The following is a 144179-nucleotide window of genomic DNA, read 5'->3' on the forward strand; positions in this document are numbered from 1 at the left end:
GTTTCAAACTAATAACGTGGTGACTTTCTGAGTCACCACATCTCCCTCTCTCAAGCATTAGGAAAGGGTGATTTTTTTTCTTACCTCCTGTTTGACTGTGGTTTTGATGCTGCTCTCATCAGGACTCACCCCATGTTTGTTGTGCTGTTTCCTTGTTGGCTCTGGCTGAAGAGCTTTTCCTTCTGTTTGCCCTGTCCTTCACTTGGGAATCCTACCTCCTCCGGCCATGCCCAGGAGTTTCTGGGGAAGGTGGCATCTCCGGGAGGAAGAGGAGAACTCAGCGTGCTGCAGCTAGGAAAGGCAAGGAGACTTCCTTTCTGCTGACATGGCATACACTTTTGAAACAAATTAACAGATGAACTTCACACTCTCCAGATCCCCTAAAAATCCCCCAAATCTTATCATAATGAGCCTTTAAAACTAAAAATAATAAAAAAATTAAAAATAAGACTGTCATCTGAAATATAGACATACACCAAAGCTTAATGTAGCTGAGCAAATGTGCCGTTACAGTACACACTGGTACATGGAAGAGTTTCCTTCTCAGCTGGAGCACAGAACAAATGGAGTGAATAGGTAGACAGTAAAAGCAAAAGATAACTCCTTTCCAAGCATCGTTACATTCCTCCTTTCCCCCACACATATGCACTTTAAAGTGGTGTTTCCTGGGCTGTGCTCATGTCAGGCCCTGCAGGACTTTAAGCTTGATCTATGGATCTCAAGCAAGATACCAAGTCCCTGATGCAGAGAGTATTGAGATATTTGCTACATTCAGCATTTTGGTGGTGCCTGTTCAGCATTTTGGCACATCGGTACCCCACTGAGTGCTCTGTACACGCAGTCTGTGAGCAAGTCCTGAGTCATACCACTAGGACAAGTCACCTACACTGAGTGCTACAGCTCTGAGCCTCAGCCAAGGCAAACAAACAAAGAAAACTTTCAAACCTATCAGAAACCACCTCAGCTTTACCAAGTGTAAGGACATGGTTTTAAGAGCTAATAACAATCTTCCATGAACAGAAGAGAGCTCATATGTTTAACAGCTGTGTTTGGGAAAAACTTCTTGCTAAACTGTGGGATTGGAGACCATTTCTGAGAAGAGATTGAGGTCCTGCTTCACACATCCAGGTGCATTTTCTCCACCCTATTCTGACGAAAGCAAAGCCATCCAGGACTGAAAATCATATACCTGCACCAGTGCAGAAGTGGTCCTGGACTGATCCTTGCTGCTGTAAGCAGGCCCTGAGGGACAGGACTAAATATCGCAAGCTCGGCACTGAGCAGGTATCCACACACAGGGAGATCTGCCTGGGTTTGGGTCCAGCTCTGCCGTGGCTTCAGCAGGCCCCTGGCACCGACTGCGCACAACCACCATTGCCTGCTTCCAGTCGGTCACACCCGAAGAGAATTTGGCTTGTTTAATCTAGAATAACAAAGGCCAAGAGAACATTTGTCTTCTAAATATATCAACTATGTAAACATCTGCTTAAGTTTAAAATTAACTTTTGATCAGAGACAGGCACAGACTGGGTTCAGATAAACTTGGGTATGGAGATGTGAATCGTGAGGGTCTGAACCAGCCTTTTGGTGGGAACTGCAGGCAGCTGTGAAGGGGAAGGCAGGAGAGGACAAGAGGAGGACAAAGCTGTATTCAAGCTGTTTATTTATGGACTGTAGTTAGGGGTGAATGAAAAGCAGTGAAGAAAAAAAACCAAAACCCCAAACCAACCAAAAAACCAAGAAGAAAATAAAAAGATGGTAATAGTTCAGGCAACAGAATACCAACCTGTAAATTGTTTACAGTCTGCCTGCTGTAATTGATAGAGATATTGTGCTGGGATTGCAAGGCTAAAGTCAGAGAGAGACAAAACTGGTGAATGTATAAACAACATCAGTCTGTGTAAGCATGTGAAGTGCCAACGTTCAGGGAACAAGTTATGCAGATACTGCTGCCACTCAGAAAAAAATAAAGCTTATTTGGCTAAGAGGTGAAGATGGCATTTTCTGTGCACACATGCTGGTACCAGCTATTTCACTATTCTAAAATCCTGGTTTCCTTTGGTTACTCAGGGTTTCATTGTCTTGAAAAGTTTCAGTGTTTAGTTTGTAAGTACCGGATTTGCGGGGTGTTTTTTGTTTTGGTTTGGGTTTTTTGGGGGGGGGGGGTGGAAGCTAGAATTTTGTTGTGTAAGGGAAAGCAATCAGAGCAAGGATAACAGCACAGATATCCTTTAGCTCTGATAACCTGGTTCTCCTGTACAGTCTTGTGGAGCAGTTAGGAAGATCACCGTGTCTCCCCCAAGACACATGACGTTCACAGGGGAAGAAATTCAGCGGGGATAAAAGTGGGGAAAGGATTTCTGTTACTGTTGCATTAGGGTTTTATTTGTTTCAGACTTATTTATGCTGGTGGTGATGAGTTCTGGGGTTTACTGCTTGGGGTTTTCTTCTTTTGTGTGGCTTCTTGACGCAGCTCCAGCTGGGGAGAGGCAGCCTTCCCCATCGCTCAGCAGCAGCCAGCTGCTCTTTCCAGTGCTGTGTCTAGAAGTGAAATGAAAAGTGCGGACTGAGAGCAACCGACTGACACTACAATCTATCACTGTGTTGCTGCTTTTCAGGGGAAATACTGTCTTAAATGACAAGATAACTAGACCATCCTCATTGTTTCGGAGAGCCTGTGGAAGCTTGGAGGTGGGTGGGGGCACTTGGTATGTGTACATGGATCTTTTTATGTCAGGTACTGTACTTTTTGAAGTTGCCTTACGACAGGTAACAACATCACTGGACCAGCACAGCTACAAACCTGTCAAGAATTTGGGAAAAGTATGGGAGATGTTTCCCATCTTAGACTGAGAAAAGTGACCCGTGAGAGCGCAGGTGGGATCTGTCCAAAACAACAAAGAGGGAGAGCTGAAAAGATGGTGCAAATATGCCAACAAACTTGAAGACATTTTTTCGTCTTTGGCCGGATGGTTTGACAGTTTCTAGTATGCCTGTGAATGATGAAGTGCTTGGGAAGATCTTGCTGACCTTTTACTAGTCCCTTCAAAAAGGAATGAGGGAGTTAATCTCTGTAGGCGCTACAGGCCTCCGGTGCATCCCAATAATCCACCTTCAGCAGGGATAGAGATCCTCAGTGAAATAAGCTGCATGTGGCCTTTCTGTGCTGGGAAGACAAATGCTCTGTCGGTCCTGCTGATTTCCGCAGTTAGCACAGCGCTTACTAGATGATAGTGGGTTTTTTCCTGAAATATATTGCCGTTATGATGTCAGTGATAAGAAATATTACTGTTGGCCGGTTAAGTGCTCCTCTCTGATTCTCTATATAGATCTATCCTGACATTGAATCACCAGGTACTGAAGGTGCGGTGCTTAGATATTACAGTGGTAGGGAACTTATATCTGGAAAGATCCCTGATAAATGATATGCTCTGCAGATAAACCTCTGCCAAATTCTATTCAAACGGCAAAGAGATAATGTGAATATGACTCTAATGAAGGAAGGCTAGAGTTGCCATCATGCATGCAGGTGCAATTGCTCCAAATCTCTCTTAAAATCCATTTTCCTGCCAGTGCTCATTCTTCCTTTAAACAGAAGTTAATACTCTGCTGACATTACTGAACTCCATCATGCTCATTATCTCAGGCTAGCATTTAGATCAGGTTTTTGGAGGTGAAAGACCAATTCATTAACACTATTGTGTCACTCAATGACTTCCTGTGGAGAGATCCTAAAAGTCAGATGGTGGGTGTCACTGCAGGAAGATAAAAGACAGCTATAAAGTAGGAAGACAACTGGTATAATTCGCAAAAATGAGGAAAAAAATTACTCTATAGCCTTTAATTTCTATTCATAGTTCAGGTTTTAAGTATGTTATTTAGATAACAGTGCATTTGAGGGATTTTTTTTCATATGAGTTTCAGCTATGGAATGGAAGAGGTTATTGGTCGGTTATTTCTTTTTGACTTAAAGAGAAGAAATAATATAGGTAACAAATAACACAGCAATTCCTGTAAAAATGAATTAAAAATGGTTGTTTTAAATCTAGATGTTTTGAAATGTCTGTATATACTAGCTTATTTTGGCTTAAAGGGAAAAAAAATGAGTGTTTGGAAAATTATTACTTTGTCAAAACAATAATGTTATGAAACTGTTTGAATTTTTGTTGAAGGAAAAAACAGCTGCCAGGAATCAAAATCCACTTACTTGATAAAAACAAAATCAAAATCCCCACACTATTTCCTCAAAGAAAATGTTTACTTTCAGAACACTCCTTGGGATGAAAGACTTTTTTATGGAAAGTAGGTTCCTACTGCTACTGGTTACTGACTGAACATGAAGCTTCTCAGTTTGCACACGGGAAATAAACAAGCAAAAATACTTTTCAGGCTTGTAATTGTTTTTTTCTAAGACAATTTTCAAATGCAAGCCTTTTCAAGTGTAATTAACAACTACTTAACGTGAAGAAGCAATGTCAAATAAGGAAAGCCTCTGCCAGAGAGCTTCCCAGCTCCTAGTGAGCTTCCCTCTACCTGTTGCTCAACAAAACCATGGGAGATAGTTTGTGTGATATTTGCTCCCTAAGCTGTAAAAAGCATTGGGGGTGGGGTGGAGTGGGGGGTGTCGATTTTTAATAATATCAAATATTTGCTGGGGTTCTCTATGCTTCAAAGCACAAAGAACAAGAGTCCGTTTTTTAAAAGAGCTTGGGCAGCAGCTTTACACAAGAGCCCTTGGTTCCCTTGGAGGACTGACACTGGCCACAGTGGCTGCTCCAACTGGCTGTTACTGGCCAGTACTGGTTGAGCCTCTTATTTACTGAAGAATATGACAAGAATCCTTGTAGAACAATGCCAATATTAAAAACACTAAATGTGATGTAATATCATTTAGTACTTCAGTACCTGTCAGTAAACTCACATCTTCAGTTGATGGCGCTGGGGTGTCTCACGGGTAACGGTGTCCGGGAGCTGTGAGCAGACATGAAAACAGCAGCTGTTTATCAGTCACAGCATGAAAAGCATCTGCACAACTCTTCTTACTTTCAAGGTCTCAAGCTGTCCAAAAAACACATGACTTGGGAAGCTTAAGATCTTGTTTGGTTTCAGATCTATTCAAGCCCTCATATCACAATAAATTCTGTTTTTTTCCTGTTGATTCCTTCATATTCATTAATGATTAAAAAGGAGTGCAGTTCCCAAGCCACAGATGAAAGAAGAAATCAGTTTTCCCTTCTCCTAGCTGGTTTGGAAACAGCTACCTTCCCTTCCTTACCCTGCCCCCACTTGAACTAACTCTCTTTAATGCTAAGCTAGTCTTATCTTAAGTGAGAATCCCCTTCTCAGCTCCTTTAAAGATGAAAGGCACAATTGAAAGGGAACGCAGAAAAAAGAAACGCTAAGTTGGTATCAATCTCTCTATTATTCATACAGTTATTTATTGACAAATTTGATTCCTCTTACTGTGTTATCTGGCAGCATCCTTTGCTCTATTTTTTCGTCTGGATTGAGGTACTCTTCACAAAACCCTTCATTACTTTTCATCCATTTTATTTCTTCTGTCCCCCCTCCCCACACCCTGCAACTGTAGGCTGTGCTCACTTGCCATATTTTCTGCTATTAACAGACTGGTTGAATTTTTTTGCATCAAGTAGCAGCCCTGTAATTGGAGACCTAAGAGTCACTTAATATAAAGATCACTGAGAATCATAAACCATTTTCTTCTTGACCTTTTCTACCAAAACATTAGCTTCTGAGTCAGCCTGCTTTGAAGCTACAGAAGCACCACATATTGTCTTGTTGATTTCTGACTTCAAGCAATTCTTTTCTTCCATTTCCTCCTATTTTTAGCATCTGAAGGCTGAAATTTTACAATATGCTATTGCTCTTTTTTTTTTTTTTTTTTCCCCAGGAACAAATGTCAGCACATCAAAAGCTCACTGCTTTTAGTGTGTGTCACTTGAGATCACTGAAAAAAAAAATTACTTTGTAAGTCTCCTTATTGAATCATAAACCGTGGGCGCCACTATTAATACTTTTCACAAAAGTTCTGGCATCAGTCATTTGAGCATCACTTCGCTGATAAGCAAAATCCATAAAAACTCTCAACGTTGAAGAGGAGGACAAAAAATGAACATTATCCCAAAGGTGAAGGGGTATGAAATCAAAGCATTGCTCTTGTATGTAGCTTTTGTATGTGTTTTGTTATATAGGTTATGCTTTTTTCCCCTATAAAGTATACACTATTTGTAAGGAAAATCACTGTACACATTCACATACATATATACTGGAGTTGCTCACCTCCTCTCTCTGTTTAGGTGCCAGTCTTAGATCTTCCAGACCCGAAATGCTTTCTGCAGCAATGCAGTCCTCTCAGACAACCATACAATAGTTGTTTGCAAGGAAAACAGCTTTTAATTTCTAGGAAAACGATTCATACCATCTTTCGGATCTTTGGCTGGCAGGGAGAGAGGGATGCGAAGCCACCGCAGACACATTTGGCAGATACGGACAAAGGCCAGGGGAGCTCCCTGCTGCCTTTGGTGTGCTGCCACATACATTCACCTTCAGTGTATGCGGATAGCTATCTCGTGATCATATAGCTCAGTGGCTGTGGACAGGGTCAGTGTCCTCATAGCATATCCAGCTACAACTCTCCCATAGCCTGCAACACCAAGTATACATTAAAGAATAAGAAGGACTCGTATTTTTCTATGATAATCAATAATTCCCTGTCCTGCCACCTGGCCAGATGTGTTCACTGAGGTGTTCAGAGGCACTCACTGAATGTATGAACAGCTGAGAAGGGTGCGGTAAGCAGAAAGACTTCAATATATTTGGCAGGAACTGCCGGTACAGATTTTCCAGAACTTTGTTCAGTTTGCCATTCATCAAGTTTGTGTCTAACGCAATAAAGAGATCGAATATATGAAACATTTAGAACAGGGCTGCTAAATTGCCACCTAGTGGTCTTGCAATGAAGTTAATGTCTCCGGCAAGCTGATCCGGGTGACAAAATACCAGCATGCTTTCTGTATTTTTGTCAGGGCTTACTGACCCCTCGCCCATAACGTGGTCAGAGCAGAGGGGTGGCAGGGCACAATTCCCGAGCCAAGGCCAGACGGGAGCGATGGGGCTGCTGGGGTGCCAGGCGCACCTTGTGCGGGACTCAGACACCAAAAGGGAATTTCTAGGCCCATCAGCCAGCCTGCGCACAGCGTGAAAAATACTGCCAGGTAGGGGCCTTAGTCTATCATCTCTACTACTTATGTTTCCTTTTTAATAAAAAAGGCAAGTATTTTGATATAAAAGGAATTAAGACGTTTTCTCACAGTTGGTAAGTGAGTAAAAAGTTGGTATTGTTGTCTTCCCAGTGCGTAGGATGCACTTTGCCCTGCTGGGGTATTCTCCCACCTCCTAATCTCACCCCGCCTGAGCCATATGTTCATCAGCACGTGCTGTTTACACAGAGCCAAGCAGATGGGAAACAACGAAGGAGCACAAGTTGAACAATAAGTTTTGCAGTTCTGCTTTTGTGATTAGTCATGTAGGTCTGCCCAGAAACTACTACGAGAGACTAAAAGTAATTTTCAATATGATGAGGGGCATAAGCAAAGTCTTTAGGGATTAATGCATCCTCAATCATCTTACCAATAATCAGCTTGGGATGCATTGGACTGCGCATTGCCAAAGCTGATGCTCACAGGAGGGGGAGGCAGCAGAGGCCTCGTGTTGGGAAGCAGTCCTGGAGCGGGGGCTGCAGGCTACATCTGTGGGAGAACACATCACTTGTTTCAGAGATAAATCAGAGATAAGTCAGAGATAAGTCAGTCCACGGCAACAGAATTCAAATGATTCATCTTCCTCCTCCATTCTGTGCAGTTAGTGCCTGAAGAAGAAACATCAGTCCGGGGAGACAGCCTGAGAACCCACATTGCACCTTCTCTCAGGTCCTGGGTAGTTTAAGGTGTCACCCGAGTATGGCATTGCTCTAAGGATGCTGCATAACCTGAAAGCTTAACCCTGGCCAAAACGCATCCCCTTGCAGATCACTGGGTCCTTGATTAAGGTATTGGCACTTCTCATGTCTCCTGTCCTCTTGTGATGAACTGAAAGCCTGTAAGCGAGGGCCATCACTTCCCACAGAGTATGAAGTGAGACAGGTCAGGAAAACTAGCTGAGGAAGAGAAAACAAACAGGGCTGGGGCAAGGGATAGGACTTGCGTTGCAATAAAAATATTGCTGACAGGAATATTGTCTTCCTACACTTCAAGTTTTGTGACTAAAGTACAACACACTATGTATTGTACCATACATGGTTCTGGTTTTTTCTTTCATATCACTTTAGGCCTGGTTGACCTTACTGTGTTTAAGATACAGTCTGATTTTTATATGTGGGTATTTCCCCTCTTTTTTGTTTTGCTCATCACCTATAATTCTCTTAATTTGTTTCACATTATACTTTGTTCTTGTTCAGGATTGATTAAGTTAAATTTGCACCTTGTTTCTTTTTGTTTTATGTACTTGATTTACACACTGTTTTGTTTTAAACAAACATTTATTGTTTCACTATTGTCTGACCTCACTCCATCAAGTTAATCATACTGTATTTCAATGAAGCTCTCTGTAGAGTGAACAGCTATCTCTAAACTGATTTATTTTTTTTTTTGCAAGACCACAGCTCCTCTATTTTTTAGATATTATGGAAGTACACTAATAGAGGAAGCTGTAAACACACTCCGCAAACTGACATGCCACTAATCCAAAGCACCTAACAAATAAAAAGCCATGCAATTGAAAGTCAGTTTAGTCCTTAATGTACTCTAGGTGATTTGATGTTCAAGGAGTATACAATAAAATGTGAAAGGTAATCAATACGATACTGTCTGAGAAACCACAGGTTTAGCCATGTACTTGTTGTCAATAAAATTATCCAGGGACAGAATGCCCTATAAATGCAAGCAGTTTTTTTCAGAAATTAAATGACCTGTTCCAAACCCCAGAAGTTGGTGAGCCACAAAATAGCATCGAGATGGCAATTACTCATTTGAACTGCAATGTGTGGCATGAGTTTCCGTTTCCCCCAGGCTTTCCTGAGCTGGTCTCTTCAGGGTTTATTAGGATTGGTTTTGACTAAGGGATTTACCGCAGGGTCAGTCTGTCAGTGTTCTGGTATCCCAGTATTCTCCCCATTTTTCAGATCCTGTTCAGATTGCCATGCCAAATGACATCCACATAACTCTGGAAGACATGCCTTCAATTTCTGGGGCCTCATGCCTGCACTAGGTAATATTGAATGTCTTCAAACACGTCTCTTGACAACTTCTGCTGCTGTTTCCAGTAGGAAGTCCTAGGCCCTCCTGTCTTCATCCCCACAAGTAGCCAGAGTTAATGGCTTGAGAACGTGTTAGATGGCTCATTCATTACATTTTTTACTTGGTGTTTATGCATGCAGTTACTAAAACACCAAATGCTTCTAGCAGGAAGAAAGCATAGTCCAGTGTTACTGTGCTAGCCTTGAATAAGAGAAATAACTATTCAGTTGCCATGTGTAGAGAATGTGGCAGCTTGAAGGTGGTGAGAACTGACTTGCATTGGCTCTGAAATGGTATAATGGTTTGCCGTCTCAGTCTTGTTTTCGTCTTTTATGGCTATGCAGTTTTTACTCAGTTCAGAGCAGTCAGAATGAACTTGTGCCCCCCAAAATACCAAATTAGTTGTCATACCTGAAGATGTGTCACATGGGGAAAGTTATCTACACTAAGTATTCTGGCAGAGAGCTGCCTTGAAACTTTTAAAAATTGAAGTACAGTCAGACACTTAAAAATGGACCATAGCTTTCTCGGCCAATTAGCACATTTCAGGTTAACTGCCAAAACAGGGCTTTCACAGGAATTTCTTCGAGAGATCTTAAAGACATGAGCAGGGTGCTCACAGAAACAAGACAGCTGTGATCTAAAATAAGATTGTTTTCGGAATGTATAGAATTGTTTTCAGTCAAAGGGATGTAAAAGTTGAAGTAACTGGAATGTTGGGGTTTTTTTAATCATTTTCGATAAAAATTGTGTGTGGGTGAAACAAGTTTGACCCTTTATAAACAAGAATTACTTTTATTCCTTTTTTCTTTTTTTATTTTCACTTTGTGTGTGCGTATGTGTGTGTGTCACCTCCAGGAATAAAAAACAGCTGGGGATACTGAAGTCAATTCCCTTCTGCCTGTCTTTATATAGAGCTGGTATTTATAATGAGCCTCCAGTCAGCTCTGTCATGTTAAAATGAACTTTCAGAATTATTGTTGTTTGCCTGATTTCACAATCAGCCCTTTGCAACCCACAACACTGTCACTAACAATCTAACCAACGGCAAAAATTTCTTTAATGTCTAGATCAGTTTATGTTGGATAATCTCAACACCTTTCAGCAGCAGTAGTACTTAAATACAGCTGGAGTGGAACAAACCACGACAACTGAATTTTCAAAAAGATGTATGTATCAGTTCTTCTTTCTCTCCTGCTGGAATTCTGTAAGTAATAAATGTTGTGGGCTTTTATTTTTCCCTTTCTTTCTATGTCTTCCTAATACTTTGTGTCTTGTCTTGGGTGTAAAGGTTAGCAAGTTTTAAGACTGATGGTCTTTGACACAAGAAAGTGACTTGACACAAGATAGTGGCTAGATTTATAAAGCCATATATAAATTATATGGTTAAAAAATTGGGTCAAGAAGATTTATCAATGTATCTATCAGGTACATCTCTGTTGTCTTTTTCACGTGGATAGAGCTCACAAACTCTTGTCTTTTGGAACATCACAGGAATAAAAAGGCCAGGGACAGTATCTTTACTTGCAGCTTGAAGTCCATTTCCAATTACTTCATATATACTTTTCTTTACTTTTCCATGACCACTTCTACTTACTTTTTTCAAAGAAAGACAGTATCAGGTAAATGGGATTGGAGGGAGGGAGGAGAGTTGCCTATGCCCATTCTCCATTCATCATCTTTTCAGTCATCTTTTCATCCCCTCTCCTACAAAAATGAAAACCGTCATAAAACACGAGCTAGGTAACTCCTCTTCACATATGTCTATCTGTTGTAGTAAAATAAAGTATTTCCACTGTCTGGTTCCAATAACTATGCTAAAAAAAAAGATGAATATAGATTCACAGCAGTTCTTTTTAAGAAAATGTACTAGGTATACAAAGAATTAATAAGGTTGAAAAAATAATAATAAAAATAATTTTGATCTCTGGCAGCAACAGAACTGTTCAGCTGCTAGGGTCCAGGTTGAGAGGAGCTTTGAAAAAATGCTAGAGATAGGCCCCTGATGCATATTACCAGCATAAAACCTTTCTTTATTATCTAGTCCTCTTTGTGCAATAATGAGACACAGGCCTAAATTCTGAATTTCTGATTTCTTTCTAGTCCTACGATAGTGTAATTCAAACTACAATCTGACTTTAGTTCTGGTTCAGCACTGGCAGGAGTTGTACCTGTTGCAAGGGTAGTACAGCTCACCCATGGCAGAGCTGCAAGAGCTTTGTACCTCTTTGAAGCAGCTCGGAATAACACCTCACTACTAACCTCAACCGCTTGCCAAAAGAGTTATCAAAACTGTACATAGCTAGAATAGGTCTGTCACCGAGCTATAAATCAGAGGGGAAGAAAGGATGCACTCCCAACTGTTAATTCCCACTTTTTCCATTCCTTTAACTTGACATAAAACATGTGCACCAGCAGAGGGCATTACATGCCTCAATAAAATACAGATTGGTAAACAATTTGAAAGGAAGGGGAAATTCTTGGACATTTTATATAACTAATCAAAGCTTAATACAAACTGGAATATCCCAAGAAAGGGTCCATCTGATATTTCTCAAGTGCTCATTCATTCCAGTAGCTCCTTTACTGGGAAAACCCAGTAAATTAATCTCACTTGTAAACAAAGGGTGAAACTAAACTATTACAACTGAAAACATGTTTTTCCTTCTAAACAGATGAATCTGAGGAAAACCTGAGAAGAATATGTTTATTTTTAACCTATTCATTGCATAGTTTTTGTTTTCATTTCTCCTACTACTTAGCTAACACGCTGCAGCCTTTTTCTACTTAGTGAGCCGTGTGTTTATGTGGATCTTGCTTTACTAGCAAAAGTAATACTGAATTCCATCAGCTGAGGAGCCAGCCTTTTGGATATCATTAGATATAGAAATATGGCACAGCTGGGAGTACATTTGTTTTTTAAATTACATTAGAAAAAAACCCTTTCTTGCTTTCATTTTACAAGTCTTGCAATCTTGTGTAAGATCCTGAACTTTTTTACCTCAAAGAGCTTAACATGTAGACAGCCTCTAAATTTATATCTATAAATTGTAATTTTCTATAAATCAAGCAAAATGAATGCAGTCACTAGAACTGAAAGACAATGACTGTGGAAAACAGAAAGCAAACAGCATTTGTCATTGTTCTGTGCAGCTTTTCATTGCAATTGGCTTAATGTTTGCATTTATTTTTTTTTCAAAGTCTGACAGATTTAGCAGCACTTGTAATGATCCCTGGATTCCACACATGAAAACAACTTTATGATGAAAAAACAAATTGTCCACCTTGAGATTCAAAAAGAAGTTATCTCACAAACATTTTTCTACCAAGTAATATCTTGCTACTTGGTAATACTGTTGTATTTCTTCAGGTTGAAGTAGGGTCTTCAGGGAAAGCAATACAACAGGAGAGTTCACATGCTAATACATCAATGCACAATTATGTGTTACTAGATAATCTAAAACCACTTCACTATAATATACTAGCAATTTTCTAAAATGTTCTTTTTATTTAAAAAAAAAATGAAGGTAAAGAATCTTTTTTAATTCAACCTAGCAGACAAAATTTGAAAACATCTGTATTTCTGAAACGCATTAAAAACAAAGCTGACTGAATGAACTACATAAAATAATACATTTCTTTTGAGAAAAATACTGAATTATCATTGAAGTTGTTGATGAAATTTTGTTATGTAAGAAAAGAAAAAATCTAGAATGTAGTTAAAAGTCATCAAGTAGTAAGAATGAAAAGCAATTTCTTCAGTGGAACAATTTTTTTACACAAGGATGTAAAGAATATAGCAGCCAATGTTATTTTTATTATACAAAGCATTCCGGCTCTTTAAGTTTGTAGATGAATATGTAACTTTAGATCTTAGAATATAAACATAACATAAAAATTATTTGCTTGTTTACGAGGCACGGATGTGCAGTGACTTAAATCTATTGCTTGGATATCACAAGTCCATTGGGTAATTTTCAAGGTGATTTACAGAATAACATTACTGGGTAGGATGCACTCACTTGCCTGTTCATCCAGTGTGGTTTTGCTTTCTTACTTGAATACTGACATAGCAAATTAATAGCTTATAATAATGCGTATATCATTTGGAAGTGCAATATTTGCATTTAAGACCAGTCCCAAAATTAAAATACCATTCCTTCTGCTTCAGTGGACTAGAGTAAAAATGTCTTTCTAGTAAAAGGATAAATGCCCAGAGTGTACAAATAACACACTGACACTTTGTGTATGTTTTCCTTCTACTTGTTTCAGAATTCAGCAAAACACTCTGTTGGTCATAGCTGAGAAAAGTCCTTGTCCAGCTAAGCCTAAAATGATCTTAACTTTCAGCATCATCTAGGATCATCTACATCATCTACAAACAGGAAGGACTTTGCTAGGAAGCAAAGGCCAACTGATCTTGAAAGCAGCTGTCCTGACAAGTAGAATATATATTCCTGAGAAACTATGGGGCAATATTAATTCAAACTCTAAGGTTAATATGGCCAGTATTTGAGATGTAGAACTCTCTAATGCAAACGAAAAAGTGCTTCAAGTGGACTGATGTTTAGCAACTTCTATCCATAAAGCCTGTGAACTAGAACTCAGCCGCAGCCCATTTCTGGCCATGGGCCCTGCAGTCCCATGCTAAGCTGCTGTAAAAGCTTATGCAGGTGCTCTGAAATTTGAGCTATTAAAGTCAAGGAGACTGCTGTCAGGATAAATAAAAAAAAGCTTGTGCTTCATGTTGGAAGAAAGAGGTGGCAAGAAGCCTTAAAAATACCTTACATTTCCTACTGTGTTTTTTGACACTTTTTTTTTTCAAATGTCTACTGCATATCACAAACACTGTGTAACCCAGTTGGCATGCAAAGAGGTTAATTTGCCTTATGTCAGCCAGTGCTTCTTAACAAAAAACTTCTGCAGAAAGTATAAAGAAAGACTAAGTATATATTTGGTAAATTTTCATTCATACCTTAACCAGTAATAAACTTACTGGAAAGTTATGCTGTCTAGCCAAAAGTTTGGCTTTCAATAAATGTTTTGAATAGTTATTGTTACCACATCATTATCAGATCTATGATTTATGAATGGCAGGGGGAGGGGTGTGTGTGATTTTTTTTTCCATTTAACACCATTTTTTCTTTTGGATAGACAAAAGATAGAAGGGAGTTGCTAAGAGTCATCCCAGATTATAGCAAAGCCTGGACAAAAGAGAAATTGGGCCTAACCCACATGGGGAAAAATATGCTGCCACTACTACTGGTGCCAAGATTAGGAACTGCAAGTCAATGGCAGCAGCTGGAGTGAGTTTAAAAAAGAGGTGAGGGGATAGAAGTCACTAGTACGATCAAGGGAGAGATGTCTGCATCACTTGTAAACAAGCACTTTAATCATGTTTGCTACTTCATTAGCATTTGAACAATTCTTAAGGTGCTGGCTTGAGATATGAAAGACGGTTTTAGCTCCCTTCTCCTTTATGCAGGTCATGGAAGGCTTTAAGCAAAACATTTCTCATCTGAATAATGAGGACAAGAATAACAACATTTCTCTATCTCAAAGGGCTGTTTGTGAGAATAAATTTGATGCTCAGATGTTATAGTAATGCATCCCAGTAAGTTAAAAAGAATTTTCAAAGCAAAATAATCACATTTACATTATTTTTTAGATACCAACATTTCAAAACTCTCTTTTTTTGCAATCATAAGCTGTTTGTATGTAAGCATGGAATTTCTGGATGGTTAACCCCAGAAATGTGAAGAACACTTATTGGGAAATACTTCAGCTAGTTGACAGCAGAATCGATAAAGAGGAGGCTATTAAATTATTACATGACCTACACTACAGCTTCTCATATGCAGTTTTGCAGCTGGAGGAGAAGTGACTGCTAGGATGCTTAGTTTGGTCTCTTCAAAATGTCTACAGCGAGGCTCTGGTTTGAAAAGTGATTATGTAAAAATAGCACTTCCTACTCAGCAGATCTGTTCTTGTGTGCTTTACTGGGGAGAGGGGGAAAAAAAAATCACTGCATGTCTTCACTGCTGAGCCACCGTATCTCTGGGGGAAGAAACTGCATTATACACCAATTTATGCAACTTCATCAAAATCACCAATTTAAAGCAATAGTGTACCTAAGCAAAACCCGTGATTTCAAAATTGTGCCTTTTGAAATCAGACCTGCATAATCTCATTACTTTCAGCTGAATTGAAATGAATGAAATGAGAAGGAAATAAATCTTTCAGACTGAAAAATCATGATTGGATTTCTTCCAGCTTCCTATCATCACCCAAACTAATCAAGCTATTTCTCTCCCAGGTGGAAAAAGAAAAGAAAAAGAGAGATAATGATGATTCTTCTTTAAAATTGTTGACAGGTAGTCTTAGAGCATGAAGCCCGTATAAGTTCCAAGAGGTTACATGAGGACTACAGAAGGCCAATAGTATGGTAACAGCTGCTAGCACAGGGATGTAAGCAATGCAAAAACCAGATTCATGCAGTTTGGCCAGCCTGTTGCCAGGGATGTCAGACTCCTGAGTGATGGAGTGGGCTTTGCCACTATCAGCTGCTTCCAAAGGATCAATGTATCACAACAAATGTTACTATTTCAGCCTTTCAAAAGAAGTCTCCTTTATCGGTGTAATTTTTTTTTTCTACCAAGAAAAGCAGATGAGGCAGCTCTTGTAAAAAGGAAAAAAAAAAAGTACAATTCTTAACACTGGAAAATGCATACTTAGTATCTGTCTAGAGATTTGAAAGGATACTTTGATCATTCTTGCCAATTACATACCTGTTAGAGGCGAGTATATTTACATATTTAATATTCGTCTAATCTCAAAAAACTTCTTTGATCAAAAAGACATGCCATTTATCCTCAAACACTGTGCCAAAATCTCATCTCTAGATAGCCTAATGTGTGAAGTGATGAATTTGTTTTCAAGTCTCTTACAGAATGCCTTCCATTTTTCACTTCAGACTAAAACACCTACCCTTTTAACAAGTGTATTGCCTCTCCTGAACACTATCTTTAAATATAAAAGAAATCACACCAGAATGCTTCCCTTAGGGTTTTGCCTTTTGACATTCCTCTACTGAGAAAAATTCTGAGAAGGAAAACTAATGGCATTATGCTTGCAGACACAATCCTTTTCTAAATGAACAAATATGTCTACATATTTCTCCTTCCTATCTGTGACACGTTCTAGTCTGCCTTATAGACACAGATCCTGAATGACCTTCACTAAGTCCCTGGAGCAGTGGACTTAGAAGCCTGATTAGCCCCAGAACTGCAAGTTCTGAGTTAGCGATTCTGTGCTTATTCCAAATGAAAAGATTACTCTCTAAGTTTGCAGGATAAAAGTGTGTAGGTTCTGACAGAAGTCAGTCCAGCAACGGAGGTTTTGCAACAGAATCACCCAGGTCTGTTATGTTAGAGTTAGACATAACAAATCCCAACAAAAGTGTCATATTTTTGTGATCAATTTGTCTTCTTACACAATATATGCTTTCCAAGCAATATCTAAGCTTGTAATTTTTTTCTTCTTCTTCTGTACCAAGCTTTCTCATATATCTCTTCAAAAAACTTTCCCAAAATGAAAATCCACCCAAGAGTGTTTTATTCAACAAAGAAAGAGATGCAAACACAATATCACAATTCCTTTATGTATTTAGAATGTAGTATTTGCTTTGAACCTCAGACTGGGTCTTGGAGACATTTCAAGCCTGGGCTTCATATTCACTGAGGAAGTACTGGGCATTCCTCTCTTTACAGTACCAGGCATTCACAACGGAGGGTTAAGACCTCTGGCCAGGAAGGCGTACAGTCTGATAACTAAACCGTAATATATCTGGAGTCACTGTCAGCAAAGCACTCCTTGTTTACAGTCCTAAAATTCTAAGTACCAGCATAGAGCCTTTCAGGAAAAAAAAAAAAAAAACAACAAAAAAACCAACAAAACCCACACCCAAAAAAACAACCCACTGTTAGAAGTGCAGTAAGATTTTACTTTCAAGCCCTACCAGAATTACTGTAGTATTTTTGCAGAATACTCCTTAGCGTTGCTGCTTCGGGGAGCAAGTGCACGAGGCTCTGCATGCCAGCAGCTCTGGTCTATCACACCACAGTAAGCTGGGGTCCACCCATCAGCAGTGTGCCTCCTTAGTGGCATTCAGGATGTGATGGAATAACTGATTTTGCACAATTTTTCTTCATGGTGTGAGATGCAACTATACTGACTTATTTAAGCACGGACTGCAGAGCTTGCTAACCTATAAGATGCAAAATAGACAATGAAAATATTAGAGAGAAACATTATAGAAAAAATGCTCTTTTGTAAAGCGTAGCAACCTTTTCATCCTCACCTATCACAGAATTATTTTGGAGGTTGTAAAGTATTTTTTCTTACCAATGATTAGATCACTAAATGGTAGAATTTACCACAGGGATACAAATAATATTCTTAAAAATTTACAAAGGTAAAACTAAATAGCCTTCAGTGAGAAGGTTTTTCAGAGTTTTTGCTCCAAATCACTAGATTTTTTAATTTTTTTTCCCTTTAGTCAGAAGACTCATTTTCTTTTCAAAAATGTTTTTTCTACCTGGGACAAATTTGTAGAAACAGATTTACTGAGAAGAATTCTGACACTTTCCTGGCAACTGGCAGTGATGCCTGGTGAAAGTAGCTAAATTTTGCTGTAGAAAAAAATTGCAAAAACTCAGGAAAACAGCTTTTGAACTCATCCAAATGTCATCCCCCTAAAGACAAATCTAAATAGAAATGTCAGGATTGTAACTTTTTATTCATTTCAGGAACCTCATTTGGTATACTGCATATACAGTTTATTATTAAAGTATTTTTTTGCACAAAAACCCCACTGACTTCCAATGTTGATTCTGTTTTTTCTTATGAAGCTGGATATCTATCATATAACTTTGCCAGGAGACTGTTTTGCTTCTAGCGATTTCGACTTGAATTCTCCAAAATCTGGTAAGATCTATCAAAGAATGAAAACAAATGGCAGGTATCCCTGGTTTGCCCAACTCCCCATTATCAGACACAAGCAAGTAAAAGAGGATCCAAAGAAAAGTGAAGAGCTCTGTCCCTGTCTGTCATCAATTACAGATCACTTGCCTTCGCCTTGTTAAAAATGTAAGGCTCATGGTACAAAAGCTACCAGAGGACATCTCCAGTATTTTGGGCTCCCTACAGCAGCAGCAGAAAGTCCACAAGCAATTTGCATCCAAACAGCATGACAAGGGACTTTAAACTGTGTATACCTGACAAAACTCATCTTCAGTGCAATGCTTTTTATACCCACTGTCTTGATAGTTCATCTGCTAAATGAACTTTAGAAGCCTTTCATTTAAATTCTTCATGGGTATAACCTGTTAAAAGGCACTTCAGATGACAACTTAATAAAGGCTGATCTTGTGAAAACAGAACAGAACAAGATGACTAGAAATTAGAGTACTATTCTTGGTTTTCCTTATTTTTTTCTAATTCTGAGAAATTTGTTTAACCTTGCTGTGCTTCATTCCACTCTCTATAAAATAAGGATAATGATACACGCCTATTCTACAGAGATCTGGGAAAATAATTATCTTTGCATTGAAAAGCTACGGGAGTGAAAAGTATCATTACTTCACTGTTACTTAATTGTATTAAAAATTATCCTTCAACTTCCATTAAAGTCTTTGGTACTAAATATAACAAAAGTGGGCAGAAGTAGTGAATGCCATAGTCCTTTATTTTCTCTATGGGTAAAGGTCTTTACTTACACAAATTGATTGGCAGATCCAAGTCCTTTTAGAGAAACAGAGCCTACCTTCTGTTTGAAGGAGGAAGAATCCCTACCAAATTCCTATCACCTGTTTAGTTTAGGTTCTTCCCAGCCATTTTGCAGTGTTTCAGGACTGGGAGCTTTTGAGTTTTGCTAGCATTACAATGCTGCTCTACTAATTACACTGTGAAGAAAAATAATCTAAAAATACGCTAAAGAAATCAAGCTCCCTGGTGTTAACGTCCCAGATGGGAGGAGAACAACAGTATGATGCTGACTGAACGCAAGTCTTTCTGCAGCTTTTTAAAAAAATTTCTGCAATCCAGTGCTGACATAAATAAGGTGTTTCAGAGATTTTTTTTTTGTTAAATATGAATCTTATTTTAAGACAGAACCAAGGTCCCATTGAAAATTAGTAACAACTAAGAGTAGTGCAACATACCTCCCTCCTTCCTTTGTGCTAACCAACGACTATTCCTGAAAACAACTCTTGCAAAATCAGAAGAGTTGTCAGCAGAAATATCACTACATCAGAAGGTCAGAAGCTATTCAACCTATTAAAAGGGAGCGTTGTGATAGCTGAGCTACACAGGTGAGATGCAGTAATAAAACTGTATCATGACATTGTCTCCAAAGAATTCACACTCTATTATTAGGCAGAGGAAATAATGATCATTTTGGACGTTACTGTCCTTTGCAGTAACACCACCTTTGGGTGTTACTGACCCCATGACCCTTGGGAAAAAAAAAAAGTGTGCAAGAATAACACTAAGAATACTTAGAGGGTGCATAAATAATAATCATCAAGGAAGAAGTTTATCAGAGTCAATTTATTTTTAAAAAAATTATATAAAGTTTTTATGGCTTCAGATAAAATGTAGGTATTGAGTAGGCTGGTTTGAAATTTTGGAAACTGGTTATAACAGGTCAGATTTACACCCTAGCATGCTGGAATGTTTGTATCATGCCACACTAAGGCAACTGGCATTATTCTAAGGCTGGGTCTTTACCTTTTGGTGTTTCCATGTCTTTTCCTTTCTGTGAAATGAAGAGCACATTTCATCCTCCAACAATAAATGTCTTCAGACATTACAGTCCCCTCCAGCTCTGAGTCACAAATCAAGTACTTATTACAGTCTGGACTCTCAGTATCTGATTGTGCTTTGATTCCCAAGTTCTGATTGCAATGAATGGTGTTGCTCTTCTGCAACAGCTGAATTAGTTTAAAAAAGCCACACAGACACTACAGCCCTATACTTAGCTTGTTTCTGTGGCAGAAAACTGATTAGTCTGTGACAAAAGAAATTAATTCTAATGTTTGAAGGGAGTCAGTGAATGAATTAAATGAAGGTTCAGTAAACTTCTCTTACATTTAATCACTAGAATCAAGAAGAGCTACTGTTATCTTCTGAAATGATCCTTCCTGGCTGCAGGGTAGAAAATCAGAATAAAGGTAATACATTGACTTTATTAATGATGTCAGTGATAGTAAAAATAGTACCAAATGAAAGGCCACGAAAAAAGCCTCAGGGTCACTTGGCTAGATGAACTTGCAACAGTAGCATACCCACATTACACAAGGAACTGAAACTACCCTGGCAGTCAAAGTCTAACAGGCTCAAAAGTTCTAAGCAAATTTTTAAGGATCTGGGATAAAGTTGGATTGGACAATGTCTAAAGCTGCTTCTGTGTCATAACAGAAAAGAAAAAATCCTAAACTAGAATATGAGAAAGTGTGCCATTAGTAAAACTACTCAGAAGAGCTCTTAGATGTCTATAATGTATCTTTCATTATGGCTTTCTAAAATCTGTTTCTAGTGAATTATTCCAGAAAATAAGATGCTTCTACCCTTTCCTCTTCACAGCTGAGGCTCAGGAAATTACTGAAAATCCTTTTTCTTTTATATTCCTAAATATTCCTCCAAAGATTCTGGCAACTTTTGGAAGGTAGACATTATCATAAAATATATGAAGGCCTATGCAGTAGCGTTCATACAATTTTTTTTTCATGTTAAGAGATGTGTATGAACAAAGTGGAGTGTGACTAAATAGCCTTAGTTGTGTGGGGTCTTTTTGTTTTGTGTATCTATGTAATTTTACCCTTAATACAGACATATATGAAGAAAACCCATGAACCCAGTTGGATCCCAAATAATTTCATGTGTCATAAATTTTAGCTCCATGCTTATTTAGATGGCCGGTAGTTTCTAGTAGCTTCTACTGCCCTAGAGACTTGAAACCATTTGGATGCTATTCTATTCACAGGTCTTAATCACTAACTTCGTGTTCATTATGGGTTCAGTTTGCTATTATATGCCAAAAATACAAATGGCTTTATTCAGGTGAATTAAAACACATTGAGAAAAAATATCAGTTACTTTCTTACAGAAAGGAAAGTTCTTGAGCTTCATTTCCCATTCTGCAGCATAAGCATTCTTTCTAGAGAACAAGAGTGTTAAATCAGCAGGGCTCTACAATTACCGACTGCTTAGAAGCCAAAGTGAGATTTAAGTGTAAACTTTGTTCATTGATCTAAGTTGATGCTCACATAATCTAAATATGCATGCTTCCCTGCCACTGATAGATTTATCTGTAATCTAGAGTATGCTTTGAGTTCTATTTTTTCAATAGAAATGGTTATGTGAAGCACTGACACACCTAAAAATTACCTAAATACAGATTCTAAAACCAGGAAAGCTAATAGAAATAATTAGTGGGCATTCTCTAATATTAACATATTGTTGCCTAGACACTGTAAAACATTTTCACGAGTGCAGATTCTGATTGATTATATCCCAGAAAATGCAAAAAAGCACAGCAATTCAGTTAAATATAGTTAATTCCTTGGGTGCAGAAAACCAGGTTTGTGTTATCCTTGCATTTTTGCCTGCTTCAGTAGCAGGATAGTAAGTCATACAGAGGCAAACTTACCATATAAAATAAATAATTGTATTCTTTTTCTTTAATATACTGAGATTTTGACATTGTCATAATATATAGCATAATGTTGACAGAATACATTTATACTTTTCTATCTCAAGAGTCCACTGAAGACTTTTGTGCCACTGAAAGACTCAACGCACACACAAGAATAAATGTCATGTAGGTACACTCTCCCACTTGCATGTAGTCCCATTATTCTACTTGAGAAGTTGCAGACTTTAGAAGAGCAATTTTCACACGATAAAAAAATCAAATAAATCTTCCTGTCTCATACCCAGGTTTTCTTCATTGGATGTTTTCCTTTTCATGTAAATGTATGAAAAATTAAAGAGATTGAGTAAAACAGTTAAAGGCATTCAATCCCTATGAAGATTTATAGTTGTTTTATTGTCAAATATTTGATTATGTAGGGGTTTTTACTTCTTTGGGTTAGTAGAAAATCTAGAACTGCCAGGAATCAGGATGAATCAATCTTTCACATGATTTAAAGGGTGGATACTTAGGCATTTATTCAGACCTTCTGGAGTACAAATGCTCAGTCCTGTAGTTGCACACAAGAATGAAGTGGCTTTAACAAGACCTTCCACTATTACTAACATACAGTAAGGGCAAAACATTGGCCTTCATCATTTACTCAAAGGTCTGCTTAGTTGTCCTTGTCTTGCACATTAAAATATATGCATTAGGCCAACTAAAACAAATGAGAAAGATCACAAACCTATTTCTTATCACAACAATTAGCCATATAATTTCTACAAGAGACCTAATACCTACCTAAGGTCATCTGAAATGATCAGAAGTTTTTTAACTTGGCATACCTTAAACATAACTAATCAGTACAATCTTAACCTCGTTATTATACCCTGCACTCATGTATACATTGCAAAGTTTGGCCTGCTAAATTATGTCACGGAATAGCTCCATTTGGGCTCGATCAGTTGAAAAACTCAATGTCAGGGCTGAGTGCACCAATAGGCTGTAACGGCCCTGATGAGCCCCACCCTGGGCTGCCGCTCACAACCCCTGCCCGTGATCCCAGAAGATCCATTTAGCCTCAGGTTGCTCTATACTGCAGTGTACCTGCCATCCCCATCCCCGCACTGTTGTTTGGATTTCCTGGATTCACCTTAGATCTGGCTTGTTGCCTTGCTTTTGCTTTACGATCCCCGGCCCGTTCCTTGGATCTGTTGCTCTTACTACCCTGCTTGGCTTATCCAGCTCAGGTGCTATTGGACTGTGCCCTGGCAACGAGGGCACTGCTCATCCTGTGCTGTGGCTGCTCTCAGCTCCTGGTTCGCCTTTAATCTTGGAGTCCTGCTCTTGCTGCTGCCTGGTACTCAGTGGCCACCATACCTGCCAAAAGTGAATCTCTCTTAGAAGTGAGGCACCTGGAAGTGACCAGCATATAATGCCAATAGGTGGAGGAGCCCAAGCCTACTGCTCACGCAAGATTTGCCTTCACTATCTTTTTTCTTCCTTTTCCTTCTTTAGCTGCACTTCCTCTTCAGAACTTCTCCAAAACATGCTAGTGATGTTTCCGCCATGATGCAGCCACTCGGGTTTAGCTGTGCTTCAATCTATATGGCTTTGTATGAGAACAGCTGAAGACAGAAAATGTCTTGCAGTTAGTGCTAGCAGAAACAGCTGCAGAAATGGCCAAAGAGAGATTTGTGTAGTCAAAAAGAAAAGAAAAATAACTTAAAATCTTGAGCTTTGTTTTGCACTATTCTCATTAGCTATTTTCTGCAATCTTCTGTAACTTCTCAGATCTCAGTTTCATGTCATATCTTTTTTCTTCTCTCCCTCTCACCCTTTTTCCTGCCTTGTCCTTTTATCCATCTTCTTTCCTTCACTCGTCACTTAATCTTCTCCTAATTACTTTTATATGCCATCAAGTTGTAAAACTAACCCAATTTTTGCTACTGCCATATAATTCACTCATATGCATATTGTTCCCCATATCCATAATAATTAATTTCAACAGCAGTATCTTACCTAGCTAACCTCTCATAATTTCTACCTTTCTCACCACTGCTCCAAGAGCCAGAGGAATAAAACAGGGGAGAATATTCAGGACATTTAATTTCTTCTACTATATACCTCAAGGTGTGGTGTACAACTACGGGTTGGGGATTCTAGGAAAGCACTTTAATTGATTGAGAACAGATCTGTTCCAGAGACACTTTACATCTCTCCTAACAATCTAGTTCCATATAACTTACTAAATAATTAGTTCCTCAGACACAGTTATGAAGTTTCATTTTCACTGCCACAGCCATCTGCACATATTCCAAAGACTTAACAATAGTCAACTGCATCATCCAAAAAGGAAAAACAAGCAAAAAAAAAAAAAGGTGTAAAACCTCTGCCAAATTTGGAGAAAAATATCAACTGGTTTTTTTTGGAAAGCATCAAGAGTTTGGAGGAGGCTAAAAGAAAAGATTATGTTCTGTTAGAAGACCTTTAAAAAGCAATCTGCATGCTGAATATTAAGCACAAATCTTTTGATAAGTCTGTTGGATCTAATGTATTCTTTCTCCATTTCTCAGAAAAAAATATTTAAAATGTAGAATACTATATATTATGAACTTAAAAAAATAGCACATAATTTTAATGATGTCTATACAAGAAATGATTGTTTCCTTGTATTTTTGGTAGCCTGTTGGTAAAGGATAGTTTTATACAGTCCAAAAGAAGACTAAATTAATGTTTATAACTCAATCCTATTGATTAAGAAATTTAAATTCTCTAAGAAAAAAAAAATCATATAAAGTTAACCTTCTCACATTGTCAAAATATTAAATGTGTTAGAAATTAAACTAGAGACATTTCAATTTTTAACATATTTACAACAGGCAGATAGCTCTTCTCATCTTTCCTACTTAAAAGATGAAAACATCATATCAGAAATAGATACCTAATAGATTGTCACTCGAAGTAGATGGTCAGTCTTAAAAGCCTCTGAAATTATTGCATATAGGCCAGATGACTATCAGTATGAGGAACTCATGATAGTGTATGATCAGCCTATATACAGAAGAGAGGCTGTACGAGTTAAATGTTAATTCATGTAACTTAAATTACGTATTGTTCCATGTTTGATTAACAAAATCAGGCAAAATTACAGGCAAATTCCCAACATTTATTAATCTCAGAATAAAAATTTTGCTATTTTTTAAGATACAAAATACAGTCACTTCCTTTTAACATGACTCATTCAAGGGAAGCTCATAGACTGTTTGGCTTCAAACTATTAATCATGGTGGCATATAATTTTTCTCAGTTTGAAGGACTGTGTTGCTTCTAAAAAAACAGCATTATAAATTTAGCAAAAACACCCTATTGATTTAAGCAAAGGATGATATAAAGAGTCTGTTGTTGACTCACTGTCAGTTACAGCCAGAGACAAATCAACATATTTCCATGGAGAATGTCTCGTGCTTGCAGTTTACAATCAATGAGTAGGACAGAGGTGATAATATATGACACTTTCTGCTGACACATTCATTTTGTATCCTAATATACTTCTGAGACAAGTTACAAACAGTTGAAAGAAACACTGAAGGAAGACATTTCTTTTCCCGTCATGGGTCATGGAAACAAATGTAAGGAAAGTAGGTATCCGCAACATTTTGAAAAAGAAGAATGGCTTAATATACCCTATTATTTGTAAAATACAATTACAGATTAATAGGTTACTTCTATACATGAAATCTAAAAGACAAATACTTGTCCCGGCACCAAATTCTAAAAGATTTTTTTAACATTTGATTGCATGATTAGATTTTATTTTATAGTACGTCAACCACTCTCTAGATGTGATCAGTTTGTTATGTTTATGAACAACATTTGGTTATACACTTATCAGTGACTACAGGCCACTGGAACCCTCCCATTGCTGCTATCTCGGGCTTGTTCTTAACAGAAGAAAAAAACATCAAGGCACAAGCAGTAAATTGGAAAAGTAATCTGAAGGCGGCCAGACAGCTGATACGACAGACACATCCTTGAGACCAATGTCTATGTCCACAGATTCTATTTTATTTCATTTTTCATATCATTTCAGTCATGATGGAATTCGGGATCCTCAGGGCAGCGAGGAGGGCACGCAGCAAGGTCACTACCCTGGACTTCAGCAGAGCAGACTTTGGCCTCTTCAGGGATCTGCTTGGTAGAATACCATGGGACAAAGCCCTGGAAGGAAGAGCGGCCCAAGACAGCTGGCTAATATTCAAGGGTCACCTCCTCCAAGCTCAGGAGCGATGCACCCCAACAAAGAGCAAGTCAAGCAAAAACACCAAGAGGCCCCCATGGATGAACAAGGAGCTCCTCAGCAAAGTCAAACAAAAAAAGGAAGCCTACAGAGGGTGGAAGCAAGGGCAGGTAGCCTGGGAGGAATACAGAGAAACTGTCCGAGCAGCCAGGAAGCAGGTTAGGAAAGCCAAAGCCCTGATAGAAATTAGTCTGGCCAGGGATGTCAAGGACAACAAGAAAAGCTTCTATAGGTATGTTAGTGATAAAAGGAGGACGAGGGAAAATGTGGGTCCCCTCCGGAATGAAACGGGTGACCTGGTTACCCAGGATATGGAGAAGGCTGAGGTACTCAATGACTTCTTTGCCTCAGTCTTCACTGGCAAATGCTTGAGCCACACTGCCCAGGGCACAGAAGGCAGGGACTGGGAGAACGCAGAACCGCCCACTGTAGGAGAAGATCAGGTTCAAGAATATCTAAGGAACCTGAAGGTGCACAAGTCCATGGGACCTGATGAGATGCATCCGCGGGTCTTGAGGGAACTCGTGGATGTAGTGGCCAGGCCACTCTTCATCGTATTTCAGAAGTCCTGGCAGTCCAGCAAAGTTCCCGCCAACTGGAAGAGGGGAAACATAACCCCCATTTTTAAGAATGGCAAAAAAGGAAGACCCAGGGAACTACAGGCCGGTCAGTCTCACCTCCATGCCTGGCAAGATTATGGAGCAGACCCTCCTGGAAACTATGCTCAGGCACATCGAAAACAAGGAGGTGATTGGTGACAGCCAACACGGCTTCACTAAGTGCAAATCGTGCCTGACAAATTTGGTGGCCTTCTATGATGGGGTTACAGCATCCGTGGACAAGGGAAGGGCAACTGACATCATCTACCTGGACTTGTGCAAGGCATTTGACACTGTCCCACATGACATCCTGGTCTCTAAATTGGAGAGTCATGGATTCAATGGATGGACCATGCAGTGGATAAGGAATTGGCTGGGTGGTCGCACTCAAAGAGTTGTGGTCAATGGCTCAGTGTCCAAGTGGAGAACGGTGACGAGTGGCATTCCTCAGGGGTTGGTACTGGGACCAGCACTGTTCAACATCTTTGTCGGCAACATGGACAGTGGGTTGGAGTGCACCCTCAGCAAGTTTGTCGATGACACCAAGCTGTGTGGTGTGGTTGACAGACTGGAGGGAAGGGATGCCATCCAGAGGGACCTGGACAGGCTTGAGAGGTGGGCCCGTGCGAACCGCATGAAGTTCAACAAGGCCAAGTGCAAGGTCCTGCACGTGGGTCAGCGCAATCCCAAGCACGACTATAGGCTGGGCAAGGAATGGATTGAGAGCAAGTCCTGAGGAGAAGGACTTGGGGGTATTGATGGATGAGAAGCTCAACATGAGCTGGCAGTGTGCGCTTGCAGCCCAGAAAGCCAACCGTGTCCTGAGCTGCATCAAAAGAGGTGTGACCAGCAGGTCGAGGGAGGTGATCCTGCCCCTCTACTCCACTCTTGTGAGACCCCACCTGGAGCACTGCGTCCAGCTCTGGGGGCCCCAGTACAAGAGAGACATGGAGCTGTTGGAGCGAGTCCAGAGGAGGGCCATGAAGGTGATGAGAGGGCTGGAGCACCTATCCTGTGAGGACAGGCTGAGAGAGTTGGGATTGTTCAGCCTGGAGAAAAGATGGCTCCGGGGAGATGTAATTGCGGCTTACCAGTTTCTGGAGGGGCCTATAGGAAAGCTGGTGAGGAACTGCTTATGAGGGAGTGTAGTGACAGGACAAGGGGCAATGGGTTTAAGCTGAAGGAGGGTTGATTTAGATTAGATGCTAGGAAGAAATTCTTTACTGTGAGGGTGGTGAGGCACTGGAACAGGTTGCCCAGAGAGGTTGTGGAGGCCCCATCCCTGGAAGTGTTTAAGACCAGGTTGGATGAGGCTTTGGGCAACGTGGTCTAGTGGAGGGTGTCCCTGCCCGCAGCAGGGGCGTGGGAACTAGATGATCTTTGAGGTCCCTTCCAACTCAAACCATTCTATGATTTTCATCCTTACATTAACAAATATATATTTTCCTAGCATGTGCTTTCAATGCTTTAAAATATGAACTGAGCATAATTTATGTTCTGACAGCTAAAACAATACTTCTGGCTCTGGGCCATCCTTTGCCCACAGCCAGGGGTGCTCCCAACATGACTGCTCCAGGGTGCCTGAGAATGCTCACACTGCTCTAGCAGAGAATTTCATGACAAGGGAAAGAAAGCACCCTCCTAACAAGATGTAGGCAGGTATATCACTTTTGGGAATTATCACTGCTATTCCTGCTTACTCAGGAACGTTTGTGATGCTATTGCATCTTGTTTCCTCTGATAAAGCAGGTAAAGAGTTGTGATCACTTAAATGAGGTATGAGAGCTGGGATGCACGGATAGATTACAGGAATCCCAAATAAATGTATGTGAAACAAAACCCAACACATTTGGAACTGATGTTGTGTGCTTCAGAGGAGCACGATTGTGATCCACAGCATGTGTAACACCGTTCAATTGCTTAATGCAATTTGTCTCCAAGAAGAGTGTATTTCAAAATCTACAGCAATGAAAATCTCTGTTCCTGAAAATTACAAAAGCCTTAGCAAGGTTACACTATCTGCTGCCTCTCTGAAGGGGGCTGGAGAGTGACTGAGTGTGCAGTTCTAAAAGAAAATAAAAGTGGCAAATCTGTCTTAAAGGCCAGTAGGAATACTGTATGAAATAACCCAGCACATAGACCTGGACTAAATGATAATTTAGTCCTTCTAAAGATGCCTTTTTCAATCAAGTAGTTCTGAAGCTTTTGAGAGAAGTTATTCTTATCTAAAGCTTGATCGGCACACAACCACTTTTATGTAAGACAGTTACGCTGCATTTTTTTACCCAAATTGTAGATTAACAAGGCTAAAGATGCAGACACACTAGAACTTGCACATGTAGATCTTACCAGCCTTACAGGTGAAATCTTTCAAGTTTCACCTGTCAAAGCAACACCATACAAATGTGACTAAACTTCTTCCAGAGCCAGGCCACACCTGAAGGCAGCGTAGCTGCGTGCTGGTTTCAGAGGTCCGCAGTAACAGCCTACCGAGCCAGCTTGATGTTTCACTACTCATCAGAACTGAGGGTTACAATGTGATGTCTGACTGTGCAGTCAGACTTGTCCAGCACAGCTTAACTATGAGTGGGTCGGTGCTGTATGTGCAACTGAACAGACTCAGCTTGGGTTTGGCACTCCATGGGGGCTGATCCAGTTTCCTTCCTGGGAATTCAACACTACTTACTAGAAGTCTTTGGAAATGGCATGATGGCTGCTGGGGTACAGATGAGAGCCACAGAAGGCATGCTCCATATCTGGGACCAAAGAATGCAGAAATAGTACGGAAAAATATGTGAGAAAAAAATCCACTAAATATGCAAGAATTGGCAATATTACAACTTTCATAATTATTTTATTCAGTTGAACCACTATTCAGCTAGAATTATTTGCTGGATTAGGAATTTATCTCAGAGTTATTTTAAAAATTACTTTAAATTTTTGTCTTAGCTTTTTGTCTGCCTATGATGTACTATCAAGTACTACTTACCCAGATCTTTGTATCATCCTCATATGAATTTATAGAGGGGGGGGGTCTGTGGTCTAAACAGAAATTTAACCTCAGCTTTATGCATCAGGTTATCTTATTTACATTTCCATAGTATTTTGATTGTAACATACTCTACATTGGTTCATCTCTATTTTACTACTCTATTGGGGTATTTTTTTACATGGGTTTTCTGGACTACATGCAGACTCAACACTACATCCTGTTTTATTGTTTTATTTAATGTTATGGCCTTCAAAAAGCATCAGTTGAAAAACTCAGGCAGAATTAACTTCCAATAAAAAGGAATTCTGATTGTTTAGATCTCAGGGTAACCATCAACTACTTCTTAATTATTTTTTCTCAAGCTGACTGAACGTCTATATAGCTAGATACTAGTTATAACAAATGTGGGTGAAGTAGTTCAGTGCTGAAATTCAGTACACTTCTTCAGATGTTTGTCAGTAGGGAAAACAAATGGCAGGTAACCCACAGAACAGTAAATATCCATAATTACAACAGTTACCTTAGGGTTTGTTTCTATGTTTTTTTCATTCATCTAGTATGAAAGCCAAGTCAAAAAAGGAAAGATGGAATGAAAAATTACCAGAAAAATCTGGCTTCATTGAACTACAAAAAAGAGCAGAACCAGAAAATGTTCACTGTTTCAAAATGATAGTAAGTTATGAATATTTTCTAAAAAGTTGTGTCAAATTCATACAAACGAATGCACCACGATGTGAAATAACTAATTAGAAATAGAGCTAAGGTGTAGATTTCTTATATCCTTCTCCTTGCATTAGCTTTCCATAGCTAAATACGCAAGTAAAGAAATTCTTACTTGGCATAGGTAATACTTAAGAAATCCAAACCTCAAGAAATGCAATGAAACATTATACTGTTATAATTTTATTTAAATTAGACTCTACTATAGAACATCAAAAGCATTTTCAATACTGTTAGCTAAAGCTCTGTCAAAAATTTTACAAGTTTAAACTTTATTTGATTACCAAAATGGCATCCATCTCTAAAAATAAATTTTCCGTACTTGTTTTGTATCTATTTCCTGTAACGTGAAAATATTTAAAAATGGTTATTCAATGACAAAGAATATAAAGTTGAAAGTGATTCAAATCAAGACCACTTAAATGCAATGATATGTGAATGGTTTTCATTAACTAAACTGAGATGTGCAAAAATATAAGCAGTGTAAATTATGTATTACTTGTTAGTTCTATGTTAACAGGATTACATTCAAGGAATGCAGTTTGCACCACTCCACTTTTAAGCTACTGCCATTTTTTGGAAGGTAAAAATGCTGTTTTACTCTAAAGAGCAACTTTTTTCTACATCAATAAGAAAATAAATATAAGGGAAAAAATAATTAAATATACCTAACTACTCAATATATATGACATCATCTTTATTTGGAATAGTTTTCATTATAAATCGCTGTGCATATCTAATTTTCTTTTCAATATGGTAGCATAACATTAATTATCCTTAGTAGCAAATTTCAAATTTAGCTAAGAAATGGCAGTCTTGAATACATATTTTTCTATGAGGCATGTGAATGTTATAGCCTTCACCAGCAGCACAGAATGAAGACAAACTGGAGTCTTCCAGCTACTTCAGACTTTCTTTATTTGTATGATCACAAAAAAACCAACAGAGTACCAGAACAAAGTACTGAAATAATAAATAATGCTTAAATCTGCAGAGAAAGTAAAAATCCCCCAAACTTTTACAGAATAATGAAGTTTTGAGGGCATACCAGCCTACACAACCCACTGTTTTATGAGGGTGAAAGGATGTTCACTGTGCTTCAGTTAAGAAGTGTTCTACATGGGTTTTGAAGTCAGCTAATTTATACAGATTTTTGATGGGTCTGTCATGTGATACATAAGCCGAGACATGTTTTTTGAGAATATTTACTTACACTGAAATGAAAAGACAGGTTGCCCAACATCTCAAATTTAAGATAATGTGACAATAAATATCTTTCACATTGAGAGGCAGAATTTAGATACTGCAATAGAAAATATGTACCTTACTTCCGGTTTGACAATGGATGACAGGAGTTAGAGTAGATTTGGAGAACTGTACATGCTTGAGCAGAATTTTCTGCAGGACTCGAATGCTGAAGCTTCTTTTCAGCTCTGAGAGAAGATGGCAGAATGACCTTCCTAATTGGATGTCCATCTCCTCTGTAAATGGAAAACAATGGTATCAGTTCAAGCATAACAAAGTAATTTACAGGAAAAAACGCTATCAGAAAATACATTAAATGTGCAAAATATGGCCATGACTTCTGTCCTGAGTGAATACTGATGAACTGCACTTTGTCTGACAGGTAATGTGTTTGTCTTGGTCATGCATGACAAGATCTAGGATGTGATGGAAAGAGAGGGACTGAAACCAGGAAACCCTCATACGTACAGTAAGTAGAGAATTATACACACTTATTCCATCTATCTGAAAATTCTTAATAGAAAAAAATATTCAACACGCAAAGCCAGCAAAAATTATTTAAGTTTACTATCTGAGAGCAAGGCATATTTCAATGTAAAAATGGAATTTATTTGTTTCTCCTCCCCTCCATTTCTCTCACGCAAGAAGGCATGAGTCACAGCAGTAACAGTATGGCAATTTGCAAGACTATTTGAATCCCTCAATCCAACTAACAAAGACAGAATTATTTCTCAGTCATAACCTAGCAGAAACTCCCCTTTATGTTTACAGTTATCTTCACCTCAGTTGTTGCTATCTACAAGCATTGTGTGCTACAGGTATTAACTAATTCTGCCCCCCCAAAAGAGTAACACCAACTCCAAGCCTCTTACCAACTACATTTTTGTGTACTTCATTTGTCAGGGCCTTTACAGAGAAATCCTGTTCCACCAGTACTCAAAGTTTGGCTAAAGCTCAAAACTTTATGCCTCTCAGCTGCATTTCACAAAACTCTCAATGCTTAAATCACTCCAGATTAAATTATCATTGCAATGTCAGCAAGTTACCTAAATTGCTGTTTTTATTGTAACATCCACTCTAGATCTTCAGGTTTTCATACCTAGTAGCCTGAAACCCATCAACACTACACCTTTTGCCTGATCATTTGGTGAACGTAAACTTACTGTTCCACAAGTGTATCATCCATTTTCTGATACTGATCTCTGGTGTTTCTCATTCCTTTCTGCAATGGAAAACCGATTAGCCAAGCTGCTACAAGTCCTGACACCTGTATACTTCCAATTCTTCAGAACACCAGAAGCAGCCTAGTTTCCCCACTGACTCCCCAAACCTCACGTCATTCCTCTAGCCCTTTGAAACCGAACATGAGATGATGCGTTAGAGACGGCACTAGAGACCGGGTCCCACAATAACCCAATGCTTTTGATCACCTCGGGTTTCACCAGCCTGCACCGGGGCCCCATGCTGTCTCGATCTCCACTTACTCCCGTCTATTCCCTTCTGCAATACTTCCACCTTTCCTCATTTCTCCTGAGCCTTCCCTGGGATCTCTCTTCCTGCCAATACTTTTTCAAACTATCTCATCTTTCAGAGCATTGACAACATCAAAGCCCGAAGCCTCTTCTCTCGGAAGGGGCCAGAGTCACTTCTTGTGAGAGGCCCTACAGAAGGGGGATCTGAGGAGACGCCGGCCTCCCTCTTGCCTCCGCTCGTCGGAGAAATATGAAAACGCGATAAAATTAGGAGGCCAGGTGAAAGCAGAGCAATTTCGGATGGGCACGGGGCACCTTGCGCATTTTTAAAAACCGGGCCTCAGAAGCTGCGTGTCCTCCCTCGCCCTCCTGCGGTGCTGCTGCTGCTGCTCCTCCCCCCACCGCCGGCCCCGGCCCCCCGCCTGGCCCTCCACTGCGAGAACCCGCTCCTGTTTTCCTTCCTCAGCGGCTCAGGGGAGACAAGGGGGCCGCGGGCGGCGGGACAGGCGCGGCCCGGTCCCATGAAGGGCTTCCCAGCACGCTGGGGGAAGGGAGAGCCTGAGGCCGGCCGCTACCGCGAGGACAAGGATCACCCCCCCGTCCCCAGGCGACTGGTGACGAAGGTCGTGAACGCCGGCCTCCCATTGGCTCTCGGGTTGGCAGAGCGCGGCCAATCACGGCTCGAAGCGGAGCGGCTCGCCTTCCCCCCTCCCCTCTCAAGCCGGCCCCGTTGCGCGGAGAGGGTTCGGCCGCCTGCGGAGGGAGGTCACGTGACCTTCTGTTTACATCCTCTCAGCTGTTGGGGCCCCTCCTCCCCTCGCCGTCTCTCACACCGACACGAGCGGTGGCGGCGACCCGCGGACCCCTCCGACGTGCGGGCCGGGGCAGGGGAACGTCGCTCTCCGCTTGCACCGGCTCCCGCTCCCTCGGTGATCGCCCCCGCTACGCTCCGCGCGGGCGACCGGAGCGCTCTCCCGCCTGCCTTTTTTTTCCCCAGGTGGGTCTCCCCACTGCCGCCCCGCGCAGAGTCCGGGGCCCGCTGTACAACGGGTGAGTGTCCCGCGGTGGGGGGTGGGAAGAGGGCGCCGGCGCGGGCAGGACTGCTCTCCTCGAGTGCGCTGTGGGGCGCGGAGGCCGCCGTCCGCCAGCCGGGACGGTGAGTTGGGGAGGAGGGGGGAGCGGGGCCCGCCGGCCCCCTGCCCCCGCCTCCCCTCCCTGGGCGCCCCGAGTCCCATTGTCCGTTGGCCCCGCACGCAGGCGCGCGCCCTTCTGAGGCGGGGGGGCTGGAGGGGGGAGCGGGAGGAGGGTTGTTTTCGCCGGGACAGGGCGAGGGCTCGCTGCCGCCCTCGTCTGCGGGGCGGGGAGGGACGGGACGGGGAGGGTGTGCGAACGTCTTCGGCAGACCGTTCCTCCTCTCCACCCCCCGCGTCCTTTCGCTGCCTGTGTAATAAATAATCTCTGGCCCAACAAGGGTTGGGGGGGAGGCGGTTGGTGTAGGTGCCGCGGGCCCGGGGCAGGTGTGAGGGGACGGGGACTTAAGCGGGGACGGGAACAAGAGAGGAGGTTCCAGCCTTGAGATCCAGACGGGAGGGATTGGGGGGGGGGGGTGTTGGGGCAAGGTGAGGGCAGCACTCGTCCCCTGCTGCGGCTCTGCGCCCTCCCTCCTCCCCCCCCCCCCCCCCCCCCCGTCACGGCTTTTTTTTGCCTTTGAGGAAATGCAGTGAGGACGGGAGCTTGTTTTGTTTTTTTTACCTCTCCCGAGTCCTTACAACCTCAGAGTCTTGTGGGGGCTGCGTCTCCCAGGCCGAGGCATTTTAGAGGAGGCAAAAGGGAGCGTGAGAAAACGTTTCGTTTCAAGAAAAAAACCCATAGGCTCAGGAAAGGTATTTCTTCTGTCGGCAGAGGACTTGGTGTGGCAGCAGCGAGGGGAAAATACTTTGTTTACATAAATAATGTGTGCAGGATGCACGATAACTTTGCTTTTCGCCCCGTAAGCCGCGGTGGGTAGGCGGCGGTGGGAGTGGGTGAGCGTCGCTGGCGGCAGCCGCGGGGGAAGAAGGCTGCCTCTGCCCCCCGCTTTGCCATAAACGCACATCTTGTCTCTGTTTACATTGTGGTCTCTGTTTTGGCTGGGAGCAGCGTAAGGGGAGGAGCAGGAACTCGCTCCGGGGCAGCCACCTCCTCCCCTCTCGGTTTCCTTTGTTGTTATCTGTTCGGGGGAGGCGTCCTGGGGTCACGTCTGCCTGTAGCTGAGCTGCGGTCAGCGGTTAACGTGATTCTTCTTCGGCCCGAAACCTCGGGCCGCCTTCTTCTGTGCATGTGCAGGCATTCTCTTTCGTCCGTCGTCGCCTTCCTCCCCCCTGCTTCGGCAGTTGTCAGCGGCTCGCAGTGAAGTTGGAGGAAGGGGAAGGGAGGGCGGAGGAGGAAGGAATTTTGGCATTTATTTGATACGCAGTCAGCAGCCAGGGCCTGCTTTGTACAGCTCTGTCGTCTTTGACAGAGAAAGGGAAAAAAGAAAAACCACCTATGGTAGAAGGTATGTGTGTGTGTGTGTTCATTTTTCTTGGTAGAAAACGAAAGAAAACATCTTTAGGGTCTGCATGAGAGAAGAGATGGAAGTACTGAACTACTGCAATGTGTGGAGAATGCTTGTGTCCTTGCAGTACTTACCAATGCCCGCATAGCTATTGTTCTCCTACTGGGTATTTTTTACTCCTGTCAAGTAAAAGTCTGGCACAATTGAACTGCAGACTTTAGCAAGTAAGTAAAGTTTCTTCTGATAATGAGCAGTAAACTTTGAGACGTGCGCAAATAAGAGACACAGGTAAGGATAGTCAGTTCTTCAGTCAATTAATGAAGATCCCCAATCCCTCTTGACCACATGCCCTCTTTATTACAGAGAATGCTTTTAAGATGCAAGATGCAAAAAATCTAATGCTTAAAGTTAGTAAATTATGAGAGTGTATTATGAGAATGCTTTTGTAACCATAATTCATCATTCTTGCAAATGAATCATAATAAGTGTGATACGTGTTCTCCCCCCCCCCCACCCCGGACCCTTACCTTCCTCTGGGCACTGGGCATACCATCTCTGGAAGGAATCAGGCTTGGATAAATGGAGCTGTCTTCTGCAGAACTCCTGCCTGATTTGTTGGGAAAGTTTGAAAAATATTTTGGATGTGTAGGTGGACAAATGTGTGAAATATCTATTCGTATTTTAACTGACTGTGGGTGAATAAATATAATGATAGGAACATAAGAAGTACGTGAGTGAGGTCAGAGAGCTGCAGTGAGGGCTTTGGAGATGGGCACTTAGCCAGTTTTTCTTTACAACAGTCAGTGTCCCTCAGAAATGCAAGGAAAAACAATTGGATGTTGTTGGGAGGTCTGCAGTGAGAAGAATGACATGCAATCACAGAAACAGAAAAAAGTATGTAATACTGGACAGCCCTGGACGGCCAAATGTTATCTCTGGGTCTCTGCAGGATTAGATTCCTTCCCTGCATAATTTCTGATCTTCACTCCACAATTCTTGTAAAAATCTTTCTGCCTTTTGTAATTGGGTCTCTGGGTTTTCTTCATCCATTCTCAGACTTCATGTTGTCACCAAAATTGGGAATAAAACTCCTTAACACCTATGTAGTATTAAAGAGCAGGCATTCTTCATTACGGTGCCGGATGCACGGGGGATAGCTCCGCCTGTCATGCATGCCCGCCAACGACAACCAGTGAGGGTTGTATTGCCCCAAATCATACATACTCATTATGTTTCCCCGAGCTCATTATAATATTTGCATCTTAATTACGCGTGTGCTCTAAGTCTCTGGTGGTCCCTAGTGATTTGTTGAAGAGGCGCTTTTGGTGTCCTTTTTCATGAACTTACTAGTCTTTCTTCCGTATGTGGTCATGAGTTGACTCATCGAGCAATCCTGTCACAGTGTGTTGCAAGAAGTGTTTCCTGACTCTTATCTGGCATCTGTTTTTGGGTCGTTTGTAAGTAATTCTCCAGGATAGACATTCTTGCAACAATTTGACCAGCCAGTTTCAATTTTGCAGTAGTCACAAATTTATAAAGTCTTGCCGTTGTTATAGTCCTAATCTTGGCAGATTGCTGATTTTTATTGCTCAGCCTTACTTCTTCCTGTCAGTGATTGCCCCAAGCTGCAGCAGCTCCTTTTGAAGAACCTTCTGGCTAATAGGAGACTAAGAATAGAACCTGACTGCCAGACATGTATTGTAATTTTCAGTGCCTGTGCTGGACCATACCAAAGCAGTCACTTGGCTGTGTTTCTGTAAACTTGAAGTGTGGTTGCTTTGAGATGGTTAAGTGTGTATTCTGAAGCTAAAGATAGGCTTAGGCATGATATCAGTGCAGGTGGAAGTCCCTAAGGACCATATTGCCTGTGACTTTAGGCAGACTTAAAAAACAGTAACACAAAGGCCAAATTTCAAGTTCCTGCTGCAAGATGTGGTTAGTAATGCAGGTTTATTTTCCTAAAGGTGCTCCCAAAACTCAGTATAGACAAGATGACTTTCACATGCAGAGTTCCAGGAAGGTTTATGTCAGGAGTTTCAAGAGTTCCCTCAGCCAAATACATGGTAAGCAATTCTGAAATAGGCAACATGGGAATGTTCATCACAGTCTTCAGTGCATGGTAACAAACACCTGAGTATAATCATTGTTGTCTGGATGAGAGGTGTCTTTACCTGTATCTGTTTTTTTCACTTCCTGGTTTATTCCAGTTTTCAGCAGGAATGCTCAAAGATCTGCTATTTTACCCTGCTGAACTGAAAGTGGTGTTCTGTAGCTGATTGTTAATTAGGTCTCTGTAAGAAAAGGGCCTTGAAGTCTACAGCACTTGTCACTCTTGAATGCAAAGTTCATTGAATATTATCTCATTTATTTTACCTACTTAGAATGCAAATTTCTCAAAGCAAAGGTGGAAAGAATATATGTGCCATCTTGTTTTGCAAATGAATAATCACGTATGTGACTGGCCTAAGGCACTACAGGAGTCTTCCAATAGGGTCAGGAGTTGATCTGTATGCTGATTCTTCCCCAACCAAGGAGTGTGGATTGTTCTGATGCAGAATTCTTTTAGTGTATCTACTTTGCAGAAGTGTGATCACACTTCTCCACTTCTTTCTTCTATGGAGTTCTAGGGAGTAGAGTGAAGTAGTTTATATGAAATATTATGGGTATAATTACGTTAAAACATCAGGAAATAACTACTGTGCTCCAATTCCTTTGGGACTTATTTGTGTGCACTGTATGTTAGAAAGCCTTCAGGCCTGCTTAACACAAAGTCTTAAAGCAGTTGCTGCTGCTGTGTTGTTTAAGACAATTGGGTTGGACTGCTGGGCCTTGAAGAAAGGATAGAATTTGTAGCAGCTTAGGATGCTGAATATAATTTTTTGCAGCACTGAAATATTAGCTGGCTGCCATTCAGAACAGTAGTGTTAGTTCTCTGTCCTTTTTCTCCTGGTACATCATGCCAACTTCATGTTTCAGAGACAGTGTTGGTACTGCAAAGTTGGCAGTGATGTTAACTAATCACAAGGAGCTTGCAGTTCTGCTGAATGTATGTGTGGATTCTTGTTAAATATACTTGTCATCAGTAGCTTATTGGAAACCTTGAAAGTAGTAAAGTAAAATGAAAGTAAAGATGTCTTTGGAAATGGCAGTTAGTCCCGAGAAACTTATTTCTGAAAGCAACAAGTATTGAAGTTGTATCTAGAGAACTAATGTGATGTCTGTCACTTCTACCTTGTGACCGCAATTGGTATGCGACTTGTCAACAAATTTTATCAGTCCTTTATATTGAAGCACAAAAATATATTGTCCTTTGTTGTGAGGAGAAAACACTGATTTAGAAGTCATCATAGAACAGTTAAAAAAAAAAAAAAAACAACAAAAAACCCCACCAAAACCCGAAACTCTAAAACCCCAAATTCCATAGCCCTAAAATAGTTTAGAGGTGACATCAGGAGTCACCATGGTAACTGTCAGGCTACAGATTCTGGTGTGTTCTCAGTGGTGGAGTTCTAGAGTGAGGAGGTGACCAGGGGGCAGATGTAAATTGCTTCTCTGGTTAGAGGGCTGGCTTGTGGCAGAAACAGTTGGAGCCCACTGCTTAGAAGATGCATTTAATGAAGGGTAATCTTGAAGTTCTGTCTTTGTTTTGTTTAGTGTTTAGTGAAGAAGGAATGTAAAAATCTAGTTTGTTACAAGTGCAGACCATTGAGTTCTATGAGTTGCACAGTTGGAGATTTAAGATCTTGTGAGTAGTGTTAAGGTGATGTAAAGTGAGGCTTAGAATTTCTCTCAAGTATTACATTCCACTCCAAATTTTCTCAAAGTAGTATTTGCTTAGCGTACAGTTGCAAAACAATTGCTGAATTTGGATTTGCAGTATTTCTAGGATGTAAAAGACAAATGGAATTAATGTTTAAAAACGTGTTTGAGGAAACAATCCAGAACTTGCCAACAAAACCTTAAAATCAGGTTTAAAAACTAATTAGAAGACGTAGCAGGCTTAGAGCAAGTGGTTTGATAGCAACGTGGGATGTTTGGAATCCTGCATGGAGGACAGTTGTATGAAGTTGCTATAGGGCGTCTGAGTTGTCAGTGTGGAGCTGTTAGATATGAGGTAGGGTTTACTGAAGGCCTACCTTCTTCTGAAGTTAAAAAAAAAAAAAAATAAAAGCTGCCAGGCAGAACAAATCGTAAGTAGAGGTAGCTGCACAGTTAGAGAATGGGTGACCTTTGTCTTGGTTGCTAACATGCATGCTTTACTGGAGAGTGTGTTTATATACGCATATGGACAAAGAATTATGTGCATAACCAGCCAGTTGTGGGGCAGCATAGTGGCTGTGAACAGGATCTCTGTCCCGAGAGTTTTAGAACCTGGTGATGGCAGACTGCACATTCAGTTCTATTTACAAGTCAGAGTGTTTCCAGGTTCATTCTTTCGGTCTCGTCTCTTAGGAGTCTTTTGGCCCATGATGGCGTTGCTTTTCCAATCCCAGCTGTAGCATTCCTTTCAGAGGACACATCCTTCAGCTTTATGAGGTTTGTGTTGTATCTAGGAGTCTTAAACCACACAGCAGCAGTAGCTCTTCTTGCTTTTTTGTGGGGAAGCGAGGACAGGTTATGAGCAGAAGTATTTTCTGTTGTGTTACTTAGCACTAATTGTTGCCATATCATAGGCCAAGTAGCCTGTAATTAGCATGAGCACTGAAAATAGCACCAGAGGTCTGTGTTTAAGCACCTGAATCACATATCAAGTACCAAAGGCTTGTTGTTACTAAAAAAAGCCAAACTTTTGTTTGCATGATTTCTAAATAGAGAATGCTTATTAAAGCTGTCAGTAATCATGATTATGTCTTCCTTTTTTAACAATTGGTTTCTTAAAGTCCTGAATTGCAGGTGCATATTTCTAATGGCAAATAAAGCAATTTTGAAAACTATTTTCAGGATGAAGAGCAACAACTTTGTGATACTCGATAATGTTCCACCAGGAGGCATATGACTGTCATTGAGAAGATTTTTTTTTTCCCTCCAACTGATGTCTGTGAATGTTTTTTTTAATATATTTAGTGGTAGGAGTTAGTGTCAAATCAGAGGTCTTATTGTATAAGAATCTTTAAGATGTAGTGAAAGGCAATATACAGTAATAGACACAAAATACATGCACTCCTGAATGTAACTATTCAAAATATTGATAATATCCTTCAAGCAAAACAAATAGCATTTGCTGTCTGTTCCTGTGAAAACGAACTAAAGTTCAAAGAGAACTTGTCAGAGATGACATGTCTTATTTAATTGTTCACATGACAAAAAAGGTGCTGCTCAAAAAAAATAAATTACCTGCATCAATGTACAGCTTCTGTAAGTGAAGTGATAAAGTCATTGGAATTGTGCATGGTAATAGTCGGCTAGTGAATCACATCCAGCAATTGGTATGCCTGTGGTGTCCTTGTCCCAAATGAAAGGCTTGATTCCTATAAATGGTTGTTTTAACATTGAAAGAGGAATTAGGAGCATGTGGTAGGGAGAAAATGAGAAGTGGATACTATTCTGAGAATTTATTTGTGTTATTTCTGTAGCAAATGTTTTCAGTGGATATTCAGGAATTACCATGTGGTTTTCTTGACAAATACTTGAAAGAAAAAGCCAAGTAATACTCCTCAACCTAGTCAGGACCACTGTGCTATAAAATGGCGTGTATATTGAAGTTAAAAAAGAGCGTTGGAGCCACTATCCTGGTAATCGTATGTCAACACAATTGGTTTTGCTTGATAGGTACAGCTGAAATGTATGCAAGTTAGCATTGCTGAAACAGTGAATTCTGAAGTTTACTGAAGGAGATGCTTTAGTTTCAGCAAACAAAGCAAAAGGTTAAAATTCCTGCAGTACTAATAATTTTGAGTAATCGGGAATGCTGTGAGTATTTCTACTAGAACATAAATTTGCCATTAAAGGATTTGATTTCCGTCTGAAGGTCTTTGCTTGAGACCCATAAAGTTCTTGTTTACTCTTGTTATTCGTGTTGGATTCTGGCAGGTGGGGTTTACTGGCTCTTATTCTGCTGGGGTGTGTGATTCTGTTTATTTGCAAAATTCTCCCCTTTACCCTTTTGAAGGATGATCTCTGGTTTTGTTTCTATTCACTGTAGTCACCTGCCGTCTGGTTTCTTAAGCTTTGCTGTGTTCTTCCTTCAACAAACTCTAAATTTGGCATTATTGCAGTCAGGAGGTCAGTGAAACTGGAAGGACACAGAAAAGTTGAGTTGCTGAGTTTCTTTGCAACTGTCAGCTCAGCAGAAGTTATAACATTATAAATCCCATAGGCCTTAGTCTCTGCTTATTTACTTCAGTTAATTATTCATTCATTATGACTAAGACTCATTACTGCTGAGTTTCCTCAGATTCTGTGATGTTTTCTGCAGTAACTCAGTTGTCAGAAAAAGTCAATGTAGGATTTGTCTTCTCCATTCTGGGATGCTCTAGATAAACTGGAGTTGCTAATGATAGAACTAAGGCAGGTTATGTGACTGTAGCAGCCTCTTGTGTCATATCTGTAAACTACACTTTTCTCAGGTGAAAACCACATGCTTTGTCTGACTGACAAAAAACCTGATTGGGTAGGATTATGGAGATGAAGATACACTTAGGCTGTGCAGGTGCACAGGTTCTCTATTTCTTGGTGAAATACTTGCATGAATATCTTGAAATGGTCACTGAAGGTTTCCCAAATGTTCCAAATTACCTCCAGACCACATCTGCTGTTGTTTGTACTGTAAGTATATCATAACTATAGAGCCATGTTTGCAATAGTACTTGATTCATATCTAGAGACAAAGGAAAAACAATAGTGCAGAAACATTTTCGAGTTTAAAAATGTGCTTATGTATTTTGGTTTTAGCTTTTAAAGAAGGCCTATAGGGGTTTTGTTCAATTATTTCTAGCTCTTAGTTGAGGCATGCACGTTCCAAGGTCCAGCCAGTGGCGAGGCAAAGCACGTATTCTCAGTACAACACACACACACACACATTCAGCATGTACGTGTGTAAATACATAGCTGGCCACCACATCAACACAGAAAACACAGCGCTAATGGAAGCACAAACAGCACCAATGGCCTTATCCTGTTGCCCTTTCTGGATGGTCAAGCTGAATGTCTGCTAGTGGCAAACACATGTATATAGCATGGATTCTCCCAGTTGCTGGGTTTAGACACCTGTTCTACCCTGAAACTGGCACTTAGGTCCATTTATCCCCCATTGCCTCTTGCACAAACACACTCATGCTCAGCCACCCCCCCCCCCCCCCAAATGCAACAGGTTCTCCAGCAGCTCACTCAGATCCTCCAGCAGCCAACTCCTTTAGTTGCCTCACTCAGTCTGCTTTGTCCCTGGTTCTCAGGCCACGCTGCCAGTTTACTGGCTAGTCCTGTGATCACATCCTGACCTGCAAAACCTCGCCGCCTCCTTTGCTGGCGCTGCAGATCCATGGGGCCCTGTCACCTGTGGTTTGACTCCACTTGGCACATAGACACACATGCATGTGGAATAGAGCCCCAGGAAAAGAATTATAAAAGGAGATTAATGGGCAGGCAGGACAGATGGTGGTGATTTGGGGGCAGAGCACAGCTAGACATGCATACTGACCTGAAACCTATTCACAGGTGACCTATCCCTTTTGTCACCATAGCCCTGGTCTTCCCATGCTTGTTGCTCCCCAAGCCACTTTGTTCCCTCCTTTTCTCTGCCTTTGGTTCCTACCCTAAACATCCCATAAGAGGGCTTGTGTAATCCCCAAGCGCTTTTCCCCTGCATCCCATGGTAAATCTGGTAGCACTGTAAGCAGTCACACCTCTCAACCTGAAAAGTGCCCTGGAGAGGCAATGCTTTGAAATGTTACATCAAAATAGGGTATTTTAATAGCGACAGGAACAGGGAGAATGCTAGAATGACTGCATGAAACTGTGGAAGAGGCTTTGATAACAGGCTTTGTTAATAGTACTAATGCTGTAACCTTTTAAATTGTAAAATAAGGAGTTGATTTTTTTTTTGATGACTTGCATTTGTGTAGGGACTTCTTTGGTAGATTTTTGAAATAGATTTAGTTCATACTTGATTTGTAAGTTTTGAAAGTTTTGATTAATCATCACTTTCCTTTGGTCAGAACCATGAAGGGATAGTAAATCTCTGTTTTATATAAAGTAAGCATTGGACATCTTAAGAAATAGGGATTTATGGACAAGGTCATGTCATTTTAGGGTTTACTGTTTATGGATTTATGGTATGTCTGGAGAACGAGGCAGATTATGACATGGGCCTCAAAGTGTCAGGCACTTGGAGATACGCAGGATTTGAGGTTTAAAAAGAAAAACAAGTTAGGTGATATCCATCACTTTCTTTGACAAGATAAAAGTAACTCTTAGTGTGCATGTGATTTAGTAAACAAGTTACACTTGAAAAAAATTGATAAATCTGATGTGATGCTTCTGGAAGATTACATCAGTGAAATAACTTTGTATCATGGTTCTGAGGAAGAGAAGCAGGAAGCAAGAGTAGGCCTTACTCATTCCTACCTCTTGAGGATTACAGGTAAAGTAATAATAAAGTAACTTATCAAAACATACTGTTGTATTACACTGGAGTATTTTAAGAATGTAGCAAACAAGATCAGTACTTGATTTTTTTATTTTATTAGTGTCTTATAAGAAGAGGACACATAGCAAATGAAAGTTGAGATTCTCAGGCTGTGAAAGTAAACATTTTGATAATACAGTATTAAAAGTTGTTTATGCTGTGATTATTGCATGCTATTTTGATGCTTTTAGATGTATTTCTAAAGATCAGAAAACCTAAAGGTTTTAGTGTGCCTGGAACTTTATCAAGTTGATTTTTTTTTTTTTTTTTTAATTTGGGCCTGGGTGTTTTTGTAGAGACTGCAGTAAATGCATAGCTGTAAGATGAGGTTTCAAGTGTCAGGAATGTAACCATCTTCTATTTTTACACTTGACCTCATTTCTGTTTTCTTTTGCTGAAGGCAACAGGCATATGTTGTTCTGTTGCTGCTGGAAGAGAGTTACTGAAATAACTTTAAATGTTTATGTGCAATAAGCTTTTGAATTTTAGCACTGGCTGAAATAGTGACTATTTTGTCAGGGACCACATTTCGCCTACTCAAAATTATGTGAACTGTGACTTAATCTGCTTAAAAACTATAGCTGTAGAAACTACTTTTGTGCTAAAAGGTTAGAAAAATATATTTATATTTCTGTTCTTGTACTAAACCTGCTTTGTATTTCATTAAAAAAGAGGATTCTTCCCCCCCCCCATTATTGGTTGCTCTGAGGGTGATACTGAAAGTAAAGGAGCATCGTATTTTACTGTTATGTAAAAGTTTGTTACTGATAGTAAAGTTTGTTACTTCCTAGTCACCATAAACTAAAATATTAAGCATTTCCTTTCACAAAGAGAAACAGGTTTTGTTTTAAAAATATTGAGTATTTTGCTTGTCTTCAGTGTCAAGGTGTCTTAGTTGGCTTATGATCAGGGTCATAGTGTTAAAATTTGCAGAAATTTTTGTGTCACTTGTATGCCTTTCACCTTTTCAGACTAAATAGGATTAGATATTCCAAAAGTGGGTTGTTCTACAGATCTCTCTACAGCTTTTCTAATTCTTAACATTTGACTGTTATGGCTTATATAAACCTGCTTGAAATGAGTATTCTCTGTTAAGTACCCTTGTACAAAGCTGTGTGTTGCGGCAATGAGTTTTGCAGCCTGGCCACTCTGTAGCTCACTGTTTCCAGTGAAATATGTGCACAGATAGCAGTTTCTGTTCTGAAAAACAGGTGCATGGTACAGACTCAGTGAATATCAGACATCTGCGTGTATTAAGCATCACTGATTCATATCTGTCTTGCAAAGTCCTGAAATTTTAGTCTTGCCAGTGAACAAGCTGCTATTACCTGGTACTTCCTGTTTCTGTGAGTCTGTTAGGCCCTCTGGAGAAGGTTCTCATCTTTCTCCCAGACAGTCTGTGATAAAGCAGTACTCTTTGACTAGTTTATACTGGACAGACTTAAAATAGTTGCAGCCTGGGAATAGTCAGAGCTGTAGGCACACCTGTCTGGAGCTGAGACCTTTAAAAAGTGTGCTATGAGAGAACTGCCAGGTTCTCTTTCATGGACACTGCCTTCAGAGGAAGGTTAGGGGATCTTCTATATGTTGGACATTGTGTTAAGCTGACATTCTTTGCTTATGAGATCTTTTAGATCTTTGACGGGTCACTAAGCCATGCTGGGCTCACCAGAGATTAGACTGTTTTATGCAATATCTTAAAGCACCATCAAATGTTTTGGACTGGTGTGGGTAGAGAAGCTACATGAATTGTTTTGAAATCTACAGTTGATGGGATACTATAGGGTACACAGAATCGGGGCAGAGCTAGCGTTTATTCATTCATAAAGGTATACATACAACTTCTTGAGATGTGGTCACCAGTTTGCAGCTGACCTCTAATGGTAAGCAACAGACTGGCAGCTATTGTTTTGTTGACATCTTATCGCTGTGTACTGTGAAAAAGGCATGCCATGCTGCTCTAATCAAGTACTATTACCAGGAACTGTCTAGTTCTACCACTCAGGCTCTGTCATATGCTGCCATAGACATCAGGTCTTGTCATTGTCAATCAGGTATTCAGACTTTAGTTAGCAGTTAATGCTGTTCTCTGAAATTATTGAAATAACTTAGAAATTTATTTTAAATCTTGTAGACAGTATCACTGGCCTGACACATAACAAATTTTAGTTGGTTTTTTGATACTAACAGCATCTTCCTGCTTTGGAAAATGATTTTCAAAGCACTTGAGAGGCTATTTTCTTATCAGCACTTCTGTTCATCTGCTTCAGAATATGAGGAAGAGCTGGTTCTGGGAACTGAGCAGCAACTGATTATTAATACTGTCCCTCAGTAATGGACAAACTCTTTATGCCTGACAGACTAATGTGTTCTGCACAGGTAATAATGTCAGGTGTGTAAAATCCGGTCAAGTGCTTAAGATCTGCACAGGTGGTAATGTCAAAGTGCAAAGATGGGCTAATTGGAGTATTCCAGAGCTGTTTATCGTCTCACCAGCCTCTCATCCATGGGGGCTTTTTCATTTTACAAATAAGAGCATTTCTTAACAAAAGTTTTATGGCAGATATTGACTAAAATAAAACTTGCTGTGAAATTAGATACCAGCAGATCCTTTTAAGGGAGTGCTTTTGTGCTTGTTCCCTATATAAAGCTTTTTGTAACATGAGTGACTAGATTCAAAATGGTAGTAGGTACACAAATCCCAAGTATCGCATATATTTGAGGTGTGTTTGAGGGTGTGTGGATAATTTTGTGCAGATGACCAACAAGTACTATTCACTAGTGATTAATGAGTCAGTAAACTAGGGCAGTGAGACAGCTTTCCTGTCTCTCAGCAGGGAATTTTTGCAGGATATCATTAAGAAAGGTCACTTAGTGGCCCAGAGGGCATTCTAGGATGTGAACACTGAAGCTGGGTCTGTGGTGACCATAGTGATGACATGACTACTGGAGAATCATAAGCACAGCCCTAAATAGATAGACTTCACAGCAGAGGACTTGCTTTCTGAGGGCAAAGGGCTGCTTTACTTACTAGGTATAGTTCTACACCTTTAAATTTCAGAAACTGTTCTGTATTCTGTGTTTGACCCCAGTATGGCAAACTACATTGCTAGCTATCTTGGGTGGAAATGGCAAACTCTTCTTTCTTTGTTTTGAAGTAGTCATTCAGAGCATGTTTGTGGTGTAACAGGTGGGAGACTTTGAAGAAGAAACTGCTTCTGAAGCCTGGGAGGCTCAGCTTTGCAGACATTTTTTGGTTGCCCAGATTTTAAGCAGTAAGATGAACTGACTCAGGATGTGGTGTTAAGCTATGTATTAGAAGTTTCATCCAGGAAGTAAGCAGGATTCTTTGCTTTGCTTGGTGATAAAAGGTGATGAATTTTAAAGTATTTATCAGCATACTTGAAAAGAGGTCTGGCATATAGAACTGTTACATAGAAAATGTCTTTCAGCATTCAATCCTTGTCATCGTGTGAACAGGGAAGATAGAATTTCAGATCAAAAACTCAAATCCAGTACAGAAGAAAACATATACTGAGAAAAGGAATTGTATCCTAGTCCAAAGAAGGGGGAAAAAAAATATGGTGTGTGGTTTTTTGTTGTGCTTTCTTCTTGTTGTGGGTTGTTTGGTTTTTTTCCCCCTGGGTGGACAACCAACAAAATTCTATGGTTTATCATTTTTTACTTTCAATTCCTGTGGATTGTCTCTGTTTTTTTTAAAAAAAAAAATCAAACACCCAAACAAACCCCGAAACAAACGCACTGAAGACCACTAAAAAGGTAAGGAAAAAGGTCAGAAGGTTCAATAGACATTCAGCAAGGTTGGTCCAAAAATTATGACCTTGTGTAACTACCAAGGTTAAGGTCATTTGATCAGGAAATCCACACTGGTGTGTTTGTCACTGCTCATACATTCGTGGTACGCCATAAGCTTCAGTGCATCTTCTGAGAAATGCAGTACCATGTGTGCTGTTTGGTGTGTCCAGGTGTCTGGAGGTGGAGGAAGAGAGAGAGCAAGCACACACCTGGAATCTTGTATAAACAGCTGTTGAAGGCCTAAACAGGAGGATCAGGGCTTAAGCTTACATCAGACTTGACAAACACTTTCTGCCCAAGTAGGTCAATGCAATTCAGGTTAAGTCAGTAGTTGTAGCTGTTTACATTCATTTGGCTTAACATTAATCCTGTGGTCTGTTCCTTGTTCCATTGCTATATTACAAAGAACCTTGAAGTATGCTTTGTGGAGTGCATTATATTGGAGAGCTGACTGTACTTGGTTTTCTACTTGTTTCTGTTTAACTTGAAAAGCTTGTTGAAATGATCCACTGAACAGTAGGTTAGGAGCAAGTGTTTTTGAGTGAGGCAAGTCTAGAGTAGACTTCAAAAACATGCAGTGTTTCCAGTAGAGTTTTCCTTAATGCACTGAGTAGTATTGTACTATATCCTGAAAAAAACCCCGGTTTTTCTTCTTTCTAACCTATTTGGAGTTGCAAAACAAATAGCTGTGGAAGAGAAGGCAGTTTGAGTAACAGCTAATTTTCCAAAGCACTTAGACTTTTTATTGCCTTTTGTAGTGGTTTACCAGTAAGGCATATATAGCAAAAGTTTTAAAAAAATCTTTGTAAAGACTTCATTCTGAAATTCTCTGTCCCACAGTTTATTCTGAGTTTTATAGTCACCTACTACAATTACTTCCAGCACACAGTTCATATTTTGGTTTTCTCCAGCCTTTGCCTGATGGAGCTAATGTTACAATTTCTCTTTTCCTTTCAGATAGTAATCAATCATTCTGTTTATTCAAAAAGCCCTGCCGAAATCTTACATTCAGCTCTGCAGTTTGGAGTTGAATTTCCTCTTGTGTTGCACCGTTACAATACTTGGGAGGAAAGGGGAAGCTAAACTAAAAATTGAGTCCTTTGTTGTAGGAGTTACTGGACTGGATGCGGACAGGCAAAACATGATCTTGAGTTCCTCATGGCTGCAGGAGTGGCAGGAATTGAGTCTGAACAGAAGCAGGTCTAACACTTGGTTGGTGACCTGGGAAGCTTTAAACCTCTGATCAGAGTGGTGTCGCTGACTTCTGCCATGAGTAAACTGAAACTGTTAAAAGGACTGAAGTATGTCAGGCCCTTGTGTGCATTCGTGGTTAACTCTCTCCTGTTGCCAGTGACAATTCCTTTTTGGGGAACTTAACAGCTGACTCCTATGTCTACATTAATGAGTAGCTCAGTGGTTTATTGTTGTGTCTTCCCCCTCCTGCCCTCCTGGATAAGGGTGCAGGTTCACCAAGCAATTTCGTATGCCATCTTTGAGGTTTAAAGTAATGTATCACAGTCTTCATTCAGTCCAGTGTGGTGTGCTCCAAGGTGCTATCTTACTGAAAATAGTTCTGAGGAGGAGACTTGCATTGTTTCTGAGGAGCAGATGTGAAATTTTGCTGATCCCATTTATCATATTTTTCTTTACTAATTTTCATCCTTTGAAAGAAAATAAGAGCCAAGTTAGTAGGCTGAAATAATTTGTGTTTTTAAGGAGGCATCTATGTAGTCAGGATGTGTCAGTGTTACAAGATACTAAATTTGCAAGAAACAGGACACTCTGTAGATTTAGCAAAGGCAAGGTTTTGTCTGTCAAACTAACTGGATACTTCACTAGCATGGTATTTGATCTGTATTGAAGAGAGTATGCGAGTCCTTAGTGAGCTAAAGAATTAAATTGAAGTGCAAATGTATTTGTAAAATTTCTGAAATGTGCAAAACTTAGGTCTCTTTGAGAGCTGGCAAAAAAACTTGGCAAGCTTTACATCTGGTTACTGACCCCTCAGATAAGAGTTTTACGTAGCTTATAAAATGGTGAAGAATTAAAATGCACTCAAATTGTCAGCACTCTTAGATGCACATAGCCAAAGAACCTGTTCAATTAATGTGATGAAATTAAAGAAAAAAATGAAATCAGAAATTATTTATGGTAACCAACTTTACTGGAATTCCTTACAAGTTAGGTCGTAGGTATATACAATTACATGGATACTGTACATACAGTTGTGTGGCTTTTTACAGAAATTGGAAAGTGTGTTGTCATTTCATTTTTATTTTGAATATAAGAAACTTCAAGTGTTACAACTTGTAAAAAAGAAATTCATGGATAGCGTGGAATGAGAAACAGCAGGGTTTTTAAATTGTAGTTGGTTTTAATCAGTGAATGAACTTTTTTATTCAAGACTGTATTGAAATTTTAACTCCTAAACTACAATTTTTTGTTGGCTTCTGTACTCCAAAGATTCCCAAGGCTAAATGCAATTGCTGCATTTTGTTAACTTTATGCACCCTTCCCCTTTGTTCTGATATTTTTATACCTCCTGGTGCAACAGGCATCAGAATGCTGCTCCTGCTCTTTGTGAACTGGATGCATTTCAATTTAGGTACCCGTGAGTTTCACAGGATGCTTTCTGTGAGCTTTGCAGCTATGTAGAAGGTTTTATCAGAGTATGCTCTGCTGTCTTTATGGTGGTCCTGGGTCAGCTGTCACAAGGAAGCTTTGACTAACTTGCCCTTTTTTCTCCAGCTGTGCTGAAATAACTTCTGAGGTGTTTTCTCTTGTGTGTTTAAAATACTAGAAAATGTATCTGACTTCACATATCTGTTGCTTCTGTTAGAAGCAAGTAATTTTACTTTCATAAGATAAAAGCTTACACACATAAAAGCATTGGAGGGAAGTAAAATACCACAAAATGTTTCTCTGCAACACAAGAGGTCACTTTTCATGAAAATATCTATTTCTTTAACTTCCTAGGGTATTTTTGTTTTTTAAGAAAAATACTTTGCACCTGAGTAATGTTTTTGCTTTTATAGCTGTAGAGGCCAGAGTAGAGCACCATAGTTGGTTAAGGAAAGCAAACAAAAAGCAAAGTATCTATAAAGCAAACAATATCACTTTCTCTACTTAATGTCACCTTTTTCAGCCTGGGCAGGGTATTTAGAATAAGACACAACCTTCAACCACACTTTCAACTAGCCACTCTGTTCTGCTGCCTAAGTGTCCCTTTCTTGAGGGCAGGCTCTCAGTTTTTGTTTTCTTCCCTACTTCCCACAATGTCATGCTGTATACCAGATCTTTTCTGTTCCTGCCTTTGAGATTGTGTGTGATAACCATTAATGAAGGTGAAATATTTGGTAAGTGTCATCAGTAGAAAATCTTGTGATACTACAGTAACTTTAGCTGTCAGATAACCAAGAATATAAAATTACAAAGGACCTGAAGAAATTCTGGTTTAGTGTAGTGATTGTATTGAAATTAGCAAATGCTATTTATGGGAAATAAAATTTATGCGAAGTTCGTAAAGACATTTTTGATAGCAACGATAAAGCTTTAGGTTGGAAGAATAGCCTTTTTCCAAGCGGTTTGTGTATTTGCTTGCTTACCGGTTGATTGTAGATAAGTGGTGAAGTTCTCCATCTGCTGGTGCGAGGTGGTGAATGCACTCTGCAGGTGGGGCTGGAAGTGGTATTTCTGTTTCTTAAATGTAACATGCATGTCTTCCAGAAACTCAGTTCTTATATTTACTTTTTAGTTAAAATTATTTCCAAACGTATCTCAACACAGTCATGAACTTTTTAGGATGAAGGGATGGCAAAAACTGTTGTAGTCACTGTAGATTATTTAACTTGTTAACTATCATTTGATTCGGCAGCTCATTGAACTTCAGGTTTGATGTAAGTGCAGATAAGTGAGCAGGGCTGGAATATTTTTCCAAATTATTTTTAACTTAAAAAAAAAAATCCTCACTCAAGTTCGACATTTTCTGTCTAAATTGTGCCTTACTTTTTTCATAAATGGAAAGGGAAGTTAGTGTGTGAACACGCAGAGGCCTACTTACTCTGCTGTGAAACACTTAAGATGTTGAGAAGTACATTTTTTTTTCTATTTTCACTAAAGGTTTTCTTGCTGTTTGATATTTGTGTCTGGTGACTTTTTGCCTTTTTCTACTCCAGGATACTGGTTTTGCCTCAGACAGAAGAACACAGCTGAGTGAACAGTCATCATTTCACCCATGATTTTACCAGGGCTCTAGCAGCCCTGAGCATTCTACCTCCCCCCACCCTTTCTATTTTTTAAAGTATGTTTGTAGTTAAGGAGAAGCATTGTGACTGTATGAGCTGGTAGTTTGAGCTTGTGTGTTTGAAATTTTAAACCTGGCTGTATATCGTAGCACTGATGCTATACAGTTACTCGTCATTATTAGTGACTTGGTGTTTTACATAAATCAAGGCAAGGATAAGGAAACACTTCTATCAGTCAGAATTGCAAATAGGAATGAGGTTTCCTTTGTTGGAAGACTGTTTTGTGATGACCGTCTAGATGGGGAGGAATAAGAATTGTACAACTTTGGTGTTGGATACTGTAGAAACTTTTTTTTAAAGCAAGAAGAAAATAGCAGGCCAAAACTTCAGTTTAATAGTGGTTTTCCCTTATTTAGGATTGTGTGTATCTCAGTGCATGCCCTTTCTGCTAAGAACTGATCTTTAATAGTTTTAGTACTCTTTTGATTGTGAGCTTGATGTTCAGAAAAGTGAATTTACTCATTAGACTACAGTCTAGCACATGAGCACACTTTTTTCATTTGCAAGGATGTTTCAGTGCTCTACTTCAGAATCATTGTTGTTTGCAGCTTAATCCTTCAGAAAAATGATTCAGACTGAAAGTCTTTGTTTAATGTTGGCAATGGAGAGGAAAAAACCCAAACCCTACCAAATTTGAAGTTGCTTGTAGTTTCGGCAAGCTTCCATTTAGTTTTATGGAAAGGTTTTTTTTAGTACTGTTTTGATAGAGACCTGTTAAACGTGTGAAAAAGGATTCATTAATGTTCTAAGAATGTTCTTCAAAGTTTTTAACCATGAAAATTGCGTTGTGGTGGTCCCCACAATGTAGGTTTAGGAACCAGTTTCATTCTGATAACTTAAATGGCCTTGGGCATCTGGACTCTGTGTGAATTCCTGGCTCGCAAATTTACACAAATAGGCATGTACAAAACAGGAATTTGCTGAGTTGTGTTGGAGTAATCTCAGATAAAAGATTGCATTCATATTTTAAAAAAGAATACTTGGTGAAATATGCCTGATTGAAGAGACAGGTAGAATTTTTTTAAAAGGTGATGGCAACGCAATCAGTCAGGGGTGAGTGTGTCTTTGTTGTAATTTTTTTTTTTTGTTAACGAGATTACCTAGAACATGCACCAAGATTTATGACAGGTTGTTTTTTTTCTTTTTAGCTGTGTAAGCTGACTAATGTTAACAACTAGCTTGCTGTGGATACTCTATTTATTTAGAAGTGGTGGATTAAACTTTTTTGTTGGCCTTTCTTCCAGTCTTCTATTGCTATTTTACTGGTAATTCATGCAACATTGAAAAAAATGTCTGGATTTTGAGTTTGTTTTATCTGCAGTTGTTATGTTATTGATCAGTATAGAGTTGAAGGAATTACCTTGAAGTGAGTATGCTGTGTGCAATTCATGAAACTTGATAGTCACTTAAGAGCCAGAAAGCCATTGAAAACTTCTAGGTACTTAAGGAATTCATTCTCCTCTAGTGAATATGGCAGGTATTAGGAGGAGCTCAGATATTCAGAGGGGTTTCCTGTGTTGAATCCAGAACAGAGCAATGTGTGGTTGTGTCTGCACTAGTATTCTGGTTCAGCTCAAAAGCGAACATCTGAGAAGCATCTCCTGGACATCACCACTCACCTGGCTTTCCTTCCTGCTGTGGGGTGATTTCAGAGCATGTAAACCCAGTTCCTTTCAAATGTAACTAAGTTGGTACATGCTCCAACTGCTGTTGGACATTTAGTTTTCAGGGTGGGACTAGAGCTGTCCTTGCCCAAATATATATATGAAGTGCGATAGGTTCTTAGCACTGTAGTGTTTTCAGTGTTTGCGGAAACTCCTAGGCTGCATTGCTTGCTAATGTTGACAGCCCATACTGACATATTAAAGCTAAGCTGAAAAACATTGGATTGAGTTAAAATCTGAAGGGTGAATTTTGATTAAATACCAGCTGTCCTGATTTTTAATAGTTCTGCTTCATGAAGTGATCCAATGCTAACAGTATTTCATCACCCTCTAATAGTTGTTGATTTGTTTCTCTTTTGAAACTCAAGTTATGCAAACATACCTATTTTCCAGGATTTCTTTGTGACGTGCTTCTGAAAGAAGAACTGAGAATCCATTACATACTTACGCTTTTGCGAAAACTCTTCCTCCTAATGTATTTTGCAAGCTAATTGAACTATCATAGAAATTCAGCATGGGAGGAGCTGTGAGTGCTGGAGAAGACAACGATGACTTAATTGATAATTTGAAAGAAGCTCAGTACATTCGCACTGAGAGTGTGGAGCAAGCCTTCAGAGCAATTGATCGTGGTGATTATTATCTGGAAGGATACAGGGACAATGCTTATAAAGACTTGGCCTGGAAGCATGGAAATATACACTTGTCAGCACCTTGCATTTATTCTGAAGTCATGGAAGCACTGAAGCTTCAGCCTGGATTATCTTTTCTAAATCTGGGTAGTGGAACCGGATACTTGAGTACAATGGTGGGATTAATATTAGGTAACTTGAATGTTTTTATTTTAATATAGTGTTTCTGCTTATTTTTAGAAGATTATACAAGCCCTGTAAAACTTTACTACTTTAAAAATGACAGTACTATGCTTAAGATTATGTGTTTGAGACGTGTTGTTAAAATTTTGTATGTTATTTACAAGCTGTTCACTGACAGTGCTATTCAGTGACATTTTATGGAGTGTTTTGGAAGAGAGACAATTGTTCCTGCCTGCCTTTCTGTAGCCTAAAATTCTCATTTGAAAAGAAACAGTCCTTTTATTGCTTAAAAGGAAAAGGCACAGAGGCACAACTTTTGAGGACTGAAATTTTAGTGTGCATTTGCACTGTATTTATGCCCTTACTCAAGGTTGCTGGTTTGATCTTTTTTATGGGAAAAAAAAAATTATGAAAACAAAATTCTAAATTGTAAAGGTTAATGATTCTTGAAGAAGCTTAATTGAAAATAAATCTCTATCAGCGTTCAAACAATTCTTTTAAAATACATGTATTTAATCACTTTATTAGTGAGAAAGTTTGGGAATGTAGACTGATAAGACAGTTTAAGCACTGCAGGTCTATAGGTTTTAAAAACTATTTTAACAGATGAGCACTGTGGGTTTTTTCTGTTTTCAAATACATTTTCAGTATGGGGAAAAAAAGAATGAAATATTGCTGTCTAAATTTAAAAACATGCCTTAGAGAGAAAACTGCTTTAATTTTTCCTACGTCCCCAATATTTAGAATACAGAACATGTGTACCAACAAAAACTCTTTAAAATTCATTTTAGTACATGAAATAATTTATTTTAGTATGTAGTTTTCATAGATGTAATTTTATTGACTGCATTACATGGAGTTTTCATATTTCCTCGGTTGCAGAAAACTTACAGGTAAATCACAGATTTTTACATATATTTATGTACATAACTGAAGTGTGAAGAGTTGGTTTGTTAATTTTCAACTAGTTTAGTTACTTTGTCATCTGTTCTTACTCATTTAAGAGTAGAAATTATTCCTAATAGTACATAACAAACATCATTTGTTGGCATCTCCAGCAGTGTCTTTTGTTCCATTTAATACAAATAATTTCAATAAACAGTATACTGTTCTATTGTGGAAACAGGAATTATGTCCATTCACAGGTTAAAAAAAATAAAAATAAATCTACTCTGTTAGTGTTGCTTTGCCCTTTTCAAGAGTGTTTCTTTTCGAGAGTAGATATTTTTAATTGGATTGTAATATTTTATGTTCAGAGTTCTATTTCAGTATTAAAACAATTAGTAAATATTGCTGGAATTTGTCTCTAAAATGTGTGCTCAGGTTAGTGAGTAATGGTATTAATTTATTCCTCTGCCTTGTGGAAAGCTTTATTTCATTATTCTTAATTGTGATGTTTAAAAAATAAATTGTAGCTTATGCATATTGCGCTTATATCTATGTATTTAACCTATTCTGAGTGGCTGTTGGTTGGGTGTTGAATGCTCCTGGGTTTGACCTCTCCTATCCAGAACTCCTATCCTTCAGAATATTGTGTGTGGAGCTGAAGAAATTAAACAGGAAAAGACTTGTCTTTTACAGAGGGTGAGGTTGGCTGACAGCCCCTGAGGAGCAGAGTTACACTGGAGATGTTCCTGCAGAGCCAGCTCAGGTGCTGATACTTGTGTAGCAGTGCTGAGGAGCCTGGAGCAGTCACTGCTCAGCTGCTTACAGAAGTAGGCCTTACATGATTTTGTAGTGCTGTACTCAGCCTTCGAAGCCTGCTTAGTGTTGTAATGTGGTTTGAGTGCTAGGCTGAGGCATGGAAAGTATAAATACAATTTGTGTGCCTTTATTTTCTTACTCTGCTTCTTTTGATAAAATTTCTAGTTAGATATAATCATTCTTCTTTAGTGTTTGTTTTAAATCAAGGAGCATCTGCTTTAACTAAGAAAAATAATTTTCTGACAAATAAACCGTATTTTTTTAAAAAAAGCATAGGCTTTTTTAAAACTGATTTTAGTGTGCAGTGTAATTAGTAACAGAACCATGTGTTTCTTGACAGTATTTGTGTAGCTTTCAATTTGACAATGTAGTGAGTAGTATTTCTGCCACATTCACAGTGTCAAAATGACTAGATTAAATTAGCAGATAATTTGAAACTGGTAAACGCTTGTAAGTATAGCAACATACAAAGAACCAACCAAACTACAACCAGCCACCACTCTGAGATTAAATTAACTGTTGTTGATACTGTTAAAATGTAGACTAGATGGTGGAATTGCTAGCTCATTCTGAAAGAGGCCAGTTGACTTTGAAGAGTAACAGAGAAGTTTTTTTCTCGATTTTTAGAATGGCTGACTCTTTGCTTAAATGTACAGCTGTGACTTTCCTGATGAAAGAGAACATGTTTCTTGTATTTCTGTTCAAATGATGAATACTGTGATGTATTAAGATGTGGTGGTGTCTTGCATTCATAGATTTAATTTCAAGCTGTTGGAGCAACTGACACAGGTTTTTTTAGTTCTTTGTTTTTCAAAATCAGGTATTGAAAGGAATGTATATGTGAATGTTGGGACAGATGTTGTTGATGCATTTTTAGTTTACTTTAAATTTTGAGGTTAAAGGAATGACAGTTATTTTTTAATTAAAGAAAACGTACCTTGGATGCAGTTGCATGCTGTAGAACTGTAACTACACTGGTTAGAAACATGATAGCCTATTACTCCAAGGGAACATTAGATAATTAAACAGCTAGGAAGGGTTTGCCTATGCTAATGCTTTTTTTTAATGTGATAGATGATAAACTAAATTTACAGTAGATATAAGTGTTAACAGGAGGTACATCTTGTCTCAAGTTCTAAGAACGTTTCTTGGATAATCTACCTACCTCTTGCCTACCATCAGAGAGGTCTTACAAGCACTGCATATGGTAACCTATTGGATTAGTTTTATTTCAGCTAGTAGAAAATGTTCTGAACTATGTTAAGAATTGCAATTATTAATCAGCTTAGTGGCATGTACTGTCTTTTTTCCTGCAGTAAAATGAAACATTTCTCAGTATAACCCTAGGTCTATTTTGTTAATCGGTGTCCTAGAAAAGACAAATTGAATTCTGTTTCATTGGAGTAACATCTTTGAGCTAAATATTTAGGAAAGATTTAGAAGGCAGTAGAGAATATAAATGTAAGTTTTGTCTAATCTTATTGATGTTTACTTTTCTTCCCCTTCCCTCTCCCTTTTCCAATTCTGTGCTCCAATGAGTAAAGTCCCTGGGCTATGAGTGCATGTTAAATATAGAATCCCCACAGCAAATGTGACTGTCTGATTAAGAGTCCTTCCTGATGTGGGTAATCCTCATAATACTGTCTTACGAATTCTTCTTGTGTCTGAAAAATACCATTAACTTTCAGCACACAACTTGACTTGGAAATATAATTGGACAGGAAAGCAGTGTTGCGATTGTGATGGGATTGTGATGAGTGAACACAATGTAGTGAATTTCAATGTTCTAGATGTAAATTAATTATTATATAAGTAAATCAGGAGCAGACTTCTGATTTTGTAACCTGCAAAACAGAAGAGCAGATGTGGCTAAGGGATATAATACCTGATCTCTCAATTGTCAAAAGCTGAAAATTTTGCCATAATAAAACTTTTCAAAATGTAAATATCAAGATAGAGACTAAATTATAATTTGAATTTGTTGTATTCCAACTAAATAATGTGTTGAAAAAGGAGTTGCTCAGACTGACTTAAGTGTAGTCAGATTAATTTTTTTCTACATGCTTAAGAAAATTCATTCTATCAAATTGTTTTGCCACAGTTCTGTCCCTGTTCTTTCATTGATCCTTTGGCCTTTTACCTTCCTCTTAAGCACTGGTAATGCAGATGCAAAAAATAACTTTGTCTAGTGGTACTGGGAGAATTCTGTGTTTTATGTGGTGTTGGTGCTTTCACAGATGAAGGATATAATGCTATTCTACCCTGATGTTTTTGTTTACAGGACCTTTTGGGATAAATCACGGCATAGAGCTTCATTCAGATGTGGTAGAATATGCCAAGGAAAAATTGGAGAGCTTCATAAAATATAGTGATAGCTTTGATAAGTAAGTATCTAATTTGCCTAGTTCACTTTGCAGCAACATTTTTGTGTTTAAATTGAGTGCGTCATTGATTATGAGTTTAGGGAGGGGAGAAGAATGGCAAACTTCCAGTTTGTGACATTAGTTCACGAGATAAGTTAAGCCTTAGGAAAGCATGCTTTAGAAGTGCGCAAGTATTCTGCTGTGTAATACTTAAAAAAATTATTTCCCTGTATTTTGGCAGTGTGTATGCATACATATGCACATGTACGTATGTGTACATAAATGCATATATACATACATACTGAAGAGAATGATACACAGGTGTCTTTGCATGTATAGAGTAATTTGTATCCATTAAGTCAGTTTTTACTGTATAATTGGACATCATTTTTCTGTACAGCATTAACTTTTTTCTAATCTGCCACTGTTGATCTAGACATGAGTAAATTTATCCGATTTGTCTTCATGTTTATTACTTGAAGAGATAGACTTAGGAGTATTTATGCTTGTACACAACTCATTTTTACTGTTACACTTCTGGGTTACAGGGCTTTGAACATTACTGGTTTTACCTACTCAGCAATTTTTTTTTACTAGTTTTAGGCTGGCCCGTAAGGATTTATCTTTGGCCTCTCTGCCTCTGAAAGGGAAAACAAGGTTCTAGCTAGGGCTGTATTCTGTGAAGACTTTTTTTCCTTACAGGCATTAAGTTCTTCAACAGTGATTGTAAGGTAGCTCCTGGAAATGCAGGAAAGGTTTTGAATTTTAGGAGTAGCCTAAGAATTGCACAACCTATGCCTCTTCTCTTCCCCAGTGAGCAGCAGAGAACATTTTTTCTCTCCCTTTACCTTCGTTGTAACACGCTTTAAGAACTTCCACGCTCTTTGGTTATGTTGGCTGGAACTCAATCTACTTTTTTCCATGTGCCAGACTTAGGTCTGGTCTGACCACGGGCCTTCCTCCTTACACTCCTAAATAATGGAAGACTCTTAATTAGAGTATAAAATTAAGTTTAAAGTATCATCCTAGTGTTACATGTATCTGAATTCAATTCTGTATTTCTGATATGGTTCTGATAAGGACTTACGTTAGCTGAGGTTAATACATACAGAGGCCAGAACAAATAAAAATGGAGTCAGTCTGGAACTTTATGATGCACTTTATATAATCCGTCTTTAAAGAAGTGTGTGAAACTTGGTCACTCATGATCATTACTAATATTGCATTAGTGGCCTTATTAAGTTACATGTACCTGTCAGCTAATCAATTCCAGTGCATTCCATCTTGCGTTCCTGTAGGTGTGTGTACTCAGACATACAAAAAGCTGGTTTTGATTGAAATGTCTTTCCAATCTGGTGATAAGTTTATATACAGAAATTAGCGTGAAGGAGTAAGCAAGGAAATGTCATTATTGTTTAAACAAAATCTGATTAGGATAGTTATGTAAATCAATATCAGAACACTGGGATTTATACTTTAAAACAGGCAAGAACTGGAAAAAAAACAAACCCCAAAGTTGCTAAACTTGGCATAAATGAGTGTCAGCTTTAAATGTATATTGTGTTTGAAGGAAATAAGTGATCATATATAGTAAATGATCTAAATATTCTTAAAGGAGAAGAGATGTATTTTCCTGCTAATTCAGTGAAGATCAGCTCTGGGGACAGTGTTATAAATGTCATATGCTGTTAACAATGATAATTAAATTAATCTTTAGTTATACAGTGTTACTCCAATGAGGAGAAAAAGTCAGCAGGTTGGTGAAGATGATCTAAAATTTATCACTAATCTGTGTATTCTTATCTTGTCATATGCTGTTTAATAATCTACCTTTTCTCACAACAGTAAAATACCAAGCAATGGCTACAGAAACACCCTCCTCACCAACCTAACAAAAATTATAGTTCTATGAAAGTGCTTTTTGATACAGATCTACGTAGTAGTAGCTGCACAGCAGCTGACATGATACTGATAGGCTCTTTGGACTTTGTGTTTTATGGGGAGGTTTGTAACTTTCTGCATAGCTGATTCTGGCTAACTGCTTTGTTTGTAAATACTCTGTGTTTTTATGTAGTTAATGAAGATGGTGTGTGGATTTTTCTGTGATGGGGCTCTTCTGTATTTTTTTCAATACAAGTGAATTTATACAGCATGTCTTGAACTTTAATCTGCCTCTCAAAGTAACATGCTCTGGGTCAGTATGACTGGTTTTAATTCTTGTTTCAGTAACTCTTTCCTGCATCTTCATTTATAAGTGAAAGATATTTATCCAAAATTGGATAATGGATTGGACTGTGGGATCTTAATTTAACTACTGATTTGGTAAGCTTAGTATTTGGATGAAAGACCACCCAAGAAAAATGTGTGGTGTCTGTCTACTGTTGGACACTGGTGTAAACCTAGCAGATGCCCTTACTGTTTGAAAATAGATTTTATGTGGCAGGCTGGTATGAATGAAGTTAATTTTCTGAGTGGATGTGTGTGTGTGATGGGGAAAAATACCTTACAGTTGCCAGCAGCCTCTAATAAGGCATGTGGGGGACAGAAGGAGCAGAGAGACCACGATCTGTTTTCCTGGCAGTAACGGAGTTATGCTTATGGGGAATTCTGTTAAACTTTGCATTGCTGCTTCCCTGCGTTCGTTCCTCAGTACATAATGTTCTTTTATCTGGTCTGAATATTTTAAGCGATCTTTTGAAACAAAAAATAGGAGTTTAACCTTATGGGTAGGTACTTGGAGAACTTCAGCCTAGATCCTAAATAAATAATTCATAACTTTGTGGTATTCCTTTGCTTGCAGCAGTAGGCCATGCCACCTTATCTAACTTTTGCGTGGAGCTGGGTCATGCTGATTTAGGTGGGTTTTGATCTGATAAAGCAAGACGGAGTATATTGTTATTTTTGTGGGGGATGATCCAGTGTTGTGTGATGTAATACAGGGGTTTTTTTTTTCTTGAGTCCTGATGAGAATGTTCTTGAAATGCAATTAAAAACTTACTTTTCTATGATTGGGGTAGGTGCTTGTCCAAAGACTGGAAGCAATGTAAAAATAGCGTGTCCAGGATTTGAGACACTCTGCCTAAAAGGAGGGTGGTCTACTTCTGATAGCTGGGCTTCTCTTGGTTTTGGCCTCTTGAACTGTTCATCAGAGGTAAAGCTTTTCAGATACTTGTTTCAGAAAGACAAATAATTCCAGTAATTACTTGAATCTGTATCCATATCCCACCAATCTATAAAAATAGTTTTCCTCTAAATGGAGGTGGAGTTGTTCATTCTGAGAGGTAAAATCCTGCCTTGATTTTTCTTGACAGCATAGGTTTACCAGTAGAAGCAAAGGAGAAGTGCCACCTGAAAGCATTTGAAAGTGTTGTGGTTGAGGTGCAAAGATTGTAGGTATAGACTGAAGAAAGTTCTCTGCCTGACTCTGAAACATGCATAAGGCTCTCTTTCATTTGCAAAACCTTCAGGGAATGCATGCCAATTAAGGGGAAAAAAAAATCATTCCATAAGAAGGCTCTATCTGAAACACATATGTGCAAGTACCAGGCCCCGCTTCACCTGTTTATTGAAGGGGAATGTGTTGTCTTTTCTGCTCCCAGTCAACTTCTAGACCTAGAATATCCAGCTCGGAGAGAGAGTCACAGGGCAAGGCTAGGTTGCCCATCTTCTAGCACCCTATCAAAAACCAAACCTGGGTAAGCTGGTGAAGTCCCTGCTGTGAAAGAAAATCACCAACCCTTCTCAGGATCAAAAGAAACCACTTCAATGGTAAGTGACAAGAACCCTAGTACTACTTCTGGGGTAACTGTTATGGGTGAAACATCTTCCTGAAGTCCTGTAATAGGTTTTGTTGGCATTGAAAAATACTAGGCTTAATCTTCCAACAGAATTATTTATTTGTCTTCATCGAAATTCAGGGCTCCTGCTAGGACTCTGAAGGCTCACTTTCTTTTCATTCAAGCTGATTTAAAACAGAAAGTTCCTTGTATACACACAAAGAAAACTCCTTCTTGCCCCATACCGCTGGTTAATGATTGCAGAAAAAAACTAAGCAGGAAAAGCAAACTGTCTCCAAAACTCACTGGTGGCTTTCTCAGTTTAAATCTTACTGATAACTTAGTCTTAGTTTCAAGGAATGTAAATGCTGGGGTTTAGTAGTGAATGATTTCTTGTTGAGGTTTAGTCTAACCAGAGCAACATAGGGAGTGCAAGAATTCCAGTGGGATTCTTTGATGTCAGAGGTTATGTTAACCAAAAAGGAAAGGAAAACAGGCTTTTGGAATATCCATTTTTCATTTAGAGATATTAAAGAGAAGTATTATTTCTCATCCTACACCTCATAAACCAGAAGGCTCCAAAAATAACAATTGAATCTACTCTTGTCTAGAAAGGAACTAAACTTGCATTTTTAAAGTATTTGATAGTTGCAGAAACTCACATTTTTGCTGTCTCAGAACCACACATAAAATAGCTTTTAGAAATAAATTAAATCCCATGGTGGACACTGTCTTTCTTTGAAAATCTCTGCCACAAGTTTTGATGGTATTTAGAACTTTTTTTACATTAAAACAAGGGATGACAATGCTCAGTGCGTGGTTCCTATAAAATCGGTTGCTTCACAAAACCCTGCAGTATAAAATATGACCATTTCAACCTATAAAACCATTTTTCTGCTTCAGTTAAAAAAAAAAACAAAACCCAAAAACAACAAAACCAAATACTTTTCTGTTTCTGTGAACAGATAAATTTTTTTTTCCACACTTCCATGCATGGATGTGTCAGAGCCCTGACAAACTGAAGTGACAGAAATTTTTCTCACCTCCCTGTTCCTGTCCACCTTTCTTAAAATTCACTATGGAATTGATAAAAAGTATTCCTTCAATGTAACTCTTCATTTCGCCACCAAAGTTTAGATAAAATACCTAATGAAGTTTAGATTTTGTAAACCACTGCTGACGGGAGAGAGAGATTAGTCGTAAGTATTTTTAAGAAGTAGAAAGTGTTTTCAGAAATAATTGAGTAATGTGTGTTGGTCCACTTCAGTGAAACTGATGAGAATATCAGAAATTATAAACAAGATAGAGGTTATATAATAAAAGAACCAAGATAATTTTATTCAAAAATGGAGATGACAAATACAAGCAAAGTAGAGCTACAGATTTCTCACTTAATGTTCCTACAGCATTGCCTGCAAGCTGGAAAAATGTTCTAGACAAAAATACTGAATAGAAGTTTTACCAGCATCACTCTTGGCTATTACTCTAATCCTGATTAAAATTACTGTTGCTGGTTTTGGATGCAAGGGACTTAAAAGTTGTTATTGTAGATTTTGTTTTAAACATGTAATATTTTTATTTGTTTCTGTTTGTTCTAATGTTTGTAGTGTACATGCAGAAGGTTTCACAGATAACAGTAATACTAATAGGTAAAATATGTATAACTTTTCAACAAAACATGCTAGCTATCCATGAATATGCATTTATACATGAACCAAGGACTAGGTCAAAGAGCTTGAAAAATTGTTTGAGATGGAGTAACAATGGAGAGAAAAAAATACAAAAAAAAGGTGAAAAGAGCTTGCCATCTTGCCCCGCTATTGTCCCACTTAATAGAAAAAGAACTAACACTCTTCAAAAATTGTTTTCCCATATTAACTGATGCAAGCTTTAAGTTTCTTAGCTAGTGATTTAATCTTAAATAGGTGTCACTGACAAGATACAACATGGAAAGTATTGAGAAACAAATGGGAAAACCTTTTCCTGTAATATATAAGAACCACCTCTAAATCTGATTGATAGTAGCTCTAAAGCACTTTTGCAGTCAAGTAAAATGAGAAAGGCTAATGAGGCATAGAAAGCAGAAAGTAGTTCATTATTCTGTTGCATGTTCTTATGGTATGTCACACAAAGCCATGTGAGTATTGACCTTCATTTGTGATTTTCAAAGATAAGTTTTATGTTAGTCTAAAACATGAAAAATTGACTAAATGATCTGAAAGCTTCTTCAAGGTTTCTTTCAGCAAATGCATTAGTGTTTAAACAGGTTCTAGGAGTACTTGGAGTAAGATTACTGATTTATGAAATTCTTATGTTTGCACAGCAGAAGCTCTGAGAGTACTGTCTTTTTAATGCAAATGGACAAAGGAGCCAGAACTTCTGAGGTTAAATTCTGTGTAGCTTTCAGTCTGTGTCTTAAAATAACCACAGGAAACCCTTATTTTTCAGCTTCTGTAGCTGTGTTTTGAAAAGATGGGCCAGTTTTTTTGTTGGTGAAAGAGTAAGAAACCTCTAAACCAATCTACCAGAACTGATTTTTTTTTTCTCCCTTGTTCCCCCATACTGAGCAGTTCTTTTGCTGAAAATATAGTCAGCAGTATATTAGTATAAGACGAAGATAAGTGTTATTTCCTTGTTATAGTAGCAAAAATAGTTTAGTGTTTTATCATACGTTTTCAGAGTCTACTCACTTAACAGATTCATTTCAATGTCTGGTTAATAATGTATGTGGTTTAAGGGAGGTTTGATACAAAGCTAATTTCATGAGTTCTGGATTTACCGTTCTGTTTTGGACTGTGTATTAAAACCTGAGGGTTTTTTCCATTAAGAGTTATGCGTGAAAGTCACTGTAGTTCAAATGGCAAGTGTTAACTTGCCAACCTTTTCTTATACATCCTTAAAGTTGAAGGGTAGTCCTTTGTGCCCTAAATTTGAATAAATTTAAATGAATTTCCTATTAGAGTGGAATTACTTGGAGCAGCTTGATGGTACTGAATGAGATTTCAGAGTTTTTGGAGGGCTTGAGTTGACTCACTAAAAGAAATGTGTGGATGGGAAAACGGTATACTAAATTCATACTGAAAGAGGTTTCCTATCTGTGAGCAGCAAACTGAGATATGGGTGTGGTTAGTAAATACAGGAGTAGGCAGAAGTATACTGTTAGATGATATCCTGATGTGAACTTAGTAGTTGAGAGGTATAAAATGTAGTTGGAGTGATGTTGGTTTGAAGAACTGATTAATTTTTCCTCTTAGCAAAAGACAGATGTAAGTAGTTTAAGTGGGTCTTCAGTATTACTTTTTATAATTGTAAGGTGTTTTACCACTTCCTTCAAACAAACCTGTGGATGTTGAAAGCTTTTTTTGTCTTCAAATTACTTTCTTCCTCTCCAGTTTTATTGAAATTGTTCCTTTCAAAAGAATCAAGTATGTATACCACTTAAAAAAACCAACATCATCTTCAAGAGACATCAGGATAACTTCCTGCATTCATGAAGGTTGTGTAGATAGAGCTTAGACTGAGAATCATCCTATACATCTTCAGAGCTGGAAGTAATTAAAGGGTGGATTCTGTGGGTGTTAGAGTAGGATCAACCAATGAAAACCCTTGTTAAAAAAACCCACAAATCTGCTTAGGTTATTGTACTATACTTTCTTTATTAATATCTTGCTATCACACAAATACTAGATTGGTGGATATGGATACAAGAGCAACAAACTTGAATCTCAGTTCTTTGCTATAAATGTTTTTTTTTAAATGGATGTTCATTTTATTATAACAGGAATATAACATTTTATTATAACAGTCTTCATTGTGTTGATATCTCTGGGGAATCTTACTGGAAAGAACATGGGCAGTAACAGTCTACTGATAATTTTCTTAAGTTGCTGCAGCAACACCAGAAATGGACTTTAAATTCTACAGAACTTTTTTTTTAATGTTTAGCTGGAAGAAAAGTACTGTGGCTATGTGGAGAATGAACTTGAAATGCCCATCCTTGAGGGACAGATAACAAAAATGCAAAAGATGGAAGAGCAGAATCAGGTCAACAGATGTTTTATGTGCTTGAAACTGCTTGATTATCTTGGACCATTGCTAAACATGATCTGTGTGTGCTTAAATTTATCCTATGGCAAGTGCTTGTTTAAACAGAAATTTTCTGTTGCTGTGTTACCTATAACGGGAACTCTTTAATTTTTTTCTGTTGGCTGTTGGTTCTCTTGTAATCAAGATATCATATTCCACTGAAGAACTGAATGTGATTAAAACTTCTCCAGATTGCTCCAGCACTTCATTTCTACCTTTTTTTGGTATCTGATGTGTGAAATAACATAAGAGGTTTTTTTCACGTTACCTACATAATTCTCTGTAAGGCTACCCTCGCCATTTGGTAGAGGTAAATAAATGGTGAATAGCACTTGGCATTTTTAGTTCCATTTCAACTCAGTAACTAAAAAAAAAAAAAAAAAAAACCCAAAAAAAATTTAGGTGAAATACTGCCTCATCTTAATAGGTAGTTTATGTGATTGTCAATACTGCATGTTAAAGCAATAAACCATTTATTTTCAGCGATGTCATTAATCTAATAAAAGCTCAGTGTAACACAGAAGGAAACAATATCTGATCAATCTTGATATCTCAAAGGTAATAGGAATAAAATCAACTTGTTGGATATAGTGACAACAATTAGGAGTAAAAGAATTTGGGTTTGATTAGATCAGTTCTATTGTAAAACAGTGTGGTTGATGGTACTTCCGTACTGTAAGACTAATAAGCTTGTGATGCTGTTAGCAGGTACTCTTAAAATCACTTCCTCTGGTGTTTACAGAACCTTTGTATTTAAGTTACGGGTCATTTCCTGGTCAAATGATGGAGTCTTTTGTACCTCAGTAAAACTGAACTGAGTTTTGCTTATTTTGGAAGTTTTTTGGGCAAGTTAGTAACACAAATTCTCTAAATTACACATTAGTCTCTGTTGGAAGGTCATCACAAATTACTGTACTACATAAATAGAAGGAAATGGTACATGCATTTATCAGTTCTTCCTGATTCAGAGGTGCATGTATCTTTTTGTGAAAATAGAATCAGGTGAGTATTCAGGGAGCAGGGAAAGAGTCTTGTTGCATCACTGGTGAGGTGCACCACACTCATGGGAGTATGGAGGAGTAAGTTTGACTGTTGTACAACTTAACTAGGTTTGAAAAGTCCTTAATTCTCTACTGAATATGAACTGTGTATGCCTTTATTTCTGGTATCTCGTCACTGTTCATACCATAACACATGAAGCAATTGGTTCTGTGGGCAGCACAAATGAAGAAGGTTGGCTTTTGAACTCACACCTTGAAATGACTGGACACAGTTTATAATCTTTTCCTCCCATTTCTTCTACCTACTTTTATTTAGCTTTCTGGATAACAGGCAGCTACATATGGCAATTCTTGAACTGCCTATTGTTCAAGCTGGCAGCCAGCATACCAATGCAGGCCAGCTGGGTGTTACCATGAGATAAGACCCCCTTGTTTTTCATTTTATAGTGTCTAAAGAGGTGTTCTCAGGAATTACATGTACCCTAGTCCATACAGTGTGTAGGTTTGCTGTGGGAAATTAGTCTTTCAGGAAACTTCAGCTGTTGAAAAATTGGGTTGAAGCTAGCTGAAGCTATGTGGGGAAAGAAGGGGTTTTTTTTGAAGTAAATGAACTAACAAATAACTGGCTCTTTAGGTCATAATCCTTGTTCGTGTCTCCACAAAACTCTACTCATGGAGCATGTTCCAGCCAATTTAAAGTACCTAGAGACAGAGTTGGTATCTAGTACTTAGCTCATCTCATCCTTACAGACGTAATAGGAAGTTGCTTCTGTGTCTTTGTTAGCGCTTTGTGCCCTTCTGGTTGCAAGCTGTGGAGCTGAATGAGAAATTCTGTTCAGCTTTTACTGTATTTGTAATAACCACTGTGGATTTTCATCCACAGCTCATGTAGAGTGTATTTTGTGTCTGGGGAATGTTTTGTGGGTTACTGTTTTGTCTTGTATTTTTTCTTACTTGGAGAGTGGTGTTCTTGCTTGTTTTAAGAGGGTGTGCCCAGTGGCTTGACAAGCTTTAGGGTGGTTTCTAGTAGAGGAGAAGTTTAGGAGTATCTGGTAATAACTGTGCCAGCTTTTCGACGAGCAGTCTGAGAAGACCAGAAGAAGTTGAAAAAGTTGCCAGGTTAGGCAGGCAGGCTGTCTTCATTTTGCTAAAACTAACCAGAGACTTTCTCAAGACGTAAAACTTCACTTCAGACAAGTACTATATTCTCTTTATCCCTGCTCCCACCCCCCCACCTTTCACTTTTGAAGCTCACAAATGTACTTTGCTCAAACTTTCAAATTAAGTTGATGTGGTGATGCTTGGTTTAAACTGTAGGCAACATGAAATTAAAACTGTAGCATGACCTTCAGCAAACGTAGAAAAGTAAGTGGTAGTCCAAGTGCTTATGAAATGAAATTACTAATCACTTTGCTGAAGAAGCACCTTGGGTTTCATTTTCTTCCTGGCATTTAACCTTGCCTAATCTATTTCTGGATTTTTCTGTGTTAATCTGAAATTATATCAACCCCAGTTCAGGCTGAGCTAGCTGCCCAGTTGGATGCAATAAGGTAGTCATTCCCCAGTCCCCCTCCCTCTCCCTTTTTTGTTTTTAATCTACCAGTGGTTTTTGTAGCTTTTAGTTTTTTCCTCTGGATTTGGATGAGGAAACAACATTATGGACTATTGGCCACATATAGCATGAGATAGCTATGCAGTAGTCGGTAAAGGATTCTGGGGTCTGTCTGTGACTAGCTGAAGGAAGCATTGCATTGTTTTTAAGATCAAATGTCCCATCTTGAGGAAAAAAATATACTTCAAGCAAAAAACTGAGTTTAATAGAACTCTGCTTTAGATCAGAAAGTCAGCCAAGCCTTATAGGCAGGATCCCTAAGCAGTGAAAGCTGCCAGACTTCACTGTAACTGAAGAAATACTGATTTGAGTGTTGTCAGGTGTTGTACTGGGATTTGCTACTGCTAGCCAAGTAAAAAAAAACCAAAATAAAATTCCTTTCCAATGACAGCTGTAAAGTTCATGAAATGGCTGCATGTATTTGAAGTTTGAGATAAACTTCATCTGGCAGTATTAAAATCCAATGTAAGAACTATTTCATGCAACAAGGTGCTAGGTTTTACTTAATATTTTTTTCCAAAAAAACCCATAAGTCCTTTCTATGAGCAACTGTGTTAACCTGTCTTCTTAATTTTAAAGTGCTTGGGGAAAGGGTGGAGTTATTTGGTGAAGGAATTATTTTTTTTTTTTTTTTTTTTTTTTTTACAAAAAGGTAAATTACATTTTTTATGGTGTTAACAGCTGAAGCAGTAAGGTGCTGCGGAGATTTGAAAAATGTCAGCAATAAAGTTCTATCCTGTACATTTTTCCTTCGATATTTTATGCAGTGATGAGTACTTAACAGTCCTTGCAACTTCTGCTGTAAACTTATGTCTACTTAAAAGCAGTTGTATACCTTCCATTTGCTGATGAAAATTAGAACAGATGCTTCTGTGGTAATTAATCTTTTTTTTTCCTTCTTTCTCGTGTGTGGTCAAAAAATGAGAGACTTTTCCATTAAATTCCTTTTTTTGGGGGGGGGGAGTGGATTGGGCTCAGTGTGGAAAATTGGGAGATAAAAAACAAGTATTCTGAAAGCCCAGTTTAAAAAAAGATATGGAAGGGGGCTATTAGGAAATAAACAGTTTCAATATTTATTCAACAGCCTAGATATTGCACATTGTTGATAAATATACTATTTTAAAGGCACTTTTACTGTATGGCTTGTAAGGTTTCTTTAGACAAATCTATTTGCTTGCAGTTATGAAGTCTGGTGATGTTTTGAGGCCTTTTCTGTTTTGCATAATACATAACTGCTTAAGAATTTTTCTTTGGTAGTCCCTGATGTGGCAGAAAAAACCGCAACAGATCATTTTTAAGGCAGTATTGCCACATTACGGACTTTTGAAGTATGTATGCTCATCTTTTTTCATTACGTAAGGGAAGTTACGGAAAGTATTTTTCTGTCTTTATCTGGATTGACTTTTCTTAAAAATCCTAATTTGAAATGTGTCCCCTCTTTGTTTTTTTTTCTTCTCCTTAGATTTGAGTTCTGTGAACCTGCCTTTGTGGTTGGTAATTGTTTGGAAATAGCCTCAGACAGTCATCAATATGACCGGATTTACTGTGGAGCTGGAGTCCAGAAAGACCATGAAAACTACATGAAAATTTTATTGAAAGTTGGAGGCATTTTAGTAATGCCAATAGAAGATCAGGTGACTTAGTGACAATTTCCCCTTTTTATCTTTTAGTATGAGAAGTATATCATTTAAGGAATGCTTTTAAATGTATATTTCACTAAGTTAATGTTCAACTAATGATGCCTTGATTCAGTGTATTGCTGCAGCTGAGCAGTTATTAGTCTTTTTAATGAAGTCTTGAACTCTTTTTTCCCTTGAACTTGTAGGAAAACACCAATATCCTGTTCCCACAAAGTCTGGCAAAACTGTGTTCATTGAAACTAGAATGTCATTTGTAGTATTTTCAGTGTATTACGGAAGTCCTAGAACTGCTTTGAACTCTCCCTGCCATGTAGACATTTTCAGTCAGTACTTAAAGAAACCACCCTCTAAACCAAGCAAATTTATTTCAGAGAAATATGAAATAGCTGTGGGACGTTGGAGGAGGAGGAAAAAACTGAAGGAAAAAATACGACTTATTTCCAGCAGTTTTCAGTGTTGCTTCTCCATGTTAGATTAAACATTTTTCAGATAGGTGTATTATTTTAATAATACTTCACACTTGTATCACTTTTCATCCTTATCTCTGAAAAGGCTTTACAAAGGTAAGTAGTATTCTCCCTGTTTCACTAATAGGGAAATTGAGAAAGATTATGTGATTTAAATTGATGTCCCTCTAAACACAGATAATTATTAAAATGTTTGTTGATAAACATGCTAGTTACTTTATCTTCCAAAAAGAACTGTGTATCTGTTTTTGCTGAATACCAAAGTGATTTAAGCATAGCCTGCATGATTCAGTTCCATAAATATTTTTTTCAGTATTTATTGGACTAAGATGCTATCAGTTGAAATTGATGGAATCCAACTTAAAAGTAGTCACAATTTGAAAGCAAAATTAAAATTGTGACTATTTCTAACTTCTATACAAATGGTTAGGGGGCTAGAGCATGTATAGTATAAGGAGCAGCTGAAAGATCTAGGTTAATCTAGCCTGCCGAGAAACAGCTAAGGGAACATTTAATTCCTGACTTGGCTTCCTGAAGGGTTGGAGAATTTACCTACTAGTGTAGTGTAGTGCAATTCACCTTGCAGGTGCACAGCAAACAGAAAGAATGTTACAAATGGCAGCAAGGGGGCATTCTGCCTGCATATAGGGAAAACAGTTTTTCATGAGTGGTTGAACACTACAGCAGGTTGCCTAGACAGGTTGGGGAATCTCAGACCTCAGAGATCTTTTTAACTTCATCAGAACAGCTTCTGAGTTGCCAGATTCAACTTTGAAGTTGGTCTCGTTCAAGCAAGGAAATAGGACTCCAGAGATTGCTTCCAATCTGAAGTATTCTGATTTTTGGGAAAAATCAGAAAAAAGAAAACTTACCTTCAGTCTTAGTTTTCCAGCTGCATCTCTTCCTGTTGCCATAGAGCCTTATTCAGTACTCTAGTGACCAAGTAGTGTTTCAAGGAATATGAAAGTCCTTTCTGTTCATAAAGCAGCCTTTATAAATTAATTTTGAAGCACATCAAAATAGCAGTGTATTTGAACACCAATCTGAATAGTTTTGAGTATGACAAAACTGTAACCACTGATTTATTTTGTTTTTGTTCTTATGCAGCTAACACAAATCTTGAGAACAGGACAGAACACGTGGGAAAGTAAAAATATCCTTGCTGTTTCATTTGCTCCACTAGTACAACCAAACAGAAATGACAACGGCAAACATGACACTGTGGGACTGCGTAAGTGTCATTTGTGCTCGCTCCCTTTGGCTTGATGAGTTTTTATAGTGCCTGCTAGTGGTAGTCTAGAAATAGGGAGACTATGCTGTACAGACATAATATGATAGAACAAGAACATACAGTTAGTAAAGCAGTACTCACTGATACATTTTTGTGTTCCTGCCACATGTTCTGGGTTGCTAAACAATTAATAATCCTAAATTAAAATTATACAGTGTTTCCAACTTTTCTAGGCTTCTTTTCTTTTTAAGTTAAGCTTCTCTCTCTAGTGTACATAAAATAGCAGGCTAATATTAGGTCTGTCAGGAATGCTACTTTTCTGATGGTCTCCCAGAGAAAAATACTTTTTCACCTGAAATGAATGGAAGAGGTCTAAACTGCAGCTGTGGTACTGTAGGATATCAATAGCTGAGTGTGTTTGTGTCTGTCTGCAACTGATACAGTCATGCCTAGCTGTTTTTAGTAGTCATTGGGGTTGGCTTTCTAGCTACAAGGCTTTGATCTAAGTTTGTAAAGGTTTTTAGAAAGTCTCTGAAAGTACATTGGTTGCCAGGATGATAATACAGTAAGGGGAAGGACAAGTGGCAGAGAAAGGTGTAGAGCTGAAAATTTCTGTCAGGATAGTCAGGGCTAGGAGTAGAATAGCACACAGAGCTTCAGTGGGTACTTAAATTAACGCAGCAAAGAGCCTAGAAGATAACAGCTTTTCTCTCCTGTTTTGTTCTGTTAACATACAACTGAAGAGAACCAGTCCTCCTGTCCTCTTCACATGGTTCTTCCCTCCGTGCACATTTTTTAACTGTGAAACAGGTATAAACCCTTCAGGAGTCCAGGATGTCCTATCAGATTGCATTGCCTGTAACTACTGATCTGGCTTTTAATTTTGAGAGTGGGCATGAGCTTGCCACACATACTTGCTCCTTATTATAGTTACCTTTTGATTTTTTTTTTGTTCAAAGTATAGATGATCCTTTCTTTTATGTAATCAGTTCTTTTGTAGAAATAATTTATTTTGATTGTTTTAATGGTTGCTTTTTGAGACCTCAGAAGTTATTTCCTGAAATTAACTTGTTAATACAAGATTATTTTTTCCCATCTGTTCTTTACTTTAGATGTAGTCTATAATAGATATTATGTATCATGACTAGCAGTGAAATACAGAGGTGGCTTGTCAAACTTTCTGATCTTACTATGATTTTGTACAGTCTAATTACGTAGATGATAGAGGAGGATTTTCGAGTATTTGCTGTCACTGTTCCTGAATTTTCAGAATGAAAATAGTGCAGACCAGTAGTGTTCAGAACTGCATTGTAGTACAGTAAAGGTGTTTTCTCTAAATAGCTTAATATTAATTTAAAAATTACTCTTTAGTGCGAAGAGGAAAATAACATGCAAATGTACTGCTAAGTTGGCAGTAGTTTAAAAAAACCTCATTAGGGGCTTGAAGTTGCACTGTAAAATGAAATTGGTAAGATATGTTTATTTCCACTGCTCAGGCTGATCTAGTTTTATCATGAAGCTTTAAAAAAAAAAGTGTATGTGTAAAAAGTAGTGATCTGAAACTCAAGAAATAAAAATTCTAGCTAATTCCTTTCTTACAGTAATATTTGTCTATTTGTTTCAAGTCCACACACTTGTAAATTATCTTGAAAGTTCAGAGTAGTCTAGTAAACATTATCCTTCTGTAAACTTTAGCCAGAAATTGCAGATGTCACTACTAAGTAAACATGGAGTCTGTGCTATACTTCAGACAACGCTTGAATGCCTTCTGAAATACATGTAATGTTATATATACAAACTACAGTTATAACTCTCATATGTACATAGGGCTTAGTAAAATATCTGTCAGATAGTCATTGTCGAAGTAATATCTTATGGAAAACTACAGAGGTGTTGCTAAAAGGATCAGTTTACCAACTTAGTTATTGGTTAGGACACTGTTCACTATGGTTAGACAATTGGAAAGAAGTGGACATTAAACATCCAATAATTGCATCCGGTTCTTCTCATTTAAGAAAAAAGAATCAGTAATGTGAATAGTTTGATTAATGTTTTTAGGAGAGAAATTAAGACAGGTTGGCAGTAAACCACACCCAGATCCTCATGTTATGTGTAAATAATTTAAGATAGCTTATTCAACACCAGAGTGGTTACATCTGTGGGGTGTATTGCAAGCAAGGACGAACTCTGTCTTTGGGTAGACTGTAAGCTGTGTGATAAAGGTCCAGCATCACGAGCATTGGTAAAATAAATATTCTGCATCTCAACAAAATTTCACATTTGAGCAGGATATAAACATGGTTGCATTGCTTCATGCTTAACTTAGTATGGGAAGTAAACTTGTGCTGACCCACAGTATACTGTTTATATTAAAAATGCTGAGCCCAGTACATCACTGATAAGTCACAATAATAGATTTTATTGAAGTCTAATTTTCATTTAATCATAATGGAGAAGAAAATATGAAACTTCTTAGATGCAGTTAAATTTTACTCTAGGTTTGGTTAGCCTCAAATATAATTTTTAAACACGAAACAAGTTTGAGAAGATCACTAGTCAAAACAAAAGTGAGTCATAACTTCTGCTCAATTTGGCTGAATTCCATGAATGTCAGTGGAACTTAAGGCTGCTTCTGTTATTTGAAATCTTCCCTAGGTATCCTCCTGAGTAGTTCTGTATCCAAACAGATTACCTGCATAGAAGATCTTTCTGGCTGTCTTGCTGTAGGACTTCCTAACTATCCTTCCTACCTACTAAGCATTTCTTTAAAAATAAATAAATAAAAATAGAGTAGCTTTGAAGCTTTCTAGAAGCTCATTTTCTTCATGCTATCTCTATGTGTGTCTGGGATTCCTGAATAGAGGTACAGAGCTTTAGATCTTGTCTGCCTTTAGGTAGTACGAATGGTTGGCAGTTACCAATTATAGCTTATGATCTGGGATGTGACTGTGAGGAGCTTACTTTGTCTTTAAAGCTTTTAGATGCTGTTGTCTTCAAAATCAAGTAGGATACAATTAATCATAACTAAGACTAAAAATGTTTGGTTTAAATTATTTTACAGGATAAGAAAGCTGAGACTTCACTGCTTTTACACCTTTTTCAGGATGCAGTGTTTCAAAGTTCTTTGTTCCATCCTCTTTTGAAGGCATTTTTTTTTTTTGTCTGATTCTTAGAAAGTGTCTCTTAACATAGTTCTGTATACGGGATGAATGCTTGCCATGTGATACTTCAACATCTCATACCTTGTGCTGGCATTTATTATGATTGGCATACGATTTGCAATCATGGCTTGTTTAGCCTGATCTTATAAATGTGTTTTGAATGATTAGGTAGGGTTTTGTTCTTGGATTTTGAGTTCTATATTAAACAAGTGGGGCTTGGTTTTGGTTTTTTTTTTTCTTTTGACATTACCTGAAAACGGTATTGCCAGTCATAAACATCCTTTCTGTCTCAAATATGAGTAACTGGCATGCCACTTAAGTCAGTGTAGGAAACAAAAGATTTTGTTTGATGTGCATAGTGTTTTCTAATCTGAATGCAATATGCAGTATGTATTTATCAAAATTACTTCTTTGCTAACTTTTCCCTTGCTGCAGTCTCCATTAATTTTATGCTACTTTGTGTAGGAACAAAAATGACAAGCAAGTCAAACACAGGCTGAAGAGTTTTGATTGGTGTGCTTGTTTGTTTTTGTTTTCCTTGGAATTAGCCAGCCGTAGCTCATGTAGGGCAGGCATCCACCAACTCAGCAACACTTAGTCATCACCTGTCTGTCACTGGAAAATATGTGGCTTTTGGCTTTTTGTTACTTGTTTTTTTTCTTCAGGATCTCAGTAATTTTGATTCCTTTCTGCTGCAAAGATACAGGTGACTTACCTCGTTGGTCAGCTGTGAAGTTGATATGGCCCTCCCTCATCAGTTGGGTTCAGTAGGAAATAGGTAAAAGCCTAGTGAGTAGAAGAGGGAGGCAGAAGAAAGAAACTTGCCTAAACAAATGTGACTTAAGGGTAGAAATTCCTTCCCAGCAGCAGGATCTCAAAACAGTGTCAGCAGTAGATCCCAAGACTTGCCAGGTGCTGAAAGGTGACAGTATTTGTCATATGCTTTCTTAAATTTATTTTAATAATCTGTTCATGTTTTTCTACTTCTCTCACACATCTATCAAAATACCTCTCAATTTCTTAGACTGTGTATTTTCTCTAAAAGATTAATCATATTCCAGAAACTATTTTCAGTTCAAATATGAGTCCTTTACGTATCCTGTGGAATAGAAGTCTTACAGTAGTGAATATTCTACAGGGTTTGTCGAGATGGCTCTGTTGACCCCTGTTTCATTTGTGTATTGTATCATGTACTAAAACTTCAGTTGTTCTTGAACATTAGTCTTACTGCTTTGCAGCTAATGCTTTTGCTAGAGTGAAATTTCATTTAGTGACTATAACTTACTCTCTTTCATTTTAGCTCCATGTGCTGTTAGGAATCTCCAGGACCTTGCTCGAATATATATCAGACGCACCCTTAGAAACTTCATAAATGAGGAGATGAAAGCCAAGGGTATTGCTCAGAAGGCTCCTCCAAAACGAAAACGGAGGAGATGTCGTAGACGCAGGATTAACACCTATGTGTTTGTTGGTAATCAGCTCATTCCTCAGCCTCTAGATAGTGAAGAAGATGAAAGAATGGAAGATGATAACAAAGAGGAGGAGGATAAAGATCACAGTGAGGCCTTGAAGCCAGAAGAGCCTCCTCGAAATCTGCTGAGAGAGAAAATTATGAGTCTACCATTACCTGAATCTTTAAAAGCATACTTGACCTATTACAGAGAAAAATAACTTGTTTTAAGTAGAAATAATGCCTACTGATAGTTCCTTTATTCTTGAAAATGTAGCATTTATTAAGAAGTAGGTGGACAAATTCTTATTAGTCTTTCATCAAGACTGAAATACAGCGATAAATTGTAACTTGTCTCTATCTTGTCTTTGCTACAAGGAAGACTTGCATTCAACAGTAGAATCCCTTTTTAAAAATTTATTTTTCTTTAAATTTTGAAAATGCTGTTTTAACTCTGATAGAAATATATATATGCCATTATGCAGCACTAATCAATATTTTGCATGGTAAGTCTTTTTTGATCCCTAACAGATTTGTATTGATAAAAGGATGAGTGAAATTTTATATATGCTAAATAATTGTTAAACATGTGCATCTGACTTGATGAGCAATTTGTCTGTATTTATTATTATTAGGGGAACATTTTAAACATGCAGACATTTATCCTCTAATGTCAGAATCAGACCCTTTTAAAGTTTATTTTACTATGGCTTTGTTGCAATCATTATTACTATGTTGGTATAGATGTATTCCAACAACACAAGTGCAATAAACGTATACAGACACTGAATGACCTGGCTTTAACGAAATATGAAAATACAAGTTCTGAAATGTCAGATGACCCTGCTTCTTCTGCATTTATATCTTTTGCCAAAAGATGTTGAGAAAAGTTAACAGCTTCTCTCGGAGCCTTAATGAAACATCATATTGAATAAGAAGCAAAGCAGTGCTTAACTTCAGCTCTGCTTATGTTTAACTCCATTCTACACTTCCAGTATTTCTAAGGAGAGGCACTTCCTCATCTGTGGGAAGTTTAGGACAGTACATCTTGTTTATTTCTACAGCTCACTGCATTGAGTCAAAATGTTTGATAATACAAGATTGTAATTTAGGTATCAGTCATTTATATATACTGCTTTTAAGTAGAGGTAGAATTTCAACAAAGTTTAGTTTGTATTGCTTATCGGGATAGCTATAATAGTAGAAATTTAGAATTTGTTCAGCAAATGGCACTTTAGTAAGTGAATTTTATACTTAACATGCATCTCCAAGAAGGTAGACTTGTGCTAGCCTATATTTTGTTTCTGAGCATGGCTCTTAGCACAAAAATATTTATAAAATCATATGCATCTTTTGGAAACCTAAGAGTAGCAGTGCGACTGTGGGGACCCACAATAGTGCTGATTTAAATCCTTCTATGATTTTTTGCTCTCCTCGTTGTGAAGTTACTTGCAGTTCTCATTTTTAACTTTGTTTGCTTTACCATCTTATTTTCTTCATTCTCTCTTGTAATGTAACCATGAGGAAAAACACTGTTTATTAAAAACTTGGCATGATATGCATTAAAAGCCACAACCATTGGAAACATCTGCCTGTTGGACCCAGTGAAAAACATTCCTTTTGAAATATCCTGCATGATACACTTTATAATATTGGTTAACATTTTTGTTGATGTAATAATAAACAAAATAATCACCTCTTTCTAAAACAGTAACTGTTCCTAATCCAAGTATTTATAACCAGCCAATGTTCATGTGGTCTAACAGTCCAATACTGGCTTCAACATTCTAGCATTTTGTTACGTCTGAGAAGGAAGAAAATGCATAATCCCATGATACTGACTCTTTATGGTGCATTTCATGCTGTAGTCCCTGTTTTTTTTAAGGTACATCATATTAATGTTTAAGTGGAACTTCATGAAGGCCTGTTGTACCAGCATGTGGAGTTACTTTCCGCAATATATTTACAGTGTAAGTAAACAAAATTATTTGAAATAAGTATTCTGACTTTATTTTAAAAGCAGGAAAAATAATAAGAAATAGTTTTCCAAAGTAATGATACTAATGAAGTAATTGTGACGCTTCAGCTATAAGAATTGAACATAATCTTGTTTTCAACAGATTATTGTAGATGGAGTTTAATAATCTGAAGTTTGAGATGTTTTTGTCTCTCCTTTTCTTGAAATCTACATCCATAAGCTCAAGAGTATGAGATTACTAAATATTACTTAAATACTTTAAGGACTTTATACAGGATGCTTTTGGAGAATAAATTTCTGCTTTCTTTCATGCCTGTATACTTGGAAAAATGGACAGCGGATGACTTGTCATGATTCTTCAGTATGTAAGTTTTGGGGTTTTTTGGAGTCACTGAAAGAGAATGTTTCTTCTGTGTTTTATATGTGGATTTATTTTACACTCTTGACTTTATATTTACATAAATAAAAAGTAGAAATGCAAAATGAATTAAAACTTAATTTCTGCCATCTCGGTTGATGATGGGGACACTGTTGCAATAAAATGGTTTTTTGGTGGTTTCTGCTTGCTTGAATTTCTGTGTTCCTGTGCAAGTATTTTCAGTTACTTGGAAATTCAGATACCAATTTGTTCATAGTTAGGTCAGTAACTTTTTAATAAAGGCTATTCTTGAATTTCAGAAATAGACTAATACACCTTGAAAAATTCTGAATTTTTTGCCAACTTTGGAAGGTGAGATTCTGTTCATCACACAGAAAAGCTGTTCTGGGCCCAGCACTACTTTTGAAGTACACATGGAGAGTTGGCTGCTTCTGGAGAGCCCAGAAGCCGTACTTCAGCTATATACTCAAGAACTGTTTCATGGGTTTTGGTTTTTGGTTTTGGTTTTTGTTTTTTTTTCTTTTTTCTTCTAAATACTGAGATTGGTTTCACCCTTAACAGAGCAACTATCTAGGTCAAAATAAGGAAAACTTGGAAGTAAGAATAGCAAGGGTGGTGAGTGAGTTGTGCTTCGTATTGAACCTCCCTCTTGATGCAGCCTTGTTCTGTCAACAGTTAGAGGAACAGTACAAGGTGGGTAGGCTAAGCTGACTAGCAATACTGTAATTGCAGTCACTGTAAGGAAGGATGTGATGAATTGAAACTTCCAGGTGTTCTTCCTTGGTCTGGAGGAGGACTCAAGATCAGTGCAGTCTTTTCAGAAGACCTGGAGTGTCTAATCCCATGTTTTTCAGGAAAAACTGAACAGCTGCCTCCCCAAAAATCTGGGAAACAGTTTTTATTAAAATGAACCTAAACAGCTCTGTTCAGTTGAGCCTCTTGCTTCTTTAACTGCTGGCAACTTAGTCTATTTTCTTTTTTAAATCATTTTTTTCTCTGAACTACTTTAAATGCATCTTTACTTGTCAGTTTGAAAGCAAATAGGGAATGTAAGCAAATGTGCTATGTTCTGAGTAAAGCTGTTTTAACTCATTAAATATTAATCCATATTTCCTTAAGAGTGTCTCCTTCCATCATTCATGTAATTGAGTAAAACTGAAGGCTTCTACCTTTGTGTGATTTAATAATCAATTACAAATGACCTGTGTGCCATGCTCATCTTAGAGGTACATACAGAACTCCACCTTAATGAGCTGCTAATTACTTTGCAACACTTGAATAATTTATGAGGTCCTTGGCATAAACTTGTTTAGACAAGATCATTGGAGTGTCACTGGAACAGTAAGGCTTTAAAGTTTCGTGGTTTTTGCTATCCTTTAGTAAAATTAACGTCAGTAAAATCTAGATGGCTGGTTTGATAAATGTCTGTCTCTGGCTTCTGTATCTTCACAGTGTACCTCTCTACTATTGAATTCCTTTGTTCAAGTGAAGGTGGCTTGTTTAGCTACGGGCTTGCACCATGTTTGTGGTCAGTATGGAACAAAGAATCTAGTGCTGACTTATCAGTGCTTTTTAACATGATGGTCTTTCTTTCTAGAGTCTTCTGATTGTCATCCTTTATATTCTGTGATGCTTTAAAGAGATTTGTCAGGGAGCTAAGGGAACTTAAGCCCCCTTTTTAAAGCATTATCCTCTGCTGCTGTGAACTAGGAATCTATGTTTTGGCAGGATATTTTGCAAAATACTTCAGTGCTGGTGAGAATTGTTTTTTCTCTCTCTCCCTTCGTGCATTCACAAGCAGCCCTGGTGATCATAGGCTGGAAGAAGAGGGAACAGAAGGCAAAAGTATATCAGTACATGCTAAATAATGTTTTTTCTTTTTATGAGCATTTAGCCATTTTGCTGTCCTCTTCCTCCTGACTGAAACATAATTCATTAGGGTTTCCTACTGCTCTACTGCTTACTTGACTACCCTACTTTAAACATCTTCAGTACATGTAGATAACCTCCACAAACAGAAATGTTCCTTGCAGACATATAGACCTACAGGGGTTTTTTTTGTTGGTACACACTTTGGGAGTCTTCTCTTGGACATCCTTTTGAGTTCTTGCAGCAGTATATTCAGTTTGATCTGGTTTCTGTATATTTTGATTTTGAAGTCTAGTGGCTTCTATTCATGTTGCTTTTCTGAAAACCAGGCTATTTAAGAATAATAAGTAGTTCAGGAGCCTTACTTCTGAAATTGTGTTGGTAAATTGCAGATCTTACTACAAATCTATATGATAACTTGTATGTCCAAGATAGAGATTCTTCCCATATTCTGATACAAACCATCATGACTGAAGTGGTCACTTTCACTGAAGCTTTTGCTTGATTCCTGGTCAAGATCTGGAGGCTCCCTAATCTCTACTTCCTAGAAAAGGGTACGTAGTTTTTCTCCTTGCAAGGTGTTACTCATTATTGTTTTAAACATAGGGAGGTTTTATATACATACTATATATACACATATATACACACACCCTCACAGAGATCTTGGTCTAATTTAAAAATCATGGTTAGTCTAGAGTAAATAATTTAGAATGGTGCAGTTAGAGTACTTTTATATAGAGGAAAGAAAATCAGTAATACAATTAAAATTGTAGCACATGCACTCCCTTGTTCCCTCTCTTGGATGAGACTTTGGGTGTCCCTGCCTGTGGCAGGGGAGTTGGAACTAGATGATCTTTGAGGTCCCTTCCAACCCAAACCATTCTATGATTCTGAGTTGCGCTTGACCTCCCTTCATTTCGCCTTAGTGTTAAATCCACAGCTTGCAACTGCTGGAGAGGGTAACACAGAGTTCTGTGCCTCTGCAGTCCTTCATGGGAGGAATATTTTGATGTTGCTGGTTCCTTACTTTTCTGGGATCAGCTTGGGAGTCATTTGTGTGTTAGAAGATGCAAAAGCTCATTATCCTTCCTCATTGTTCTGTAGCTCCAGCTTGTATCCAACTCTTCTATATATGATCATCTGCATATGTTAGATACTATGTTTTGTTACCCTTAAGACCAGTTTTGTCAAACTTCAGGTCTGCTTTTTTTTAAGCTGATGGTTACAGAGCTGTGCACAGCTGTAGGGTCTTGAGTACCAAGCATGGGCCCCATCCCTTGCCACCCCATGCCAGTATCCCCCTACACCACCTCCTGTGTCCCCGCTTCGCAGATCTCTGCTCTTGTACTAGGGCTGCCTTTCTCTGCACTATGGCATTGTGTGAGAATCATAAATACCTCATTCTGCCAACAATAACTGCTTGTTACTGTTCTCCCTATAAAAATAAGCTTGTACCATGCAAAGATGAACATGAGTGAAAGGGGTTACCTGTAGATGCCAGGTCAGCTAGAGAGATTGCTGTGACAGCTGAACTGAGTAAAAGCTACAGGCGGGTGGAGGACAGCTCAGGTGAAGCCAGTCCAGAGGCCTTGCAAACTCAGTACGAAGTGGATGGCTGGTGTTGGCAATGTGAGTACCGTGTTACAGGGTTACATGGGTGAAAACAACCTTTCATACCTCCACTTGACTGATTGAAAAGCTTTTTTTTTTTTTTATTAGGGTTGGATCAGGAGCAGGGATAAAGTAGGAGTGAGAGGGGGGAAATCTGTGTAGGGGGAAGTGATGGGTAAATAGACCGTAGCAACAGATCAGTTTATACCACAAAAGACTTAGCAAGAAGTTTTTATTCCTGTTTCAAAACCTTTAATTTCTGCTAGTTCCCAGGTCTGTGCAGTCAATAGTCTTTGTATATGCTAGCTTGAAAGGAGATTTTGCTTGGTGTTATAGCCACTTTAAATACCTGTTTTTAATTTTTCTAACTTTAGTTTTTGTCCTGGCCTTTAGTTTTGTTGCTCTGCTAAATGGTACAGTGTGTATTGTGCTGTAATCAGTAAGAGCAAACATATAATTCACTGGTTTTGTACTGTTTGCCCCACATCCAACAAATTCTGTAAGATTGGCTTTTAGTAATTGTTAACAGTAGTGACCTTTTTGGATCAACATCCAACAAAACGAAGTCAGTTATCTGTAGTACTTTGTTTTAGCCCCTCCAAACTCAACAGGACAGTTTATTTACGAAATAAAGTAGTACATCCCTAAAAAAATGCTTTCTAATCTTGCTGAGGAATTGTATCAAAACCATTGTGCATAATAAATTACACCAAAAGAGGGCAGTATTGCCTTATGGGAAACTACTTAGAGGTGGTGTGCTGGCAACTGGCAGAAATGACACATAAAATCATATCTACCCTGATGTTTTTATAGTGAAATATTTCTTTAAGTAACTTACTTTGATTCTATATCTTTCACGTATGTATCTTTGAGTCTTTTTATCATTTTTTGAAATAATTTTCTGAAATTCCTGGTGTAGGGGTATAGTATAATAGATTATTTTTTTTTTTGTGGGGCATGCTTTAATGTGATCTGAGACTTTTCCAGAGTTGCTGATGTGGATAAAGCCTTCCATTCATAGAAATTTAAGGTACCACACTGTAAAAGAGTGTGTATGGGCTTGTCTAGCTGCGTATTTGGGCATTAGATGTCTTCAGCTGCCAGACCTTCTGGATTTCGTACTAATGCCTACTTGAGACCATATGTGAGCACTGGACATTTGGGTATGTGAGGAAAGCATGGCTGTGCAGAAAACTGCCGTGCATGATGCCATCCATACCTGTGCATGACTTACAGACCTATGTAATGCAGTAGTCAGCTGCTGCTGTGCCTGCTGTGCCATGCTGCTGCTCATCTCCCAAATTGGAGAGCAGTGTGCGTTGCAGAGGCATTGGTCGGAAGGGAAGCCATAGTTGTGAAGAAAATACACATTGTGTTATGCAGCATGTGGGGTTGAAGTCTGGTCCCAGAGGGACAACACTTCTCAGAGAAAGAGGTGTAACCTGAGGGGAGCACCTTGGAGCACTGCTTGCTGCTCTGCTGCCGGGGCCCCAACAGGAGTTTTGTCCATTCCAGATCTCTACCCATGCCACGAACAGATCCCCCTCTTACCTCCAGTGTTTGTGGTGACGACCAAGCTAGCTGTCCAAACTTCTGGATTATGCTAACTGGCAGTTTTGCAGTCCTGAGCATTTATAGTCTCTAGCAGCTGCTGATTTACTTCTGAAAATTAGGAAAAATGTGAAATGGTGGCCAAAAAAGCAAGTGTCATATTTAAAGCATGAGACAAACAGGTCTGTCATACTGTTCCCACAGCATGGTCTCTGCTTTGTGAATGATGCCAGTGCTGAGATGAGCATTGGCAACAATCTTACTCTCATGCAATTTCGACTTCTCTTGCAAAACAAAACACATTTCTAAACTATTATGATAGCAGGGGGAGGACACAAATGCTGAATGTCCAAAGTGCAGAGTGAGGTTTTGCATGCATGCAAAGGTTGGAGGGCTTGTTAGCTCAAATAGCACAAGGTACGCAAAGTGTTGCTAAGCATCTTTCAGACCAGAGTTTGTATGTGCTGAGATGTAGGAGAGGGGCAGCAAGAGCCATCTCCTTATGAAAACCCCTAGTGCTTCATTCCACAGCTTCTCTTTTCTGCTCTCAGACAATCCCTGAAATAGAGATTGTGTGAATATGTTGTAGAAAGCTGTTACAGGTTCATCATCTGAAGTACCTGCAGTTGGTGACTTCTATATCCAGAAACTGGAATTTTAGGTTTTCTTTAACCCTTACTAAATCGTTACTAAAAATGACATGCATCTCCATGAACTTTGTCTCACTTCAAGAAATTTGATTTAAAAAATTAACAGACTTCCCCCCCCTTAGAGCACAAAAAAAAAAATTTTTTTTTTTTTTTTTTTTTTTTTTGGTGGAGAAGGGGAGGTAACTGACATCTTGGGAGTGGTAGTGATGTGATCCTAGCATGAGATTAATAAATTCTGATGTAACTATTTTCCTATAAACATACCTCTTTTTACTGCGATGAAAATCATTGCACTGTCCTCCTCTGTGCAGTCGTGATAGGAATTGTGGTGACACAGACTTAGTTCTGTCACAGTGACCTTGCTTTTTTATCCACTACTGATCTTTCATCTTATATCTAGTCTGGACTCCAGTGGTCACTAATTGCAAGCCACTGCCTGTATAAGATGCTGGGAGAAGGTAATTTCTAGGAAATGATCGTAGATGAAATGTTGAATGCCAGTGGATAACAGTTATGAGATCCTTTGAGGTGGAGAGGAACCAAATGAAATTCAACAAGGGCAAGTGTAGGATCTTCCACCTAAGGAAGGACAACCTCATGCACCAGTACAGGTTAGGGGGTGACCTGCTGGGAAGCAGCTTTGCAGAGAAGGACCTGGGAGCCCTGGTGGACAGCAAGCTCTCCATGAGCCAGCAGTGTGCCCTCGTGGCCAAAAAGGCCAATGGTATCCTGGGGTGTATTCAGAAAAGTGTGGCCAGCAGGTTGGAAGTTATCCTCCCCCTCTACTCTGCCCTGGTGAGGCCACATCTGGAGTTCTGTGTCCAGTTCTGGGCTCCCCAGTTCAAGACAGGGAACTACTGGAGAGAGCCCAGCGGAGGGCTATGAGGATGATGAGGGGACTGGAGCATCTCTCTTATGAGGAAAGGCTGAGAGAGCTGCGTCTGTTTAGCCTGGAGAAGAGAAGACTGAGAGTGGATCTCATCAATGCTTATAAATATGTAAAGGATGGATGTCTAGAGGATGGGGTGAGACTGTCTTCAGTGGTGCCTAGTGACAGGACAAGGGACACAAGCTGGAACACAGGACGTTCTGTCTGAATATGAGGAAAAACCTCTTCACTTTGAGGGAGACCGAGCACTGGCACAGGCTGCCCAGAGAGGTTGTGGACTCTCCTTCTCTGGAGATATTCAAAACCTGCCTGGACATGATGCTGTGCAACCTGCTCTAGGTGATCCTGCTTGAGCAGGGGAGTTGGCCTAGATGATCTCCAGAGATCCCTTCCAACTCCTATCATTCTGTGATTCTCTGACTGCAGAACAGGTATTCCCTGCTTCATTTTGTCCTGAAAGCTCAGAATACTACTACTGAATTAGGCCTCAGACCTCAGAGAAGGTGAATGATGCTATAGCAGATGGCAAGAGTACTGATGCAAATGCTTTCTCAAAACCAGGAAGACAAAGATTTTCAGTGAAAGTTCCTCTGTGACAGGTAAGAGATCTAATTTCCATGGAAATTAAATAACAGCCATCTTTTTCCTCTCTTAGGCTTCAATATTTGTGGCTGGTTGAATTAGTTCCCATGTCATCATGCTGATGGCTGTGAATCCCATGCTGTTCCCCACAATCTATCTCAGATGTGTGGCTTCCGCAAAATAGCGGGATACTAGGTCTTGCTTATCTATTTAGCCCTTTTGGGGGAAAAAAAGCCCCACTATGGTCTTAGCCCCATACAGCAAAATGTGTATCTGCTTGCATGTGCCTTATATTCATTTCAAATATTTTTTTACCTTTTTTTTTTTTCCAGGTATGACAACCTTTATAAGTCAATTGCCTTTAATGATGCAGCCTTGTTTTGCTGATAAGTTGCTTGGAGATTTCAGAATCAATATTAAAAAAAAAAAAGGGGGGGGGGGGATGATGATGGGGAGATTGAAAAGGCTATTGAAAGTGTTTGGTCACAAACAAGAATTGCAAAACCACCAGCTATGCTTCTTTGACAATTTTTAAAGCTCTGTGTCAAAGCAATTTCCTAATTAGTGCTTGGGGATATGGCTAAGAACAGACAATAAAATCATTAACAAAAATAGCTGAACAAGAAGCTTCTCACTGCATTGTTCTGACATACTAGAAAGAAATATTCCAGAAACTTTACCTCTTTAAACAGAATATAAATTTCTGACTTGGATTTTACCTATAACATCAATGTACAAATATATATTACCAGTTGCAAATATAACTATCAAAATACATTAGGAAGAACAGCAGTCTATTTGGACGTAACTGTAAAAAAAGATGAAATCCTGATTCTATTCAAGGTACTAGTTCTGGTGTTGCCTCCAATAAATACTGGATTTCACTAGTCAAAAAATTCTCTAGTCTCTGAAGAGTTTATACTATAAGATGAAGAGATGAAGTGTGTAGGAAAGGAATACGGTATGGAAGTAGTAGTGTGTAACCAGTTTTATGTCACATTAGTTTTTGCGTTTTATTTTTTCTTAAAAGAATTTGTTCAAATTTAAAGCAAGTCCTTTTCTGGGCTGAAGTACATGAAACAAAGCTTTTATAGGAGCACAGAGGTTTCATGAGGATATGAGCTGAGCAGATGAAAGAGAAAGCGAGGAGGAAAGCTGGAAGGTGAGAGGGAACTGTAGCAGGCACAAAGGATGGTCCTTATGGGGACTTCAACTTGCCAGACGCCAACTGGGAACACCATACAGCCAATACCAGCAGGTCCAGGAGTTCCTGAAACACCTCGACGACCAATTCCTGGTACAGGTATTAAAGGAGCCGATGAGGAAAGGTACTCTCCTAGATCTGTTACTCATGAACAGAGAAGGTCTCATGGGGGAAGTGGTGATTGGTGGCCGTCTTGGCCATAGTGACCATGAAGTGGTAGAATTTAAAATCTTTGGCGATAGGAGGAAGACTGCCACCAAAACTTCAACTGTGGATATGGGGAGAGCAGACTTCAGGCTGCTCAGGGAACTAGTCAGTCAGGTCCCCTGGGAAACTGCTCTTGAAGGCATCAGGGTCCATCAGGGCTGGTCACTTTTTAAGGGCCACCTCCTACAAACTCAGGAACAGGCGATTCCAAAATGCTGCAAGTCAAGCAGGCAGGGCAGAAGGCCGGCTTGGTTGAACAGTGATCATCTTCTAGAGCTTAGGCAGAAAAAGAAAGTATATGGCCACTGGAAGCAGGGTCAGGCAACATGGGAGGACTACAGGGATGCTGCTTGCCTTTGTAGGGAGAAAATTCATGCGGTTAAAGCTCAGTTAGAGTTGAAGCTGGCCAGTACTGTGGGGGACAATAAAAAGGGCTTTTTAAAATACGTTAATAACAAAAGGTGGACCAGAGAGAATATTGGCTCGTTACTCGACGAGAATGGTCACCTTACACACAGGGCCATAGACGAAGCAGAGACGTTTAATGCCTTCTTCACCTCTGTCTTCAACACTGATGATGGGCTCTGGGACCCCAGTTGCCCCAAGTTGGAGGACCATGACTGTGGTAACAGTCATGAACTTGTGCGGGACTTGCTGCTTCACCTGGATGCATACAAGTCCATGGGGCCTGATGGGATTCATCCCAGCGTGCTCAGAGCTGGCTGATGTCATTGTGAGACCTCTCTAAATTATTTTTCAACGGTCTTGGGAATCTGGAGAGGTCCCAGTTGACTGGAATCTGGCAAACATTGTTCCAATCTTCAAGAAGAGCAAGAAAGACGACCCTGGTAATTACAGGCCTGTCAGTCCCACTTCAGTGCCTGGTAAAATTATGGAGAAAATTATGCTGGGAGTTATTGAAAAACATCTGAAGGACAACACAGTCATTGGTCACAGCCAACACAGGTTCGTGAGAGGAAGGGCTTGTTTAACAAACTTAGTTTCCTTTTATGACAAGGTCACCCATCTACTTGACTAAGGGAAGCCTGTTGATGTAATTTTTTTTAGATTTCAGGAAAGCTTTCGATACTGTCTCTCACAGTATCCTTCTGGACAAAATGTCCAGCATACAGTTTGACAAAAACATAGTGTGATGGGTGAGCAATTGGCTGATGGGTCAGGCCCAAAGAGTTATGGTAAACGGGGCTACATCAGGCTGGTGGCCAGTCACTAGAGGGGTTCCCCAGGGTTCTGTTTTAGGACCAGTTCTCTTTAATCTTTTCATGAATGCCTTGGATGTAGGACTGGAAGGTATTGTGAGCAAGTTTGCAGATGACACCAAATTAGGAGCTGTTGATTCCGTCGAGGGTGGAGAGGCCTTGCAGAGAGATCTGGTCAGATTGGACATCTGGGCAATCACCAATCACACGATGTTTAACAAGGGCAAGTGCCAGATTCTGCACCTGGGAAGGGGCAACCCTGGCTATACATACAGACTGGGCGATGAGATGCTGGACACCAGCCATGCTGAAAGGGACTTAGGGGTCTTGGTCGACAGCAAGTTGAACATGAGTCAACAGTGTGCCCAGGCTGCCAGGAGGGCCAACCGTACCCTGGGGTGCATCAAGCACGGCTGCTGATTTTTGTACCCTTCATGGGAAGCTCCTGAGGTTTTGTAAGCTTCCAAAGCCCCACTAGGAACCGTTGGCTCTGGTAGGTGGTGGTTGGGCTGCTATGGCACAGCCTTGATTGACTTCTGACCTAGTCTGACTAAAACAGACACCAATTCATTCTCCCAGATCTGCCCAAATAACTCAAGGGATGGTGAGAAAACTTACTCAGATGCTTATAACATTTCACTGATACAAGTCCTTACATCTAGAGTGGATTGGTCTCATTCACATTGAAACCCCTTGGTTCTGCAAATTTCTCCAGCTGTCTTGCTTTCAGGGTCCAATCTAATATGTATGTAAGCCCTTAAAGAAAAAAGCACTAAACAATAGCCCACTGAATGTATGTGATATGCCCTTGCACTTCTGTGCTAGATCAGAGTATTTGAAAATCCTCTTTGTATTTTCAATGTGCTAACTTTTGAACTGTAAATTTTTCAGTGTAGAAAATGAAAGAAAATGTGATTTTTTTTTTTTTTGAGTCTCTTCAGCTGAAATTTATTTTCATTTTAATGGAATAATTCAGTAAGCATTAGGTCAGAGACAACTAAAAAAAATGGTTTTGATTGATAGGGTCCTCAATGGAGAGAGAAGGGACTTGAATTTCAACCTGCAATCCAATATGTGTTTAAATATCTTATTTTAAGCACCCTCATAAGGAACAAACTAAATCCAGAAAAGACCAGGTAGGTTGGTAGGTTTTCTATCCAAAAAGGGGAGAACGAGTGATGGAGAGACAAGAGTTTGGCTGAGCCATCTCTCAGTGCAGTTCCCAGGGAGGAAGGGACATGGAGATGGGAGAGGAGGGGAAAGTGGTGGGAACTGAGCAGGGCAGCAGGAGGGCTCTGAAAACTGAGATGCTTCTGACTGGGAACAGATAGAAATTAGCAGATAGGCAGAGATCAGGGGCAAAAAAACCCCAGGCTGAGAGGGAGTCGGATGAACTCGCTGATGGCCACAAAGTGCCAGTTCAAGCACCAGCTCCTGCTCCCTGCAGGGTCTGGCCAGTCCTTCCCTGGCCAGGGCTTGCCACGACCACCCCATCTCCAGCACAGCATGTTTCCTTCAAGGGAGCAGAGAAAATATTAGAAAACTGCTCCTGTAGTAATTCAACTACTGAGGAAAGTAAGAGCTGACGACGGCACTTTTTTTCATGAGAAAGGAGCAGCACAGGCATCTGTCAGGTGAATGCTCAGCCCTTTCAGTCTCAATGAAGATAAATGGTAGGACTTAATGAAATACCCTGTTCGTAAAACTGTAAAATTTCAGACTCACCTTCCAGTCCCATCTTTTCTTCAGCATTTCCTTTGAGCTGAATACTCTGCCTGGCCTTTGCGGTTCCCCTGGCGCCTGGCCCCAGCCTTGGTTTTGGGGCCTCGCAGGCACGGAGGGAGGGAGAGCGAGCACTTGATGTAGGGTACCACATGTACCTTTAAACCTGCAGTTAAATGAGGGGCTGGCTGGAGGTGGGGAGGGGGCTGCTGTGGAGCATCTCTTGGGTATGGGACCCAACAGGAGACTGTGAATAAATATAGATGCTCTACACTGTGGTCCAAGGGAACGATATTAATTTCTTCTGAAGATGCCAATCTATTTCTGTCAAAATGTAAAGCTGAAAACAAAGAGCTTAAAATTTAAAGTGTTTCCTGGCAATAGGAGCATTTATAATCTTTAGGCAACATGCCCAAAAGTTAGAGAATAACACACAATGCTAGTGCTAATACTCTGAGGTCTAAGCTGTTTAGTGCATCTAGCCATAAATTTCAAATTCTACCAGGAGATTCAAAGAAACAGCCTTTCTTAGTAATAGGGGTGTGAGAAATCTGGGGAGGATTGGAGGCTTGTTCATTCATCTGTTGGTGACTGTACATGTCAGTAACCTGTGCCTCAGTTTACCCATCGGGAAAACTCTCTTTGTGTCACTGAACCCTTTTGGCAAATACTTTTACAAGAAGGACTACTTCACTACACGAAGCACTTCATTATTTAAATGAGACCTTATGCTGCTGGGCCTAGATCCTGGTGCAGGGCAAACCAAGTCAGTGAGCTACTTTCCTCATAGTTTCTTCTTAACGGGAAGGAATGGAGAAAGATGTCAAGGAAAGGCAGAAGGAGGAAGAGCAAAAGAGAGTGAGTTTGCCTGCCCAGGCTGCAGTGGATATGATGTAGCTTTTAATGCTCTGCATCTAAATAGCTTCTTGCTGGTCCCATCCTGAGATTGATATTATCCCTGAGGAACTTTGGAAGCGGACTGTGTTTGGCAGCTCTCCTCTTGCAAGACAGTTTGGCGTCAGCAACATTTGCCTCATTTCCCTGGAGCACGTGTGTGGCTGAGTTGTCCAGCCTGGTTTTCGTTACTTTTCAGGTGAGGAGAAACTCTTTCTCTGTCTCCCCTTTCCCTTCAGAAAGTCTCTGTGCTCACAGGCATGCAGACACATTCTTCAGATGTTACCCTAGGCGACAGGGTAATGGCCTTGCTCTGCCAGGTTTCAGGAGAGCTCCAGGGAAGGGTCGGAGCACAGGTGATTGCCTGGGTTGGAAGAGTCTGAGCAGCAAGGAGAGATGGGGTTGGGGGCAGTGGGAAGGGGGAAACTGTCCCAGTGCAGAACCTCACAATATTTGAATTTCTGGAAATATCAGAGGTGAAAGTGCAGCAGCTCCAAAGAGCCTAGTGCTGGCAGGACCTCTAAGCGGCAGAAAAGGCAGCAGCAGCAGGACAGAAAATTGTCTGCTTAAATGAGAATTGCTCATTTCCTGCACCGTGTGGCTACATCACATGGTGCTCGGGTGTCTTGCCTGAATAAAAAAAAGATGCTGGATACTGTGGTATTATAAATAGTGGGAAACTTCTTTGTACACATGGAAGCTGAAGCATATTGGACGGCAGGTCCATCCACTGGGGCTACACTGTGTGATCGCTGGTGGAGGAGGCTGATGTGCATCTGAAGGTTTGGGCTTGGCTGGTTCTTGCTGCTAAGCTGGGATACCTTTTTCGGTGCTCGTGAGATAAGCCTCCCATGCTGTAGATTTTAAAGCAAACTTCACTGCAGAGCCAGTAATGGCAGATGTTTTTCAGCTTGATTACTTCTACTGTCATTTAGTTGAGGTTCCCACATGTAGGTTTTGCTCCCCTTATGTTTGTACATAAGGAAATGCTTGTTTTGTGGGAGTGTAATGTGAACAAGGAACGCTGGCTAATGATTACAGCAGCATGGGATTATCAAATGACTATTATTTCAGAGTATGTGCTTGTAAATGATTAAGTTTTTGAGCTTGCTACCTCTTTGTCAACTGTTGAAAATCAAAATTAGTTTGATTGTAACTGATTAAAACTGCTGTGGACAAACATGGTCTGTTCGCCTGTTCAATTCTGGGTACATGAATGGGAGGTTTTGAGTCAGAAGTTGTGCTCATTTACCTTCAGGAAAGAGTTACAACAACATTGAGAACTTCATAATCATTGTTTTTGCCTTTATAGCCTCAATAGTGATTTGCCCGATGCTTTTTTTGGAGCCTGGGAAGCAAGTGGCAGTTTATTAAATGGGTGAACAATGGATGGCTGGAAATTACAGGGGAATGAAATAACTTCAGGTTGGATTTGATCACAATTGTATTAATTTTCTCAAATACAGTGTTTTACCTGAAGCTGCTAAGCATTAAGTTTTATAGCCTGAACACTGTGCATTGTTCCTTCAAATTTTCTTTCCTGAAGCTCAGATCAATGAAAATTTCACCCTAGCTCACCCACTTATTTCTCCTACAGAAAAAAAAAAAAGAGCAATTTACAGTCACAGCACCTACCTACAGCTGAATGCTTGGAGGCCTTAGTTAAGAAGTTAAGCCATCTATAGTTTATATTGGAATTAATTGATGAATTACAACAAGATTATCAAAAACCTTGTTGTTTGCATTATTCAAGTCACTAAGCATTCACGAGGGGCCCACATGTCAAGCTTGTCGCATGGTCCATGCACCAGTTTAGAGTCTAAGGTCGGATTCTGCCTGTCACTCCTCCATGTGGGAGCCCCTTCTGTGGATGGCAGTGAGGTCCTATGTAAAACTTATCAGATTCCTGAGCAGTGTGGCTTGCCTGGTCAGAGCCAGGCATCTGGTCAGATGCTGCCCACAGCTGAAAGAAATGTGGAAACATGTAGTAGAAGGGGTGGAATAGCACTGGGAATAGCACAAGGTGGTTTTGTCAAAAGTTGTGTCATTTAGGAGGGCACCGGTCCCCTCCAGGCTGCTGCACGTGAGGAATCTACCGTAATAACCATCACTGTTGCGTACCTTCCACAAGGAGGAGTGTGGTTTTATCTCAGTAGTTTTCTTTATTCTTGGTGTTTTATAATTAATCAGTGTTTTGCACAACATTAATGTGGGATCTTGAAAGAGAATTAAGACTGTGTGCTCCATAGAAGGTGGAATATTTGTAGAAAATTAAAACCTCTGGGAGCGGAGAGATTTATTTTAAAGTATTTAAATTAACAGTAACAAAGTTTTGCAATGTATTATAAGCAATGCCTTGAACTCCCACAGTGTACCATTTTTCAGGCATGTGACCTGAAAAAAGATACAAGTGATAAAAGCTCTGCTGTGGAACAGATCTGCTTGCTTACCGTAAGAAAAAAAATTACCCAGCACTGCAAACGTACCCACAAGCATGCTAGGGAAAGGTTTGTATGCATTTAATTGACCCTGTTTGGTTTATTTATTAATTTAAGCTATAACCTTATTCTGTCACAGTGTGCAAAACTAGGGCTGTTTAAGTATAAGCCAAATAAGCTAAATGCAGAACTACATCTGCTTGAAATCTTATCCTCTATCTGCAATATTAACCCGGTTATACATGCACGTGACATACCATCCCTCAAAAAGCGTGAATTCCCATATCAGCCTAAAAGACGCCTCAATCTTCTGCTTTTTGAAATGGATCAGAACACCGTGATATTTTAAAAATTCCCCTAATAAATATAGGGTTATTAGATGCAAACTAACTGCTTTCTAACAAAGAGTCTTAACATTGACTCAACTGTTTCAGCTCAGTGCTCTGCATCATTGCAATATATTATGCAATTCTCTGGTGAGTTGTATGGGTACGTATATAAAAAATAAACAACTAAAGAAAAAGTTGAATAAATAAGTGCAATACTTGGTTATCATTTGAATATAGACAGTGCTTTCTCAGCCATAAATTTTAAATACCTGTTTAAAAGTTGGTTGGTTTTTTGTGTGGTTGTTGGTTTTTTTTAATCTATTTTAGGATTCCTTTCTCATATTGTAGTATGCATTTCTCTCACTTGGATTTTGTCAAATCTGTATTTGATCTGTTTATGGCATTTTTTTGCTTGGTGTAGAAATGAAGAGTTTACCTATTCCTGTGAAGAAATGAAACAAACTGTAAAAAGAATAAGGTTGGTCAAAAAGATATTTTTCCATCTTGAAGAAATCATTTCTATTTTGTCAAGGACAAAATAGGATTTTGCTTGAGATTTGACAGTTCTCATTCCAGCTGTTAACCTATGTGTTTTATTGGATCAAAAGAAATTCATTTTTCCTTAGCACGAATGTTGATCAAATACAGCTTTGCTTTTCACATCTTGGATGATATGCCTAAAGCTGTAATCAAGTGTGAGGGGGAGCTCTTTATTTATATCTTTTCTTTTATTGTGTGTTATTACTCTTTGAGCTGGAAACTTGTTCAGTATGGACAAAAATAATTTTTTTGCAAGATGCCTATGAAAGCCACTCAGTTGTAGAAATGCTGTGAGCTTGGACCCAATTTGATACCTGGTTTCCTGAATAGTCTCCATTCTTCATCTACCCCTCTCCACCTGATGTCTTGTCAAACCTGCCACTGACAGATAGCTATTCAAGAATGATTGGTTAGAGATTTTTTTTTTAGTGTATTAATTATGTCTAATTATGAATCTCCCAGTAACTGAGCAATCTCTTATTACGAGCTTATCTGAACTGACTTTAGAACCAAAGAAAGCATAGACAGTGTCTATCCAGCCTGAAGTCTTTTACTTTCTAGTTTGTAGTTCATTATGAACATTCCTGGTGTCTTATCTCTCCAAAATGGAATGGAAGCAAAGAAGACATGAGAATTTTATAGTAGGAGTGTCTAGTGTTCAGGTTTGAGGTCCTTCAGAAAGATCAAGTGATACTTGGATGCCAATAATTTTTTCAGTGGGGCATGCTAATAAAAGTGGCATACTCTTGTTCTTTAAATGTGTATTTTATTGCATGGTGTCCTGTGGCTGCACAGATTTGCTTTGGTATGGAGAGATTGTTAGCTATATCTCAGGAGAAGCAGGATGCTTTGGCAAATGCATACAGCCACCAGTCACTTTTATGCTTAAAACTTCTGTATATACCTGTTTACATATCGTTCTGTAGTTTTTAGCAGTATGATTTGGCAGTGTTCTCTCTCCTCCAACACCCTACCTCGACTCTAGCAGTTTCTGAAAGTATTCATGAGTTCAGGTTTAAACTTGACAAACTAATTTTAGAGAACTAATAGACCATTTTATAAAACGTTCCCCTCCACCTTTTAAAAATGTTTGGTCCATTTATTTTTTGGTAAGAAATATCCTATCCTTTAGTGTAAGGATAACTAATCCTCAGAATGGTTTCCATGTCTTTTAGAAATCTGTTTTTCATTCTTCTTTTCCTTGGCTGCCAACTTGTTTTCTTAAAAAAAAAAAAAAAGGCCAAAGATTGTGGCTGTAGGAATCATCTTTTCCTCAGTCAGTGAAAGCTGGCTGCTTATTGCTGCCTTTTGAGGAGCCCTGTAAAACAGCCATCTCATTTGCTGCAGTTGTAGCGCTAATGAACTGTGCACAGCTGATGCCTGGGATGCGCAGCCTGCCATTCATGAAGAATACAGAAAATACTTCCGACATGCTCAGCAATGTCACTTTGAAAAGGATTTAATGACACATTTCCTTTTGTAATACGCAGCCAGAAATGTCTCATGAAAAATACGCGAGGAGAGATGGATAGCAGAGGAATCTCAGGACTTTGCAAGAGAATGCTTTCACTGGAGAAAGAAAAATACGTTAGCAAAACTTTTCTATTTAACTATGCTTGTAGGACAATATATTGCATTTTTACACTCCCTTTCTTTTATGTATATTTGTGTTCCACAAAATTAAACTGAGAACAGCTTTTATTGTATAGAATAGGGAGAAATGCAGTTTATTTTCATTTTTATGTAGTTCACTGGAAATTATTTAAAGAATGTTATTTCAGAGCATCACTCAAAAATTGTCAGTTACAGTACTAGCTGGTAATGTTCTATAAAGCTATAAACTTCTCAGTTTCTGGGTATCAATGTTATGTTGTTATGAATTCACCATTTAATAAATTTCTTTATCAGTACTTTTCTTGATACTGACTTTGTTATTTGGTAGAGGTGAAGTCAGGTTCATGGAGTGTATGAATGACATAAATGCTCTTGGAATAATTTGTATAGTCTTTTTGAGGTGGGCAGACTACTTTTTGGTATAAGAAGGGGGAGAAAACTTTATGTAGCAGGTTGTTATCCTGTTTCTAAATATTGATAGATGGGTTATCCCATCTGTCTATTAGATTTTTTTTTTGGTTTGTTTTTTTAACAATACTTGTCCAGGTGTAGACAAAACCTATACTGATTGCACTGTCAGTCTGATCCTACAAGACTTCCCATTTCATGTTTCTCATCCACCTTCCAGCCTTAGCTGATTACTGGGTAGTCATCATCCACTACAACTGATGGTGAATGATTGTATATGCACACCTCTTCCTCTGTGAAACTGAGATAAAGTAGTTTATTGAAATTCGTTGAACAGAGGAAGCACCGTGCAGGGTGCTGGTGCTGCCTTGGTGGCTACAAACACACTGGAGGGTCAGGGTTGGTGGTGCTGCAGATGGGTTCCTGGGTGGCTGAAGGCACAGGTTCTGGTGGGGACATTCACCAGGGGAGTTACCGGTGGGAACATGGGGCAATCCTTCCTCTGAGGCTCAACAAAAGTCTAAAGGAGAAGTTATTTTGAGAATTATCTCATCATAAAGGTATGGAGTTGGAAGGTAGTTGTGAATGGATCATATTCTTGTGGGTTTTTTTTAAATATAAGCTTTTTAATTTCTTGTCTTTTAAAGGCAAGATTTCTGAGCATATGAAGCAAGTATCAGTAGAGGTTTTTGAATGGTTTACAAGGAACGGTGTTAATAAGTTCACTGTCATTAGTGGAAAAAGAAAGGACTATAAAACTATTAGAAGGCTGTACTTTCAAATTTCTAATGGGTTCACTAGCTTATAAGATATTTCCAATGAGGTTTTTTTCTTTTTTTTTAAATAATAATGGGGGGGAAAAATCACATACAAATTTTCCTAGTTTCATGTCTTTCACTTAATGGGAGGAGATCAACACAGATTCAGTGTAAGTACAGATCTCATTAGTGTATGCTACTGTAATGGTGTTAATGCCTGATAATTCATTCCGGCTTCGAGTGACTGTGCAGCTTACAGCCTGAGGTACTAACTAGCATATTCACAGATCACAGGCAAGTTTGGGTAAGGCTTGTGGCGATTGCCTCCAAATTCAATTTTTTTTTTATAGAAAATGTTACAATTTTTTAGGCAGTTACTCCTGATAGGCTGGAATTTCTAGTTATTGCTGTGCTTACTATTTTATATTTGTTCATGTCTTAACCTTTATGGGTAAGTAAGTCTGGAAGGAAATTCCTGGTTAAAATGAAATTGTGAAAAGTGGGACAGAAAGGTACAGAAAAAGCAAAGGAAGGACACAGAGGACACTGTTGGTTCCGTTCTTTTGATTTCTGTGACGGAGTAAGCCCCAAGGCCCACCATATCAGTGCTGATCTTTGCAAAATTGCCTTATATTTCAGAGTTGTTTGTTTTGGTTTTGGTTTTCTCTTTCCAAAAAACCACTACCTATTTACATTTGAAGTGGGGAATCTTTTCTTACTGACTCCACTATGCTCCTATTTCAACAAAGCCAGATGCAACATGCCTTTGCTGCTGTTCTTTCTTTTTGTTTATTCCTTGTGAGCTTTTTGATGATCTTTTTCGAGCCTGATGCAGATTTTGGGACAGTAAATATGATATCAGACTCCTAAAATCTGCATACCAAAGTGCAAATGCCTGCTTTGTGTAGACACATAATGCTGAGGGCCACATCTCTCCATCAGTCTTCGCAGGTTCATGTACTTAAAACAGACTCAGCCATCAGTTTTGTAGGGGAGGAGTGTGGAAGCAAAATAAGATAGACAAGTTTACTGTAGAGATTTTTACTTGAAGATCTCTTGGACTGAAGTCTGTAGCTAAGAGTGTAGATCGTAATTTGTGTGTTTAGAGTAACAGTGGGAACTATGTAATGGAACTCTATAAAAACTGAAGGTTCAATTTTCTTGAATGTCCCTTCATGGGAAAATTGTGTCTTAATAAGCAAGGCTAAAATTTATTTCATTATGACTAGGAAAACTAAGTTTCAGAAAGAAATGGTTGGACCTTTATGAAAAAAGAGAAAGATATAAACGTTTATCAGTCATTTGGATTGAAGAGAAAAAAGTCAAAAGCTGTAGGTGTGCATGAAAGTGGCACTGCTGCAATAAGTATCAGAATTTTAGTAGCAGTCCATCAGGGAGAAGGTGAATTACTGGACTGAATGGATGAATAGGGACAAGGAACTAAAAAGTAGATTTGCAAGGCTTCAGTGTGGACTGATAACTTTTACCTGTTCTACGTAAAATGTAGTCCCATTAGTAAAAATGATGCTTAAAAGTAAAATATTAACAAACTCTGAGGAACTCTTACATCTTCTTCTTTTTACTTAATCTGTTGACAGCAGCCATGATTAACATGACACAGTCTACTAAAATGTAAGGTCCAGAAAAATGCTGTGTGTGCAACCACAGCAGACACTGTCTCCAGAGATTCAGCCAGCAAAGGTACACGTCCCTCACAGACAACGCCTGGTTGCTTGAGCTATGGCATCTTGAACTCACCAAAATGGACATCTCTCTGTGCTGCAGGGTCACCTGATGATGGCCCAGCAAAACCCCTTTTTGATTGTTTGCCCTAAATGTCAGTCTAGGGATTGGGGTAGCTGAGGTGTAGTTGGTCATCTCTGACACAAGCCAGAGGTTTGCCAGGTATCTGGAGAAGGTAAAATCTTAAACCACCAGAATAAGAGTCATCAGAGGAACTGGAGAAGCCTGAGTATCTCTGAGTAAAAGCTTTATGTCAACAAGTAACGCTATCCAGGAATGAAGTGTTCCACTTGCTGGTTCCTACGTGGTATTTGAATCTTAGCTGCTGGTACCAGCATACCCCCAATGGAAAGACATCTGTCCAACTTTTCTGATATTTAGTTGGAGGCAGCATGGTATCAAATACAATAGCAGAAAGAATAATTACATTACTTCAGCAAAATTTGCTTTGCATGTAGCCAGTGATATGGAAACAAACTCCATTATTATTTTTTATTTTAAATTATCCGACTGATTTGGAACTGCATTGCAATTTAAACTGCAAAAGAGCAAGGCACGCTGCATTTATCCAATTTAAATACAATTTTTGCTTCTCTCCAGACATACTTTAGTATACTTCGTGGCACGCACTTTTTGCAATTTCAATTGCTTTTCCTTTCTTAAGAGTATTTCTGCTACTTTTACAAAATCCGCTAATGGTAATTCTTGTTCCTTTTTATTCATGAAAGTCAACATCACACAGAAGAGCACAGCTTATCCCCGGCTTCCTTAAATTGTCTCATTACGTTTGTGGTCTCAAGTAGGATTAGCAGCGTTAGTCGATACAGTAGTTCTTTGCAATGTTGCAGAGACCTAAAAATGCATATTATGCAGATTACCTGACTGATAAGAATTTGATTTTTCACGTTCTTTTTGCTGATTAGGGTGCTAAATGGGAAACTTTGCTCAGTATCCACACAGAACCCTTTTTCACAGAGCAATTTAACATTTGTTAAGCTTATTCTTTTTCTGTCTCTACTTAGCTGTTACTGTCAGTGTGAGAAATCTAGTGGTTTTTTACACCACCCAAAAGCCTAATATAACCTGTCAATTCTCTTAATCAATCAAAAAGTGGGGGAAGAAAATAGAAGCACTCTAGAAACAATACCTAAATAAAATAAATACAACATCTATCAGGGTATTATGTGGGAACATGAAAATATAGCTTTTATATATTTTCAAATTATTAATGAAGTGACTAGTCTTCGTTTATACTGTTAAAAGCAGCTTCCAAGTAAAGGTTAAAAAAGTGTCACTACATTTTAAAATCCTGTGTTGCTGATCACATTGCACGTGTTTTTATGTAGCGATGACAAAAGAAGAATTTGGAACCTTTGTTCCATTATTGCAGATTCTCATGGGATAGATCTGAAACTGTGGGTGAACCAGTATGCGTCGTGCTGCTGGGTGCCACAAAGAAACAAAGCTACCTGAATGAAAGACTGAGGTGGTAACAGCAAAAATGAAAAGATTTCCAGGATTATTTGATTGCTTTCTTTTTCTTTTTATTTTCTTTTTATTTAACTGGGCAAGAGAGATTTGAGTAAGAATCAATTAACTGAATAAGATTTTAAAAAAACAAGGACAAAAATCCAAACACACACCCCAAACGCCAGAGCACATGGAAGTGAGATTTATAGGGAGTTTCAGAAAGAGGTAGGAAACAGAAGATTTTAGGAGTGAGCTGAAGTTGTTGAAGAGATAATCATGTGGTGTTGGAAGACAACAACATAAACAGCCATTCAGCAGATCTGCAGTGGTTGATTCCTGTGGTATCCCGAGTTAAGACCTGACAAAGCAAGCAATTAAATTGTGATAAGAAAACCAGGTTAGGCTACACTGAAGTGTTTGGACACTGGAGATATGATAGTGAATTTGAAAAACTTGAAAAAAATTTTGAAAAATAGAAGCAGAAAATCATGAGGAGATTATAATAAGATGCCACAAAAATAGTGTTTGTGGTTGTACGTGGCAAATTTATTTCAGAAATGACTGGAGAAAAAGAGGAAAAATGCAGCCTGACTATCAGTTGATTGAATAAATTGTGTGTGTCTGCATTCGACTTGTTTTACACCCGTGTTATTGTACTGGCTGTGACTGATGCCGCTGGTGTATCAGCGCTAGAACTCTGCCCCAGGTTACTTGCACTTTGCTGTGTCGTTTTAAACACAGGCAGGGAAAATGGCTTTTTTAGAGATACAGGAAAGATGGTTTTATGTATTCAATGATGGTATAGAATTGCTGAATATGAAACAAATAGATACATATCTAGGAGAAAAGATTTTATGCCCCTGCTGTACTTTTTATGCTTTCAAAGCTTCAAGAAATGCAGAGGAAGCACCATGTTGTTATTGTTCCAAAAGAAAGCATCTTAAATATTGTAGTTATTACCAAATATTTGGGTATGACTGAATCCACAAACCTTTTCGTTCTACTTCATTTGTAAATCTGTCTCTTCCTTTCTTATTACAAGTTTCAAATCATGTTCTTTGTTCGAAAGCAAAAAGACTGTTGCCATGGTTTAATTCCATGTAGCGTCACTGTAATAAGTGGAAAGAGGCGCTATTAGAAATGCTTTAGCCCCTTTGCCTAAGCCATACTGGTGTGAAAAATTCAAATGGCTCTTGCTTGCACTTTCATAAATTTCAGAATAGATTTTATCACTTATCTGTCCTGTTATTTCCTAGGCATTTCTGGTATTTCAAGTGCAGCCTCCAACTTTAAAACTGTCTGGTCTGATTTAAAACACATAATGTATTTTTTTTTCTATTTACATATGTTTCTGTTTAATATTTTATTGCTTGCTGATGGAAAAACACCACTGCTTAGCTCCTGCCTGTGGTGTTTGCCCCCATCCCTGCTCTCTGCTGAGGTGCCATGAAGGAAATGCATCCTTAATGTGTCATGGTAAGAGTGGCAAAGACTCTTTTCTTCAGATGAAGGGAGTTTTCTGTTTGCAGAAGAAAGTCTGTCAGTCTGTGTGTGTTTGTTCTTTAGTCTGCTTTTCATGTCAAAATGGGCAATAGAGTTGGTGAAAACATGAATGCAGTAGATGATTGAGTATCTCTGCTTTCTTCGTGAGCAGCTTTGAGATTAAGACAGGGTTTATTCATATTCCTTTATCAAATGTAACAGTACAAGGTGTGTTATCGATTACTTCAGAGGCAAAGTATCATTTTTGCTCAGAGAGGAGCATTTTTCTGTGAGTTCAGGTTTATTTGGGAGACTGGAGATGCAGAGCTGAGGGGAAGGTGAGGGAACTTGAGCCCCTCTGGACCTCTTTCCCCAGGCAGCAGCTACCAGTGCTGGTGGTTGTGTAGCCTGGCAGGAGAGGAGCCAACCGTGTCCTGGGCTGCATCAAAAGAAGTGTGACCAGCAGGTCGAGGGAGGTGATCCTGCCCCTCTACTCTGCTCTGGTGAGACCCCACCTGGAGTACTGCGTCCAGCTCTGGGGGCCCCAGTACAGGAGAGACATGGAGCTGTTGGAGCGAGTCCAGAGGAGGGCCACGAAGGTGATCAGAGGGCTGGAGCACCTCCCCTATGAGGACAGGCTGAGAGAGTTGGGGTTGTTCAGCCTGGAGAAGAGAAGGCTCCAGGGAGACCTTATAGCAGCCTTTCAGTACCTGAAGGGGCCTACAGGAAAGCTGGAGAGGGACTGTTTACAAGGGCATGGAGTGACAGGACAAGGGGTAATGGGTTTAAGCTGAAGGTGGGTCGATTTACATTAGATGTTAGAAAGAAGTTCTTTACTGTGGGAGTGGTGAGACACTGGAACAGGTTGCCCAGAGAAGCTGTGGATGCCCCATCCCTGGAAGTGTTTAAGACCAGGTTGGATGGGGCTTTGGGCAACGTGGTCTAGTGGAGGGTGTCCCTGCCCGCAGCAGGGGGGTGGGAACTAGATGATCTTTGAGGTCCCTTCCAACCCAAACCATTCTATGATTCTCCTCATCAGGAGGTACTGGGGGGAAGAAACAGAGATCTTGATCATGCTGGGTAGAGACACAGAACGGCGTGTGAGCTGGCCTAGGGAACTTGAGAACAGCTTTCCCGGTCCTGTTTCTGGCAGCAGCATTTGGTGTAGTTACTACACTTTAAATGCTGTTTGTTTCTTTCCAGAGTGAAGGAGATAGAAAGATAGAAATCAGATCTGTTAACCATCCGACAGGTTTGACAGTGAAGTTTTACAAATTGCATTTGTTCAAGGTACTTGCCAGTGGCCATTTGCACTCTGTCTTAATAACCAAGATTGAAATGAGATCTTTGTTTGAGAAATCTAATAGCTGTAGTACCAGGGCTCTGGGCAGTGAGATCGGCTTGACATTTATGTATTACCTCCTCTGATACAAAGTAATGCGTTATTCCACATCATTGCCAAATTTCTGGCTTGAATTTCACTCTATTTTCTCTCAAAAAACCCCCAAGTGTCTAAATCTGTGTAGCGCTGTTTAAAAGAGTGCAATCACCTACGATTCTCCCACCTACAATTAGCGTGGTGATTTTTTACCATAGTGTGGAATTGAATTGATTGAACTTGAAAAATCTTATAATTTTCTAAAAGGGAAGGGAAGAAACGCTGTCTAAAATAGCTTCACTTCTAAACAGCAATTATTTCAGTACTTTTCAAAACACATGAGTATTTCTTCAATTCCTTGTGCGTGTTTGTATTTCAAATATCAGATGTAGGACAGAGTATTGAAAGAGTTTAGGAGTAATTTATCATCTCTGACTTTTTAATGCAGATGTTTAACTTAGTCTTGTGTAAGTTTCAATTTTCCTGGCCTTTTTTTTCTTTTTTTCTTTTTTTTTTCTGTGCCAGATGGATACTCTATATTAGATAATGCGGTTTTATTTTTATACATTTAAGTGCTTTAAAGTTGCTTTGTTTATAAAAGTACCTCTCAGGGGCAGAGCCTGTCCTTGTCTCATATACTCAAGTACCCTCCCCTCCACCTGCTCATTTAGAGCAACATAAATGCACGCTGCTACACTGAGGCGCAGGAGAGCTCCCATCAGCAGTAATTGTTGACCTACCACAGTTCCAGTCAGTGATCAATAGATACTACTTTGCTGCACAGCAACAGTGCGGAGAAATTGCAGAACCCACTGAGAATTTGTTTTCGCCATGTAAACCCAACTGATGGCCTTCAAGTGTAACAGATGTCAGAGAGTGACAGGCACCCTGGGGCACTGTTAAAGTACTGCTGGAACTTGACTGGGGAAAAAAAGCACGCTATCAAATTACTAGTGCATTCTAACAAATCACATCAAAGTGGAGAAAAAGCCTGAGCAAAAGAAAATTACTACTTTCATTTTCTTTCTTATCTTCCGCCCCGACGCAGTATGTGTGCTGCCTTATGCAATGCTATCAACTACTGTACTAATGAGCAGTTCAGCTGCATGAAGCAATGAAGCTTTTACAGTACTGGCCAAGGGGTTGTGTGGCAGGAGAAATTGGAGAGATTAGGAAGAACATGGACTCCTAGGAATGCGTTAGCTAACTTTTTTACTTCTGTATATGTAGAGACGTAAGTGTGAATATTTGCTAAAATTTTACCCTTAGATGACTATATGAATTCAATCCAATGCAGAGGAGAATACTAAATTAAATATGACATTTTTTTTTTCCCCTTCTTGTGTTGGTCTTGCACGTGTACAATATTTAGCCCAGCTGTTTTTCTTACTTGCAGTGTCTTTGTTCATGGAGATGTTAATTCAGAGTCTAGGCTGGATAGTGTATTTTTCATTTGTTGATATCATGACCACGCAGAGATGGGAAAAGTTCAGTAGAATTGAATAGGATGAACATGCATGTAACTATGAAACTAAACATGCATGGGGGGGTCCATTTATTCCCCCCAAAATACTTTAAGTTCAGTAAGCCAAAAAGTATATTAATACTTAGAGAAATTCTATCTCCAAAAGGAAAATTAAAAGGTAGTTGTCTATCTGGGGTTTTTTTGTTTGGTTTTTGGTTCGTTGGTTTGGTTTGGTTGGGGTTTTTGGCTTTTGTTTTTGTTTGTTGTTGGTTTTTTTCTCTGGGTCTTGAAATGGTTGTTGCCTTTTCACCACATGTAAAGAGGAAATATTATCGAAATGTTATTGAGGTATATCTTCAAGTTCTCTTATCTTTGAAATACAAAGCCCCTAATGTTGCCTACACTTGTGCACGCTCTATGCACACTCCTCACACATGAAAGGCCTCATTATAGACAGTGGAACTAGTGCAGTGGTTCAAAGCAAAGTAAAAAATACACCTAGGAAGATGGTGCAGTCCTCTACATTTACGCCCTACCGTAGCCTGGGGACTGTGAAAGAGCCCATCTCCCAAAAGCAGCTTTCCCAATGGAGGTTTAAAATGGAGTTACATGCTGCACAGCTGATCCTCGTAGCTGGGATCACCATTGCCCTGGGTTTGGAGTGCTCTTTCTTCTGAGCAAAATGAAGAGCATCTCTTGTGGAGCACAAATTTTGTGTGTGCGGTGGGCCTGAGGAGAGCGCAGACTCGCTGTGCTCCTGGAGCGGGCAGGGCTGGCGCCTGTTGGCACTGCGTGGGACATTCAGAAGTTCTGCAGCAGCTGGACTGAATTTTGAAAGTTCCTATGTGTTTAGAGGAATATGAATAGACAATGTTGTGTAAAATTAAGTATATATTTTATCCTGTAGTGCCATAAAATCTCACATAGCATTATGCCCAGACTGTCACCATGATACGAACAGCAGATTGCTGCTTGTTGTTTTCTTTTTTTTTTTTTAAATAGTCATGTTGTCAGAGGAAATAGAATCCTGTCTTGCTCTTTAGTAAAGAGTTTTGTGAATTACTTCTGCTAATACTTTTGTTATAGTTCTTATGATATTTTTAAGCATGAAGTTACAAGAGGCAGACGGTGCCAGCCTGGAACAGCTGCTGCAAGCCCTCTCCTACCAGACAGTCCTTGCACTCTGTGTTCCTTGGATCTCTTTGCAGGAGGTCAGAAGGACAAGACATCCATTTTGGATGGTCAGAAAGACAAGATGTCCAACAGTGCAACAATAATAGAGACATAAGATTGGTAAGAATTGGCTGATTTGAACTGAGACATCCATTTTGGATGGTCAGAAAGACAAGATGTCCAACAGTGCAACAATAATAGAGACATAAGATTGGTAAGAATTGGCTGATTTGAACTATCATAAGGTGTGTTGTCAAGCAAAGAACTATCAATAAGGAATTAAGTTACAGTGTTTTAATAAACTGTGAAGTGTTACACTCAGAATCTTGTTTATAGGGAATGGAAGCATGCCTTTTATATATACATATATATATGAGGGGGTTTTATATATATATATTTGCATACACATATATTTATCTATCTGTTAAGCCACAAACGTATCGTAGGTATAACAGAAATCTTAATAGTCTAATGTAAGCACCATCATTAGCCTGTATCTAACTGTACAGAAAAACAAAAAATATTGTAATCATAATACTGATACAGAAAATGTCACAATAATAGCGATAATACTATTAAAATTGCAACATACACTTCTACTCCTTTTCCTGTGGTTATGCTCCCCCCACCACCACACACACACTCTATTGGGTCCGAAGGTCAGTGGCTTCACTTTGGTCCGTCATGTGTGGAGGTGTGTTACGGCATGTCACCAGTATCTGGAGTCCTTCACTGGGAGGAATATGAAGTTCATGTTGCTGTTTTCCTCTGCCACGACCTGCTTGGGACCCACCATTTGTATGTCTGCTAACACTTCTATATTGCTCTTTTTCTTTGTTGCTCTGCAGCTCCAGGTTATATTCACATTTACTATATATGGTACTCTTTGCGTATATTAGATGCTATTTCTTTGTTCCTTTTGTTACCCCAAAGACCAGTTCTGTCTAGCTCCAAGTCTTCTTTTTTTGTTTGTTTGGTTTTCTTTTTTAACTGGTAATTAGAGAGAGCTGTGCACAGCTGTGGGTTCTCCAGTACCAAATGCTGGACCCATCTTTTACCACCCCATGGCAGTATCCCCCTACGCTGCCTCCTGTGTCGCCACTTCCCAGACCTCTGCTCTCATACCAGGGCTGCATTTCTCTGCACTATGGCGTTGCGTGAGAATCATAAATATCTCGTTCTGCCAAGAATAACTGCTTGTTACTGCTATCTGTATAAAACAAAAATGTTGTACCATGCAATAAACGTGAGTAAAACAGGTTGGCTGTAGACACCAAGTCAGCCGGAGAGATTGCTGTCACAGCTAAACAGAGTACAACAAAGCTACCAGCAGGTGAAGGAAAACTCAGATGTAGCAGGCCAGAGGCCTTGCAAACTCAGTACAAGAATGTGATCTGTTACGAGCAGTGGCAATACCCTATTACAGGGCTACACAGTTAAAGAAGTAAAAGGTGCTTGTGAATACACGTGGCCATTGTTAATATGGTGCTTATGTTTCTCAAACATTCTTGTCATCAGCCCATCTTGAACATTTGGATTGCTTAAACAAACCTCTTTGTTTTGGATGTAAAACTCCCCACTTTTTCTTAAAGAAGAATTTGAATTTACAATACATAGCAAGAACACTGCAACCCTGTTTAGATATCTTGGCTCAAGGAAAGCTGTTCTGTTTGTATTTTAACACCCTCCACCCCCCACACACACTCTGATAAACTTTAGCTTTTAAGACTCTCCAGCTGTGCCTCCCGCAGTAATTGGGGTCATTAGTCTTTGCCTCCCCAGGCTAATTACCAGAACAATCCAAATGTCATCCCCTAAAGAAATGGAGCTTGAACAGGTTAAAGGCTGCAGCCACATGCAGACAGAAATAAAGGGGAAGAGAAAAGATAAGTCAAGACTGTTTTCTGTGTCTGTATTTTATCCTCTGTCTTAAACCAGCAAGTCGTACTTGCTTCTACAGGCACTGTTTACTTTAACAGGCTCTTAAATCTTAATTTTAAGTGAGACAAACACAAAAAAGATATTTGTGTCTTGACTATGTTCATACTTAAATTGTGTGCCTCCTAAGCATAGGTCTTAACTAGAAATCAAGTCCTTTATGCTTTAATCTGAAGAGTGCGCTGCATTCAAATTCTAGTATCTAGCACCTTTGGTCCTGGCATGATGGAAAACTAAGGGACTTTTTCCAAGTTTGATCAATGTTAAAATTTTCATCATGAGTTGGAAAAGCCACAAGAATGGCTAATGCACTGTAGTATTAATTCTTCTTTTTAAAATCAAATGAGGTCTTGTATGTAAAAATGCAAATGAGGAGAGATGTAAAAAGTATCTTTCTTATACAGAGAAGATTCTAATTTGACCTTGAAGTGTATCATGAACATTATTTTTTTTATAAATAAATCATTGAAGTCATATTAACTTATATAAAGCATTTGTTTAAAAGTTTTACTTTGGCAAGTATACTCTATTTGTGACCCAGGAAAAAGTGTATGCTGAAGTGCATTCCTCTGATGAATGGAGGAAAAATAAGTTTTCACCCCAGATCCAGAATTTTGCTCTAAATTTTTGGTTGTGGTTGGCATACTAGGAACTTAGTAACAGCGTAAATCAAGGGTTCTGCCAGTTTCTAAGAGCAATTCTGAGGAAGACATCACCATATCACCTCATGTTTCAAATAACCTACATTCATGCTGATAAGTCAAAAAGATTCTATGAGGAAAAAATGCAAGTTAGTGGGTCTCCAGGGCAGGATTGCAGCTATATTTGCATTCCTTTAATAAGAGCATGAGACAGGAAGGTGCACTGTGCAATATGTTTTCCCTAGATAAGTATACAGGGCTCTACAGTGTAGGTGTTACTGGGGACCGGACTTTAGGGCAAGCTTTTGGTCACTGAAGAGTGGATTTAGGGAAGCTACTTTAGGACCGTTGGCTATTTGCTGCATTTGATCATTCAGAGCTACAGCTTTTGGGCTATGGGTAGGTTTTGTACTGCTCTGTAAAGGAAGGAATGGAAAATGGATCCCGCTTTTATGCAGAGTATCTGAGCTTTTCTTTGTGCAGTGTGAGCAATAAAAAGAGATCTGAGAGTTAGCTTTAAGCCTGCTGTTTAGGCTTATAAGTAAATGCTTTGCAAGAATGAGTTCTCAGTACCTGAAGGAGTTGTGCTCACCTAACCACTTCTCCATTTGTGTTTACAGCCCTCTAAGTTTTGGATATCTTCAATTCATGCAGTTTTGAACATCCCTCAGGCTGTCTCTGGAGGAAAAGTCAACTTTTACGAATAAAATAGTTACACAGTTATGTGAGATATGTGACAAAGTCCATCTCTACTGAATGCTAGAGCCGGGAATGTATGTAGATTTGTAATCGTTTGTAGCTAGCGTAGCATATTCACAACTTGACTGAGTCCTTTATTACAGATTTATGATTACAGTTGAAGCAAACTGATCTCCTTTGTGATAAAAAATGTTATGCATAACAGAAAGTATAGACTGTATGGATAGAAAAGACCTATTTAGTTCCCATCACTGCTCGTTTTCTAAGTGGCCAAATGGTAAGGATTTTGCTGTAAAATTTCTCTAGAAAATGGTTTCTCAAGAGTGAAAAGGTTTCATTTATGACTTGACCTGTAGTTGAAGAAGAACAAAAGTGTGGGCGTGGAACAATCACTAAGGGACAAGAAAGGGACGGGAGATCTGCAGGCAGAAGACATGGAGTGAAATATATGGCTTATCGTGAGCAAGGGCCTTGTGTATTCCCACTGCTGCAGATCATGGGTCTGGGGGTAAAAGTTAAGGGAGCAGTTTCAGAGTTCAGGAATTCCTGAGAAACCAGGAATGTTTGGCAAAGATGAGGGTTACAGTCCATGTGCCTGTCCATTCTGTGTTGGATGGAAAGATGGCAGCAGGTTGAGAGGACCCTGTGACCCTCCCTGTTAATTAGGGGAGCATATTTTTTCCCAAAATGTGAGAACTGGAAAGTGGAACTGATGTAAAATTTTCTGCTGGAATGATATGCAGAAATGCATATTTCTACAAATTGAAACTTTGTTTGTACTCTGCCCTGGTGAGGCTACATCTGGAGTTCTGTGTCCAGTTCTGGGCTCTCCGGTTCAAGACAGACAGGGAACTACTGGAGAGAGCCCAGTGGAGGGCTATGAGGGTGATGAGGAGACTGGAGCATTTCTCATACAGGGAAAGGCTGAGAGAGCTGGGTCTGTTTAGCCTGGAGAAGAGAAGACTGAGAGTGGATCTCATCAATGCTTATAAATATCAAAAGGGCGGGTGTCAAGAGGATGGGGCCAGACTGTTGTCAGTGGTGCCCAGTGACAGGACAAGGGGCAATGGGCGCAAACTGGAACACAGGAAGTTCCATCTCAACATGAGAAAAAACTTTTTCACTGTGAGAGTGACTGAGCACTGGCACAGTCTGCTCAGAGAGGTTGTGGAGTCTCCTTCTCTGGAGATATTCAAAACCTGCCTGGATGGGATCCTGTGCAACCTGCGCTGGGTGATCCTGCTTCAGCAGGGGAATTGGACTAGATGATCTCCAGAGGTCCCTTCCAACCCCTACCAATTTGTGAATCTGTAAAATATTGACTTTTTTTTTTTTTTTTTTTTTCCACTAAGAGAATTGAAATGGAGATTTCCCAGCCTTGTATTGCAGCTGCACTGCAGAAGAAGCAGAACACCCTGACTCGGTGCCTCTTCTGTGGCTTGGCTGGAGAAATAAGCAGGAAGTGTGGGAGCTACTCAAAGGCATTTGGAGCAAAAGGCTTTTCGATCTCACTTCTCAAGAAAATAAAATGGAAATGACAAAGATCTTTCAATGTTAGTCAGCTGGTGAGCTTCGAATCATGTGTTGCTTCTGCAACGCAGGTGTTTCTGAGAAATCCTGTCTGCAATACGTTCTGCAGCTTTGATTTTTGCTGCCCTTGATTCTTTTTGAAAAAACACAGTTTCCTTTTAGAGCAAGCTGACATCAAAACTTGTCATGTTGTTTCACGACAAATTATACTTTGTTTGTGTTTTAATATCCGACATAATTTATTGCATCTTTTCATGGGCCATTTCATCTTTTTGCCTGAAAAAAACTGAAAACCTATTTATTTGGTATTGTACTGTATATGCTTAGGAGTATCTAACTTTTCTTTGTAACAAATTACAAAAGTTCATTTTGAAAGCTAGTTGAAATTGTCTGGAAGTTCTTTTTCACTGTAATGGGAGTGGAAGTGTGTATTTAGTTTTGTTTTCTTCCCCTCTTCATTTTTATTAAGTTTAAGTTTGACATTCATTTTTCTGGACAGATTCTTTTCCGTAATTGCAAACTTGAGAAGTGTCAGAACCAATGTTGCTGTTCTACCAATTCAGATAAAAGTTTCCTGTTCGGGCGTCTCTTTTTATTAGTGTGGACAGATTGTGCCACAAACAGTTCAACACCTAGAGAGAATTTAACAGTTTTTAACAAAACAATTTTATTTACAGGCAAACTTAGAGATTGTTCAACAAAAATAATAAAAATCTTTTATCTGACTCACTTGAACAGACTGTAACTGGCTGGAGTTCTGAATGAAGTTGCAAATTGAATGTAAATTATGAATATAAACACCATTGGGCATTTTTCCAGTTCATCTCTCCTGTGTGGTAATTCTGCTTGTTACCCCTTCTGATTTATTATACATCTCTGTCAAGAGGAGAAAGAAATTAGAGATCAACAAATGTATAAGGCACGTGTATGTGTGTGTGCATGTATGCGAGACTAAATTCTTGTGAAATACTGGACCAGATCACTGGGTTCTTAAAAAAGACACCTATGTCTAAATCCTTTTTTTGCATCCTCATGTGGCTACACACCACCAAAACAAGAGACATTCCAAGAAGAAAGGTTTTTCTGTCACTTTTGTTTTATAGTAGTTAAAAGTATTACTTTCAAGAATAAATATTCTGTTATGGTTTTGCCGACACAGCTACTGCTAAATCCACCTCTGCGACTGCTCCAGGATTCCCTTTTAGTGAAGGACAAAAATGTAATATATTTCCAAACTGGTTTCTCTATTGCCTCTTCTAACTCACTGTAGAAAAAACCCAACGTGTGAGCAGTGTAGTCTCAAGCTTTGGCAATCCTTGATTGAAATAAATAATTTTTGAGAATATTTTTATCTTAAACTGGGGCCTGGCTGCAGCTTTCGTCATGGCATAAAGCCACTGTTGTACTTCTCTGTGCTGGATATTCAGGACTTGTTCAAGGTACTGTATGTATTATCTTACCACAGTCTGTATATGTGGACTTCAATGAGTAATATTCCTTCTACTGAAGACTGAAAGGACCAAATCCTAAATTAGTGAATGATGATGGTCAAAATTTGATCAACGAGCAGAAATTTTGATGTTGTAGCAACTCCTGTTTAGCCAGCCGTACAGAAATGTGGTGGGTTAGCCTTGGTCAGCAGCCAAGCACCCACCCAGCCGCTCTCTCATGTTCCTCCCTCAGCAGGACACAGGCAGAAAATAGGAAGAAGAGGAACGAGAAAGCTTCTGGGTTGAAGTAAAGACAGGGAGGTTGCTTACCGATTTTGCCTGTCACAGGCAAAACAGATTCAACATAGGGAAAATTAATTTATTGTCAATTAAAATATAAATGTAATTACTAATTCAGGTAGTGGTAAATAAAAGGACGAGTGTTGAAACAAGACCTGTCCTCCCCCCATCACAGGCTTAACTTCACTCTGTCACTCAGACTCCTCCACAGCACAAGTGGGGCAGCTGGGGAGGCGGGGAATGGGGCGTTGGGGTCAGTCCATAACAGTTCCTCTCTGACGCTCTTTCCTCCTCACACTTTATTCCTGTTCCAGTGTGGGCTCTCCATTGGCTGTAGTCCTTCAGGAATATCCATCTGCTCCAGTGTAGGTCCTCCACGGGCTGCAGGTGAATGCCTGCTCTGGTGCCTGGAGCACCTCCTCCCCTCCTTCTGCACCGACCTGGGTGTCTGCAGAGCTGTTTTTCTCATGTTTTTCTCATTCCTTTCTCACAGATGCTGTGCAGCATTTTTTACCCTGTCTTAAATATGTTCCCACTGAGGAGCCACCAGCATTGCTGATGGACTCAGCCATGTCCTGCGGTGGGTCCATTAGAGTTGGCTGGACCTGGCTGTGTCTGTCTCGGGGCAGCCCCGGCCTGTCCTCGCAGAGGCCACCCTGCAGCCCCCCTGCCAGTGCCTGGGCACCTGCACCCAGTACAAGAAGCAGCACAGCACATCTGGGGTGCATTGGAAAAGATCTCCAGATGCTCGGTGGTTCCTCTGCCCAGGGTGTCAGGAACACGTCAGGCCCTCCCCTACTGATGTAGTCTGGGCTCCTCTTTGAGATAAAATTCAGCTCGTTTTGTCCAGCTATTAGAAGAAAGTAATAATGGCCTTTTTAATGCAGCTCATACCTTGAGGAGGTTGCATTGCCTTTTCTTGGAAGCTCACAACTTCTTAAGATCTCTTGGACATACAAAGAGATTTGTCAATGAAAGGAGAAGAAGTTGGAAATTTAACAAGGATAAAAAAATCAGATCCAATCTCTTTCTCTGTTCTATTCTAAAATGGATTAAAAACATCACTTTGAGGTGGGTTTTTTTCATCCTTTAAAAGATCATAAAAACTGTACTACTGCTCTGTAACTAAAATTCTGTTTTCTTTCTTCCATGAGTGCTATGTGAAAAAGCCACAAAAACATACAATATCTTTCCTCTTCAGTTCATTTTAAGGTCCTCTTTGGTGTATTAATGGCAGCAGTTTAAATGTAATTTTACTCATGTCTTTCATTTCAGAAGTAATTGTTTATAAGTAACCGCTAAGAAGAGGGTATTTCTGGTGAATGTGATTGCTCATTAAATAGGTCTTCCCAAGATGCCTCTACTGAAAACATGTTATTGATCACTGAAGTTAAATTAGGAAAATTTATCAAGACTTCTGGAAGCTGTTCTCTGTTTAAGGCACTAATGCTTTCTGAAATTCCAGTGTTCACAGGCAAAATGTATGTGTTGCTTTTAAAAAATCCATCAGCATGTAACTTTTACTCTTATTTATTGTTGACAGAGCTTTATTCTTGTGTAGATATCTTGTTGCTTATGAAATTTCTGAGCAAGTCTTTGAATCCTCAGTGTTGTGTTTGTGGGCAAGCTATGCTTTTACTCTTTCCCTTGCAGAGGGGTGGAGGAGCCTTCTCTTTGCACAGCGGTGCGTATACAGGTATAAGCTGTGTGAAGGGAAGTCATAGACTTAATTTTTTTAAGGAACTTGGAAAACCAGTGTGTTTATCAAAAAAAAGTAATTTTGGGATGCCAGACACTCTTTTCTTCTCCACTGGTTTGTATAGCCTGGCTTCAGGAAACACCGTATTTTTGTGGAAAGAGGAACATTTACTACTTCAGAAGAAAGAAAGAGACCAGCATGGCTTTTAAACTTTCTCTGTTCTTTACCTAGCTATGTACGACAAACTCAAGCTCCAGAAACTTTTTGTACAATTAATTTGCATGACAAATACACATCTCATAGGAGGGAAAAGGTGTAATCTACATTTAATATTCTTTCTAAACATGTTACATTTGGGGAAACTGTTATTTTGGACTATGCTAAAAGACTTTCTAAACACATACAAGAGAAATGAGATGATGACAGCCTACACAAAACAATGAGACAAAATTGATACATGGTGGGACACTATATAGACTGTTTTAGGTAAGCTTGTCATGGTAGCCTCCTGCTGCAGTTGACAGAAGTAAAAACCCTCCTAGTCTGCAGATGTGACCTATTTTTAGTTGTCCACTTTAGCATGAGATGAATAACATGGTAGAAGGCATGTATTCACAACATGGACTCTAAAGTAAGCCTTGGGTGACTAGCTCAGATTTAAATGTCTGCGCTATAAGATTAGGAAAGAGAAATCCTGTTCGTTTTACCTTATTTCTTCTTAGTGCATGATAGGAAAATTTTGAAGGTAGGTGATTCTGTGGGTATCTGTGGAAAATACCACATTTTGAGGCATAAACGCCTTGATTCTATTATCAGTAATATTTATCAAACTGCAAATAGAGATCAGTAGCTTACAGAGAATGCGTATGTTCCTGACAAGTCACCTTCAGGGGAATAATCTTACAACCTTGGAAAGAAGAAAAGTTTAATGATATACTTCTGCTCTACTGATTTTATATCCTTGCTTTAAAAGAATGAGTATCATGCTCATCTTCTTGAGGCCGCTGTTCAGACTCTATTTTACATCCTTACATAGCACTTGTAAGTATCTTATATTTATCTGCACAAAATCCCTGGAAGAAATGAAAAAGCTACTTTTCCACTTTCTAGAAATGGGAATCCTAAGCACAAACAGACTTTGCCATTGGCCAAGTCCCACAGCAAATCTATCCCAGATGAGGAGACTTGAACACACCTCTCCCAGGTCCCCGGCTTTAATTAGAACAATCCTTTTTCTCTACAGCAGATGTTCATAGGAAAACTCATCTGTATTAAGTACAAGTATGCGATGGTCATAAAAAACCCTCTGTTCCTCCTGTCAGGAGTTTGATTGTATTTACCACAGGTGCAAGACCTTGCTGATGAAGTTGCGTTTCTTCTTGAATTGGATTCAATTTATCACTTTGTAACACTGTGCCATGCCTATAGAAACATACTTTGCTTCAGAAGTAGCTCACACATCCCTAACATAGCATTGAACTGTGCAGTGAATCCAAAAAGTAACAGCAAGCTAATCCTTAATATTTGTCTTCTCAAAGAGTCTGTATTTGTAGAAGAGCTTGGTTTCCTCTGGTCATGAAGAGACCTTTCAACTTTAATAAGTTAAACCATAAGAAATATTCCAAGACGAGTATAACTACCAAAAAACCCCAAAGCACAACACCCTACTAAATGGCATGGGTGGATAATCCAAGAAAAAAACAAAGCTATGTTACTAGTCCTTCTCTGTGTGTATATATACATACATACACACACGTAGGACTTAGAGCACTATTGGAGGTTTCCTGTTTTTAATCTAACTGGCTTGGGCACTGGCAGTTGCTAGCTGAAAGACCTAGATCAATGCTGGCTGCAGGACTTGCTGGACCAGTGGAGAAAGCTTTTGGATCTCTGACATGCTCTCATGATAAGAGCAGCTAAAGTTGTTTGACAGCACATGGTAGTGCAGTGTTAAATTGAAGTTTTCCTCTGATTCAGAATTAGTTACCGTCTTACAGCATCTCTCTGTTGGATATGCATGATGCTGGTTTTGCAGGCAAATGGGAGGGTTAAATCCCAACTGCTTTAGTTGCGAACAGTGAAGAACAAAGGTCTGCTTATGTGATTATGCTTGAATACTAAATCTCACCATCCTTCCAAGCAAGGACTGAGAACTTGTGAGCAGGAGACAAAGAAATGCACAGAGTTGGGCTTGTCAATGAAAAGGTATCTCAGACATTGCAAAGAACGAGCTACTGAAGGGTGGTGATCTGGCATTAGGTGCCTGCCACAAAGGCATGAACAAGCATACTGCTAGTGCTGATTTAACAGAATGACCAGGGCAGGTATGGATTAACATGGAGAAAATAGGGTATTTTACTCATTACCATAACTTTGACATTTTTTCTGGAGCAAGCAGAACTTCTTGTAATGACAAATGTGAATGTCTTAATCTTACCCCTACTGAAATGGCAGATAATCGTAGTTTTCCCAGGACAGCAGCGTTAGCCCTGAGAGTAGACCTTTGCTGGACTGTGTGCTGTGTGAGTGCAAGACAAAAGCTGTCCTTTCAGCCCAAGCCTCTGTGTGCAAAGCTGCGTGGAAAAATCCCTTTCTAAATCTGTGAAAGAAGCAGATACCAGCCAAAACACTCCTCCCCTCAGAAAATGTACCTTTTTTTAATTTTTTATTGTGGGAGATGCAAGACTGTGACTGAACCTCTGCTAAAGATTCTTCCCATTTGCCAGACAAGTTCTTTAATTTCCAGACTAGAAATCAGACCAGAGTGGAAGTTGCCCCTCTCAGGCCTTCCTCCCTGCCCAACTGCTCTACAACGTGTAGAGGTACGTATCGTCTGGATACCTCAGCGTGGGACCCTGGCAACCCAGACAGGCATCCTGACTGCTCTCTCTCTTTCTCTCCGTCCCTGTGAATAACTCTGTTTATAACTGTCTTATAAACAGCAGAACACGTCAGCTGAGAGCTTGCGGGGGACCTGCCTCGGACAAGTACTGCTGCGTGTGTTTCTGAGCACAGTCAAGTCCCTAACTCCTGTTCTTGCTCTCTTTCAACCTGGCCAGTAAAAAGATCACTTACTGAAAGTTCAGTGTAAAAACCCATATATTTCCTCAAAAGTTCCAGTATCCAAGAAAAAAAACAAATTCCAGTCAGCTCTAGTTCTTATGCACACAAGCATTTCCATTAGCTTCACGGGGATGACTTGTGAGTAAGATTCACTCCCACAATTAACAGTCTTGCAGAATAGAGTTTTAAATCAATGCTTTTTTCTTTTCCAACAGCCAGACACCCTGAGGAGTGAGAAAACAGAGCCTCTGAGGACAAATTGATAGGATGGATTTCTGCACTAGAAACAAATACTTTAATTTGTGTTTGTAGCAAAAACATTGTGCTGTCTGATGCAAAACAGGCTTGTTCATTACTGCTATATTCTATCACTAACACTCTCCAGCAACTAAAGACCAGGTTTCCTTTTAATTTCAAAGTGCTTCCAGGCTATAGTTCTTGTTTTAATATTTTTTTTGTTTCCTAATGACTATTAGCACTAGAATTTATTGCCAAAATTAAAACAAGGTAAATTCTGTAAACCACGGGTTTATGCAGTTTTCTTTCATGATTTTAATTTGCTGGTGCTAATATATGAAAAATAGAATGTATTAAATATAGGATGTTTTGGGAAGTATTTTTTTTTAATTTTGGGTTGTTTGGGTTTTTTTCTTTTCAGTGGTTTTTTTCTTTTTTCTGTTTATTCTTTTGTGTTTCAGACAGAGCCTCAGGAAATACCTGGATGAGTTTGCATTCTGTTTTATGGATAATATCCCAAAATACCATTTTTCATTTTCTCTTTGGTTTGTTTGTTTGATTATTTATTTATTTATTTATTACAAGGGATTTTTGAGACAGTGCTGGGTTTCTTCTTTTCAGAGAGAGTAGAGAGAGGCCTCAGTGCACTAAGGTAGAACATGCTGTGTCTGTTTTAATTCTTGTCCTGAAACCAGGCTGAGGAGCTGAAAAACTTGGGTAGGTAGCCAATAAAGTCGAGGAGGAAAGCTGAGAAGCAGTGGGAAACTACAGGAATCCTAAATGTGTGCCTTGGATGACTTGAACAGATCCTGTGAGATAATTGCTTGAAGTTTTGCACCTGGGGGCCACAACCTGCTATGCTGAAACTGGAGCCCTGAAATCCTGGATCACAAGGGAGTGCTCAGATAGCTGCCATTGAAGGATGGCTTTTTTTCTGCTCAAAGTATAAGCAGCTGCTAGGGAGTTTCAGAAGAGGAACAAAGACATGGTTAACATAAATAATACCTTTTTTCCTCTTTTTCTTTTTCTTCTTTTCTCAAAGTAAAATTAACAAAAATCTGGATGCAAATAACACTAGGACAACTTGAGTCTGAATCTGAATGGTCAAGCGGGGTCTCGGGGCCATGATCTAACAGCACTCTTTGATGAACAGAGTGCCTGGATACTCTGCCTGAGATGAAACGTACCTTAAATGCTTACAGATGTCCTGGTAGCAGAGGCAGACTTGCTGCCTAAAGACATAGAGAAAGGTAATCACTCTCTACTAGCTCATACTGAAAAATATTAATCAGGCAAATGTTGCAGCTCTGCAGGAGCACAGCAGAGATCCTTGAATTAGCCCCTAATAAGTATGGGGACAGCTGAGCTTATTAGCTTACACACATAACCTTAAAAACGTAGCCATACTGCTTTTGGGATATATGCCTGTCTACCATCATGGGGCTGAGTTGCATGGTCTGCATGTATTATTATCCAGCACAAGCTCAGGGATTTCTGCACTCTGTCTCTTTATGTGGAATAAAATCCCTAGAGAAATCAGCTACTTTCAGTGATTCTGTCCCATTGCCCAGATGAGTCACCAAAACAGTTTGAAACAAAAAATTTGGGATGAGGATAGTTGTGCTCATACAAGGGGATTGGAGCAGGCATTAGGAAGATGAATGTTGTTTTGTTCCCTTGTCCCCAGAGGAGAGCCATTCCTTTTGTCTCATGGCAGAGTATACAGAGAGATGAAAACTAAATGCATGTAGGCTGGCTTTTAGGTTAGTGTCAGTTTTTTAAAAAATTACTTGTTCCAATTGTGTTGTAAGCCTGCTAGTCTCGGCCACCAATCCCAAATTCCCAAAGGGAAAATGCTTTCAACAAGCAAGTGGTAAGGAGGGCCTGGTGAATTGTCCCCAGTGTAAGAACCAAGGGCTGATGAGATTCTTTGGGAGACTGGGCTCCTGTTGAAGGAGAACATAGGAAGACATTTAGGTCAGTGAGTGTTTTAGGAACCTTTTCCGAGCAGCTGTTTTTTGATCAGTGTTTTGCTCAGGTGCAAAACTGGTGGAGGCAATTTTAGGGGACACAAGACTCTCTTGGCAGAAGTGAAAGATCCCATCCTGAAAGGCACTTCTGCAGCTGTGTGGTGCAGGCTGCTGCTCAGTGTCAGCTCCAGCTAGTCATTGACTTTGGGGGTTAGAGTCATACCTTTGCAGAGGTCACCAGGCCCATGAGTAGGATTTTTAAAGAAGCTATACTCCACACGCACCGGGGAATGTTTTCTAAGGTCCCTTTTCAATTTTAATATAGATTATTGATCCCACAGAAGCATCCAATCCTTGTGACTGAGTATGCTTGTGAATACAGTGTGTTTGCAATGTTTGTTTACTGTTGTACTCTTATTTATGTACCCACTTTTGCTCATAGGTTGAAAATATGCATCTATACTCCACAGAATGGCTCAAAGACCATTGAGGAAATAATCAAGGAGATGAAGCATTCTTGTTCCGTCCATTCAGTCCGTGCAGCAACTCATTGGCAACTGAAATGCCACTTGAAATATAGATTTAAATTTTGTATGGGAACTACTAAAGCTGTTCTCACTCCTAGCAATTTGAGTTGTTCAACACAGCAGGCTCAAACCTCTAGTGCTGCTTCAAAATATGAAGTCTTCTGCCTATAGTGCTAGCACTAGGCTTCAGAAGGAACACTAATACAGGCTATAGAATATTTAATGTTTTAAAACCTATGGAGATTCATTAGCTTTTGTTGAATTTTTGCCCTGTTTTGCAGTAAATGACTCCATAGTATTCAGCTCATCTGAGTACAATGAAGGAAGGAGCTCAGCTATTCCTTTTTTATTACCTTACCTGTCCTTGACTTTCTTCCCATATGTTAAATTAATAGACAGGAAAAATGTCAATGGTGACATGATCAGTTGCATTGTGAATCTTCCCATAAACAGTCCTGAATCCCATGCAGTCTCCCTTTATATTCACATAGTACCTTGCTTATGAAGCTTTGCAAGGAAGATTTGTGCAAATAACAGAAAACCAATTCTCTTAAAACATTTTCCTCAAATGCCTCTTGTTTGCAGTGATCTAAAGCTGTACACTGTTGGGGAGGGTTCCTGCAAAATAAGGACACATCAATCCAAACATATGGCATGTTTGTTTGTTGGAACTGTAGAAAAATGACCAGAGAGGGATAAATTTGAAGCCTTCTGACCTTATACATGCCATTTTTGAGTTGGTATGAGTGCTTAAATTCAGGGATGAATCCTGGTGAGCTGTGGATCAGAGGGCTGCCTACAGCCACCACCAGCCTCCCTGGCAAGGTCAGCACTTGTTTCCCTCCCTTAATGAATTTCCTTGGGCAGCTTGTGCTCCTTTCTGTTTGCATAAGGGAAGTTGTGGCCACTTTTGAGGATAAGCAAAAGTAATTAAGATTTATGTTAGGAAAAACTTGCAGCCACTCTAATTCCTTTTGGGGCTTGTTTGGGTTTTGTTTGGGTTTTGGTTTGGTTTGGTTTGGTTTTCTTTCTTTCAGTATGATATAAAATCAAGAAGTTTCCAGTCCTGTTTTCAGTGAATGAGTTCCTAATTATATTAAAGGAACTCATAAAATTATGAGTTCTATGCTTCTGCTACCTACTAAGTGGTTTTCCCATTGCACCTGTGTCATCTCTGTGGGCAAAATAAAGATGTGAGTCTGATTCTCTAGTCTTAAAAAAACCAACACAAAAACCAACAAAAAACACCAAAACACACACACCCACCCCCCCCCCCCCCGGCCTATTTAATTGTTTGCAGGTGCTTATTCAGAGGCCTGAGAATTGCTCTGGGTCTTTCTTTTCCAAGTATTTGGTAATACCACCTTCTGATAACATGTATGATGTCAATCCATCTTAAATCCTGTATTCTTGTGTCTTCCTTGCACATTTTTAGAATCACAAAAACTTCAGGAGGCTTTTCTCACCCAAGCTACTTCTTTTCTCTGGACATTGTACAAACTTTGTGGACAATGGTGGGGTAAGATTGTAATGCTAGACCTCAGGAAGTCTTGGGGTCTGTAAGAGCGATGCTTGTCCAACATGAGACCTGCATTGCAAACTCTTTGCCAGGGAGTTCAGGAGTTATCCTAGGCAAGGGTGAGCAAGGGCTGCCAGGGGTCCCTTCAGCCAGGCCAGAGCTGTGTGGTTTGAATGACACCAAATCTAACTGGGGACCCGTCCAGGTTTTGGCGAGGATAGACTTAATTTTCACAAGGAGCCAGGACAGGTGAGCCAAGCTGGCCAGGGGGCTGTTCCATACCATGAGACGTCATGCTCCCATAAAAGGGGGCTAGTCGGGGAGGGGTGGGTTTGGCGTGGCTCCGGGACGGGTAAGTTGCCTTGTGTTATCACCCATTGTGTATATTCCGTTATCAGTCCTGCTGTTGACTGTTTCCCTCTCCCTTTGCTGTCCCAGTAACGGGTCTGTACCCCAGCCCGCGGGCTTTGCCTTTGTCTACCCGTTCTCCTCCCCATCCCACTGGGGAGGCGTGAGCGAGTGGCCGCGGGGTGCTCAGCTGGGGCTGGGGCTGGGGCTGGGGCTGGGGCTGAACCACGATGGGAGCTGAGTGGGACTACACTGACCAGAGGTTTAAATTTCTCCTCTGTTCATGCAGTGGTAGTGTGGGGAGGCAGTGGAAGCACTCATAGCCACGTTTGCCTGTGTTTCTTGCTCTTGTGTGTCCTGACCACACAACACATCTAAGACGTATGTTTGAAACAACAGGACAAACTGTGGAGGTGACTGGAGTTACATGAGGATAAAATAAGAGTTAGAAAAGAGTTGCTATTTGCAGTCTGAGTTTTACTGGTGAGAAAATCTGTCTAAGCAGTGTTCTCTGATCCCTGTTGCTTGAGAGGTCAAGAGTGAGCAGTCTCCTTCCTGGGAACCTTTTGGCTGCTCCCTGCAGAGCAGGGCTTGTCTTCTGCTTTTCCATTAGCAGGCAAGCAGTTTCTCTCTCTGCAGGTAATCATGTTGCTCTCCTAAGTCCCAAGATTGAAAATTTGCCTCTCTTCAACAGTGTCAAAAGTGTTGGAAAAGCCAGTGGATTTTTCTCCTTGGGCTCCTGTCAAAAGGCACGTGTTCCTGTGTGGGGTGATTTTGAGCTCAAGACTTCAAACCTGTTTGAAACTCCTCAGAAGTGTTGTTTCTGTGACTGCCCTCTTTCAAATGGGACTGGCAGGAATGAACAAGAAGCTGTCCAGGTAGCAAAGCTCATTTTACTGCCATTTTCTGTCTGTCAGGTATACCCCGTACTTGTGTCTAGCAGTGCCCATTCTAGTTTAGCCAAGGTTCTCAGTTTTGAATATAATATTTATTTCTGTTTTATTCCATCTTCCTATACTACAATCCCAGTGGGACAAAAAATGCCTTTCAGACTTTCTGGCAGAAGATGCCTATGAATGAAGCAGTTGGCATAAAGTGCTCATTTGTTGAACAAATGTCATTTTCCCCTTTTCAGAGCCAAGTGTGTCACCTGTGATGTGTCTAATTGCTCTGAAGTCCAGGCTTTACACCCTTTGGCAAACAGTCTACAATGAAACTCATGTTTTCATGAGCTAAGGCAACTGTGTTATATAGTGCCATATGTGCCAGTTGGTAGAGAATAAACAATTTCCTAGGAGTTACAGAGATAACAAAATATTGCTCCAAATGCAGGGAAGTACGCCTGGAAGAGTCAGTTGGGATAAATATTGTATTTCCATTTTAGAAGATTCATATTTTTTTCCCCGTTGTATTCTCTGTGTGCATCAGTGCATTGCTTACCGGCTACAGAAAGCTAAAAGTAGTTTATCACTACTTGTGATCCATTTAAAAATGACTCTGTAGCTGAATCTGTTCTGGTTTCCAACTCTACCTTACTAACCTTAAGCATCCAAGAATTAAATTAAATCATATAATTTAAGTTATCAGGCTATTGGTGAACATATTTTGGATGAACTTACTGATTTACTAATTCTTGAGATTAGGGTATGTCTATAGAATGAAATAGCTGAATTATGGTTTCAGGTTTTAATTTATAATCAAGAAAATATTTTAGGTATCTCTAAAGAAGTTATTGTTTGTGCATTAATGTGGTCACATAATAGGGAATACAAGAAAAGTGTATGAATAATAATAATGATTGGCACCTTGATGTTGCTGGGACAACTGAATGATATAGTAGCTACTATAAGCCTTAGAGCAGGTAGACTCCAAGGTAAGATTTCCACTGTGTGTACTGGGTATTTAAATGAAGTCAGTGCAACTGTATCTCTTGCATGTCTGTTCATAGTAACTGTAACAGTTGCAAAAATGCTTCCTATTAAATCAAAAGTTATATTGATACTTTGCCAAAACCCTTGTCAATCTATCTTCTTCATTTTTATCTTTACTTGAAAATAATCACAATGCAAAGTAGTTTGAACATGAGCCTATAGTAAAGTACACAAGCCCCATTAAAAAATACCTGAAATTATATTAATTTTATTAATGATATATTTCTCTCTCTTTTCTGCTGATATGTCCTTCAACTGCTACTTTTTGTACACTGAAGCTTTTTGTTTACTTTAGTGTCTGTTAATGTAGGAAAAGAAGTCTAAATAGAAAACTGAAATTTCTGTATATGTTCTGAACTGGACCAAACCTAAAATATTTTGAAATGTTTTGTGAAGACAAAACCTCTAAAGAGACCCCAAACCAACAGACCCAGCAGATTAAGATGAACAGTGTGTTTCAGTTTTACATGGCACTATTTTTTAATGAAACTCAACTCAATGAAGAGTTGGAGCAAAGTTGTGGGGTATAGAATTTTTTTTGTTGGTTTTGTTTGGTTGGTTTGGTTTGTTTAGTGACCACCAAAGTGTTCACAGCCTCTGCAGTATTCCTCTTGAGTTATTTGGATTTCAAAAGCCTCCTTAGTCTTTAGAAACTAAATTATGAGACCTGGGCATGAAAAATCTACTGAGACTGTCATTTATTGCTACTGTTTCTTCAAAAACAGCTTTCTCCTGCTTGTTTCAGGTAATGAATCAAGATACTACACTAGGTGCTACTTGAAAGATTAAGATTCTACCGAAACTTGGAATAAATGTAGACAGCTGCTGCCAGGAGAATACTTGGCAAATTTAGAGCTGATCATGTATTCCTGTTATCTTCACGGATAATTCCCAAATTCATCTATTCAGGCACAGAAAGCAGGAGCGTCTGCTCTAAAGATCATCGAATCATAGAATGGTTTGGGTTGGAAGGGACCTCAAAGATCATCTAGTTCCAACCCCCCTGCCATGGGCAGGGACACCCTGCACTAGACCATTTATGTATGGTTGGATGAGTGCTTCCAGGAGCCCAGGAACACCCGCTTGTGAGCCTTCTGCATTGTCACAGAAATGTTGAGAGGGTAGGAAATGCTAGTGCTCTTTATCAGGACAGACGGATGGCCTTTGTTAACAAGTAATACTGGGAGTTCAGGTGGTGTGGCTTTTTTCTTAGTCTCTAAGGAATACATTGTTCTTTCAGGATCTGAAAGCAAGCTAATGGCACAGGCCCTGAGCTTCCGCCAGGCTAATGTACTCTACATATAACTAGAGCTGTTGCAGCTAAACTGTTTCCTTTACATTCATCAGGTATTGTTTCTTTTCTTTCCTCACTTAACCCTTCTTCTCAGAGCACTATTCACCCCGATTTTTATATTGCTACCACCTGCTTTATTCCTCACTTGTTTGTTTTCTTCCCTTCATTTCTGCTTCTCTCTCCCTCCTAAGGAAATGACAAACCTGAAACAGTTGAGTGGTCAAGTGCATCTGAAATAAAGCAAGCTGCTGCATATGGCATGGTTCAGTGGATGGAGCATTTCATTCTGTATCAGAAAAAAAGTCCTTTCTCTGCCACTCATCTCTTTTGCAGTGCTGAAACAGCTATTTCATCTTAATTTAGGCAGCAGCGAGACAGGGACAATGCCTTGTGCCATCTTTTATGCACTTTGAAATTCAGCTTTGTACTATATTTTTTGCTATAGGTGTACCTTTCACTAATTGTGGGAGGAGAACTGAGTAGGTCTGTTTATGTGGCTGGCATAAAATAGAACAACTAATAAGATAGTCTTTTTTTGGAACTGCTTGCCTATGGGATATGTTCTTGTCTTTGATCTGTAATAGTTCAAATTTGTCATTTTTTTCAGATCATCTCCCAAAGAACATCTTAAAATACATGATAGTGAGCGTGGAGGTTGTGGAGAGTGTAGAACCTGTGCATCTCTCTGCAGGAGTGCTGTGTTAGTCACGTCCTGTTTCCTACTGTCAGAAGGGCAATCCCATGAGACAGGTGTGCTCTGCAGGACAGCACTGTAGAACAGTGCCAGCACTGGTGCATCTTCAGCATGCACCAGTCCTGCTGGAGCTGCAGGCATCTCACCAACTTCAGGCAACGCCCTATCTTACGTGCACTGGGCAGAGTGATGCAGACACATCCAAGTGAAGCTGCATGGAGCCAGTGCAGGTCTGGCTGGGCTTATTCAGCCTGGCCTGGCTCAGCATCTGCTGGGTTGGATCTGAGCTGGCTTGTGCAGAGCCACTTGTGCTCTTGCACTGCCTGGGACTGTAGTCCAATAAGAAAAATACACTGAAGCTCTAAAGTAACCTGCAGGCTGCCAGTATGTGTGTCCAGCAGGGCTTGATGATTGCAGCAGTTTGGGGATTGCAATAACTGCACTGGCACAGTGCTCCACCTGATCTGATAAATCCAGCTCGACTGGAGCACCTGAGCCTGTTTTGCTTTGCAACAAGGGCTGCAGGCAATGAAGCTGCTGTATAAGAGGCTGTCACCACAGTAGTTGTGACCTTGAGGTTGCCAACATACCTTAAGTTTGGGGGTTTTTAGTTTTGGGGTTTTTTATTGACCAGATGCTTGGCTTGGAAAAAAGAAAGCAAGCAGCAGATAAGCTTTGGGCCAGCAGCCATTCCTTTCCTGTTTCCTTAATAACAACAACAAAAACCCCAACCCAAACCATGCCTCTCAAGCAATCCAAGATAAAATCTGTAAAAAAATATTATGCTGATAGAGTGCTTGAAAGAAAAGAGTATTCATTACCTTTGGAATGGAGATCAGGAGGAAATTTGTAATGGACTGCAAAACCTTTGAGGTTTTTTGAGTTAATGATTATACTGTCTTGTAGAATTCATAATTGCCACAGAGTAGAGTGGGCTTCAAATACTTTCACTCTGGTAGAAATTTTTTGCACTGAATATAGTAGACCCTGAGTCAGAAATAACTTGGATATGTTGACTTTTAACATTATACAACAATACTCATAAAACACTTCAAAAGCACGTATAGAAAGTTGAAGTCTGAAGAGTTAAAGAGAAACAAAACAAGTCTCTGGTAGTTATTAATTTGTGAGATAGCACTTGAAGGATACTTCCTTGAAGACTTAACATGAAGAGAAAGTGGAAAAAAACTGGACTTAAAGTTGCAGCACTGCAGTGTGATGTGTGTCATGATTCATATGTAATGTTATGAAGGTGCTGGTATAAAATAAAGGAACGGAATGTTCTCATTGGAATTCCCTTGATAGATGAACAGGTTGTCTGAGTAAAGGATGCTATCAGAAAGGAAATGTGATAAAGCATCAGATCTTTTTCAACTGAGCCACCCTTTTATCTTGCAGATAGTTAAAAAAAAAAAGTGAGATCATACATTGGAAATGTGGTTTTTCTCCCTTTGGTCTAAAGGAGACATTGGCAGATATAAAATCTAGAAAAGTTTTTCAATTCTTTTTGTTCTGTCTCTTAGTGGCTATTAGGAGGCATTCATCTTATGAAAGATTTTTTTCTTTATTGTATGACACTACCTGGCTTGGGACTTCAGTGTTCTGGCACAATTCACTTTACAGATTTGCATGAGTAAGGTATTTAAGACTTTATTACCAAGTCCTGCTCTTGTCTGAGCAAAGACTGGTGTTCTGGCTTGGTGATAGCTGTGCTCAGAGTAGTGAGAGGGCTTAGGAAGAATATATACCTAAAGATGCTCAGTGGTGCAGAGTGAGATGTCTCTAGCCACAGTGATGAATGAATTTTCCTCTTGGAAAACAAGAGCATTAGCTGTTGGGAGATGCTTTGCTTACTCTTCTGGTGTCTGTTGGGTTCTGCCAGGGCTCCTGAGTGCTGATTCTGTGGTTGTGTCCGAAGTTTTTGCTCCTGGCTGTGTTCTAGGTCAGAAAAGTGCGAGCGCACCCTGGCCCCCTCTCTGCTCCCTGCGTTGTTGGCTGTTAATCAAGGAATCATCAAAAACATTCTGATATGTCTATATGAGTGAATATCTAAAAAACAAAGGGGACCTCTCTATGGAGAGGATGATAACTGATTAGTCTTAGCATAACTGTACCTACCTGAACACTCCATGTGTATTTTTTTAACTTTCTGATTTTTATAGGGATGAAAATATACTAAACCGTGCAAAAGAAATTCTATAAACTTGATGATGTCTTTTTTCTTCATTTATATATTTAATTGAGTATGTTCCAACCTATCAGCTGTCATTCTATTTATCTGTGTAAACCTTTAAGTTAATTATGCAAACTTGTAATTGTTCAGGTACTTTCAAAAACTTAAGTATCATCTGCAAAGTGTTAAAGAAATGTTTCATTTTAATGTGTTTATGCAGAACAGCTTGTTGAGAGACTTTGGTTTAGCAATTCACTTTCCTAGTATTTTACCACTACTAAACCTTACAAGCTTCATTTATTTTGATAATTCTGTGCTGCTTGGATTGCAGAGAAACACAAAATTGCTCTTTGTTTAGAGCAAAAATAATGAATAATCTCATTTAGAAAATCTGTAAACCAATTTTTCAAATGTCTTAGAGAAGCAGATAACTGCAAGTCCATAGGATGCTGTGTAAATAGACAGTAGAAGCAGGATCCTTGAAGAACTACCCCTAGTATGCAGGAAGAATAGAGCTGCAAATGCTGATTGAGGAGGAATTCCATAAATTTTCTAAAGCAAAAATAAATGCCTCTTCTGGAAAAAAATCTTGTGGCCATAACATATAAAGATAGCTGGTAAGCTCCACTGCAAGGGAAAGCTATTTGAATATGAGGGAGAGGGACCTGGAAACATTAAGGTGGTTCCTCTCATCAGGAATTCTTAATGGTTTACATTGTGCATTACCCTAAAAATCATTTAAACAACTGTAGAAGGAGGTTAACGTTACAGTTAATCTGAGCAAATGCAAATTTCTGCTTTTTAAAAAGGAAATTCTAAAGTTGCTGAAAGTCTTTGGCCTCCATCAGTATTTAATTTCCATTAGTTTTGCTATTACCACCAAGGATCACAACTTTTCTGGAAGGGCTTACAGCTTAGACTACCTCTACCTTGGATCCTACTTTAGCCCCTCTAAGAGTTTAGAGGACCAAGCTAGGAACTTAGTATTCATTTGATATTCGGTATATAACAAACAAAAGCATTCAAATCGACTGCTTTGTGTATGTGTTGTAGTATGTGCTGGGATTCTCTTATTCTTCAGTGTGCTGCAGTAATTAGGCCAAGAAAACACAGATTGATTGTGGCCAGTTAATTTCCTAACAAAAGAGAAAGTAACTCTGAATTTTTTGGTATCTTATTTAATGCTGAAAAAAATAACAGTAATATCCTGGGCCTGATATTGTGGAGTAGGCTTTTTGTGTGGGCAACAGGACAGGTTTTGTGGTTTTTTTGTTTTATTTTGTTTTTTGTGGAGCTAATGGCTGGAGAAAACACCTCTGCCTTTCCTGTTTGTAGTTTCAGATGGCTTCTTGGTCCAGCAGCTGCTCTTGCTCCACCCTTTTGAGAGCTGGGGTTCGCAGTGATGCATCTGATATTTAAGAACAGCCTACCTTGGGGGCACTTGTGCAATTCAGGTAACAACATCAGGAATTTTTCCCCTGGGAGAGTGAAGAGCTGCTGAACAAGATGTAGCAAGAATAGAGCTTTGTGTAGCTCACTTGAAACCCTACGGTGCACGTTCACACCACAAGATGCATGTGATGAGCGGTGACCCAAACCCGTGTTTCTTCCCTCTTGCCTCAGGGGAAAAAATAAAACCAAATACCTTGACATGCTTCTTAGGTCAATTTTATTTGCTGCAGGGATTCAGCCTGCAGCATGTGGGCTAAATCCTGAGCTAAAGCATTTGAAAAAACCACAGTTCAATAAACTTTGAATAGTCTCTTGAAATCAAAACTTACTAAGTGGATTAGATATAAGAGGATTGACATTAAATGCAGCCTATTGAAGAAAAGGATCCTCTGTTTTCCACAAGCTTCATCATGATATCCTCAAGAATATATTAATATGAGGCAGCAGTAGTGCTACTAGGATCCCAAGATGCAGCTGTCAAGTAACATCTGCCAAAAAGGGACTTTCTTCATTACCTTCAAACCTCTCCATTGCTCATTAGGTCTCACCAGATGGGGATTCAGTATTTTGAAGTCAGTCATCCTGTATGAAGTAGTTTGTTCATGACACTGATGAACAATTATCTACCCATACAGTTGGGACTTTTATGCTGTTTATTTCAACTGAGTGTCAGTACACGGCACAACTTTAACATTCGATGGTAAGAATAATTGACATAAAAAAGGTCAGTTTGGCTGACTACATGAATGAGATTGCAAGTTTTGTATAATAATCTGTTGTTAATTTCCCTGTAACAGAATCTATTATTATACCTCATAAGGTTTTGCAACACGTTTTTTATTTATTTTACTTTTTCAAGTACTGAAAAATACTAATTATAAATTAAAAAATATTGTTCCAACCCATCCAGTGGAAGATAAACTGCTGTGCATAACTGTTGTATTTCTGTTGGCTGATAAATGTTTAATGGTGTGTTAGAAAACTAATTATCAGTTTAATCAGGAGAGTGAGAATAATAACTCACTTAAATATTTGCATTGTCACCTGCAAAAGCAGCTGTAAACATGATCCGTTCTAAACCCTGCATATAGTACATGGGTATGAATATACAGCAACCCCCTTGAAACAAATTCCGAATTCCATTGAAATGTTTCTTTTCTATTTTCAGTTGTTCACAATCCTTATTATTAACAGAATAAATCAAAACACTGACCCTGTGTCATGCGAATCATTCATCTGTGAGGTATTGTATTGATGACTCTATGTAGCATCAGCATTTAAGTGATTAAAATTCTTGAATGATAATTTAAGCCATATATTTTTTTTTTTTTTTTTTTTTCCCTCCACATCTTTCAATTAAATCAAACCACATAGGCAAATACGGGAAAGATGCATATCTGCCCACACATACATGTACATGTTCATATGTATACACACTAGAAACTCAGTGGAATTTATTTTAAAAACAAAACCAAACTAAGTTAGTTAAAATAATTTTCTTTAAAATTAATAATATTCATATTTCATGAGCAGATGCTGTCTTGCTGTCTTTGTTGAATTTTCAGTGAACTAGATTTTCATGGACTTCATCAGGAAAATGCCTCTAAAAAGACTTCAGAAGATAACCCTGAGGTGCTTGAATCACCATGGACAGCAGGAGGCAAACTTTTTCATGGTGAATGTAGGTATGACATAGTTGTAAACTTCATTTTAGGAAATATACTGGTGTACCTAATTATCTGCAGCAGTACATTGAAATATTTAAGGTCTTTTCTTGGCCATAGTGAAGGAAGAGGATGTGCCAAAACCCGTCTTATCCCTTCATTGTGTGACTGACCAGTGGTTTCTTTAATAGCAGAGGTATTTGCATGCTCATTTATGCACCTTTTCAAGAACTTTTTCAATTGACTGCATAGGGAAAAGTAGGGTAAGGCTTCTCTTTTCTTAGAGTATGAGGCCAATTTATGAAAAATTAAGGTGTTCCTCCCCCATTTTCCAAGCTGCTTGGAGAAGGTACGGTAAAGGTCTTGCTTTGCAGTTCTGGTCTGAGCACATATTCAACAGAAAGAAAGTATTTTTGTTTGGGGTTTTTTTTTTAATTTCTTCCCCCCCACCCCTTTACCCATCCTAATTTAACTAACCCTGATGCTTCTGCTATTGAAGAACAGATTTTATGGTCTGAGGAGGAAAAGCAAAATCCCTATTTAAGGTTCTGGAATTAAATTAGCCCTTACAAATCTTGGTAATGTATAAGTAAATAAATAAATAAATGTTGTTCACCTTAAGGAGCTCTAAGATGAACCCAGGTTTTCAATTTAAAGCATCTGGTGACCACAAAGCATTCTGAGACCACATCTTTTCAGTAGAATTTCACCCTTACAAACAGAGTATTTTTGTATGGTCGATTAGTATGTGTATATAGGTACAAAGCTGTAGAAGCACCTAAAAAGTAATGTTACAGCCAAATGTAAATAACTTGACCCTGAACATTTCCCTTCAGAAACATGATGGAAATTCTTCTCTAATTCAGGCTTTAAGTTGGAAAGGAGTTTCCACACCTTTCTTGAAGTTTCAAGGTCAACATAGTTCTTAGTATATAAATTAAAAATAAAAAGGATTGTTTGTCATGTACACTGACTGAGACAGATTTACCTCTTTTGCAACTGAGGTAAAAAGCAGTATCAGCAGAAAAAAATCAGTGTAAATCAGTCACACAGAAAAACATGCTGAAGTGCAATGGAAAGAAGATAGTGCAAGTTGGCAGCTGGTAAGTTTTGCATTACCTTGGAGTGGAGGAGAGACCCATGTTTGACAACTCCTAGCAGAACACAGTAGTTACTTGCTGAAAACTCCCTCTCTCCTCTTTTCTTAAATTGTGCAAGGACTGTGTATAATTGCCCCGTAGAGTTGGCATGCAGTCTAACTGATGAGCTTTCATGCATTGTGTTAATGAAGTGCAAGGACTGCATCTTTCAATGCTCCATAGTGTATTATTCTCGGCAGATTTTATCCTTGTAATGTTTCCAAAGTGGTGGAGTGACAACTCTTCTGTCTTAAGGGTTAAGTCTAGCGGGTCAAGGCTCTGCAGATTACACATACTGCCTCACAGGATAGAAGTGTGTTGGGTTTGCGTGGCAAGGTTTTGGTAGCGGGGGGGCTACAGGGGTGGCTTCTGTGAGAAGCTGCCAGAAGCTTCCCCTGTGTCTGACAGAGCCAATGCCAGACGGCTCCAAGATGGACCCGCCACGGGCCAAGTCCAAGCCAATCAGCGCCTCTGTGATAACATATTTAAGAAGGAGAAAAACAGTTAGAGAGCGCTTTTGCAGCCAGAAAGAGGAGTGAGAAGATGTAAGAAACTCTGCAGACACCCAGGTCAGTGAAGAAGGAGGGGCAGGAGGTGCTCCAGGCGCCGGAGCAAGATTCCCCTGCAGCCCGTGGTGAAGACCATGGTGAAGCAGGCTGTCCCCCTGCAGCCCATGGAGGAAGGATGAGGGGGTGTAGAGATTCCACCTGCAGCCCATGGAGGACCCCACGCCGGAGCAGGTGGAGGCACCTGAAGGAGGCTGTGGCCCCGTGGGAAGCCCACGCTGGAGCAAGCTCCTGGCAGGACCTGTGGATCCGTGGAGAGAGGAGCCCACACCAGAGCAGGTTTGCTGGCAGGACTTGTGAACCCGTGGGGGACCCATGCTGGAGCAGTCTGCTCCTGAAGGTCTGCAGCCCATGGGAGAGACCACACTGGAGCACTTCATGAAGAGCTGCAGCCCATGGGAAGGACTCACGTTGGAGAAGTTCATGAAGGACTGTAGCCCGTGGGAGAGACTCATGTTGGAGAAGTTCGTGAAGGACTGTCTCCCGTGAGAGGGACTCCATGCTGGAGCAGGGGAACGATGAGAGGAGTCCTCCCCTGAGGATGAAGAAGCGGCAGAAACACCACGTGATGAACTGACCGTAACCCCCACTCCCCGTCCCCCTGTGCCGCTGAGGGGGGCGGAGGTTGAAGCCGGGAGTGAAGTTGAGCCCGGGAAGATGGGAGGGGTGGGGGGAGGTGTTTTAAGATTTGGTTTTATTTCTCATTCCTCTACTCTGTTTTGCTTAGTAATAAATAAGATGAATTTCCTCTCTAAGTTCAGTCTGTTCTGCTCGTGACGATAATTAGTGAGTGATCTCTCCCTGTCCTTATCTCAACCCACAGGCGTTTTCTTATACCTTTTCTCCCCTGTCTAGTGAATGAGGGGAGTGATAGAGCGGCTCTGGTGGGCACCTGACCCCCAGCCAAGGTCAACCCACCACAAGAAGGATTTGATTTCATTACTAGTAACATTTTATAGCTATGCCATTTTAAGGGTGGCATACAAAACATAAATGGACTTCCACAAGCATCAAGAAGCAGGATGTGTTTTTCCAGGCAAGGAGCATGTGGTAGTACATTAGCAAGAACAGTCACTTTGGTTTCTTCTGCACTAGTATGCTTTATTGTTCTATATGCTGAAGGATGGGATGTTGCTGGATGTGAGTGCAAGACCAAGGTCAAATATAAAGGCTGAATTCAACATTGCTTGAAGTTAGTGATAAGGTATGAATTTCAGTGGATTCTGGTGGTTTCTACTGCAAAATATTGAGTGTGCATTCCATCACCTTTTCTAAAAAAGTTTATGCCTGTAATGGTGGTACAATATTTTTAGTGTGTGAGCTCCCTCTGTTCAGAAATAATTTAAAATGTATATAATGTATTTCTGCATGCTTGAAAACTGACCCTCATGAATAGCAGAGACATCTTACACATACTTGCATAAAAGTGGAACATCAATAATTCTGTGCTTAATTTACTTTTGTTGAAAAACCTTATCTAAAACTCAATACTTAGTTGGTAGCTCTCAGCTGCTGTTTTTCTCAAGTTAGATAACAGGTTGCTGAGCGCTGTTAGTTTAAAACATGGTCTTCTCTGGCAAAGGTGGAGCAGAAAGGCTGTTCTTATTTCCCATCTGCATGCCAAAAGTAATTTATAGCAGCAGTTTAAATTTTTTTAAACATTTCGTTAAATGTTTTTAATCAATTTTTATTATGAAGTAAAGTATATTTTGATTAAAATGCAGGCTGTGAGCGCTGGCAGTTTTACTAGCAATTTGTGACAATTGCCTTTTTTTTTCTCCCATTGCTAGACTGTTTCATGTATAATTTACTGTGACAAAACACTGGCCCTACTTATTGTCTATAAATACCAGCCCATTAGAAATGTCTGAGGTGTAGCTTTTTAATGGTTGCATAATGTTCTTGGACCTGGAGTTAATGGAATAGTAAACAACTTTTTGGTTGCAAAAACAGTGAAGCGGCAGTGTTCCTCCGTAAAATCAGTTTATTGTAGATGTATGGATATTTCATGACAAGCACAACAATTTGTATCTACTTACAGACAAATATGAATTCTTCTCACCTCTGTCATGAATATTTTTGAAGGTGTTAGGCTCATCTTATGATGAGCAGCATTTGGCTGTGTACACTGACTGCATAAAGAAGAGTGAAGATTGTCATTGTAGTGAGCCTCTTCATGAAACTACAAGCAGTGCCAGTAGAGATGTGAATTAGACAGAATTTGATAAATACAGATGGTTTTCTTCTCATACACAGAGTATGGGGAAAAAACCCACCTACAGCATATGAGTAGGAGCTAGATAAGTATGCAGTACTCGAGAAAAATCCATAGTTTATAAAAAGAACTCAACGTCATTTACTGGCTTTGTGCCATGTCTTAATTACAGAGCTGCAAAGTAAAGAACTGTAAAATGAGCACAGTGAAAAGTCAAGTGTGCTAAAGAGATCACTCCAGCTGAGATAGAAGTTAGAAGGAAGAAAGAGTGGGCTTACTTGCCTTTTAAAAATTATTATAACCGAAACAAAAGAAAAAAAAATCAGAACAACTTCCATTTCTCTCAAGCAGAAATCCTATCAGAAAGTTGTTCACAAACTCTGTATTTCTCTGTGAAATATCAACTTTAGACTAGTCAAAAGCAGTTAACCAAGACCATATACCCGGAGTATGATTCTCAATGAATTATTAATTTGAGTAGAAAATATGTATGCTTAATCTGAGTACTGGTTATGTAAACTAATCCTGTATAATAAGGCACATTCCTATTAAATACAGAAAAATGGAAAATATATATGGAAATTAATTTAAAAGGATAATCAGCAGGGAAAATCATAAATGGCAAATATTTTTGTGATTTGGTATCAATTTACTTTTAATGGTTGTACCTCTTTGACCTGGAAACCTGTCCAAGTCTCTGTGTTAAGTTTGACTCCAGTGCTTTGAAAAACACTTTATCTGGTCTAGATAATCTTGAACAGATGTTCATCTCATCTTTTTTTTTTTCATAGAATCACAGAATAGCTGAATTTGGAAAGGACCTCTGGAGGTCATCTGGTAAACGTACCCTGCTTAAGCAGGGCCACCTAGAGCCACTGGACTGTGTCCAGATGGGTCTTGAATATCTCCAAGGATGGAGACTCCACAACCTCCCTGGGCAATGTGTGCCATTGCTTGGTCATCCTTACAATCAAAGAGTGTTTCCTGACATTCAGAGGGAACGTCCTGTGTTTCAGTTTGTCCATTGCCTCTGGTTCTGTACCTGGGCACCACTGAAAAGAATCTGGTTCTGTCTTTGCAGCTAAATATCTTCAGGTATTTATATATGTGGATGAGATTCCCCCTGAGCCTTCTCTTCTTTAGCCGTCCTAGTTCTCTGGGAGTCCCAGTTCTTCACAGGAGAGGTTCTCCAGTACTTCAATCATCTTAGTGGCCCTTTGCTGGACTCTTTCCAGTAGCTCTGTGTCTCTTTTGTACTAGAGGGCCCAGAACCGGACAGAGAAATGCTCCAGGTTTGGCCTCACCTGTGCTGAGGAGAGGGGAAGGATCACCTCCCTCGATCTGTTGGCAGTACTTAGTCTAATGCAACCCAGGACACCACTGCAAGGACACATTGCTGGCTGATGTTCAACTTGGTGTCCAACAGGACCCCCAGGTCCCTTTCTGCAAGGCTGCTTTCCAGCTGGTTGACCTCAGTGTATGCTGATGAATGGAGAGGTTTCAGCATTTATTTATTTATTAAAATAAATATTCCATTTATTGTGGAATATTCCACAAGCCCATCAAGCAATCTTTTCAAGGAAAATCCTTAAGATTAGATGCTGTTTTCTTATTCCCATGTAAATTATTCTTGCTGCATTTTGAGGTCATATTTTTAATAGTCTCTCACATTTTTAGATGGAATTTGTTTCTTTCCACATTTTAGCAGTCATTTTAAGTATTTCTTTGTCTATTATGTCCTTTCTCAAACTCCTCTTCAAACTAAGTAATCCTAATTTTCCCAATATTTTCTTATGGGTCATATTTCCTAATCATTATCTGCATAATTTTCTGATCATTTTTGTGGGTTTTTTCCTCTTGACTTTCTCTCTTGGACCACACCTTTCTTGAAGTTTTAATGTTACCAGTTGAAACTATAGTTGTTGCAGAGCAAAGAATTAACTTTTATGTCTTGCATAAAACACTCCAGTTTAGATAGCTCAGTGTGACATTTATTTTCTTATCTATCTATTTAATTATTTGCAGCAATAATACGATGCCTTGATTAATTTCCAGTTTATCGTCTGTTATAACTCTCTGGATTTGTGTTAAAAGCAACAGCTGTTTGGGTTTGATTTTGTACTTAATGAAGTTCCTAATAAATTTAGTATTCTACATACCAGTTTACAGGTTCAAAAGCTGTGAAACATCTTGTCAAAAATCGTTAAACCACTTGATGCATCTCCCTATGCAACCATTGGTAATTCTGCTAAATTTGCTTTTGGAAATTCTTCTAGTTTCACTTCCACTTCATGCTAATTTCACTTACTCCTCAGCCTGCCGCATCAAGCTTTGTACCATCTCAGAGGTTTTTCCTCCTTGGATCCCTCAGCCCTACATTAGAGATGAACAGTAATTCGCAAAGGGGATGACTACACAGATACGGAATCAGCTTTTAGAAGGGTTGATATGTACAAGCCTCCTGCTTTTGGGCCGTTGATGAGTCTTTGAAAAAGTCATCCTTTCTCTATTCAGTGGAACGTAAAGAGCTTGTGATATATAAATATGTCTAATGCTGCAGTGAAATAGTTTAGTGGCCCGAATAAAGCAGAGCTCAAGCAAGATAGGGATCAAATTATCCAGTAAAGGAAGTTACAGATTGGCTGACAAGTTTTAGCAATCTCACAATCTCTAAGTCTTCAAGAAGCACTTGAAACTACATCTATGTTGGGGAAATAAAATAATCACTATCAGGGCAATCAACTTCCTTATCTGACAGCATCACATTCAATGTTAAAAATCTTTAGTGTGGTTGATAAAAGTGAGCTGTAAGAGTTGCTTCTGAATTAGAGGCATCATCAGTTCTGCCAGTTCCACTATCAGGTTGTGGAAGAAGAAAACCTTTTCTCTGTGTGACAATACAGTTTTAAGGGGGAAAAAAATCTGTATGAGAAATTGTACTTTTTTCTACAGAGGAGTTTGCATTGGTTTCATAAACATGTTTTGTTACAACTCTGAAGTTAGATGCTGATATATAAAAGTATTATTTGGGCAGGACTGGGAGATAATCAATCCTGTTTACTCTCTGCATTAGAGACTACCACAGAACTGATATTCTTGATCAGACAAGATTATATTTTGATAAGTATTCTGAGATCTAAAAAAAAAAGTAAGACTTGTGTCAGACTTAGAAATGCTTTGTATAACAAAAAAGCTTTATGCTGATATGAAATTTGTCATTTTTATTTACTGTATGTTAGGAGCATACCTGTCTGAAATATCAGTGAAAAAATTGAGACAATCAAGTTTAATTTAGTAAAAATGTATTTTCAAAGGAATTAAGGACTTTCGTTCAGTTGGAAATACTCAAAAAAGTACTTTGAGGAGGAGGGAGAGTGGAAGAAGAATGAAACAGAATTGCATAGAACATGAATTACATGCACTGCAATGGAAAAAGGACTAATTACTGAACTAGGAAATTGGCAGATTCATCAAGTAATATGATCCAAGCTATTTTTTCAGATTTTTTTAGTTTCATGAAACATCCTTTTTTTTTTGTTGGTAACAAGTCCTTGGTGCTTGGAAATACAGTTAAGTGCAAAAAATGCACACTAAGGTGAATTTAATTTGCGGTGTGTTTACTTTATTGGTACTACAATAGCAGCAGAGTGAAAAACTAAAAATTTTCTTGGCAGTCTAAAAGATTTAATGGAGTAATTTCATGAGGACAGGACTTTTTTTTTCCCTTTTGCTTTTTTCCCCTCTCATTCTTCTTCTTTCATCTGTTGTGGAGTATGTTTGACTCTAGTAAGACTTGCATCCAGACCAGGTACATGACAAGGATATAGATAGAAATACAATAATCTGATTGTGAAAGAGGTGCTTTTGCTGAAAGCCATCTAAGTAATTATGTACTGAAAAAAAACCTCTATGAAAGAGATTTATTCCCCCAAAAAACATTAAAATACTACTTAAAAACATTAAAATACCAGTTAAAATTAATTAAAAAGATAGTTTTTTATAGCAATCTCATTGCTCTGAGTGGAAATATTTCCAAACACATTGCTTAAACATTTATAACACTATTTTTTCTGAAAATATATGTCAGTTAATGAAGATATGAGAAGTACAAGTTACATTTTCATTACATTACATTCTAGGTTAGTACATCTGTTGTTTCATTCTCTAGCTTTTGAAGCATTGTGGTTACAGTATTTCAGAGAATATCATGGTCTGATGAACTTAATTGAACTAAAGGTTATTAGTGGTACCACCACTGTAGTTTACCACCATTATAGTTTACCACCATTATGTTAATAAGATTTAATATTTTGTTGCGATCAGTTGGAAAATTGTGTAAGTAATGTAAAGATATTTTTGCCAGTCCCATATGCATGATTCCCGTTGATGCCAAGGACAGTGTGGCATTGAAAGTATATGCTTTAATCTCAAGTGTCTCTTTTAGTTTTCATTGTAACGTTAGACATATTTTGACTGATCCTAATGTATTTTAAAAGACCATATAGTGCCTTCTGATCTCTGCTGGATCACAAAGCAAACCCTGGGATGGTCTCTTCTAACAGAAACATTAATCAATGCAAGTTGTCTGAACTGATTCCTCAGGGCTGGCAGCTTTCCAAAGCATCAACATCTCTACAGTTTCAGCTGCCATAACTTTTCGTTTATCCTGTGTTTATTGCTTATTGAGATGTTTCAGGAGAAAATTATCTCTGAGGATGAAAATGAAGATGGTGCAAATAAAATGGTTATAAAGTGCATATGAATTCTTAACGGAGCAGCTATAAATCACTTGTCAAAGAAATTAATTACTGCATAGTATTCTCCAGTTCATTTTACCTCAGTCTTGCTTTCTATATAGTGCTTTGTGCTACATCTTGAATGAAATTCCTTTCTGTTTTTGTTTTGTTGAGGAAGCATTTAAGTAATGCACAAGCTTGTATTTATACCCAATATTGTTAATCAACCTGAAAAACACTACTAGTTTTGCAAGTATCTCTTAACTGAGGAACTGCCTGGTTGCAAAGATGTTAGATGATGTTACTGGAGCTATGTAAGAAAGAGACTTTATTGTCTCCTGGAAGTGGGGCTGATGAAAGTCCAGTCTTTGCTGTCAGTCAGGCATGTCTTTTGTTGGATCCTTTTCTTCAGGCTGGGATGAATTACAGTGGGAGCATGCTCTGGCAAGATGGGTATGTGTATGCTAACTACCTGACTGCCATAAACTCAGAATAATTAATTCCTGTTGTAGTGAACTAACTGATTTACACTGTGTAGATCTTCCATAAATAGAGCTGAATCAGTTTCTAATGAGACATACAAGAATCCCTTACATGCTTGAAATATTTTCTAAAAAGTTTTAATTAAATTTTTACTTACAAACTGTCTCTGTTTTTTTAAAAAAATAATTTATATTCAGTATACAGAAAGTGGGATGCAGCTAGCTGTTACCTCATATTAAAGAAAACTTATTGTTCTCTTTAAAGCAAAAATTAGACCAATTATTTACATTTTTGTTGTATTGTTAGCTTGCTTTTTTTAACGCCTAATTTTCTTGCTTGCTCTTCTTGAAGTAATGTTAAAATCACATAGATATTTCACACCAGTAACCAAAACCAGACAGGTCTTATGATAAGCACTGCCTTTTGAATCGAAGGTCTTGTTGAAATTCGTTATCTTGGTTAAAGTCACCTTGGCATCGTATAGCTTAGTGAAATTTTAAAAGTGTGACATATATCTTACTTGTATGCCATAAACAGTGTCTTGTTTAACATGAAAATGAAGTTTTGGTTTTTAAGAAAATACTTTTGGATAAAACAGCAGAAGGACAACCAAAGCTTGAGAAAAGAAAAAAGGGAGTTGAGGAATGAGGAATATAGCTAAACCTGATGTGTATTTTTAACATCTTCAGAATTGCATCCAGAATAGCAAAATACATTCAAACAACTTTGTCACTCATAGTGGTATGAGTCTCTTGTTTATAGGCCTAGGAAGGTTATTAACTAGTCTTTAGTAGAAATGTGATATATTGCCAAGTGGCTAATTAATATTTAATTTGTATTTATTTATAGAAGATCTGTTTTGTGGGGTTTTTTTGTTTTTTTTTTTTGTTTTTTTTTTTAAAATTGCCATTGTGGTTTCTGGCTAGTGAACAAAGCTGGGTTAGCTGTCTGTTACAATGTACTAATTGGATTTGACCCTTGTAATTGTATTTAAAAAAAAAAAAGTTCAAATTTATTATTTATATTATAATTGTCTTCATTAATTATTTCTACTTATGGAGTTCTGTGTATTACTTTATTTGCAATGCATTACCGGAGCAGTTGAGAACTGCCCTTCGCAGTTCACTGCCTAAGACCTGTTACAGTGCGCAACATTGCCATAGCCATTACAAACGTAAAGCTTTCAGAAGGTGCAACCAGAGAAATTGCTGGGAAACTGGGGAAGTGATTCATGGGCCATGAGCGTTCTCAAGGGTGCCTCACTTGACCACCAAACCCTACTTGAGAAAGGCGCGGATCTCCAGTAAGACTTTGGTCCCATCTGTTAGTTCTGTGGGAATGCCGAAGGTGCCCAAAATGGCACTTGTCACCTCTGGTTTGGCATGAGAATCGCACTTTGGCTGTGTGGGGAAGAGCATACCTTCAGTGGGTGTAGGTAACAAGTTTTATATCAAAAGAGGAGCAATATTAGGACCTAGCACGATGAGAAACTTCCCAGAAGGTTCCCGGGCAGCGTTTAGTATCTGAGCTCTCAGGTTCTTCCCTTTGTCAGGAGAGAACAGTCCCACGAGTTGCTCTTGTGAGAGCAGCCAGCTCCAAAATGCTGATCTTTTTATCTAAAATTAATAATTATAAATAAGAGAAGTAAAAGACATTTAAATACCAGGAAATGTTCAGTTAGAAATTTTCACTCAAATACTTTTGCTTTTCGAATTCCCAGGGAAAACTCAAAAAATTTTAATGAAAGTAGGCTCTTTGCAACTCATATTGTGTGTCCCCCCCTCCCTTTTCCCCAGTGAAAGACAGCATTGAGGGGAAAAAAGTAATCCATTTTTGTGATAGGTCCACTAAATGTATTTTCATGTTTCTCTATACCACGCACATATTTTTCATCTCTTTACATTGTATTTCTCTTTCACATACTTATTAACTACAGACAGTAAATTGTGTATTTTTTCCTTGTATAGGAATACTTTGTTCCAATACAGCAGTAATTTCTGTATCTTATTTTTATGTTTTATTGATCCCTACCTTCATCATACTTTACCTGCTCTAACCTTATTGCTGCTCCTGAAGTCTTAAATGTGTCAGTCTGGACTGCAAAGGCTCATTTTTCTTCCAAGTTATGACCCCATCCAAAATTTAGCTGTAACTTCTGCTTGTCTTTAAATCAGTGCTTTCAGTTAAAGAACACATCCATGATAATCAGATGATACTTTCCAAAACTGTGGAAAGTTACACATGGCTCAGTGTAGGTGCTTAGAAGAAACAAACAAAAATTGGAAAAATATCTAGTATAAGCGTAAATGACATCTCCAATGCACTTTGCAACTAGCAAACACACTTTGTACAAAATTAAATTGTGCCCTCCTGGCCTGCCTTATTAGTTTAGTTTGGGATTGCTGATGGTAAGGGTAGTGCTCAGTAACATGGTAGTGATCCTGCAACCTGGGCCCAGTGACTGGAGGACTGAGTGATGAAAAATAGTCTTATATGGGTAGCAGTGTTTGTCTGTCCTTTAGCAGCTGAGTGATATCTGTCCAGGTATGTGCTGGAAGGTTTTTTTTTCCTATCTTGAGTGTCTGTGCGAGCACTTGGTACACTACAAGAAGTAGAACACATTTTGGGATGAGAATTTCTATGAGATTGATTTGTGTTACATATCCCTCAGGCATTTTCTTAAAACCTTGTGTTGCTACTTCAATATTTACAGCCTCAGTTCCTCTGTCTCAAAACTAATTATTTTGCTTGTTGCTTGTGATGTATAGTTTTAGCATAGTGCTAGAAGTATTCAT

The 144179-nt window shown here is 39.1% G+C and overlaps 1 protein-coding gene and 1 long non-coding RNA gene across 8 annotated transcripts; one reads left to right on the forward strand and one right to left on the reverse strand.

Moving 5' to 3' along the window:
* Window positions 1–3779: 3779 nt before the first annotated feature.
* Window positions 3780–32091, reverse strand: LOC142600369 (uncharacterized). Its single transcript, XR_012833825.1, has 3 exons — window positions 31943–32091; window positions 7651–11021; window positions 3780–4971 (listed from the first exon to the last, which is right to left on the reverse strand). It is a non-coding gene; the product is annotated as an uncharacterized LOC142600369 (long non-coding RNA).
* Window positions 32092–34067: 1976 nt separating this feature from the next.
* On the forward strand, window positions 34068–80117 carry PCMTD1 (protein-L-isoaspartate (D-aspartate) O-methyltransferase domain containing 1). 7 transcript variants are annotated; one of them, XM_075744103.1, is made up of 7 exons: window positions 34148–34386; window positions 53711–53743; window positions 54673–55100; window positions 59077–59179; window positions 71096–71267; window positions 72848–72971; window positions 77433–80117. In XM_075744103.1, the coding sequence occupies exons 3-7, from the start codon at window positions 54794–54796 to the stop codon at window positions 77801–77803; spliced, it is 1077 nt and encodes a 358-aa protein (XP_075600218.1). In that variant the 5' UTR covers window positions 34148–34386; window positions 53711–53743; window positions 54673–54793; the 3' UTR covers window positions 77804–80117. The 7 variants fall into 7 exon arrangements, with proteins under 7 accessions (XP_075600217.1, XP_075600223.1, XP_075600218.1 ...); XM_075744102.1 differs by lacking the exon at window positions 53711–53743 and having other exon boundaries at window positions 34068–34386; XM_075744104.1 differs by lacking the exons at window positions 34148–34386; window positions 53711–53743 and adding an exon at window positions 35622–35872.
* Window positions 80118–144179: the final 64062 nt, after the last annotated feature.

Source organism: Balearica regulorum, chromosome 2 (assembly GCF_011004875.1).
Source record: "Balearica regulorum gibbericeps isolate bBalReg1 chromosome 2, bBalReg1.pri, whole genome shotgun sequence".
In the NCBI taxonomy this organism is placed as follows: domain Eukaryota; kingdom Metazoa; phylum Chordata; class Aves; order Gruiformes; family Gruidae; genus Balearica; species Balearica regulorum.

Coding starts and splice junctions, on each gene's coding strand:
- PCMTD1 (XM_075744102.1), top strand. CDS start 54,794: ATGGGAGGAGCTGTGAGTGCTGGAGAAGACAACGATGACTTAATTGAT. Junction 71,268..72,847: donor TAATGCCAATAGAAGATCAG/GTGACTTAGTGA, acceptor GTTCTTATGCAG/CTAACACAAATCTTGAGAAC. Junction 72,972..77,432: donor ACATGACACTGTGGGACTGC/GTAAGTGTCATT, acceptor CTTTCATTTTAG/CTCCATGTGCTGTTAGGAAT.